This window comes from Halichoeres trimaculatus, unplaced genomic scaffold (assembly GCF_033239565.1).
Source record: "Halichoeres trimaculatus isolate MK-OKI-2021-1 unplaced genomic scaffold, fHalTri1.1 fHalTri1_scaffold_11, whole genome shotgun sequence".
Classification (NCBI taxonomy): Eukaryota; Metazoa; Chordata; class Actinopteri; order Labriformes; family Labridae; genus Halichoeres; species Halichoeres trimaculatus.
The window spans coordinates 28,695,118-28,799,426 of record NW_027437189.1 but is presented as its reverse complement, the minus strand read 5'-3'; the positions used below and the strand labels follow the sequence as shown (position 1 = coordinate 28,799,426).

The 104,309-nt window shown below is 40.5% G+C and overlaps 2 protein-coding genes and 1 non-coding gene across 6 annotated transcripts; 2 read left to right on the top strand and 1 right to left on the bottom strand.

Annotated features, from left to right (window-relative positions):
• The first annotated feature begins 416 nt into the window (after positions 1–416).
• trnag-gcc (transfer RNA glycine (anticodon GCC)) lies at positions 417–487 on the top strand. The gene has a single exon. It is a non-coding gene; the product is annotated as a tRNA-Gly (tRNA).
• Positions 488–7,075: 6,588 nt separating this feature from the next.
• LOC141799670 (twist-related protein 2-like) lies at positions 7,076–8,189 on the top strand. The gene has a single exon (XM_074681980.1). The coding sequence runs from the start codon at positions 7,545–7,547 to the stop codon at positions 8,187–8,189; it is 645 nt and encodes a 214-aa protein (XP_074538081.1). The 5' UTR covers positions 7,076–7,544.
• Positions 8,190–12,576: 4,387 nt separating this feature from the next.
• hdac7a (histone deacetylase 7a) lies at positions 12,577–90,821 on the bottom strand. Of its 4 annotated transcripts, none has more exons than XM_074681590.1 (26): positions 90,639–90,821; positions 66,007–66,075; positions 37,896–38,086; positions 37,719–37,806; positions 36,800–36,920; positions 35,827–35,930; positions 34,941–35,063; positions 34,691–34,800; positions 33,784–33,885; positions 32,673–32,844; positions 30,780–30,985; positions 30,135–30,338; positions 29,320–29,551; positions 28,815–28,948; positions 28,573–28,693; positions 28,044–28,093; positions 27,365–27,472; positions 26,974–27,029; positions 26,591–26,678; positions 26,130–26,249; positions 25,869–25,966; positions 17,633–17,751; positions 17,080–17,213; positions 16,108–16,189; positions 15,861–15,999; positions 12,577–15,759 (listed from the first exon to the last, which is right to left on the bottom strand). In XM_074681590.1, the coding sequence occupies exons 1-26, from the start codon at positions 90,655–90,657 to the stop codon at positions 15,717–15,719; spliced, it is 3,033 nt and encodes a 1,010-aa protein (XP_074537691.1). In that variant the 5' UTR covers positions 90,658–90,821; the 3' UTR covers positions 12,577–15,716. The 4 variants fall into 4 exon arrangements, with proteins under 4 accessions (XP_074537691.1, XP_074537692.1, XP_074537694.1 ...); XM_074681591.1 differs by lacking the exon at positions 90,639–90,821 and adding an exon at positions 67,152–67,468; XM_074681593.1 differs by lacking the exons at positions 66,007–66,075; positions 90,639–90,821 and adding an exon at positions 59,310–59,343.
• Positions 90,822–104,309: the final 13,488 nt, after the last annotated feature.

Sequence of the window (104,309 nt, the reverse complement as noted above, 5' to 3'; positions counted from 1 at the left end):
TCTGTGGTATTCATCCATCCAATCCCTCAAAACAACACATACAAGGTCACTGCAGGATTAAAATACCCCACCCAAAAGAGCTGCTGGACTGAGTGGAGAAAGTCCCGTGTCACTTTCATCTTGCAACAGACCCCAACAATGTCCCCCTCTTTCAGCCATCCATGCTGAAGACGTGGGAAATTCAGAGGGTGCACATTCTCTGTGGGTGCCTCAGTGACCCTGAGCTCTCTGAGGACATAATGTACAGGTACGGTGGAACGCTTCAGCTGAACCACGTACCTGGTGAAGGTGCCAAAGTCCCGATCTGGATCCCTGTCAGAGGTAAATGTAAAGATTCTTTAGACCAGCAGTATAAGTTGGTTTGAATGTTAAAGAAGGCGAAATGGTTTCTGCTGAAAATTGAAATGCACCCCCAAGCATTGGTGGTTCAGTGGTAGAATTCTCGCCTGCCACGCGGGAGGCCCGGGTTCGATTCCCGGCCAATGCAACATGCTTTTCCCTCCTCTCGAGGTTCAGCAGGTCTTGACGTGTATCAACGCAGACTTTGCTGGTGTCCCCGGGGATATACCGGTGGTTCCTGACTTTATGCATGTGCATAAATCTTGTTTGAGAATGTGTGCATGTGTTTGGCTCTCTACAAATTCAGAAGCACATTCCAAACACAGCCTGAAGTTACTGTACACTTCACAAAACTCCACTCTTACTCCTGAAAGTCTTGTTCAGATTATTTACTCACTCAAGCACTAGGTGGCACTAACATCCATTACTGCAAAGTTTCACTACCATGCACACAGCCCTGTGACTGGATCGGTAATTAAGAAAGGATCACCCAGAAGCAGATGTTACAATTTGTAACATGCTTAAAAGGTCTCACACAGTCAGACCAGGTTCAGGCAGTCTGTAGTTTGCAGCCAGATATTGACTCAGGTAATGGACTCATTTCAGACCCAACCTGGATTCTTCTCCAGTGACTCAGACTTAGCTTGGATGAGAGTTGGACTCAGACATACAGTTTTGTGACTTGGCTACAACACTGCTGGACGTGCAGAACACTCAGTTGGTCTGATCCAATCGAACACGTTGGCACTGATTCATGCGACCCGGGAGTAGTTTCAGAAAAGAACCACCAAAACTATTGATATGACGGACAATCAAAGCTGTTATAAGGAAAGTGAGTTTCCCTTTTACAAAATGACAAACAATGTTTTCCTTGGTTTCCTACCTGTCATCCGCTTACTGACTTGTTTGTAAAAGATATCCTCTCTATTCCTGAATCTGTGCAAATGCACGCCACATTGTAAATCCATGAATGTCCCAACATGTGTGTGTGCCATGTGTGTGTATATATAAGCTCCACATGTGATAACATTCTCCCATTTCTTCTAGTGGAAATATTTATGCTAAGTCCTCATTTGAGCATGCAGTTCAAACAGAGCGGGTCTGGGGTTCTTTCCTCTTTTCCCAGACCCAGTCAGCCTCTGGGGGGCCTTCGCACACAACACCAAGCATTGTGAGCTCTGCTCGCCCCTCCCTGCCCCTCTGCCCCAACGTACATGTGTTTATGTCCAAGCCCTGATATCCATTTTCAGTCACCACTCCTGTAGCTCAGAGGTATTTATTTTTAGCACGAAGAAACACTTTCAGTAGAGCTGTGATATGTAAATAATTGTGATCCATCACAGGTGTGCCATCGCCCACAGAGAGGAGGCACTTTCTGATGATGTTTAAAGGGAAAAAGATGAAAAGAAATCAGTGGTCTGAGCTCAGGAGTATTTATGGAAACTAAATCAAACAACAACCAAAGCATTCTGGGAGCAGGATGTTACTTTGACTCAGGCTTTGTGTTGTAAATATTTCTAGTCACTGATTGTGTTGATATTACAGTGATCATTGTGTGAGCGTCTTGATTTGGCCCATAAAGTTTGGGAAGCTGGTTTTCGCATACGCTTTTAAAAAGATGCATTCGACAGTTGAAATTGCAAAATGTAATGTTATTCATTTATAAAGGATTAAATTAAAGATTTCTGAGTGACATAGCTTTCCTTTGAACAAGAGGAAAGAGGCTATATTAGTATTAAATTATAGTTGTGAATGACACATTGCTTACTAAAATGTCATCATGCCACCAACATTTATGAACATTATAGAAAATGCAGGGACCTCAGCTCATTGCAGTTCCTTAATAAAAACAATTTAGCTTACCTATAGTTGAGTTGTCCAAGGCCTCTAAAATATTGTATGGAAGAGTAAAAAATGAGTATTATTAAACATTTTCTCAACTGGATTTGCCCGAGCATCAGCACTACCTAATGCAGTCCTTTTCAACCTTGGGGTTGCCTGGAATTTCCAACAATTGATTAAAAAAAAAAAAAAAAAAGAGTCTAATATATTTTTTAATGATTTAATAGGCCCATATATTTCTTTAAATTAAAACACCACACATTTTCCTTTATAATGATTATTATTTTGTTAATAATAATAATAATAATAATAATAATAATAATAATAATAATAAAAAACAAGTTTAACCCTCTCGACTGGATGTTACGTCGGAGATGAGATGCGCTCTATTCACCACAGCACCTGACTTTGAAAACACAAAAACACAAATAAACGGACTCCCACCGAAAAAAAAATAATATAAATATATATATATATATATATATATATATATATATATATATATATATATATATATACCGAAAACTATTACCTGAACAAAAACAATTATTTAGCAAAAAAAACCCGTTTGTTTTAGGTGTCTGGGGTCGCCAGAAACTTGTGATGTAAAAATGGGGTCACAGCCCAAAAAAGGTTGGGAACCACTGACCTAATGTGACATGTTTTTTTTCCCTTAATTTAAGCTAGAAATATTGAAAATGCGAGAAACATGGCACAAAACATGACATAACTGAATTTTTTGTGTTGACACCACGCCAACAGGCTGGCACTTGAAGGGTTTTTCTTTTGACAGGAGGTCACCTCATCCAGGATTGTTAGCTTGTCCCTATGGCCCACTGCCGTCTGCGTTTCTACCCAGGACCACAAGTCGCTTGGAAAGTATTCAAGTCAAGCCAGTCAGTGCATTAACATGCAGTTGGTAATCCTTTCATCTATGGAATAGCAATAACCTGGTTGTGCAAGGACCAAGTAATACCAATAACCCTTGTAAAAAAAAAACGGAATATGCTCATATTCTGGTTTTTAAAAACCCTAGGGTACTCTTTTTCTAACTTGAATGTTTGGTCATGTATGCGCGTATCCCCATCCAAAGGGACATTAATTTGTGTTTTGCAGATGTTCTGTTTGCAAAGTATCTTGGTCTTTTGAGTGCTGGAAGACCGCTGTTCTTTCTATGGATACAGCAAGACAAAGCAAAGGTGACGTGCATTGCTTCATTTTTGTGCATCGAGTTGTTGCCCATGTGTCGCCATTTTGATTGGGATACCTTGTAAGTAGGAAGAACTGTCTGCTCATGCATGTAAACGGTTATTCTGAACGTTCCAGAAGCCGGGAAATTGACCTTAACCCGAATATTGACTGCATGTAAACGTAGCCATTGATGTATGGAGAAAAAAAACAACAATTGCAGTAAACCACCAGGCCAGTTGATGGCAGTGAAACAAAGACTGATGAAGTGGCTGAAACAGCACTTGGAAAGATAGAAGTGGTAATGGCAAAGCCATCCTTGGTGCAAATCGTTTCAACCAGCCACAACAGCTTGGAGCATCAAAATCAATCTCTGCTGTCTTTGGGACTTTTTCAACTGCTCTACACAGGATTCTTGTCCTCAGAAGCATTTTGTTGCATTTGTGCTACCAGAAAAAAAGTACTTTTAAGTGAACAGAATTTTCCTTAGCATTTCAAAACTTACTTTTAAACAAATTCACAGTTACATTGATATGCACTCTGTATATCATCAAATTTTCACCTTCCTAAAGCCCCATTTCCACCAAGCAGTCCGGTTCACATCAGTACAGTTTGGAACGGCTTGTCTTGGTTAAGCTTGGTCTTGTTTGCGTTTCCACAGCCAACCGTATAAGCTGGATGCTGGTAGGCCGCATGTAGTGTGATGCCATAACAGCTCGTAGTGTACCCCGCTAATAAATCCAGTGAAGAAGAAAAACACAACACCATTAACAAAGAGAACTATGGAAGACATCCAGCAATTTGTCCTCTGTGATTGGAATGTGGCTCTTCGATACAAAGTGCAATCAAGCTTTGTTTCAGAGGAGGCTGTGTGCCAACATGAGAAATGCAGCCGCTGTCGGACAGTAGGTGATGATTCTACTGACCAATCAATGGCTGCAGTGTTGTAGCTCCACCTTTATTGAGTGGATCAGTTCAGTTTGGCACCCATACGAAAGGGTCCCAAAAAGTGGGATGGCTTGTGTCGGTTATTTGGGGATCTGTCCCGGGATAAGTAAGTGGAAACACCACAAAATGTGCGCCGTACCGAGATGCAGTGTTGCCAACTTAGCGACTTTGTCGCTATTTTTAGTGACTTTCTGGATCCCTCAGTGAGAAAATTAGAGAAAAGCGACTAGCGAAAAATCTAGCGACTTTTTTGGTGGTAGGAGGCTCCAAGATCACGGGAGAAAAGTTTTTTAAAAAAGCGCTGTTTTCCCTCTTTTCCCGTTCATGCATGGCCAGCTGTACACTACGGGCACTAGGACAGCTCAGTTGACAGGTAGGCAGCCACAGGTCTACCCCCCCCAGATAGAATAAAAAGATCTGGCGACTTCTAGGGGCTTTTGGGCTGGCCTTTAGCTACTTCCAATGCTGAGGAGTTGGCAACACTGCCGAGCCAAACTGAATGGGACTGCTTGGTGGAAACGCAGCTTAAGTTTCTCACTTGTAGAGGTCAGTTCTTAATAAGTTTTCAGGCTTCCAAATTATGGAACGTCGACTTCTATTTTAAAAAAAACTGAACAACTAGAACCCCAGGAGCTGACAGAGACACAAAGAAGACAATTGTTTAGAAGTTATTAAACCAAGTCGATGGCTGTGTGTGATCTTGTTGTGGATGGAAGGGGAAATAAAAATACCCCAAGTCAGAAACATTCAACTTTCAGGTTCCACCCCCTCCTGGCAGGGTAGTTTCAAAGAGTAGAGTAATTATCCCGGAACTAAAATTAGATACTTGTCCCTGAGGTCAAAAAGCACATAGTTCCTGAAAAATTCCCTATTTTCTGGCAAAAAGCTCCCATACACTCACCCATATCCAGAGACAACACCCTCAGAACTGCAAGTGTACAAAAAGTTCTTGAAGTGAAACAATAACATTGGACTAAAAAAAGACATGTTAGACTACAACATGGTTTTCAAGCTTAAACTTGCTTCCTGATACATCCTGCAGAAGCAATTTCTGCTTAACTTCTTTCCCTGTCAGTTTAACTTTGGTATGTTTTATATGACATGTTGTGTAAACACTGTCCTCTGTTTCTTACATCAGTTTCAAATATAATATATGATATAATATTGTTCCCCAGATTACGCGTTGTTATGTTGAAGGTTTTTTGTGGCATTAACTTCAGTTTCTAATTACAAACAAACATTTGTGCTCTAAACACCCCTGTAACATCAAAAGGTCTAGATTCAGATACTTGAGATCCAACAATGGGTAACAGCAGACTCAGTAACGCCCAAGCAAACTTCACAGACATGGATGTCTAAATATTAAACAGACTACTGCAAGTATTGTTGTGGCAACAAAACATAAACCACTGTGGAGCACAGCGGGTGCATGTGTAAGAGAAATAGTACCAGCTGTGGTCAGACAATAAAGGTTTCCCTTCACTCTTTTCAGGGACTGTGCGTAATCTTTGAGTCAACTCAGCGGAGAGACTTTTTCTCGCTCTGAGTCCAAACTATATTGATATGAACACAGAACACAAAGTGCCAACAAATGTGGCTGTGGGCCAAGCTGGAGGCTCACAGACATTTAGAGAGCTGAGTCCATGCTGGAGGTTTGTTTTAGATGGAGCTCAGTGGATGAAAGTAACAAAATGTCCCACAGCCCCCCTTCCTCTGATCCACAGGACTCATTCTTTCCTTAATGCTGTGATTAGACCTCAGGGCTGCAGCGCTGACTGAGTGCCAGGCCTCTCCTCCCTTCAGGTTTATCCTTACAAACCACAGCCAAGTCCCTGGCGAGGAAACAAAAAGACTGTCTTTGCTGTTTTGCAAACAAGAAGAGCAGTCTTTTGATAATTTCAGTTTAGTATTATTTGCAAAGTGTTTAGAATTGTTTGAGTTTGGAGAATCACAGAAAGAACAACAGTCGACAAATAGTCTAACAACCGGATAAGTCGCTGTGTTACTAAAGGCTTTTTTTTCTTCTTCTTTTGTTGTTGTTTACAGCCGTACTGCCATTCGTCAAGCAAGACTTGAGTCGGAGCCGTATGATGATGGATAAAACCAGACTTTTCTCTGCATTCATATCAATTCACATTATCTCATCTATGTTCCCACTTGCCTACAGGTTCTGCAATTCAACATGGGTCTGCATTTATGACCATGAGCAAATCATGCAACCGTGCAACCCTGAGCGTATCAGTAGTCTGTGAATAAAGGATAGATGAGCTAAGCATCATATTTGTTGCTATTCATCTTCAGACCTTCTGAAGCAGTGAACAAAAAATTACATGAAATAAACCATTAAACAATGACATTGTCTTTGCTTGAAATGCTAAGTGTGAAAACCGGATCACACTTTACTATTCCTAGAACGACTACCATGTGGCAGAAAAAATGGAGATGAACTTTGTCCAACTTTCAAACTAGAAACAAAAACATTTGTGGAGCTTCTTTCACGTTTTTTCCCCTGTCTCTGAACTATAATGAAGGCAGCCGAGGTTGGTTCTGAGAGGGGAGGCAGAGGGGGGAGAACCAGGCAGCAAGAGGGGGGATGGTAGCGTCTCACTTTGAAGGAAATCTGGAACCTATAAACTTGGGCAACTTCTATGACAAGAAGCAAACGTCACAACAGTTTAGTGTGGTGGGCTGCACGGCGCACCTTTGTCTCCGCCTCGTCCCTTTGATCGGACCAATCGCCTCAGATTCGTTCTTCCTGTTGTTTCAAGCTCAGCTGGCCAAAAAAAAGTTCTGCAGACCAATCAGAGAGTCAGATGGGTGGGCAGCTGAAAGTTTCATGGTTCCCTCCCTTTAAGAAGTCAGATTCAGGTTGCTGTTGTCTCACAGACAGCTATGGAAGAAGGACGTGTGAGCAGAACGGATTCCTGATGCATTGTGCACTCACCGAGATCATTTCGGCTTTCCTGATGTGGATGGAGAATCACTGCGGCGGTTGAAACAAGAGTCTTGATACGTTTCCCGCTTTGGCTTGGCATTTTTGGATGTGACTGATTACTGCTGAGGAAGAAGGAGGATACACAGCAAGGCCACACAAGATCCCCAGAAGATCAGAGGAGAGGTAAAGAGGAGAAGAGGGGGAGCGGAAAGAAAGCACTGGCCGTAGTCTAAGGAGTAAAGACTCAGTCAAACAGTGGAAAAGAGAAGACAGTAGAAAAACGTGGCCAAGCATGAGAGAGGAGGAGCCCTCCAATGAAGACCACCCTGAGGGAGGGGTGTTTTCCAATGAGGAGAACACAGGAAAACCACCGTCCAACGCCTGCCCTGTCGTCGTACCAACACCGGGGGTCAATGGGCGGAAACGTCAAACCGGCTCACACACCATCGATCAGATCTCCACAGTATCTCCCAAAACATTAGCAGACAGCAAGGACAAGCCAGGAGACAACACCCACATCCACACTCTAACTGGGCCCAAACGAATCAAGAAGAGTCCACAACATCGGTCCCCTGCCTCAGGTCAGTCTTTATCTCCTGTCCCAGGTCCAAGTCCTGAAAGTCTCTCAGCCTCAGATGATCCTCATGGCCAGCGAGTAATCGCCAACATCAGGGAGCGCCAACGGACACAATCCCTTAACGATGCCTTTGCCTCGTTACGTAAAATAATCCCAACACTCCCCTCTGACAAACTGAGCAAGATCCAGACCCTCAAGTTGGCGTCACGCTATATTGACTTTCTCTATCAGGTTCTGCAGAGTGATGAGATGGACTCAAAGCTGGCGGGGTGTAACTACCTGGCCCATGAGAGACTCAGCTACGCCTTCTCAGTCTGGAGGATGGAGGGCGCTTGGTCAAGCATGTCTGCTGGACATTAGCTCAACATGAAAGCATGGTTTGTCCTCTGATGAAGCGTTCATGACCTGAAATATCTTAGCTTGATTCAGAGGGATGAGGAGATGTCTGAACTGAGTCTGCTCGGTAGGACAACAACATAACTTAATGCCTCATTATAGATCATCTACATGCATCACTGACAATGGAAAGACTTTGTGACGTTTGATGAAAGTGAGATTGTGATTACTGAACCACTACGCCTCAGAGGAAATTGTACTTTTGAGTTTGTCACGCTACATATCAAATGTAGAAATGTAGAAATGTGATTCCTGGCTTCTGCACTCTTTCCATGAACAGTAGATCCCAACGGACAACAGAAGGACATCATCATTCGACAGTCATTCAGTCCAACAACCCTGTGGTTAATTATGCCTTTCCTCTATTTGACAGGACTGCTCCATCTGTTGCCCCCCTTCTTCTTCACTCTCTCAGGTTTTGAGACCAAAGCTATGGTTTTAGATTCATCGTCATTTCCGTCTTTCACCATTAATGCTTTAAGATGCACTTATTCCAGTTTCTGTTTCTGCCTTGATGAGCAGGCATGTACTGTGTTTAAAATGCAAAAAGAGCCACTAGGAGAGAATACAGAGGAGTGACTGGAGAAACTGGAAAGCCATATTTTGTTTTAGAGGTTGGACCTTTGACTTTTCCATCACCCCTCTGCTCCTACTTTTCCAAGCCCCTGACATATTTTGAATCCCTGACCACCTCTGAACTCCAGCAGCAATGGAAAAATCAGCGGTGGGCAGCAGTCGTCCTGACTTATGTTCTCTACTTTATACCCAAACCAAGCCCCTTTGTTTCTTCTGGGGCCAAAATCTCTCCTCCTCTTCAAATTCTTTCCTCTCATTCTGGCCCAAATTTGCTAGGCTTGCACGAAACTGTGATGCAGCTTCAGCGAGCTGACGAGGAGGCGTAATGAAAACAAACGGTCTCCAAGAGCCATGAATCATGTGTGTCACCATCAAAGAGGAGCGAGATGTGGCTCCCTGCTGGGCTCCTACAGACCACTGGAAGTGATGGAGGAGGTGAGAGCTGATTTATATACACACAGACACACACTGATGTACACACATACAAAGGTATAGCCATGTGCATGCAAAGGAAAGAAACACACCTCCCCCACATCTGGTGTTTGAAACAAAACCCATGTTTCAAACACAAGGGGGGCATTTTCATAATTGCGTATATGTACATAAATTAATCTTTGTAACATTTCACTACAGATTTTTATCCCTTAAGGACAACTAGGGCAGGGCAAAGAAACATCAGCAAAACTTTCGCTTCATATAGACAACAAACGACACATAGATGCAGGATGACATGTTGTTTGTGTTTGATACTTAACCATGACAAACCGCCTCTTACTTCATATCCAATAAGCATAAGCTCAGCAGCCTTTCATTAAAATGTCTCAGAGAGATATGTTTCCACCTCCTCTGAAGACAAACTGAATAAAATATTTTACTGAGTCCCAAAGCCACCAAAGAGTGGTTTTAGAAAGCTAAACCTCACTGACATGTTTGATGACACTCACATTTATGAGCTATTCACATTGAGGACAAAGACAGTCTGTTGCATAAAAATTAAAATTTCAGGCCTTTAGTTTTGAGGAGATTAGTGTACATTAATGTTAAAGAAAGTCTGATGTCTACTTATATCTACTGACTCTCCAAATGGTTGGGAGAATGGATTCAAGGTGCAACATTCAAAAAAATGAATTACATCTATGTATTCTTCCACTAATATCAATATCAAATGTTGTTGCTTCTAGCTTTGAAACTTTAGGATGTAGCTGCTCTGCATCAGGTGGTAAAGAAGTCTTTCAGTTTTGTTCTGCTAGTCTGACTCTTTGGGGATCGCGATTTTTCACATCTTTGACACTTCTTAATCAAATAGTACTTCGAGTAAAGGCAAAAAAATACTTACCAAATCTGTCTAAATCCAACGACAAAAAAAACTCTGTTTCCTGGCATATACATGAAACCGGAGTTTTCAAAAATGTTCACTTTGGCTGGAGTTTTTGGGAAACATTGTTTTTGGTGACGAGAAACTGCTGTTTTGTGTGAATGACAGGTATAAGAATATATGTGGTCTCCAAGATACCTGGTTATGTGTTGACATGGCCTTAATCTCCCCTGTTAACCACTTTTTCCTCTTCATGAAAGACTTTCCAGCACTTGTATCTGTTTTAGTTTTCCATTTCTCACCTTCTGTCTATCTTTGCCCTGTCATCTGCCCTGTAGGGATTTTGTGTTGTTACGGACTGATACCAGATTTTTAATTTTTCAGATTTGCTGCCTCACCAAAGATGTTCTCTGTCTTCTCCACTCAATACTGCTGTTTTGTTTTGCTCGGTTAATTTATGTGGTTTCACGAAAAAAAAAAAAAAAAAAAAAAGTGTTTTTGTCTTATTTTTAGTAAAAATGGTCTTGTTATGCTTTATATTAGCCATATTTAACAGGTCACTCCATGCAAACGTCTTATTTCAACTTACGAAAAGACAAAGATGAGGTCTGAATTGCTTGTAACAAGTACAAAAATCTGCCAATGGAACAAGAAAAAAATACTTTAAAAAATTGCTTAAAACTAGAATAATGTCTTCATGCAAGTAACTTCTCTCTTGTTCCATTGGCAGATTTTTTTTTTTTACTTGTTTCAATTAATTCAGACCTCACTTTTGTCTTTACATAACTTGAAACAAGACATTTGTCTGGACTGGTTAGGTGAATGTGGCTCAAATTAAATCTTAAAAGGCATTTTCTACTGGAAATAAGACAAAAACACTTGATAAGATTTCAGTTTTTTCCAGTGGTCTTCAATGAAGACACTCCTTTTATGTGTGCTGCATTTGGGTTCAAACACTACCCATTACATAAATCAATTTGGCATTTTGATCAGCAGAATCTGCAAATGTTTGAAAACTGGACTCCATAGTGGGATCTTCTAAAAAAAAAAGAAAAAAAAAAGGCCACCACTTCATATCAGAAAGTTTTTACTCACTTCTCTGTTGACAAACTGTGTAGTGTTTCACTAAAAGTTACACCACCAACTACTGGCCTTGTGTGCACCCTTTGTAGTCACTTTTGCAGACCTATGTTTACACTGATAGTTTTCTCAAAACTGTCATATGAGCATGGATTTGTTGTCTGAGCATGGATTTGTTGTCAGAACAGAAAGGAAAGACTTTATTTTTGTTTGCATCCAAACTAGGTCTTGGTTGCAGCCTTGGAACAGACATTGTGCACTGATGCTCCTGTGTTAATTCAGCATTTATTCTCCAGTTGTTAACATTAAACTACATTATCAGCAAATCAAATTTCTTAATATGTGACCTCTTTTACCCATACATGACTCCACGTGGATCCCACAGTAACGTGTTTTTCTTTTTGTCTTTCCAGCTGCTGAATAAAGTGACCGTGATCTGCCTCACACAGCTCAGCCCTCACTCATCACATGGACAGAACTGTTTCACGAACCTCACTTGTGGAGATAAATATTCTAAGGTATCATAACCTGATCGGGATGCAGAATGACATGGGGGAAGAAGATCTTTCCCTGAAACAGACAAACTAAGAAGAAGCTGAGTTTCCCAAGAGCAACTTGACAACCAGGTCAAGTCAGAGCTGTATTTCTGTTCCTTTGTGTGTCACAGCTCAGTGTTTTTCCAGCTGATGGTAAAAGAAACTTCACTGTCAGACAGTGATTAGTGTGTTTGTGTTTTACAACATTTTAATGACAGAGAGGAGGGCTTTGGTTTACAGGAGGATTAGCCGAAGTATAAACAGTGTTATGTTGTACAAAAATGTCCTTCAGTGATTGAGCTGAACTAAATGTTCTGACACCAGAAAGATCTTTATGAGTGTGAAAAATAAATGTCCTCAAACCACCCCTGATGTGTTGTTTTGTTTGAGTGAAACTGGACGATAAAGCTGCACAGTTTTATTCTCTGGCCACACCCTCTTTGTCTCCTGTCTCTCTTGTTAAACTGTCTCCGTTGTTTTCCCCTCACTTCCTTCTTCCCCCGGTCTGTTTTTAATGAGGTCTGTGTGCCTCTGTTTGGTCAGTCAGGAGCACTTAATTCCTCCAAAAAGAACACGTTAATGTGCAATTAAGGGCTGTGGGAATATTTATAGTGCTGTTATGGATTGAGCTGTAGTTTGATGGCTTTAGCCTCTCTACAGTGGTCTGCAAGTTTACTGACTATAGCAAGAATGAAAATCATGTCAGACTCCAAACAAGGGGGATGAAAAGTTATAAAACAGAGTATGTAAAGAATTTAAGCCAAAACTTGCCTTGTTCAGGAACTTATTACTTTTTTTAATCAAGAGGAAAAGACAAAAATACAAAGTACAAAATAGAGAATCTTTCTATACATACACATGGTAGAAAATGTGTAGGAAAAATAACACATGAAGGTAAATAATAAAGAAGAGCATGAAACAAAGATTTCAAAGTCATGTTTACAGATACAGGGTTACTGTAAGTCCAGTTAGTTAAGAGTTACCAATACACAAACATACTGAATGCATCAAGGCACGTGTGTGTCGTGTGTATTTTGGTCTTTGAGTTTCTATTTACAGTGTCTTTAAGGAGAGAAAAGTACAAATGACATCAGTAACAAAAGGAATTAAGAGGTGAGGCGACACTGGCCTCTGTAAGACGAACAATAAAACAGCTACTGATAATATAATACAGGAGAGGTCATTTACAGTATCTGACAGACAAACACTAAAGATGCATGCACAGAACACACTGCAGAAACCTGTATGTGTCATGGTGCAAATGCTCTTTCATACACATTACAGATACATCAGATTGTGTTTACTTCATAGACGCCACTCACACCTGCAGGACACACTGTATAACAGAGACACAGCATATTGTTTGACTGCTGCCACCTCCTGTTTAAAACACTATAAACACTAAACTAATGACACACTGAAGTTTGCACCAATCACTGAACAACAACCCTCCTCCGAAAAACTTTTTCTCAACACGCTGACTGGGATGGAGCAGGATTTAAACAGCATTTGGACCTCTGGTTTTGGTTTCTACTGCCTACCTGTAGTTTGATAAAAGCTATAAGGCCTTCTGTTGGGCAGATGATGCCCAGAGTCTGAATAAAAAAAAACACAACACTTCTCATGGTCAGTCAAATCAACTTTCTGTGAAGATTTTAGATGCTAATGTCTCATCTGCAGCTTTAATTTTAAATCATTGGTTTGGTTATAAAAGCTGTTGTGGTTATGACTTAAAGCTCCTGTGAGGAGGTTTCGGCTGGTTAATAAACAGACTGAAGTTAATACTGACTGATCTTTCTGACCTAATAAAGGAAAACATGATGAAGTAGTTGTTTCTCTGTTGTTGTCTTAAAAGCTGAAACATCTAGCAGGGGGTAGGTGTCCCATCATATTTTTTCCATGTTTCATGGCAAAGAATCTTAATGTGCGATAAGTTTGACTGCTACAGAAAGGCAGAATGAGATTATTTGTCAAGATAACACTAATTACACATGAACAGGATACAAGGACCACTTTTTCCACACAAGGCACCAAAATCAACACGGACTGAAAGTTCCTCACAGGAGCTTTAATGTGCACATTTTGACTTGAGCCTCTTTCACAGAGGGAAGATCAAAACAGTGCTCAAGTAAGAAAACCTCTACAAACACACAATGCATGCTCCTGCATTGCAAGTTGTGGAACAAAAATTGAGGCCACCTTGAAACTTTGTGAAGCTTGTTTTCTTTATATTTCTTTAAATAACCTCATCTGGTTTATTTACCAGGTGTATGACATTTTTGAAAAGTGATGTTTAATTTTTCTGCATCACCTGTGCCATCTGCAAACACCAGGTAAAATATAACCACATTACGTACAACAACAGTCCAGTACTCCACATCCCTAACTATCTGTCAGCTTAGAAGACATACTGCCACATTTGTCATTGTCCAGGTTACTGTAACATGACAGGAGGGGCTGCTGTCCAACACAGTTGTAGAGAAGAGTCACTTCCAAACAAAACACTATATGTTAGTTTCCTTAATTAGAGTGTGACAGAGCCTGGAAGTCTTAATTAGATAAAAGAGAAAACATTCAAACCAGGCTGGGTCTTTGTACTCAAACAGTACACAAAGGTCTGCATATAAGACGTTAATCGTCAGAGTCCACAGGTTCTTTAGAGCCACTGTGGGAGCAGTGTTCACACTGGTCCCAGGTGTTGCCTGTGTACAGTCTCAGAGGAGTGCAGGCTGTTTAAGGCATTTGTCTTTGGGTGCTGTCGTTAAGTGCATTAACATTATTGCTACTATAGAACAATTCAATGGTCCTCAGTGGTGCTGCGGCGGAATGAACACTCCTTTAGTCTCAAATATAAACAAGAATATACAGTAATCAATACTAGTGGTACATAAAGAGTTCATCATTGCTTTATACATGTGTGTGTGTGTGTGTGTAGGTATAAATGTGTTTAAGACACAGCAGAGAAACATAAATCCTGCTTTCAGAATGTTGCCTACAGATTTTTCTTCATGTGAAAAACAACTCTACAGTTTCTTTGAGTTGAGTCAGAGACTTCATAAGACATCTCAGATGAAGAGTGGGAAGAAAAAAAAATACAATTTCATCCAAAACTGTTAAATAACCTGCCGAGTTATTTTTCCCAGAGCTTTGGAATCTCTCATGGTTCACATTATGGAATGAACAGTGCAATAAAACATCGAGGACTTTCGCTTTTTCTCCGTTTCTACAAAACCACAGTTTGTCCGTTCTGTGTCCTCATCCCCGGTCCGTCCCACGAGTTCTTTGTGTCATCTTTTAGTGGTTAAACTTTGAGTAATGACATCGTCAAACAGAAAATCTGCTGTTTTTTTTAACATGTGTCCACTTCCTCAACTTTGTAATTTTGCCTCTGGTCCATTCGGTGTATTGTACATGCTTTCAACTGGTGGTATCAATTTGTCTTTGTGTGCCATTTTGCATCCCATCTGATCTGCCTTGATAAATGCACACAAGAAAGGTATAAAAAAACCAAAGTCTCCTCCTTCTGAACCTGATCTTGGTTCTTCTGTTAAGGCAAAGTTAAGACAACAAAAGAGCTGCTGGTTACTAGTGCTTCAAGGAACTCTGTCTGTCTGTCTGTAGCTCCAAGGTTTGGTACTCCATTTGTAACAAATAAAATCCACTGTCAGTCAGGAAGAGTTGAAACATTTTTTTTAAAAGACAAACATCTTGTATTGCTCTTTGGTGAGGTTTCTGAAGGTTTCCTAGTCCCAGGTAGTGCTGCTGGCTCCAGCTGAGTGGTCATCAGCATTGAGGTGCTCGTGCTGCAGGTCTGAAGAGGTTCAGCATTGTGTGTGTCGGGTGTGTGTGAGTAAGGCAGACGGGCGGGGCTCAGTGGTATCACAAAAATGTCCCCTTCGTGGTCGTAAGGACAGCGCAGGAGATCTGAGGCAACAGATGAGACGGATATCCTGAATGAGTGAGGTGATTGGTCACTTTGGTCGTCTACATGGAGTCGCTGTCGTGCTCCATTGGCTCGTCAGGAAGGCTAGAGGAAAGAGGAAGAAATGATGAGAGAGCTGAATGTCTGAGTTTCACTTGTGTGTGTGCGCGTGTTTGTATGTGTGTGTGTGTGTGTATCTTTAGTACCTCTTGTTGGACAGCACTCCCACAGACAGTGAGGCTAAAGCATTGACAGCATCCGTCTCCTCACAGTCTCTCCTCTGAGCAGCTAGATACGACAGACCCACTGATCCACCGAAAGCCTTCACACTCTGCCAGTACTGACCTGAAACAGCCACAAAGATACATGTTACTGCTGTGTTCATGCAAACCCATCAAAATGAAAACAAACCAGAGAAAACGATATCTTGAATTAGGAGTCAGTCCTGCTCACTTTGTATCTGTATGACCGTCTGCAGGGAGCGGACTGCGTTAGGGTTTGGCTTCTGGAGGAGGACTTCTTCTGCCAGTGGGTCCTAAAAGACAGAAAGGAAGCCATGAAGACAATAAATTATCTAAATTATTTTGTCCTCGTCAGACCCTTGTTTGACTCCCCATTTCAGCTAAGCATTGAGATGCTATGCAATATGTTGACAAGGGAACACATCCCTATACCGCATAACAATAAGTGGGTACAGTGCCCATGGTATGTGGACATCCTAAAGGGCATCATTAATGCAGAACAATATATTAAGGTTTAAGAGCAACATTTGTGGTCATGCAGACAAGGATGACCTAATAAGACGATGTCAAACCACATTCTGCAAATATCACAACAGCATGGCTCCCAAGAAGAGGAGTCCTGATGCTACACTGACCTCCCTACAATGCTGATCAGTCTCCCATCAAAACATTTGGTGCAAAACAAAAAACAAACCAAAAGAGACCCTGATCTGAAGTCTGGAATCCTTTATCAGGCATGAGTGGGGTAACTTAACATTTTTTTAAACTCACAGTTAATGTGTTGGTTTCACCTCATAAGGGAATTGTTGCATGCATCAGTTTAAGAATCAGCACTTTTCCCAGATCTGTATATTACACAATCTATTGCATCAGCTGTAATCAAACATTCATCTGTAGCTACAAAGAGAAACTTTAAAGGATCATAAATATGAGAATTTTTTAATTTAGTTTAATTCCCATCTGTTTACAGAAAGGTGGATGAATAAAGGGGTACTTCTTTCTAACAACTGTGCACAAATACATTTTAAGACTTTGACAGATTAGAAAAAATTAAGGCTAGATAGTCCTGATAAATTTTCTGCAAAGTCAAAAAAGAAAATTTGTGTACTTTAATCGGTTTAGTGAATCAAAAGTTTACAAACAGGTAAAAAAAAAAATCCCAGCATGCTCTATTTTGTTATACCTGTATGCCAAGGAGCGCACTGACACAGGCTTCAGAGGCATCACAAATCGCTGTGAGGTCGTGACCTCCTTCAAGGGCCAAAACCAGACGACCCCCAGCCAGAGACATCAGCTGACGGGTGAGGAAGCCAAAACCTGGGGAACACAAAACACACACACACACAGAGGAATATGAGCATGTCGCATAAATCAAGTGAAAGCCAATAAATATAAAGTTTAGGAAGTAAACCTCAATCATGAGACCTCTTCCTGTAAAATTTCCCAAATGAGTTCATCCTTCCAGAAAACAAACGTATATTTTTACCTTGTGGATCCTCCCACAGAAACTACGAGCTACTCATTACTGTAATTATGGTAACATCAGTGATGAAGCGATGAGGGGCAGGAGGGACTACTGCCGCTCTTTGGTTTGTGATGGACAGAAGCTGTAATAATCTATTAATATCTCTGAGGACCCACAGAACCAAAAATTAAAGTTCCTATTGGCATCCTCCAGCTAAATCTGAGCCCTGGAGGGGGAGGCAGCTCAGTCTGTGGTGGAGAATCGTGCTTACATTTGGCGGAGACCTTGTACCCTCCCAGAGGAGCAGGGTTTCCTTCAGCGGCATCGAACCCAGCTGACACCAGAACGACGTCGGGGGAGAACTCTTGAGCGATGGGCATCACCACTGACCTGCAGATACACACAGAACGCTTATTACTTTGAGGGGACTGTGGAAAAAAGGTGTTGCAAAGTGGAAAAAGTCATGTTATTCAATAACTCCAGCACGTGATCTATGATGCCATGTTTGCCGTGATGGTATGCGATGTCGTTAACTTTTAATAATATCACACTGCAAATGTTTGATGACAAATACGGACACATATAAACCAACATGTAGACTTTTCCTACTGATATGTCCATATTTAAGCCTTAATCATACGTTTCCCATAAAAACTGGGCTCTTCTTTCATATCATATAAAAAGAAATGGTAGAATAACAACAAGTATGGTCATTTAGCTTCTGCACAAGTCTAAATGATATCCTATAAATCTAGACTCTGAGATTTGAAAACAACTCTCAGGCAGTGACTCAATGTGGCTTCCCTCCAGAGAAGTTTAACACATATTCCTTGCCAACAGTTGGATGCAATAAAACTGCAGAAATGCAGCATTTTTCAACTTGGAACAACTTCCCAAAAGCAATGTTTACAATTCGAGCACTGAAATCAGTTGTGTTGATGACATCAGCACTGAGACATCACGTTTAATAAGTCACCAGGTGTTCAGGAAGGAGTGTTAAATCACTGATGACATTAAAAAGTGTGTTTGCATTAAATAAGAGAGACAAGTACAAGAGGAAAAAGGTGAGAGTGAAATCAAAACCTTGTTCTGTACAATAAGAGCACACTGTGTGTCTTTATTTGATCACCTCACTTGACTCACTCCAGCAGGGATCAAGTTTAGAGGTCTCTCTACAGTTATCGACTCTAAACCACAGATTTCCATGAATAGGGAAGACTTTGCGATGTATGACCAAGCATAAATTAAAGGAGGCTTTTGGCAACAGCACAGCATATTTAACAAGTTTTGTGCGAGCTACAAACCCCCACACAAAGAAATCAAACTCTGAGCTGCCAAATGTGGGAAGGACAGCTGGCGAAAAGGCATTTTTAAACCACTGCTCCATCATAACATCTCAAGTAGACCATATAACTCAATGTGGAAATCAATGTGTTTCTTAGATATGTCCTTGTGATGTTAAGGAAGTTTTTGAATAAGCTTTATTTGCCATGTATGTGTGCACACTCAAGTAATCTGAGGTTGAGGGTGAAAAAATGAAAATGTTCAGTAACATCACGATCAGACTCTGGATTGAAAGTCTTTCTTGATCTCTCCAGTTCATGAAGAGACGCTGGCCTTTGAAAACAAGAAGCCCCTATGATGCTTAAATGTTTGATTTTTCATTTTTCAAGCATCTGCTATCCAGAACACCTACCAGAAAAAAATTAAAGTCTTTGTCTTTTAAGCACTGCATTGTGCATGGCTTCTCACTAAATATGAAAGCTGTGTGTTACTACTCTGTTTGTTCTCTGCTACACGGTGCAGCATGGCAGCCTCCATGGAAGGGACCTGCTCTTACATAGACATAAGAGACACAGTTTAAGTCAAGAAAAATTGAAACAAATTTTATATCAGAGTAACAACACACTGATTTAACAGAACTAATTCTGACAGAAGCTTTTTGTTACAAGCTTCTAAATAATGCATACCACATCTTTAACTTTGCACTCTTAGTTCCATCTGTAGCAGCTCTGTGTGCTCCGGTTCATACAGGTATCCTTTTGGTTCCAAAGTGAATGGAACTTCATCGTCGCTGTCATAGTCACTCATTTTGAATTTCCTACGATGCCTCACAATCCTTAGAGGACAAACAAAATAATTACGATACTTGATCAAACTTACATGAGGCTACAACCGGCGCCGAAGCATAGCTTGTTTACATTCCCTACAGCTGAAAGGAGGAGGGGGGACGGAGTGCAGTAGCGCTGGGCGGAAGGATACATGACCAGTTAGTTAAGTGCGGATAAATGTTTATATTTCCGAAGACTTAATGCACTTAAAAAATATTTTATGTAGCGTACTCTTAAACTGTGGTATTACTTTTTGATTTTAGTTCTTGTAGGCAGAGAAAATAGCCTTTGAATTTGGTACCGTCTGTCCCTGTTAGCGTCTATTTCCTCGTCACCATTGATTATAGTTTGTTTAACGTTATACTCCCTTTCAGCAGACTGTCTGCTACAATTTGGTGTTAGTTGCAGGTTTGTACAATAGTTTGTTACCTGACAGTGTTGAAAATTATGATGACCCAGTACATTTTTCATACTCCTGATCTTAGTTTCCAGAATATTTCCTGGATCTGGATCATACTTGTACATCTGTCAGAAATTATGGTGACCTTGTCTTGTATTGTTTTGCAAAGCGATCTGACCATTTATGGTGGAGTTATACACACATATGGTGAAAAAGGCCCAATCTCACAATGATAAAGAATCCTTTAAAAAATCTGACCTGGAGTAGCTCCAAAATTTGATAACTTCTTCCTTATCCCATTTTGAAAACACAACCTCACAGATGCCAAACAGACCTAAAAATACAAATAATACCTGTCTCCAACCTCCAAAAACAACAAAAAAGAGATCTTTAATGTTAAGATTATTTTCTTAGAGTAATTTTTTTCGCTCACACAGGTTGGTGTCAGATGAAGAGAGTAACATCTGCCTGTTACCTGCCTTGTTTTAACAGTATCATGTGTTTAGGTGACAGTGAGTGATATGATCAAATTAACACAGGATGAGTTTTCATCCGCAAACACATGCTACACATGCTTAGTTCAAACAGGTACTGAGATAGGAGGTTTCTTTGTATACAATTCTGCTGATCTTAAAATCAGGCATTTGGATTTCAGCGTCAGACCTCAACTTGGATGCATTTTTCTCCTTTCTCACGATGACAGCCTCCAACAGTCAGTGAAAGCAAACACTTCAAATCAGTCCCCATGAGATGTCACAAACCAATCAAACCCAGAAGTGATAAAAATGATGAGTGAAGCCTACTTTAACTCAGAACTGATAAAGAACTGTTGTTTCTTTGTCATGAAAAGCTGCACAGCCTCCAGTGAGACAGAGCGGTATTGTTGTGTCAGCTCTTACGTCTGCTCTGCGTTGTTTGTGGACTTCAAACAGATGAAGACTTTTTTTAATGCTATTGTTGTTCAGAAGAGAAAGATGTGCTGTCCCAAGGCGGAGAGGGAGAAGGAGAGGCTCAGCTCTGTGCCTCGATGATGTCGGCGGAGTTCAAAGCCGGCGTGTGTGAGTCTGTTTCACATTAGAGGCTTGTCACTCTCCTCACGTCATTGACAACACAGAGAAAAGAGGAAAAACAGTCCATCTGGGATCCATTTACCTTCATTATTCTGCCTGGGGACTGTGGAGACCCCCTCCCCTTCACACACACACACACACACACACACACACACACACACACACACACACACACACACACACACACACACATACTCCTGACATGACTGCATGCAGATGGACAACATGAGCTCATAGACAAAGATGAGGACACACAGAGATAACACACACAAACACATTCCTACTGAGCACATACATCCAAACACACACACTCACACACACACTTTAAAGGTGGGTGAAACAATCACCCTGTGTCTTCCTGAGATGCTGAGATTAATTACACAATTTATATCAACTTTATCATCCTCACGTGGACGTACAGCAGACCAGCACCAACCACAAAACCCAGCGCCACCTCCCCTGTAGACCCATTAAAGCCGCCCTGCTCCCCCATGGGAGGAACTACAGACAAACTAATGGAAAGATGGAGGGAAGGTGGAGGAGGGGGAGCCTATTAAAGATCAATCAGGGGAGCAGGGGAAGAGGGAGAGTGTGTGTCCGTGTGTGTCTGTGTGTGATGAGGGTCGGGGTGATGGAAAGAAGAGTGTGTGTGTGTGTGTGTGTGTGTGTGTGTGTGTGTGTGTGTGTGTGTGAAGGATAAGGTGAAAATGCACTAAAGCTCCCTCTCTGAAGTTCAAGCGCTCACAAACTTAAACCCATAAAATTTATTCCATTAAAAACCGAACAGTTTCTTTTTTCCACGAACTGTTTCATGTTTGTAGGTTTATTAATTACAGGGGGACGCAGGAGCTGGTGGTGAGCTTTTCAGATTTTAAAGCCATGAGAAGAAAAAAATGTTATTAACATTTTAAATGTGGCGCTCTGTGAGAGGCCGTGTGAAAGAAAACATGTTTGCTGATACAGGAATTAAGTGGGTAGAGCATGTCTCTGTTAAAACAGCTGACACCATCACTTGATATTCACTGTACTCAGAGTAAATGTGATTTATTTGTTAATTACTGTTTCTGAACTAAAGGATAACCAAGACTACTATTGGGCGGATACAGACCAGTAAGAAATGAATCATAAATTGGTCGGCCCAGTCGAAGCAGCAGCAGCAGATCAGCAGTGTCAGCAGAGTGTCAGCACTGTCTGCAGGACGCTGAGCAGACAATCAGCCGACAGAATTACCTGACGATGTCTAACATTGACTGCTTGATTTTGACTTTGTCAGACAATTTCTCTCTCATCACTGCAGCATTTAAAAACATAGAAGACAAAATACAAAGGATGGACAAACTTCACTGGAGTTGATACACTCTAAAACCAGAAATGCTCACATACACCTTTTACACTCTATACAACTTTATTATTCACCGCTGCTCTAAACCACAGACTTTATAAGACATGGACGTGACCCCCGCAACGTCACCTGTCTGTTCCCAATAGGGATAGACAGATTATCGGCTAGCCCGATTATCGGGGCAAATATTTGGCATTTTGAGGCATATCGGCCTTTTTTAAAAAATCTGACGGCAGATAAGAAACAAATTTTAACTGCGTTGTAGCGGCCCCGCTGTCTGCAATCACTACTCAGTAGGGATGGGTACCGAGTTAGGTACTTTTATAGGTACCGACCGAATTCTGTCAAAAGTACTGAGTACCGAGTCACATAAAATCAAAAGGTACCATATTTAGTACCTGAATGCATCCTTGTGACTGTGAGGGAGTGGAAGAGTAGGAGATTTTCCATGCTGGACATGAACACAGCATTGCAAAGTTATACATTGAAGAATGAATATGTTAAATTGAAAAGAAATATGTATTTTATTCTTCAATAAATTGATATTTTTTTACCACTATAACACAGAAAGTACCGAAAATTGGTACCGTTGAGTACCGGTACCGATTGACAGGTACTGGGTATAGGTACAGTATCGTTTCAAATGTGAAAGGTACCCATCCCTACTACTCAGACCCCAGCACTGTCCCACCCACAGCACCATCTGACTGGTGACAAGCAGAGCCATGGCTTGGGTAACGGCCAATCAGCAGTGCAGTTATTACAGGTATTGCAGTTGCATTGAAACTTTGGAAAACTTTATTCACTGTAGAAAACTTGAGCCATTAATTTTTTTATGTTTCAATTTAACTTTGCTCAAGCTCATGCTTCAGTCTTTGGTGTATTCAGCTCCGAATTATTACAGACTTGTCCTGTCTCTGATGTTTCCTTGTTAAGTGCTTGTGTTAACCATCAGTTGTTTATTTATTGTGCGTGAATTATGTTGATTTTATGTAAGCACTCTGTGAAGGTTCTTGTTGTATGAAAAGTGAATAATGGGTTAATGATTTTTTTGTGAATACTGAAATAAAGCATAGATGGAAACCCCTGTTGACTGAGACCGACCAATCACACAGTCCTTTGATCAACTTGATAAAAGTTCAGATAATCATCCATAAAACTCTGTTTCTCTGTTTTCCTGCACTGGTGGAAAAACATGTCCTTGTAGCATCCTGTCTTTTCACAAACTCACATCATCTTCAAACTGGTTTAATAATCTAAGAACTTTTGATGTGGTGTACTGTCACCATGAGGGGCTGCAGGCAGAATCAAACAAAACAAGCATTTCTCTGAACTCCTATTAGGTCCAGATCTGAACACAGAGCCATACGATCGGCGTTACGTAACACACAGTAAAATGTTTTGATCAGTTGTGTTTTCTCATTGAACTGAAGGAGGCACAGTCCTCTCAACTTTCCCCTCCATCGGAGGACTTTGAAGACCGGTAACTCAATTTAGTCATTAAATAATTTACAGAACATTTTCTGTTTTAAATATGAAAAAGAAAGCGTCTTTATCATGATATCAAGCTGTGGGAGAAACAAACATCAAGTCTTTTAATGCTCTACTTGGAGAACACAGAAACTCCTCGAAGACTAAAGCTTGAGGGAGGTCTCAGGAGGAAAACTAAACCCTGACGCCACCATCAGCTCCTTTACTGTGGCAAAACTTTTTCTGTTCCTTTCACTCAGTCTTGTTTTTCTGGAAGTCAGTAACATGGCAGCCGTTTATTTGACGTTGCCCATCAAGCCAAACGCTTTCACATCCCCCACAGAGACGCAACCCAATGTAACCTTAACTCCTCGGCTTGGACGTACACTTGGTTTTATCTCACACGTCACTTCATCGGACGGGAACTGTTCAACCTCATAAACACTGGGTGCAGACCCCCCCTCTTTGCACAGAAAACCAGTCTCTGCTCAACAGGAAGGTCAGAGGTCAGGGTCATGCCACAAAGAGGCAGACCTGGAGCTGCCAGAGAGCCAGTGCTCTCTCAGGGACACCTCAGAGAGAAGAGAAGCCTCCTTCAGCTGCAAGGTCTCTTCCATTTGAGTTAAAAGAAATCCTCAAATCCATGAACTCCTGTAATTGTGCTTCAGTACTGAATATAAACATACATGCTTGCTGATAAGCCCGCAGCCCACCACCCCCCACTCACTCCTGTACATCTGCCACTGTGCCCCTTTTCCTGTAACAGTGCGGTTGCTACAGTTTCCCCGGGTTTGATGCACCAGACAACCAGGGAGCCCACACAGCTGAAACTTCACTGGTGCCACACACACCCACCGATGACAATTATCCAACCCGCAAGCAGGAAGTGACAGTCCCCAATCTGTCAAACACAAGACCTGGAGACCATTTACTGTAAGTCTCTTAAAGTTATTGGCAACGGAGCGTACCACACACATGCTCTCCAAATGACGAGGATTAATAATTAGGCAGGAAATACGTCAGAGGTGATGTAAAGATGATCAGAGGCTGGATTTAAGAGTCTCTGTTGTGGCTCGGTGTGAGGGAAATGGGATAAATCATCAGCTTCAATGACAACCAACGTTTAAGAATGTTAAGTTGTCTTTTTTCCAAATCCATTTATTCAGATATCAAAGACATTAACACGTGGTGGTTTAACTCTCTCAACTGCTCTCAATGTGCAGCGTAGTTCAAAAACACACCCAAAAAGGAAAACATGACTTTTGTTGCTTTCTCTTTTGGCTTTATGAAAATTTAACTCTAGCATTTTAAGATAGAGCTCCAGTAAAAATGTTAATAAACAGCAAAAAATTGAAATCTTATCAAGTGTTTTGTCTCATCTTCAGTAGAAAATGTCTTTTTGCACGAGAGACATTCACCTGACTAGTCCAGAAAACGTCTTGTTTAAAGTTGTTCAAATACAGAAAATGAGGTCTGAATTGCTCCGATGGAATAAGAAAGATTTGCTAGATAATTTGCATAAAACTACAATCATTTCTTAATACTAGTTACTTTTCTCTTGTACCATTGGCAGATTTTCTTTTACTTGTAACAAGCAATTTAGAACTAAATTTTGACTTTAAATAACTCAGCACAAGACGTTGTCTGGACTAGTCAGGTGAATGGCTTACATATTAAGTCTAAAAAGACATTTTCTACTAAAAATAAGACAAAAACACTTGATAGGATTTCAGTTTTTTTGCAGTGTAAATAGCTGGTTCATTTATGTGCAAGTAACCAAGAAGGGGATTAGGGACCCACTGACGGAGGTGATGTTTTATAAATGAAGCTCAGAATAATTTAAAGCACAGACACATTCTATACTTATCCATTCAGGTCCCCTCCTCACTTTCCTGCCATGATGAACCAACCAGATTTTGTCACAGCCTGAGTCAACCAATCATCCTGCTGCGGTCAGGTTTTAAAAACTGTTCTCTCTCTGCTTCCAGATAATATTTCAAAGCTGCCACGTTTCGATAAAAAAAGCTGATACATTTAATCTCTCCTAATCAAATCACCTCCTCTAAACTCTCCTTTCATCCAGAATCTTGTGTTTGAGTGTTTCTTAGTCGTACCTGAATGCAGCGATGTACTCTGCATCTCCCATGGGTGGGTCCAGTCCTCCTGTCCACGCCACATTCACATTGAAACCCTCGCCTGCTCCTGATCCAACCTGAAGGCAAAATCACTCTATTATTTACAGAAGAAGATTTCTCTCACATCAGGCTGTAACATCATGTTAAAATATTGTCTAAAATGTGAGTTTTCCTGAAGCTTAAATCATATCAGATAAAGAAAAATCCCAAAATCGATACTAAAACCAAGATGTTACACACCTCAGCTGGTGAGCCACTGCCAGGGAAGAAGTTCCCGTCATCGTAGCGATGAAGTGAGATGTAGAGGACACTGGAGTCACTGTAAAACACTTCCTGGGTGCCATTACCGTGATGGACATCCTGGGAAGAGGATGAGCAGAGAACTACATCAGTCATACATACCTATACAGCGTCGGGGGCTTCTACAGCTTTAAATCAGGGCGGTGTTAAAATGAGTCTAATGTGCTTGTTTGGACAATTAAGCTTATTGCAAAGTACAAAATATGGATTAACAGCTGAAAAAATGCACCACCTTGTAAAAATGTTTATTTAGTTAAGGCTGTAAGGAAAAAAATGATTTTTTTTCTGATTGTATGTAATGTTTCAAACTTCATGACTCTCTCCTGGTATAAGAATGGCTCAGTAAGTAAAATCAACAACAGGTTGTTCATTAGCATACAGCCATCTTTAAACCCCCTTACCCAGTCAACAATGAGGATCTTGCTGACGCTGAGCTTGTGCTGGAGCTGCTTGGCTGCGATGGCCACAGAGTTGAAGTAACAGAAACCCCTGTTAGACACAAATACAGAGGAAAAAAAATGTTAGGAGATAATTCTGAGGAAGAAAAAGACTTAAACTGAGAGCAAGGAGACTGAACATCTCTCTGAAGTCCTTGTTTGCTCATGATAAATGACATGATGATGAGTCATCCAAGAGCCAACACAGAGAGAACAAATCAACCTGCACAGGTATTAATCTTCTTTATTTTGTCCTGTTGTCTTCTCTGTATCACCTCATAAAAAATAACTCCAGAGCAGCAACAACAGGAACCAGGCACACACACATAATACACACACACACTTACATTGCATTGGAGGGGTCTGCATGATGCCCTGGTGGTCTGACGACAGCAAAGCCGTTCTGTGAGGAGCAGAGACATCCTTATATTATCTTACCATAGAAATTCACAACATATGTCTCTGACATCACAGGTTTCTTGTCTTTACTTAATCAATGACCTCCTGAAATGAGGATATTCGTTTGTTCTTTTCTGATTGGATGGCGACTTGTTCTCGTCTGAAGACGTGTGTCTTGTCATCCGTGAACCTATAATGTGCAGAATTGCTCAAAGCAACTTTTTGAGGAGATGTAGTCACCAGAATTTCTCACTGTCAGATTACTGATGTTAGTTTAGTGTTTCTGAGCCGTAACCTGCAGATGACAGAGTGGTTTTTGTCCCACACTTTTTGTCTCACCTTTAGCTCTCGTTTGGCCACTCTGAAGGCCAGCTCAACGACGCTGCCCGCTGCCATGCGTGACGCTGTAGAGGTGTGCGACTCATTCCAGGTGGTGTCATTATCGACCTGCCAATGCACAGACAGATAAACAGTTAATGTGAAACTGTACGTTGTAACTGCTGCGTGGAGTTTGACCATGTCTGAAGTGTCTCTGGGACAATAGACTCAAAACAAGAACGCTCCCTTCGGCGCTGCAAACAATGCGTTCTGCTTTGACTCCAGAGTGGAAACAGCAGTTTTCCTCTCTTGTTTTGAGTCCAGATCCATATTTCTGAATTTTTCTCTTTCCATCTTTTTTTTTTCCTTCCTTTTGTTTGTTCACAGAGTGGCATTACTGTCCATCTGGCTTGGACAATGAAATCAGAGGTTTCTTTTATCCTCGGTCATGGACATGTTGTTCTTATTAGTCTCACTTGTCATGGTCCGACACGGACTGTCAGCCAAACGTTTGCCAACTCTCTTTTCCTTTTTAATATCCTGCCTTTTCTCTAATTTTCTCTTTCTTGACTTTCTTTTTTTAATAATATCATATTTCGACCAATGATTGTGTTTTACTGTGTGGCTTTCATGAAGGGTTTGGAGAATAACTGTGCGTTCAAAAATAGCGCTGTGTGTGTGTGTGGTGTGTGTTTCTTACCCCTACGCCCCCACAGGGTAACATCACAAACATCCTTTGGGAGAGGATTCCTGAGAAAATAAACAGAAAAACCGTGTAATTCATGAAGTTTCAGTTTGTCTTTCCTTAATTATAATAATTATACGCCAAGTGAGCTAATGCTGACCTCGCATATTCCACTGAAGACTGCTCATGTCATGAGAAAACTATTTGTAGGGACAATGTAGCAGCAACATGTGTTTTTCATTTATATTTAGTGAAGTTCAAAGATAAAATGAGGAACACTATTGCTGTGTTGTGTTTAGAGTTATTGTGAAAACTGTTTGATATATGTTTGGCTCTGTCACTGAGGATATGTTAGATCTAAAGGACTATCGCAGATGTTTTGCTGCAAAGAAGGGGTCAAATTTACAGTTAGATCACCTGACAAAACACTTCAAAACACTTTTTTACACTAATAACATTTTTTACAAACTAAAAACATTGCTTCATATATTTTTTTCTCTAAGGCTGTCTCCTTAAACTTGAAAACCTCAGAGGCAGAGCATACCTGCCAGTTTGCGGTTGTCCAGTTTGAGTCTGTTGAGCGGGTTGGTGCCGTAGAGTAAGACGTGGCGCTCTGTGTGGACTGACTGCAGCTCCTCCAGAGTGGCTTTACGACCACGAATGCTCTGTATCAAGAGGACATTCTCAATGAGATTCTTAACTCTGAGACATCATTGGAGGCCATAAGGCTGAAGGATGTTCAGCTGAAAGAAACAGGGAAAATTTCGAGGTGAGAAAATGTCTTACCTCACACTGTCCCCTCAGGCCTCTCTCCTGTAGTCGGGACCAGATGCTCTGTATCCTCCCAGCATGCTCGGGGTGACTGCTGTTGTCTCCACACGTACACTGGTGCTTCAGCATCTGAGAGTCGTACACCAGACCTGCAAACATGCAAAACAAAACAAAAAATCAGTGATTTTTTGTTTGCAAAATTTACAATATCACACAAAACATGTTTGGTTTGGATGATAAAATCAAGATGACTCTTTTGCAGGAAGCTTAAAATTGGAGATTCTGCAGAGCGAGAGCAAAACTGTAGCTACTTCAGCACAATGCATCCTGGTATATGTATGCAGTGATGCCTTATCAAAAATCTGTTCTCAATATATGAGTGTGTATTTGTAAATGAATCAGACTACTTGAAGCAAAATTATTCCCTTCATTTTCAGCTCCATCGCTCTGTATGTGAAATCCTATCAGGAAACAAATGAAAACTTTCTGTTATAATGAAGATTCAGTGAGGCTGACTCACCGGTGGTGAAGCGCGGTTTGCTGCTGGGGTCCTGTGCAGCCAGGCTCAGAGGTTTCTCAGGCAGAGTGAGAGAAGTTGAAGCCGGGGAGGACTGTGTGCGTGACAGGGGACGATGGACACCCAATCCACCGCCAACCCCGCCACCACCGCCGACGCGCAACATGGGCACTGCGAGCGTCTCCATTTGGCGATGCAGCTGTTGCAGCTGCTTCTGTTGCTCCCAGAGCAAAGACTGTAGAGAAAGTGCAGGTGAGGGGAATATAAATCAGAACAGAAGAGAAAGACAAGTGCAAATCAGACAGTGAAGAGGGCATAGACTCTCATTCTTCAACACAGGGGATATCTACTCTTCACACTCACTTGTATTCCTCCACACAGCTTCTTCAAGTTACATATCCTGCACTATCTTGCACACTCTCTTAACTTCCAGAAACTTATTATATTCTTTCCTTAAAATACTCTTTATTTCAGTCCTGTTTCTTCCTCCTCAGTATGAGAGGCTGGATCTGGATTCGTATTGTTGTTGGATCTCCTTCTTGTACCTCGAACAAAGCCCCCTGATTATGTGGTTTGTCTGATTAGTGATGAACACATTTTCTGAAAGAGTAACAGCTCATCTTACGGTGCACGCACCCTGTCATCATATGCTGAAATAACCACGGGGATGTAATAAGTAGTTGTTAAACCACAGGACAATTTGACAGCATGGCATCATGCAAGCAGGAGCTGTGCTGCCCCCTACAGGAATATTAGCAGAAGAGCAGCTGTGTAGAGCAGCTGTGTGGACAGTTTTTGAAGGTTTTGTGTTTTCCTACCTGGTTGAGAATGAGTGCATGTTGCAGGTTCATTTTCTCCTCGTGGCTCTTGGATGCTGCTGGCCCCGCCTCCCTCAATGACTCTGCCCTTGCTCTGCTCTGATAGGTCAGCTCTGTGGGCGAGGATGTGTCACCATCTTCTGAGTCCATGTCCTCTGAGGGGATCTGATGCAGTCGGGGCTTCTCACTGGACTTGGACATCAGCTGTACATGTGGATAAACCCAAAAAAGTTAGCAGGACTGCAAATCAACCGACAAAATATTGAAAAAGCGCTTTTATAACAACTCCTCAAATGTATTAAAAGGTTACAACCTTGTTTCATGGGGAAAATGTAATTACTGATTATTGGGGTAAATCAAATTCAACCAGTAATTGGACAATAATATTTAATGGAAGCATCTTGAACTATCTTCTGAGTTTTGTTGTTTCGAGAAAACATCTCATTTCTACAAAATTCATGTGCTGAGAAATTGATAGTCTAAATAAAATTAATTGCAGCCTGTAGGAGATCAGCTTCGACTCAGTGTATGCTTCATTTTTTTGCATATATCCATGTTTTCTGTTATTAAATCTCTCTCTGGGATTATAAAGACTTTTTTAAATACTGTATAAAATACATTAAATGAACATAAAGGTGTTCAAACCTTGCCCAGGTGAGTTTGCTGTTTAAGCCTCTCCAGTAGTTGTGTGTTGTGCTGCTGTTGGAGGAGGTGTGTGTGAAGGGACCCCGGGCTCTGAGGGAGGGGCTCCGAGCGGGTTCTGCTCAGGGGCTTGTGGTGCTGAGGGCCTCCGGGGGTCAGGTGGTCTAACTGAGGGGAAAACTGGAGGGGGACGGAGTCGAGGCCTGGAACTGGATGGAGATGAAAATGAAGAGAATTAGTGTTTCAGAAATATGCAATTGCTAAAGCACAAATACACACAGGAGCTCCTCCACCAGTGGTTGCAACTTGCAGCCCATGGGCCAAATTTAGCCTACTGTTGGTAATACTTGGCCCCTCAGGTGACACTGATAAATAAAATGATTTTAAATATATATTTGTTTATACATTCACTATCACAAAAAGGGCACTTCCACAAAGAACACTTGTTCAAAAGTTGTGATCTGTCAAAATATGATAAAATAAAGTAAAGCTTGAGACAAACATTGGCTTGATGTGTACACTGCATATATCCAGCTGTGAGTGCTCTTAGTTTCTGCCTCTGTCTGGTGTAGGTATGCTTCTTTGAAGTTGCCATGCTCAGTTTCGTGGTCCCCTATGATACTGTTTTCCTTAAAAACTGCAGCAATCTTGTTACAGGTGACACAGACGGGCTTGGCATTTATAAAATCGGGTACACTGACTTTTTTTTCACTCTTCTCTGTATTTCCTTCCTTTGCTGTCAACTTTCCTTTGCATTGCTCTGGACAGTGACATATTGTTTTGCTAGCTCGTGATCTCTTGCTAATGTCTCACACAACGCTACCCCAGCAAAAAAGCAAAGACGCAATTAGGGTAGGGTGAACGTGGCTTGAGGAGCACAGTTTTTGACTGTCATCACCATTTATTTTAGTTTTGTTTCCATTTTTTACCTGATATTATTTTCAGTAAAATGACCTTATAAACGAAAGAGGCGGCACTTTGATCACTGTTTTTTATTTACGCTGGGGAAGCAAAACTCGTTAACTGTATATCTAGCTACAAACAACTCAGTGACTTCAGAATTTCGACAGGTGAGATCAAGTCGCTATATTCAATATCAAGTTTATTATCTAAAATGGTGATCATTTAACCATCAAGTCATAAAGAACTGTGTGTGTGAGTGGGTGATTAAAGACAGCAGCCTTATTATTGCCAACTCAATTACAACTGTCTTCAACTATTTAATTGATTTTATATAAATGACTTTATTAAATTACGTTTTTGTACAAGATAAAATAGAATGGATGGGAAAAAAGTTTATTTCAACAGGAAAGACAGATTTTGCCTGATGAGGATGTAAATTTATCCCGCCATTGAGCTGGTCAGAAAAATATTTGTCCCGAGGCTGAACTTAGCTGACGACCCCTTTCCTACACTCTTACATTTGTCTCTTATTCATTGACTGAGTTGCAACACAAGTAGTTTTTAAATTGTACAACACATTTTTTTTATTTTCAATAGTAGCAAAGCAAGAGAAAAACTGGACAAATATGGTTATAGATTAAACTAATTTAACAATGCAGAAGCAATTTACATGCTATTTTAACCAAAACAATGTTTTACATGTAACCACTAGATGGAGCTCTGACAAAACGACATCTTAAACTTTTAAATCAGTTTCCTTTAAGTTGACGATTAATTCCACATCGTGAATCAATGTTTTTGCAGCCATTTTTTTTTTTTTTTAAATGAGTCTGACATCTTAGTCAGTTGTAAATGTAAAGGTGAAACATGTCATTCTTATAAGGATTTTACTTTCTTTAGTTGCGAAGCTTTTGGCCCTACATGTGTGCACATTGAGTGGGTTAATGCACTTTACTGTCTCCAGTGGACGTGCTGTTGATGTGAACGTCTCACCTGTGAGCAGAGGAGTGTGGACCAGTCCAGAGGGCTCCAGGATGATGACAGGCAGGTGAGGGTTCAGCTGTCCGGTCTGATCCTTCCTGCTCAGAGGGAGGAAGACCGGCGAAGCTCCGGCTGCAACCATCGGCATCCGAGCCACCTTCAGAGAGGAAAGCTCTCCGTCAGCCTGCAAACACACAGTGATACAGCTTGTTGGATACAGATAAAAAACTGGATGTAATCTGTTGAAAAACTTCTGGAGCCTGAAGATAAATCTCTGAGGTTTTCTGTGTTGGTGTAGAAGAGGAATCTTCTTCCCTCTTGACATTTCGTCACTGCACCTGTTATCATCCAGTATTGTTTTATGCCACCTGAGGGGATTTTCCTACACTATATTTTTATGTCAGTTCTTCCTGGTGTCTTAGCTGCTGTCTCCATTTCTTTTCTTAGAAGCCTTATTTATGTAAAATATTTCCCTGTTACAGTTTGCTGCATGTAAACACCTGATCAAAACAGAAAAAAACCCACCCAATTTTCACTTTGAGACACTTAAATTTCAGTCCAGTGTGTCTGAATACACAAGTACCAAGATCATGGTGACATAGCATTTAAACACAACACTTCCTTCATTAATGTGCCTCAGGCTGAAAAACTCTGGGGGTTTTTGGTCAGGGGAAATTTAATTTGTTAACTTCATTTAGATTTAGGTCATGGGATCTTTTTATGAAATGAACAGTTTTTAAACTATCTGAACTTTTACCCTGTGTAGACTGTCCTGCAGATTAAACGTCTTCTTTAGATATTAAAAAAAAAAAAAAGTTTGTTAGTGCACAAGGACCTTTGAAACAAAGATGTGTTTTGAAAATACTCTAGTAAAATCTAGTGTCTTAACATTTTTTTCATCTTACTGAAGAAAAAGGACTTTGACAGCGACAGACATTGGTCTTAAAATGTTTTCTTTCAACATCGACACCGTTTTTTTCCAGTAACGTGAAAAATAAATAATTAAATCAGCAAATAAAGCAAAAGTGCATCAAAAAAAAAGATACTCTTCATTTTTTTTCTAACTAAGATGTGAGAGTAAACAATTATTCCTAATGAACATCTGATTTAGTTGAGTGTTTACCCTGGCGTTGGCTGGCAGTCCCAGTGTGATGGTGGGCAGAGTTGAGGGACTCTGGATGGTGAAGTTTGCGAGAGTGCCGTCTCTGAGCAGCAGTTTCTGGGCCTGGAAATGACAAAAAAATTTAATCAATCAAATCATTAAAATATCTTTTTTAAATAAAAAAATTTGGTTTTCTTTCTTGTTCAAACAGTTTGTTTGGTCTTGTTGTTTTGTTCCTCAGTGATTTAATGTCAGAGTCTGTGAAATGTAAATCCTGAGTAATCCAAACCTCTGTGGTTTAATTAAAGCTAAGCTGGTGTTTGGCTCTGATCTGCGCCGTCAGACAGGGACTCATGAGTCAGACACCTGCAGCAGGTGTGACAGAGGTCGACTTTATGTGATTAAATGAATTATGTATGAACAGCTGACAAACACTGCTCCTGTGTCATTGCTTAAAACATGTCATTACTCAGCGTCTCCCCACAGCTCATGAACATGAAACAGAAACACTTTTTATTTTTCAACACACCACACGCCTTGCACACTTCTTTTAAATGTGACCTGTTTTCTTTTTTACACCTTGAAGACAAAAGGATTGCTCCTAACTGTATAATGAAGCATATTTACCTTTATCTTTAGACCTTTAGTACTTTAAAATATTTACCTGCTGTCCAGCTTCATCCTGATTTCTCTAACAACTACAGTTTCCCAAACTGTCTTGCTATGAAAAGAAGTGTCTTCTTACTTCCTTGTTAAATGCACTGGGTTGTGTAATTTTCTGTTGTTTTGTCTGCTTCGGGGGGAGGTTTGGCAATTAAGGTTTTTATTTGTTTTCTTTTTAAATAACCTGTGAGGAGTTAAAAGGACTGTAAACTTGTGTGTCAGTATTTGAGTGAGTGTATTTGTGAGTGTGTGTGTCTTTTCTTGCCTCATGCGAGAGGCCGCCTGCAGATGGCAGCAGCCCGTTCTCGTTGGGCAGACTGTCGTTAGGAGAGCTGCAGCCAGAGACGGGAGTGCTGCTGCTGCTGGGGGACGAGTCTGAGGAGACATGAGCAGTACGTTAGTTTATATTATAAGTATGAAATTTAATGTATCTTAATGAAAATCATACAATGAAGATTAAAGTAACTGAATTCTTTATCCTGTCCTAGAGAACTACAAACTCAGAGATAGAATACCCAGTGTGTCAGGTACTCTGTGCTTGACAGAAGCCGGGGCGCTCTCCTTCCGGGTCAGAGGACTCTTCCTGGTGTTCAGGTGTTTCTTCAGCTTGTGTTTCACCTTCAGGTTCGGCTCAGAGGCTAAAAATATTAGCGCAACATGAGGAAAGAAAGTAAAGGGCTGATGTTACACAACAAAGAAAAGCACAGGTCGTCTCAGATTAGTTTTATACACCTGTGCTTTAACAAGGCGAAAAAATCTGTGGTTTGTCACAAAAGAAAAAAAATCATATATTCTTGGGTACAAAATAAACAGAGTGGATGCTTATGATTAGTAACTTATCAACACTATTGAACGACACAGCAGTGATGGCAAACTGTTGATGAGACACTGATATCTCTGTGAGGAGCTTTAACTGACTTTAAAACACTGATAATAAACCTGATGCCTCTTTAAGACCTATTAACAAGAGAGATCATTTTTTCATTGTTGTTTTAAATCCCTGAAACTGGAGCAGGAGGTCAGTCAGACCTGGTGACAGAAGGTATGCTAAAGATGCAGCCTTTCTTTACATTTAAACAGCAAATATCCACAATGAGTGATACAATAGACTGTTAAACTAGTCTGGATGAGATTTTTATGACAGAAAATCTTTTTATCATCTTTTTTTCATCTTTTTATCCTGTGCATTGCGCAAAGTTGGGAATTTTTTTTCTTTTTTTGTCTACAGGGGGCACCAACATTTACCAAACCAAAACTTCATCATAGGAGCTTTGAAACCATCACATGATCTTCATCATCAGAAGGGGAGTAAATGGGACACACATAGAAATCAATATGAGTTTATTGATATTTTATATTATCACTAAATCAAATTATTAGTATTTATGATCGTTGTTTTACCTGCTCGCCGTAGCGGCGTCCCCTCTGAGCCTTCAGAAGACGAAGGATGTGGTGGAGACGTGACATGAGGCTGGGAGGATAAACTCGGGTCTGGGCCCAGATTTCTGGATAACACAAAAACAGAGTCAACTTTCACCCTTGAATATTATAATGGAGGGAGCATTGAGTATAAGGCTGTATTCAGACCAGAAAAGTCCTTTGGTCCACTTTTTTGGTCCGGACCAAAAGCAGACTTTATTTTTTTCGTTTGGTGCGGTTTGTATTCAAATTGTACTTTTTGCAAGTGGACTATATTCTGTAAACACATCCACGTGTGTGACGATCGGTGCTCTCAAAGGGCAGCACACAGAATACAGACCCAGAAATGGAGGTAAACATGTGGGTTTGTGCTCTTATTAGAGCTGCAAAATCATTTTCAGTTTCAAGAGCAGCTCCTTCAAAGCAGGCTTAACAACACCGTTTCAAATTTTGCAACAGCGAAGACAAATGCGCGCAGCAAGGAGACGCTATGCTCTACGTGTCCTGACCCACAACATGCTAGCAACAGCGTGGCTAAACAGAAGACGGAGGATCAGGTATGAACCAAAGGCAGTTAGGTTACGGTGGCTTTATCGGCCCAGAAGGTGCATGTATCCTGTAGTTAGTTCAGATGGACCTTGGTTTGTATTCAGACCTGCACGAGAGAACTGCGAACCGCACCAGAGTTTGTTTGGAAGCAGACCGAGACCACCTCAAAAAGTGGGTCTCTGTCCGGTTGTTTGGTCCACACCAGGGTTCATTTGTGTCTATTCACACCTGCATGAAAAGTCCACACCAGCGTGGTCCCTGGTCCGTTTAAAGTGGACCAAACAGCCCAGGTCTGAATACGCCCTAAATGTTATGTAATAAAGCTTCAGGGTTGATGAGGTTCAGAAACACGTCAGAAATGCTGTGTAAATGCTGATACTGTCAGTGTTGATGTTTTTTGTGTCACCTGTATGCAACAGGAGTTGCAGTCAGAGTGTTGGAGTTGGTTCTTTCCAGTGCTGCTTGTTTCTGCTTCTTCAGAATCACCTCCTGGAGTTTCTGCTTCACCAGAGAGCTCGCCACTGCACCTGTAAATCAGGAACACCAGCAACGGCTTACAGACAGACAGACTCACAAACTGTTTCTTTAGTGAACGAGGAGCCACGAAGAGCAAGGAACAGGGAAATAATCAGTGACTCATGTTTTTATGACAGACAAACTATGAAAATTCAATCAGGGGCTCCAGTAGCATGAGTGTAGTGTGTTGTCCATACATTTATGACACACACACTCACACACACAGAGGATGCTCTTTGTTTGGAGCAGGTTAAGGTCACAGGTTTGTCTGGGAGTGTATTCACTGCCACAGCTGTGTGTCTGTGTTTGTCTGCATGTGTGTGTAAATGTGTGCACAGAGAGGTGACAGGAGGTGCCAGGAGTGATCGAGTCAATATTGACCCAGTGACTTTATGTGCACAGACCTGAGGCTATATTTAACCCTGCTGTTGTAGCTCCACTTGTCGGGTTATATTTAGCAAAGGAAACAGCTTTGAAGGTGGAGTCGGACCATTCAACGGTTATCAAAAAGATTTCAAACAGAAACGACTTCAACAGGTCCGCCATTAGCTTTGAAATGTTCCAGATTTCTCCTTTTCAAGCTGACTGTTTCTTTTTTTTTCATGCCCAGATAAGGAGGATCAGACATATGATGGAGCCGGAAGAAGAATTTCCTTGTAATATGTAATAATATTTTTTGCAGTATTTCAGGGGCGATGTGTAAAAAAAAGGTTAAATAAAAAACACAATATTTAACCTGAAGCTTAGAGTCACATGTTGGAGCAGTCAGGTGAAGGTAAATGTTTTTGTGTGTCTGTGCATGCACTCACTCTGTTGACTCTTTTCTTTGTGTTTTAGTTGCTGCAGCTCCTGTTTCTCGTGGTGCTCCTGCTCTCGCCTCCTCTGCTCCATGTTAAACTGACAACAACACACACACATTTAGATTATAGAAACTGGAAATTCTGTGTTGTAAAAATTTCATGACTCTATCCAGAGAAATCTTTTACCCGGATGTGCTGGTGTAACTGTTGCTGGGAGAAGGAGGTGCGGGGCTGAGGGGAAAACGGAGTGAGGAGCAGAGGCGGGTGCAGCGGGGTGAGGAGCGCCGTGTCTGAACAAGGGCGCATCCCCCGCTCTCCCACCCTGAGGTCCATGGGAAACAGGGCCGTGTTCAACAGCGGCAGCGCCACAGAGGAGTCTGGGTAAAGAGAAGGATGAGGAAGAGAACAAGAAGAGGAGTCATTTTATTTCTCTTCATTGAGAAAAGATGATTTACTCAAAGACTCTGTGCCCAGTTTTTGGGTTAAATATCCCAAAAAGTCCACCTGACAGGAAACACCAAAGAGGGATCACCACAAGTTAAGTTCTTTACATGAAACAAAGTGTGAACAAAGTTTACTAAAAAATTACACCTACAGAAAAGTCTGGTGTCAAATAATTGGATTGTATGTCATGGTTTCAGCTGCTTTTGCTACTGAGTAAAGTTTACATAAGACAAGACTGCGCTTTGTTTGAATAATTAATTATTGTTATAATAACCCTGAATGAAACTGAAGAGTCAGTTAAGGTGAACCAACATTTACTTTATCTGTGACATGAGGGAAATCACCATAAAACCATCACACAAAGCTAAGCTAACATGAGTGATACCTGAAGTAAATACTGTCTGCTTTTAAGCTGTTTCCCCACAAGCCTTTAAAGAATGTGCACTTTTTATCGAAAGTTTTATGTCAATATCCAGTTTTTGTACTGAAGAAACAGTTATCAGTGTGCCTGAGTGCTCACCAACTCTGTTTTTATGACAGTAAAGCCATTTGTTATTCCAAACCTGTTTACAGTTTCCTCTGTTTACTGAACATCTTTTAATGCTGCTGTGAAAAAGAGCAACAGATGTCACTCATATCCTCACCTCATATTCGTACATAAACCTCAATATCTAGGCACATCTATTAAATTTTTACAGGAACACAGTTTGGGTTGCATCCATCTCCTCAGACACTGTTTTGATAAAAGCTGCATTTTGTAACAGTGTTTGTTTATCTTCTAAAAGTCATCACATCTCACATTTGTTCATTTCAAGAAAGATGTGAGTACCCAGTTTTGTTCTTGTCCATGTGTCCATGCTTAAGCTCTGCAATAACAATGAACTATGGGTAATCATGAGTCTGTGATCCCACCCAGCAGACGGTTCAACTCTTAAGACAGTAGGCGGGGCTCTGTTATCGTCTGTTGTGACAAAGTTTATTTGACAAAGACCAAATATTTGTTTGGTTGGAATTTGGGGTCAACATTTCAAAGCAGATGAGAGCATGAAGGTCACAAACAGGCTGACTTTGAAGATTTCAGTGTGTTTTCAACTGCTTTTAAATCAAATTACGAGTAAAACAAATTCAAAGGTTCACCACAAAAAAAATGAAATCTTATCAAGTAATTTTGTCTTATTTTCACAAGCAATTCAGACCTCAGTTTTGTCTTTAAGTAACTTGAAACAAGACATTTTTCTGCACTGGTCAGGTGAATATGGCGTATATTAAATTCAAAAAAGACATTTTCTACTGAAAGTAAGAGAAAATCACTTGATAATGGTTCAATTTTTTTTGCAGTGTACAAACTTAAATGTCCCAGGAACCAATCTGGAGCCATTTTGCAGATTAAAACTTCACTGTACTTCACGCCAAGTTTTACCAAATCATTACACTCATAGTTTGTCATGCTTTTTCTGGAAGTGTGCAAAAATCAAAAAAAAACAAAACAAAACAAAACAAAACAAAACAAAACAAAACAAAACAAAACAAAACAAAACAAAACAAAACAAAACAAAACAAAACAATAACAGCTGTTTGTGCTTTAGCAATTATCGTGCAGAGTTGTACTGTTAAAATATCTCCTGTGACAAACCCTGAGTTCAACTGATCGTACATAGAAGCTCGAGACTCGACCACAGCTGCAGCTGGTAATTATGTCATCCATAGTTCAGGTGGAAAACACGTCTCACTGACAGTTTTCAGTGCATTCAGGAAATTTTGGTGTCAAAGAACATTTGAGTTACACTCTCTGGGGCCTGCCTAACCAAAGCAGCCAAACAGGAGTCATGACACCAAGATGCTCCTCTTGTTTAAAAAGACTTTCTACAAAAACAACTCAGAGAACACGGAAATAATTTACATTGTGTTGCATATAATAACCCAGCTTGCTAAGCTTATTTTTAAAGTAGTACATGCAAACAGTAACAACACGGTTCTGTTTTTCCCTCACTGTGTCTGTCTCTGTGTTTGAGTGTATTCGTCTCTAAAAGCAGACACACACACACACACTTACACACATGCACACACACGAATTTCCATGCTTTTTGCATGCTGTTGGGGTTATTTGCATTGCATGGTTGAGTCAATGGGAAAGATTGCCTCATCCGGCGCTAAAAACAGGATCCAGGAAGGGCACAGCTTGGGAAAGGCTGGGGGTGGTTTCTGGCTATGACACACAGGCGCACACACACACAAACACACTCCAACACATCTGCACAAACACACACTCACACACAAAGATGCACTTGTAGACTAGCACACAAACAAAAGCACAGCTGTAAACAAATTCAGGCATTTATAAGGTGTAGTCTAACATCAACACACTCACCTGCAGATACTTTTATTCAAAGGTTAAATAAATCAATGTGCGCTAACTATAAACACACACACACGCACACACACAGTCACCTGCTGCACACTCATACACAGCTGCACGCACAAAACAGGCTGGAGCAAACGCAGATTGCACAAACCTGCCTTTACTCTTTAAACCCCGACTTTGAAACACACATAGAGCAAGCGTTGAAATAATTTGGGGTGACATCATCTCAGAGCTGCTGCTCATGTGTCACACTTCAGCATGTGTGTGTGTGTGTGTGTGTGTGTGTGTGTGTGTGTGTGTGTGTGTGTGTGTGTGTGTGTGTGTGTGTGTGTGTGTGTGTGTGTGTGTGTGTGTGTGTGTGTGCGTGTGTGTGTGTCTGTGTAAAGTAAATGTCACTCATACAGAGGTTTGGCCTCACGCCAACAACAGCACTGGGTTGAGGTAAAAAGGGGATCAAAATTAGTGGGGTAAGACTGATATGATCATGTTCATGTGCGCACACACACACGCACACACACACACACACACTGAGTCTGAATTTTTTATTTTGGTTAATGTGACACAGCGGTGTGTTGGTGCATGTGTTTGTCTATGAAGTGTCAGTCTCCTTATTAGGAGGTACAAATGCAGAGAGACAGACTGAATACCGACAATGACACACACACACACGCACACACAAAACCAGAATCCCTCCACAAACCCACACGCACACACACACAAACACAAAAAGCTTTGCACAGATATTCTTGGTAATGACACCGAGGAGTAACAAAGGCATTATTCTGAGGAAACGTGCTTATACAAGGAAACAAAGACTGCTACAGTTCACACAGTCAGAGTCAGGAACACCACCGTCTCTCCCTCCCTGGGGTTATAAATAGAAAAACACACACTGGTCCAACATTTACCTACACAGGGCTTTTTGTTTCAACAGGGAAAACCACACACACACACACACACACACACACACACACACACACACACACACACACACACACACACACACACACACACACACACACACACACACACACACACACACACACACACACACACACTTGTAGAGCAAGCCCATGATGTCAGCTATAGCTCCTTGTTGTTGGTAATGTTGTGAAAAAGCGAATGAAAGTGAGAAAGAAAAAAACCTGTGCAATGTTAGAGTAAAAAAATAAACAAATAAATGTAAAAAATGTATAAAAAATGTTGTAATTCTATTTCACCGACAGTGAGGATGGCCATTCATCATCTTCTTTATACTTCAACACAAACTTTTTTCACTCTGAAGGATTAAAAATAGGCTCCTGTGTCGTAAAATGTTGCATTGCTTGCTTGCATTAACAGAGAAATGACAGACATTGAATAAATATGTGATGCAAACATCTCATTTGTCTTAAATTTGATGTGATCAGTCCAATCTAACAGGAAAACATCATAAAGTGACACCCATCAAACCCTTCTCTGAGATATCATGTTATAAGAAGCATCCCTTTGGTGAGCTTATAGCTCATTAAGTCTGGTTTGACACCTGTAGTGGTAAATAAACAGAAGTGAGAGTGAGTATCATTGACTGGAGGACAGAAAAGACATGACTGGGGATTTCCTTCTGTTAAAATATCTGCTATATCCTCCATCCATCTTTATCCTTGTGTACTTTACAGGTGGAAGAATAAATCATGCTTTAATCTTCCTCACATATCTTTGTGCCCATTCGATATGTCAGAAAAGATCGTCTGTAGTGCAAAAGTGAAAAAACATGACTTAAAAATGTTCTGTAAGCAGTATGAGCACATTGCTGTAAGACATGCCAATTAAGGAGGAAAAAGTCTGGAGATACGAACAAAGATTACTGAAGTAAATAGAAAGTATAAATGTTTGGAATTAAATAAAAAATTCTGTGACTGCAAACTTCTGTGTCAAAGGGAAGTGTGTGTTTAATCAACCAAACATCATCACCTTTCCAAGAACTGGTCTGTTAAACAAATTAACTCTATTATTACTGTCAGCTGAAACGCCAAACACAATGCTCTACTACCCAGATGTTAACGAGCACAGATGGCATCTTGCAGATATTCTGATCAAGGAAATGAAGACGGACTTGTAATTAGGCTGCGTCTAGATAAACTGATATAGAACAGATCAAGGAGTGTCCAGCAAAGGCAGGAGGACATTAACCAAAGGCTGACGGTGCTTTCTCGCCACATTCTGCAAACCCGTTCTGTAATATTATTCACACGCTGATGCTGTGATCATTTGTGTAAGATTCTAAAAGATAAGTTATGCTCAGCTGCGACCCAAGCTAAAACTCCATTTAATCAGAACAGACACTTTTTGCAATGAAAGGGAGCAGTCTTTATGTTACTTGATTTTGGCTGAGTTTAGTTTGAACGGGGGAAACACAGGGGGATCTCAGCAAAACTGAGCTACTGTTCTTATAACTGTTTGTGATTGAGGAGAAAATATAACTCGGATAACGTTTCATACAGGCTGAGCGGATTAACAATGGAAAAACTGATCATTTAATTAAAAGCACATCATTTGCCATTGCAAAACTAATATTTAGCGTCACATATCTCAGATTTTCTTTAAACCTTGGAGGCCTCATCATGAAGATCCCCATCAACCAGAGTCCCATGAGCAGAAATCTGATGTTTGCTTCACTTTTCAAAGTGGAAACTAACTTGGGGCTCTTTTAGATGAAAACCATTAATTAATTACTATTTTTGTCAGACAGAATAATTCCAAAATAAATCTGTCACCCCATGGCAGTTCATAAAACTAGGCCCTTAAGTTTAGGAAAAATCTGTGAGACCACTGTGCCTCCACGCTGCCCACAGAGCTCACTCGTGATGTCTTTTAGAATAGTTGAATAACTGATAATAACAGCTCCCAGTTAGCAAACACGACTTTAAGTACAGAAACCCTGTTGTGGTTTCGTCTCTGGACTTCTGAAACCACATTTCATCTTTCCACAGCCGTACTCTCGAGGGTCTCTCTGTAAAATGAGACTCTAATGTTTCTAGGTCTCTATTAAAAAGTGTTATGATGACACAGTTTGTGTGTTGTACTCTGAGAAAAACAAATTGTGACCCCGAGGTTGCGGTAAAGTGTTGACTTCTTGATTCTGAGAGTTTTTCTTGAGTCAGGTAGTCCTGTGCTAGAAAAACACATAAAGCATGCACACACATGTAGACACACACACACACACACACATAAACACACGGAGGGAATATGATACGTTTGTCTTGAGAAAGCATGAGACTCTGCGTAGGCCTGACAGATCTTTGAGATTTGCCTGCTCCGGTTAGGAACCAACACTGTACGTCAAACAAGTTAAGATCTGTCTAATCTGAATTGGGACACAGCAAGAATTATGCTAAAATCATTCAAAGCTCTCTTTGTGAGTCAAAGTGAATTTCTGCTGAGGTGTGTTACTCTCTGAAAGAGGATGGAAGCACTTTTAGATGCTGACATTTGGAAAAAGAAAATCTCTTCTTATTCTGACGGCCTCGCTTTATGAAGTTTGCATCAGTTTTGCCAACATATTAGTCACATTAAAGTTGTTAAAACAATTAAAACAGGGATTAGAACAGAGTACATACATGATAATTAATTCTGAAGCCTGACACTTGAGCTGTGAATGTAACAGGTTTTTCCACACAGTGTGAAACACACCTTGACCTTAAGTCCTCAGGATTAAAAAACATCAAACACAAAGAGTTTTTATTTTAGTCATCTTTAATGATGGCACCAATAAATTATGTACAGTGCAATGATCTGTTGAAACAATGCTCAGTGAAACTAAAACTCCCTCTGTGTGTGTGTGTGTGTGTGTGTGTGTGTGTGTGTGGGTGTCTGTGAGTAAATGTCAGAGTGTGTCATTATGAAAATCACCAACGATGCAGCACAGAGCGCCCTGTCTGGTTACAAAGATCGTTGGGATTCAGTTGGTTTATCAGACCAATTAGACACATGCTCTCCATTCAGACTTAATTCACTACTTTTTGGACACACCTGTAAATAGATAACCAGACAAAAACAAAGTTTAAACAAAACTTAAGTGGTTTAAGGACACCAAACACTGCAGCTGTTTAAAGCTGGCATAACTAAATGTTTTTGTGACACACCTTTTTTCACATAACAGTTAATTCTCTGTATTTAACAAATAGATTTCTGACTGTTACATCCCTGTTTCCAACAACCGGTACCATTTATTTCTTCTGAGCTGTTCACGTGATTAGGATTTTTCTTCTCTATATCAAAGTGGTTAGTAAACAGTTTTATAACACCCTTGAGCCAGGTGTACTTACATAGTGCTGCATTATAACCAGGAGCCAGTAAAAATCTATTTTAAGACAAGATATTTGCATAACTAGAATATTCAAAAATCCTGACCCCTCCCTGTTATAAAGCCATCAAAGAGCTGACTGTGCCCTCGTAACATTAAACCTACAAACCTATAAGTTGCACCTGTGCTGATCCCAGTGTGCACACCTGCAAAGCTATTTAAAATGAAGCTAATTGTCTCTCCCACAGCCTGGCATTTAGCTAATCCCTTCCTCCTGATTCCTCCCCTTTCTGTTCTTTCATTCTGAACTGGTGCACCGCTCAGTCAGGACTGGTTTTACAGGTAAGACCAGGATACACAAAGATCCCTCTCTTAAAGCTTTTCCTCTTTCTCTCCCTACAATCACACTCCTCTCTCAGAGTGGACACAGGTTGTAAAGTAGCAGGAAAAAAAGGAGACGTTCAGCCTAAAAACTTTAAATAAGGAAGTTGAGATGAAGTAAAGGAGAGTTTTTCAGCCGGACTGATAAGTCCAGTTGCTGTTTGCACACTGAGGCGAGCTGACAGCAGCATGGTTCCACTTATGATACTCAGGCTGTACAAAGTCAACAACCAACTAAGCAGACGCCGCCACTTTGTCTTGTCACACATCCAAATATAGCTGCGACGCCTCCTCCTGTTTTGACTGTACTGTGTGAGTGTGTCTAAATCACTCAGCAGCTTTTTGAGGCTGCAGCTACTTTCAGGAGATAAAGATGTCATTACCTCAGGGTGTCTGTGAGGCCGCAAGAACAGAAAAAGACTTGGATGCAAATGAAGGTGCTTCAGAGAGGAGGGGGGACTCTGAGAGAAGGGTCAAAGAGGAAAAGGGGATTTAAAAGAAAAAAAGACTGACATTTTTTCCTCCTATTCCCGTTTTATTTTCTACTGTGGGAGCAGAAAGAATGACAGGACAACCTGACACTTCTGAGAAAGTCAACTGTCTCCTCACTCCCTTCATTCCTTTTCCCTCAAGTCTGAAAATTCCTCCTCATGTGTTGTGTAAATATCAACACATGAGCTGAATATTGTTTTGCCTGACGTAAACTGCAACACCAACCTGTCACTTGTCTTCATCTTATCTCTTTTTTTATGGCCTGTAATAAAATCTGGAGACGTAATTCATTTCCTTGTAATACCAAATTAAAAAAAGTTGCACAAACTTGGAACAAAGTGTGTGAGTGTGTGTGTTCGCATGCATGCAATAGTATTCATTCCAAAGAAATAGCTGATCCAAGTTTACAGCATTTCTTTCCAGCTGTTTGCCAGCGAGCAGATCAGTTCCCCGTTTTGAATTTAAAGAAGTAAACTCAGAGTCAGAGCTGCAGGGTCGAGTGTGTTGTTTTCAAAACGACTAAAAGTGGAGCAGGAAAAATGGGCTTGTTTAAATACCAACTGATGCATTTCAAGGAATTATACCATGAAAAAATTCAATATTTTCTCTTCAGTTGTTCAAGGAAGTGAAAATGGAGTGTTTCCTCGACTCATTACGTGTAAACTTACAAATTTTTGCCCTTAACTCAAAAAGTTCACGGCACATCTCAAACTTATGAATCCTTCATGTCAGAGGGGTGCGCTCATGAATTCTCATTTCTTGAGGTGCAGAAGTGTTTTATTCAATTATTTCATGGCATGCATGTTAAATTGCAAAGAAGCTTTATCTTCACCTTTTAAATAAAGGTCCCATATTATGCAAAAATACCTTTTTTAAGTCTTTTAGTGAAATTTTGGGGTCTTCAGCTTTCCTTCCAGCCCACAAAATGTGATATTTAATGACAAAACCTGTACTTAATAGTGCTTGTGAATGTAAAATCCTGACCTAAAATGAGGTGTTTGGATTTTGGTGATTTGCCGACATCAGCGATTCCCTTTTTTGACCAATCAGGAGCAAGTCTGACCTGATTGGTCCACCGGAGCAGCTACCTCCGAACCTCCTCCTCGCCCACTCCCTCAGAGAAATCTCTCCAGCAGTGGGGAGGAGAATGCCAAAATTGAAGAGCCATCACTGCTCTGTTTTTGTCTGTAAACAGCGACATAGTTCCATGTACAAGCTTCTCATCCCGGAAGAAAACGAGTCTAAGTGGCTAGAGTTTATTTATCAAGAGAATGTGCCAGCTACACTCAGTAAAACTGTGCATGTGTGTGCTAGTCACTTCACGGCCGACTGCTTTTCGAACTTTGGACAGTCCAACAGAGGGCTAGCAAATAGACTGGACCAACCATCCGCCAACAAACCCTGGACCCTGGAAATATGAGTATTTTAAATGCTGTGTGCTGTGGAGCAGATGTAAGAGCTTTTCCTCAGTGCCCCCCTGTCTCTGTGTTAGCTTCAGGATGCTAACTGTCGCTGCAGTTAGCCTGTTTTTTTAGCCTGTAATGTTACGGTTAATGAGCTTTGCTGTTCTCTAAACATTGTGCACTCAGAGCTTGGTAGTCATGGATGTGGCGTCGCTCTCAGTGACGCTGAAGAGCGGTGTGGTATCAGCGGTGGCTCATTTACATATGAAGGTCACGCCCACTAAATCAGAGCATTCTGAACAGAGGGGCTATGAGAACCTGGAAACAATGCTGCTGTGCTTGATTTATTGACTTTTTGGACCAAAACATGTAACTACCATTTCATGAAGACATCAATGATCCACATTAAACTGCAGAAAAGGAGAAAAGGAGCATAATATGGGACCTTTAAATACTTTTCTGGCAAACACCAGTGCTGATATTGAGTTTACAGATCAAACCTGTCTTGAAGCAGGGTGCAGTTGGCCTTGTAGTCTAGATTGCACCCCTTGAGGTTCACCCTTGAGCGGGTGGCCCGGGTTCGAATCCAGCCTGTGGCCTGTTTCCAACATGTCACTCCCCACTCTCATCCACTTTCCTACTCTATCCATGTTCCTATCTCATTATTAAAGGCATGAAAAGCCTGAAAAATAAATTCAAAAAAGAAAAAAAAATGTCTTGAGGCGATGGTTTCAAGGACTTTTGATAGTATAACTAAAAAATGTATCCTCACTGCGCTCAGTTTTGAGTGGCTTGCAAGTGGCCTTTAGACATTTAGTTTTGAATGACCCAAAAAGATAAGAGCCATTTAAAACCATTTAACCGTGTAAACAATAAATGAACTGTATGACCTAAAGGCCGCATTCTTTCTGATTCTTGCAGAAGTTTGAGGCTGAATTAAGTTTGAAAGAAGGGATTGAGTGGTACTGAATTTAAAATACAGTTGTACATGATGAAAACCTCACTTTTCAACTTCCTTTTTTACTTAAACTCTGAATTATTTGCTGAATCTGCTGTTTTATCCTTCCTCCAAACTGTTAACTGAAGTGCCGCCTCCTGTTGCACATAGCGGAGGTGCACAAGGACAGCAGAGTGTTTATTATGCAAAAACTTGATTTACAGAAGCGGCCTCTCTCTGACATTTAAATCATCACTTAAATCACAGTTATTATTTGCTGCCGATCCAGTGTGGCTAAAACTTAAACTGCCGCTGGATCTAAAAGCTGGTATTAAAATGACACATCGAGCTTCATCAACACTTTACTATAGAAACAACCCAGTGTGTTAAAAAAAAAAAAGTAAAGATTACAAAAAAAAGAAACATCTGCAGCCACACATGTGAGTGACTGCTTGCTGCATGTTCTTATTCACATTCAAGTAGTGTGTGTATGTGCATGTGTGTGCATGAGAGACACAATGGGCTATGGTTGTATTTTGGTCGTGTGTGTGTATGTGCATGTGGATGTGTGTGTGTATGTGTGTGTGTGTGTGATAGTGACAGAGGAAGGCTGATGTATAATGCAGCATGGGTCCAGTTTCCTAAGTCCTGACTAAGTTTCCATAAACATTAAGGACCGCAGTCTGTAAGGTCAGCAGGCTCACACACACACACACACACACACAGAAGCAGGAACACAGAAATTCACACACACACACACACACACAATCACTGGACATCTCTTGCATGGTGTTGCTGCTGTTAGAACAAGTGTAGTAATGTTAGCAGGAGGAAGAAAGTTACACAGAGCAATGAGACACAGGAGGATTAACAGAAGAAAGAAAACATCTCCTTCTCTTCCTCTCTGGAGTTTTCATCTCTCCCTCTCTGAACTCCACTACATGAGACCTGACCATCAGAGTCTCTCACACAAACACACACACACACACACCACAGCAGGCTTCCAGTGCGATGCAAGTTCCAAGAAGCTGAACAGAACAGGTTTCCACTCCTTTCCTCCTGATTTATATGAGCACAGAAACTCAAAGCAGAAAAAACTTGACCCGCAGACAAAAGCAGCACACGATAAATAAAGTCAAAAACACATACCAGTGTCTGAGTTGTAAATATCCGGCTATGTTGAAAGCCCCAGTAGCACTTCTGCCTCAGCCAGCTCACAGCAGGATCTATAATTAGACAGAGAGCTCCACTCCCCTCCAGTCATCTTTTACAGCTGGCCACATCCTCTTTTCTTTAACTCCTTCTCTTTCTTCTCCTCCTCTCTCTGTCTCTGTTTGTTGACACTGCCCAACATCAAACTGTTGATTTCATCATTTCATTCACATGTAAGAAGTCGCACCTATGGCCTGACAGCAAAGGAGTGTTTTCAGCAGAGAATATGTAAACTGAGGACAAAGAGGGAGTTTTTACAGGCTGGAGAAACTAAATCTGACGATGAATTCAAACTTTGAGTCAAACTGTACCTGAAACTAAAGACATGACATGGAAGGAGTGAATAAATTAAGTCCTTATCACACCGCCCTCAAACATCAAAAGTATTTGTACTTTAAACTGACCAACTGTCAGTGATGAGCACCGGCTTTTTCCTCTGCAGGACCTTTACAACCCATCCCATAAACAACAGGGATTGTAACTATAGTAACGGGGGCAGCAGGGCCGGCAGGAAGTTGAGTCTATAAAAACACAACAATGAGAGAAGCAGGGTGGCTTCCTGTTTAAGAGCTGAGTTTAGACTCCCATTTCCTCCCCCTCTCCTCTCTGTGCTGCAGAGACACCGCTGCCGCAGTGCCCTTGAGCCCAGTGCCCCCCTGAAGTACACACTGGGACAGTAAAACCAAGACAAGCAGAGCTCTCTTTCTTCTCGGAAACACTCCTAAATCAGTGTTCCTCTCCCTCTGGCTTCAGAACACAGCCAAAGGCCTCGACATCCATTAACAACTCAGATTAATGACTAACAGTGGGCCTGAACGCGACACACTAATGTACCAAACACACACCCACCCACAGCAAGAGCATGGAAAACTACTATGTAAGCTATTGACAGGCAGGTTAAATTTCACTTCATCTACAAGACTAAACGGACCAGACTAACTCATGTTTAACTACAGTCAGGTCTGAAATTAATCATAACCTTCAAACTTAAACTTAAATAAACTCATTGTTTATGTTTCTGCTCATCAAATCTAGTGCACGGTTATCTTAGCCGAGACTGGAAACAAGACAAAGAGCTAAAAAGTTAAACTGTTAAACAAGCAATGAGGAAAACCTGCAGGAAGTACCGCGAAATGTCTGCATTAGCTAACATTTAGGAAATACTACAAGAGATTTCCATCGAAACATTTGATTCAGAGTCCAACTATCAGAATAATGTTGTCAGGCACTACACTTCTGCAGCATCCCACAGTTTTTCTTCACATCTATGCATCTGTGCATATGTCCCAAGGGACTGCAGTTCAGACATGGAGGTGGGTTGCAAAGTCCTCTCTGCATGTGCATATCTGCAATATCAGGAACAAAGAAAGTAGATCACTGAGTTTACAGATGCAAAAAATTTGCACAAGTTTGTAAAACCAAGATTAAAACTGTATAAATAATTAAACATTAATGAAGGCAAAACTTAGCTTGCGTTTTTGCCTTGGGACAAAGTAAAACTATGTCACAGCTTTTAGTCTTTCAGAAAGATTTAAGATAAGATTTCTTAATGACTAAAGGCTTGCACTGATCCCAATCCCGGTATCGCGTATTGGTCCGATCCAGCCCCTTCAGGCGTTTTTGGCTACTTGATTTGAAATGTTACCTCTGATGGACTTTCTTTGTTTTTTGTTGCATTACTACAGGGTATAAAAGTTTACAGTTGAATATTTGTTTCTGTACGTTCTCAAGCATTTTTCAATCAAACTGCAGGTAAACATTTAAACATTTTATCATTAAAATTAATTTCTAATAAATAAATATTAACTCCAGTAATTCCATAAACTCATTTTTTGCCTTTTACACAAAACATTACCAGTCTTATCATACAGTAGGGCATGCAGGTTATTAAGTATTGGAATGGTATCAGTATTGTGATTGGAAAAGGTGGACCTGTGCATCGCTATTTTGCTTAGGAGAGAGAAAAAGAAGAGACATGTATTTCCTTAACCTTGTCTTTAATAATCAAAGATGTCCAAACACCCCTGAAAGTAAAGTTTCGTGTCATTGCACTCCTGAACTGCTACGTATCGTTCAACTTCGTTTAACTTCAGGTGTGTCTCTAAAGATCTCTTTCAATCAAAGTGGCTGTGACGTTATGAAACTTGTTTATCCCACAGTCTGTTTTAGGATATTTGATCTCACAATTCATGCCGATGCTGAAGCTTGTGATAGTACTAAATTATTTTCTGTTTGCTTCAAATCATAACTTCTTTGTGGAAGTGTAAAACTTTCTGTCAACTACTACTTCCTGCAGTAAAGAAAATAAGGCAACGTGTTTACTGCAGGTCAGCTTTGCATGATTGATTCACTGTTTGAGCAATCAGTAATCAGCACAGGACAGAATGCACTCATCATTTCAAAAGGAGATTATTACACAAATGGAGGAGTACTCACTGAAAAAAAAATCTGGAGTTGCTAAATCAGCCTTGTGCAACACAGGATCTCTATGAATAGTCTGCTACTGGCGGTTAGGATCACATGATCTTTGGTGCAGGAACTCTGAGAATCAGCTCAACCTGAAGATGTTAAAGTGAACATCAACAAAAACATGAGAAATATGCTTGGTGTGATTTTCCAAATATTTCTAAATCAGATCAGAATTTTTTGAGAAATGTCTAACACAGCTGTCAGTTTGATGCTGGAGATGTGAAATGTGTTATTGGAGCCTGAGTTCAGATTCTACTTTGTAATAATCAGGGTAAGATCAGGGCAGGAATGTACAGACAAGAATCATGATACAGAAAATATGATTCAGGAGATCGCAATTTTTGATATTGAGAACAGGTTATGTGCTGCATCCTGCATTCCTCTGCTTGTCTAGTTGGAAAGTTTTTTTTTTGTATGTTGTCTTTCAAGAACATTTTCTCCGCACTGCCTTTGTTTACTGCACTGGATGTGACAAGACAAATAGTTGAATGTGCAAATAAACTGCAGCACTTTTAACTCAAATTGATGGGAAACAATCAAGCTACTGCTGCAAAACTTTGCATGCAAACTTTTTTTTAAATTCAAAAATCACTAAAGCTGGAAAAAAAAATCAGAACAGAAGTAAAAGTGTAAGTGCTGCAGCACTTTGTTGCGCTCCCAAACAGTATTACTACTCCCCCCATCCTTTCACTTTAAATTCATTTTAATCTGCTTTTATTAAAGAAAAACAAACCATTTAATTTCTCCTTGGCTCCCTTCCTCTCCCTCATTCCTTTTCGTATAACTTATCTCCCCTCTTTCTATCTCTTTTACTCCCCACTTCATCCTGAGGAATCCACAGCTGTCACTCCCATTCAAAACCTCTCGTCTTCCTTGAGCAGCTGGCCAGACCTCGGTTGTGTGTGTGTGTGTGTGTGTGTGTGTGTGTGTGTGTGTGTGTGTGTGTGTGTGTGTGTGTGTGTGTGTGTGTGTGTGTGTGTGTGTGTGTGTGGAGAATTGCCTGCCTACAACTGTCGCCAAACTATTTTCTATATTTATGGTGCTGCTCTGTTGGTGCATACTTGTGTGTTCAAGTGTAAATGGTTGTGTGTGGCTGTCGACAGGTTCAAGAGTGCACTGGTGTGGGTGTGTGTGTGTGTGTGTGTGTGTGTGTGTGTGTGTGTGTGTGTGTGTGTGTGTGTGTGTGTGTGTGTGTGTGGGTGTGTGTGATCAGGGTGTCACAAGGATAGCTGGACAAAGACGACCCTCTTGAGTGTGAACATTCTGAAGGTGTGTACATGTATTAAAGGTTAAGTAAGGACGCGTAAATCATCCACATGTTTGGTTGATCTCTGGCTCCGAGCGCTCTCTGAGGGAGGGATGATTTTTTTTACTTGATCCACACTCGCATACTCTTACATGAGTAAAACATATCTATAGTAGCTTTATTTCCTGCTGAACATCTGATTACAAGGTGTGAATTTGTTGTATTAAGGCAAAAATAGATCAAACATACCAATATCTCAAAGATTAACCTTACCATGGTAAAAAATAAAGATTGTTTTTCCTCTTTGGCACAAGCTCATTAATAAAGTTACCAAAATAGCTGCTGTCTAAAAACAGGTGTAGGAGTGAGTGGATCTAAACTGCCTGAAGCTTAATGCAAATGCAGCTATGCTGGAGAACAGGTTTATGTTTATGAGTGAGTTGTTTTGTTGTTTGTTGTCTGCGATGCACAGAAGGCTGAGGGTTCAGTCAGTACAGAGCTGCCATATATGGATCATAGAAAGTATATTGGTATATAAATATATTTAACCTTGTTTAGGGCTTAAACGTTCACAGAAATGCTAATTTGTGGCTAGCTGCTCCTCACTGTCTGCCTCTGCCTCAAGGTAACAGTTAATACGTTTGTCTCAGAGTCACAGTTATCACTGTGGTTTTTGTTGAGAAGCTGTAGCACTTTCAAAGATGATAATCTATGTTCAAGCTCTTCTGAACGTGACTGTAACCTGGTTCTCCCACCCTCTCCATCTTTTGGTGAAAAGAAAAAAGCTGGAAAAGTTTGAGGTATACATATTCAAAGAGGCGCAGCCCACTTGGCCAGGTTATTAGGTAGGCTCTGCATGGGCTTAAGTCTGTATAAATCAGGATTTTTGACTGAATTTAAAGAGACCATTTAGGATATCTAATGGATAGTCCAAGTTTTTATCTTAAAGAAAGCATTTTGGGCTTTTCATACCTCTGTTGACAGACAGAACGTTGGAGTACAAACCTTGGGTGAAAGAGTGGGGAACGATAAGACTGCCTGCTTTGTACTGTAGCCTCTGTACATAAATAACTTTATAACTCCTTAAAAACAAATTTTTACACAGTGTTTTGACAAACAAAGCACAGCAGAGTTTCAGGTAGACCACAACATGGTTAATTAACAATTAATCACACAAGAAAATCACTGCGATGATTTCTTTATGACATTTTGTGTGAAGTACTTAATGAGTCTGGGTTAGTGATGGGTACCAAATTAGGTACTTTTAAAGGTACCGACCAAATTAGTACCAGGTACCGATTCAGGTAAAATGAAAGCTACCATGTTTAGGTACCTAAACGCATCTTTGGGACTGGGAAGGAGTATAAGAGTAGGCAGTTTTCCATGCTGGACATTAACAAAGCATTGTAAGGTTACTTACTGAACAATAAATGTGTTAAATTAAAAAACTTTTAGATTTAATTATCAAACATGTTGATATTTTTAGCCATCCCTAGTCTGGATGTTAACAATTAACTGTGTACAGAGTGTTAAGAACATGCTGTAACACAGATTTTTGTTCAGTTTACCATCAAGTAGGGATAAACAACAAGTTTTCACGTGTTTTCAGCTGTTATAGGTTTTTGTCACGTCCCAAGTCCTGCAGGAGTTAGAGGAAAGGACCGTTGTGGAAGGTCAGGCACAAGAAATAGTGATCAGGTAAAACAAAGTGGAGGCAGACCAGAAGAGTGTAAAGTACACGGTACGTGAATGCATTATCTTTTAGAGGTGAGCAGACACAGGACTGCTCTAGTGGAGGATCCTTAATGTTTCCAGAAAAGCTTCAGTGGTTGTAAACAAACATCTGTTCAACAGTCACTCACAAGCAGCAGTAACAGCCTCATAGTTTGTCTTTTCCTCCTCCCAAAGATTTATGAAAGATGTGCGAGCTCATGAAAGATAACACACTAATTCAGTGTTTACATAACTCACACACAGAAACATTACATAAACATTCCAGGTGTCTCTGTCATCCTCACTCAGACTCGCTGTTGCAATTCACCCAAAGCTGGAAACTGTAGGACAATTCATTCATTACACACACTCACACCCGCACACACACACAGATAAATGTGCATGCCTGTGTGTCAGAGTGGAGACACCAGGTGTGCTGTCCGGTTTGACTGATGACAGTAAATCCTCTGTCTGCTGCACGGAGAACAAAGGCACGGCTAAGAGACCCACTCAGGCTGCTATTGACATTCTTATCTCTGTTTCCTGTCTCTGACACTGTCGGCTGTTAGCAGCTTAACACACCACACCAGCACACTCACTGTTCAGGAGAAACTCAAACCTAAAGTGTTTTTCTACGGAAGAAAATGTTCTCTTATTATGATTCTGAGAAACAAAAAAAAAAACGTTAGATAGATTTTCGCTTTCACCGGAATGAACCGAAAAAGGAAATATGCACTGATTTGATTTGCAGGAAGTCTATCTAAGCTCGCTCTGCATCCTGTTTGCTCCTGTGCATCACAATTCAGGTGAAGCAGACGCCTTCCTTTACGCGGCGTGTGAGGGTCATGTAGAGGAACTTTCAAAAACCTGACACTTAACTCATCTGAAAACATTCCTGTCTGTCATTCTCCAAATGAGCTGCTGATCTACAAGGTTATTGCCCCCTCAGGGTGAATTCATTTTTTTTCATGGTGTCATCCTCTACAGGGGGGGGTCAGAGATCATGACCAGTCATAAAAGACGTCCTGGGGTGAGAGGGAAGGCACTGATTTGCCCGTGGACACTTCAACAGGCTAAATGCTCATCAAATGCAGCTTCTTACAAATATATACTGAGCGTCATGTGAGGTGAAAATCAAAGCAGCAGGAAAGAGATCGGATTTAGTGACAACGCCCTTAAAACTGACTTTGTATGTCATCTTTTTGTCAAGTTTCAAAACTTATTTTTAGACTTTCAGGCCATGTCCACACCTGGCATTGGGTATCTGGGAGACCGCAGAGATTTGTATACGTTTAAGCCTGTCATCCACACAAAACCACAGCTTTACGTCACTAAAAGCAATGTTTTCTGAAAAATCCAGCCAAAATTTTAGAAAAATGGTTTCATGGTAGGGATGCACCGGTCCAATCCTGGTATTGGGTCTCGGTGCCGATCCAGCTCCTCAAAGCTGGATCGGGTAACTGTGGGGAAGGCTAAACTATAATTAAGTCTACAAGGTAAAAATTACAATTAAATAGTCATTTCTGTAAATTCTGAAGCATTTTTAACAAACTGCTGTTAAAAATTTGAATATTTTATAGTTTAAATAAATATCAACATTTGTAATTCTATATGTACTCGTTTTTGTCTGTTGCCCAAAACATTTCCAGTTTTATCCCACAGCAGAGAATGCAGGTTATTATTCACCACTAGTATCGTCTTAGGATCGGTATAGTTGATACCCAAAGCCAAGGCATCGGTGTCAAGACCAGAAAAGCTGGATCGGTGCAACCCCATTTCAGGGTTTTGCGTAGACACCGTTAAACAGAGTTTTCTGTTCTCAGACGTCACAGCTGAATGATGAGGGCTTATTCTGATTGGCTGGCACACACTGCCAGGTATGGGTTTGGTATGCCTTGAGCTGCACTTATCGGTGGATTTGGACAAAAGTATTTTTAAAAAACGATTAAGTGGGGGTATTTGTTTTTGAAAACATGTGGGCATGGCCTCCGTCAGGCAGGAGGAGGTTAAGTAGAGCTTGTCTCTTCTAACTTTGTTGCATGGATTTGAGGACTTGCAGTTTAGCATCTTATCATTTTTTGAATGTCTAACCCATCAGGAATGTAACGTCTGATAAAACCACTTGGAACATTTTTACAAGAAAAGGAGCTCTTTGGAAACGCTCTCAGGTGAAATCATGTTTCTCTGAGCATTTGCAGCCCAGGCTTCAACATCCACCAGCAGAGCTCGTCATACTGGTCAGCTTCCAGTGCAGCCTCCTTATCCATCTGATCTTTCAACAAAAAAAAAGATCCCAAAGAAGATCCCAGATCCCAAAAATAAATTTGGTAAGCCTTGACTCTCTGCAGCCAGGCCTCTCTGTCTCTCATCACTCTTCCTCTCACATAAACACACTCGCTCCTGCTCTCCTTCACATCAAACACATTCTCCACATTTCCAACGCTGATAAAGCCGCTCAACACGGCAGCGCACTCAAAGGGATCTCCCTCTTTATCTGTAATAACACTTATCACATGCAGTCACACAGACACCTTTATCATCCCAACCCACAATACACTCACACTGTGCACACACACACACTTACTCACATAGAAACACAACGCTGAATCAAAACAGACAAAAGCTGATGTTTCATGGCTGCTGCTCTGAGATCCATCGTCTAATCTGTGCACTCATCACTCCATGTGATACGTACACATTAATGACTCAGCATTGCTGACAGTGAGTCATGAAAACAGCACTGGTTTAGTGACTGAAGCACAGATAAACTCTGGTGGCTTCAAAAAAACCTGCAATCAACTGCAAAAGCTTCTCCGCTGATAAGAACGAGAGCAGATCTCTGCTTATCTAACAGAAGCCGCAGTTTACCCAGAAGGCACGCGACTGTTTGATTGAGTCAGCAGAATCACACTCACATCCTTGTAGCATGTTTTCAGCTAAAAGAGGCCAGGATACGTCTCAGAAGTCAGCCAATTTCAGTTTAATATCTCATTTCCAGTAACTGTTTGATTACAAATCTTCTGAAAACTAATAAAGCTCCTTTTTAAAGTTGTTTGAAAATCATCTCTCAGCCAGAAGAAGTAAAAGATGGCTGATCGCACAAGTCTGCTTATGAAACCTGAGCGTTATTTATTTAATTATGTGAGAGAAAGTCAAAGTATTCCTTTCTCACTCCCACAGCATTGTTAGTTGGTATAGGGTTTGTTGTGCTGCATTACATGCAATTTAAAAAAGTGCCAAACATGAGGTTGGACAGATATTTCAGGATACTAAGCATTTGAAGACACCACCAAGTATTTCCAAGATAGCAAAGTACAAATACAGGAACTGTGTTTGTTAATGATACCACATAATTACGTTTTTGGTTTCTACTCATCTGTATGTTTTTGTTTTAATTTAACCTTTACTTAAACAGGTTGGTCCCATTGAGATCAGAAAATCTCTTTCTCAAGGGAGGCCTGAACAAGAATGCCAGCATCACACAGTTACAGCAGTTTACACCGACTCAGCACAGCACAACTTTAAAACAGTGACATTCAGAAAGTCTGTTTTCCAGAGTCATCAGCACAGATTTAAAAACATTCAGAGACAAGTTTTGCAGCTTAAATTCACCCAAAGGCCTTTTTTTCCCAATTCAGTTTGGACTCTGGGAACAACAAACTGCATAAAGCTCAGAGACCTCAGGTTGTGTAATCCATCTTTTAAGATTAATTATGACTCGGGCTGAACAATTCTGAAAAATTATCGAATTGTGATTTTTTTTTGGACCAATATTGCGATTGAGCATGCGTTTTTGTAGGGGGACTTATCTTCTGCGTTGTTCACTAAACACAAGCAATAAGTCATTCTTTAGTATGACCAACACAACAAAGGATACGGTCAACAAATAAACAATTCTTTCCTGTAGGCCAGGCCTAGAAGTTGTGATGAAATGAGATGAATTGATGCATGAGTTGAAGTATGAATTGATACAAATAACATATCTCTATTTAACTGTTACAATTATGATGGAATATCACTGATAGATTTAACTTGAAGTCTTTTTGACGTGACATATAACTACCATTAATCACCTTAAATAAAATCAGAGAAAGAAACAAAGCACTGCAGAAAAACAGGCCTGGTATGAACAATAACGTGAAAAATACAGATCAATTTCTGCCAGAAAAAACAGCGTATTGACTTTTGCAGGGTTTAAGAAAGACGGAGTAAAGGTTGCTTAACTTCCTACAGGTCTGTGTACATGAAACTTTTTTTTTTTTTAATTTGAAAATTGCATTCTATTACATTGCAATGTTCATTTTAATTCGATTAGTTGTTCAGCCCTAATAAAAAGAACAGATACCCGATATCCCTAACAGAATTTTGCCAAGAATGGCTTTGTAAATGAATGTGTACCAATGTCCAAGATGACATAAACTTAGAAAAGTCCTTCTAACTTTGGAGTATAAAGTATTTTAAGAGCTAAAATCTGAATTTATCTGGATTTTCATGTTCTGTGTTCATTTAGTAGCATTTGGTATTTTCAAAAAAAGCTATGGCCTTATAAATAAATCACGTTCCTTTACCAAAAAGCAAAACTGCACCTCTAAATTGTAAAAAAAAAAAAAGGCCACACAATAAAAATGGACTTATTCATTATTATGGTTGACTCACGTGGCCTTTTGGTTTAGCTGATCCAGAGGTCTGAAAACCTTTGACAATACCCTAAAAATGTACCTCTAAATGAGCAAAAGCACAGAGTGCAGAGTTCAGAAGTTGAACCAGATTTAATAATGAAATGCTGAGCCACATGACAGGTTCACATGGAGATTATTTATAGTCAGCTTAACAGATCTGGAGCTGGCTGACAGCCAGAGGATTTAACAGAATATAAACTTTGTTTAAAGAATCTCCATGAACGAAGTTGAAGTTTTTTTTAAAATAAGATGATTAACATGTTTAGAGTTTGATAAATAAAGTAAAATGGGCATATTGACTTATGTATATTAATATAGTGATTCTTTCTGACTCTGTTTTTTCCCCTCTCTGTTTAATTCCCTATCTTCTTTTATTTTTTTTAGAGAAAATGCTTTTCTTCTGCGGGTAAAAGTCAACGTGTTCCAGGAAAGCGGCTTCATGAATATGCACAGTCACACTCAGCTGTCTGCACGGACAACAAAGGAAGAAGACATTAACATTCCTGCACATGCTCTGCACTCTGGTCAGGAAGGAAGGCGCTAACACACACATACTCACACACATACACACAAAGTCCATATAAACACACGGACAAAAAAATCCAGACATTAACATGATCGTACAAACCCCTCGATACACAAAATGAGTATGTCGTACAAACAGAATCCCACACCATTTATTTAGAAATAAAAACAATAAATCACCAAGTTTACGGACTAAAGAGCGCTGAGACACTTTCCACTAACCTTCATTTTCTCCAGCCACAGGTTGATAGGTTCAGTTAAGAGGAAAAGCTATGGTTATTAGATAAGCAGAACACTTACTCTAGGAAAAAATACCGTCTTTTGTTTTTTATGTCAAGAAACTTTTCCATGTAATCAAATGTGTTTACGTCTCTTACTGCGATGATGGAAAAATCAACACTGTGCTCTGACAGAGCTCATTATCCTCTCAAAAACTTTTAGCCCAGTTTACCAATCAAAGTTAAAATTCACTTTGAGTTTGATCTACCACCTGTGAGCGAAGCATTCAGGTGCAGCTTATCTGACTGATGTCGGCTGGAAAACGTCACAAAAGCCGGCAGTGCAGATCCTGGTGAGGGATTTTTATTAATCGAGAGCAAAGTTGACAGACATGTTTATTTCTTTCTGTCAACCTCCTGTTTTACATCTGTCAACAACACTTGAAGTTTTATTGAGCTGTGGGGTGTGGGTTTTTCTGTCACACCCTTGAAATTTGCTGCACATTTTGCACTCCGGCATTTTGCTTAATTCATCTGATGTATTCTTGTAAAAACAGACACAAAAGTTTAAGTAATGGCTGCAGAGCAAATGATGTTTGTAATGTTTGTTAGAATGATAAATCTTGAAGTAAAGATCCTAAAATTATTTTACATTACTGCTGTTTGTGTCAAACTTTTCTGTTTGCCATTTTAATATTGCCAAAATAGACTTGTTGCTTGCTTGTAACTCTGAGAAATAACTTTACAGTGTAGATACAAAAGAGAACCTGTATGTTTAATCTCTGCACATATTTTCCTTTTGCATCTGTTCAACTGATTCAATCTTATACTTCATGAATCACAGCTGTGCTTGGCTGAAAAGATCGACTAAACAACATCCTCAACTTCTGCACAACTCTTCCCTCCCCACTCCACAGACTTTTACTCTCTGTGTGTACATTTTCAAGGGCGTGTCTCTGCTGTGCATAGATTGCATACAGATTTCTCAGACTCAGACACACACACACGCCCTCAGGCAGACACAGGCCCACATTAAATAAACATGCATTGTGTGTCTCTCTCCTTCCACACTTCCACGAGTTGTTGAAATTAGTTTGAATCTGTAAACGTCGCTTGGAGTATTCATCCTGTACACACTCACACAAATGGTCCAGTGTAAAGCCAAGAGTCCGTCCAGATGGGAGGAGATCCTCTTACATCTGGGCTCACAACAGGCCATCTGATCCGAGGTCAGTGTCGGTCCCCTCTGTGATGTGGAATGAATGCGAGCCGTCCATTACACACCGAGCTTCAGGTCAGACAAGATCGAAATACGGAGGGGAGTCTGCTCCAGAAGACGTGATCAGGGCCAGACTGATTTATTGAGCTGCTATCTGCCTTTTATCAGATATCAGACTGATGTCACATCGTTTAGATCGATGCAGGATGATGAGTGTTCACAGCAGAACTACTCCAGCAAGTGTGAACAAAGAATCTTCAAGTAAATTTCTAATTAAACATTTTTTATCATAACAAGGTAAGGGGGACTTTAACTCTGGCTTAATAAGTCAGGTTTGGTTAGAATGTCTCGGTGAGTAGTTAACAGTTTGATGCTCATTATTAAGGGTCTAAATATGCAATGTCGCTGATATTAAAACTCTAAAGTTAATACTTTGAGCCTACAAAAGACAATTTGTTTCAAATGATAACTGCAAAAGACCAAAAAATAAATAAACTTAGACCTTAGACTTTTGGTACTTTACAAACTAAATATTCACTAACCAAGTCTACCCCAAAGGTGCGAAGAGTCTTTAAGATGCAGAGACCCGTTTTACTGAGAAACTGGTGTTCACAGAAGCAAGAGACTGTTTCTTAGTAAAATGCATGCTGGGATACTTAGCAAAGCAGCTCAGTTAAGCCTAGCCTAGCCACTTATGGACAGTTGTATTCCTGTTCACTAATACCAAATATTGTGAACTTATTAATACTTATTTAGTTGCTGAATTTAACCCTTTAAAAGCCAGTTTGCTTACATAATAAATCAGATGAATTGAGGTGAAAAATATAAAAACTGACTCGTCTCAGAAACGTGGTTTGATCAGCACAGCCTGACGAGGACATGTTGATGACTGGCATCAAATTTTGTTGTGGTGCCTCTTTTTTGTTGTTAGAGCCATTTGTTGTATTTTGGTTTTAGTTTGTGCGAGTCTCCCAAACTTTATCATTTTGTAAGTGTCTGACTGCCACAGCATGTGGCGTGTGTGCTTGTGTGCTGTTTATAAGTGTTCATAAGGCAGAGGAAGATGCAATGTGAGCAGGCCCACAGTTTTTGACCATCTTCGCTGTTCTAATTTAGTTTTTTGCTTCATTCGCCTGGTATTTTTTTAGTAAAATGACAAAATAAAAGATAGAGGCATTTACACCGATCACTGTTTTCTTTTTATTCACACTGGGGAAAGCAAATGTGTCAACTGTATGTTAGCTACAAACACCTCAGTGACCACAGGAATAATTCAACAGGATCAAGACACTGCATTTTAGAGTACACAAGTACACTTCTAACCTTAAAGAAAGGTTAGAAAAAAATTGTCAAAATACTCAAACAAAATTATCCCATGTCTTACCAAATAGAAAAAGAAAAACGAGTCTTCTGTAAACGCAAGTTCTGCGTAATTTTCCCGCTCTTACTAGAAGTTAATTTGCTTTGAGTACAAGTAAAATGTCAAATCACAACATCCCTGCTGCTTTCTCTGGATGAGAGTCGTCCAAACCGCAGCAGTGAGTTGGACTTAGGGGTGAGAACAGCTATTTCTCCCAACAAATGCCACAGGAATAAATCCTAAGACAATAAATCCATCAAAATCCGTAAATTTCAGCAGGATTAAGTGTGTACTTGCACATGCTTGTGTGTATAAAGGAGCGAGAGGGAGGAAGAGGGAGAGTTGTCCCGAGGGGTGTACAGACTGCGGCTGGTGTTACAGACCAACGGGCCAGCTGACCGCAGCGAGGAGCCTTTAGCTCAAAGGTTAATACAACATGAATTGATTCGACGCGCTGATAAAATGTTAAGGACAACGTTACCTCGGGCACCACACTACTTACACCTACATACAGCCTCTCTGGACATATCCAGTATTAATGTGGCAGAGATATGAAAAAACATGACCCCTAACAAAATTAGCAGACATAATAAAGTCAAACAAAAGCACACACTCACACACACACTGTCACGGGGCCCCTTGAGGGATATTATATAACATTACCCCCAACATATCAAGTGATTTCATGCGCCCAGAGGCCGGACAATAAAGCCATTTGTTCAGCAGGTCAAAAATAACCGCCTCATACATCACCTTCTACTATTACCACCATTAATACCACGACTACCGTGTCCGCTCGGCCCCCAGGAGCTCACAGTGACCAGAATATACCTGCAGAGTTTAATAAAGCTGTTGATCAGCACAAATCAGTTAAATCAGGTCTTGGAGCAGCTGCTGGGATTAACGACTTTATAGTGTTTTGGAACAAAAACACCACACACACACACACACGCATGAACACACAGGAAATTCCAGATAGAGCACGATTTAGTGATGGATAAACGGTGTAGTAGCTGCAGCGGGTTGTTGTTTCGTGATATATTACCTCTGTTCCTCAATGAACTCTAAACCTCTTGATTAAAAGTTAACGTGAGGTCACGTTACTCAACAAAAACAGAAGAGAGGAGGATTGGTGGTAGAAAAAAAGAACATTAAACCAAAGCTGAGGCTAAATGCAAACTCATTAGCTCCCTCACATACTGCTAGAGTCCATATCTAGATAAATATGAAGGCTTTGTTTCGGATTTAAAATGACTCTTCAGTGTCAAGTTTACTTTACTCATGCTGCAGCAGCATGTTAAAGTTTATCTACTATTTCAAAAATACTTAAACTTATTGGGATTCAAGTGGAAAACAATCCTGGAGGTCTATTAAAGCAGACCTGAATAGTTTAAAGTGTTGTTACAAGTCTGGAAGCCTTTAAAATGGTGGTAATGCACATCTGGTGCCAACTTAGACAGCTAACAGGTCTCAGACTGCAGAGACCAGGAAACGAGGCGCAGCACATGTCAGTGAAAACCGTTTATTTTTAGATGAAATGTGTGATTTTGTTTTGTGATATGAGTGAAGAAGAGAGTAAGGAGTGAGAGATTACAGAGGAAAACAAAGGAGAGACAGAGCCAGTGTCAGTTGTCCTGCGTGGACAACCCACATGTAACCAGACCCTAAAGAAGTGGCCATGACCTCACTGGGTTTTTCCACACACACACATGTGCAGACTCACACACAAAGAGCACATAGCTGCTCCTTGGTTAGCATACAGTCAGCGGAGCCTGGCACAGAGAGAAGCAGCATCCATTCACAGAGTCATGCATTGTAATCCTACACAGTGTGATCACACAGGCATGCTTCACGGCGCAGAGTGCTAATCTAAACTAAAAAGGCAGGACACAAAGAAGCAGCCGGGTGACTTGTTTCTGATGGGTGGAGCCGTGGATCAAATACGTTTTGATCTCAGGTTAAAGAAGGAAGGTTGGAGTGTTTCCCACGTGAGTCAGCAGTAACCAAAGCCAAGTTCAGTTTCTAAAGTGAAGCTAACAGCGGAGGGAAGCTGTTTGGAGATACAGCTGCTGATGTCAGGATGGAAATTAACTGTCATGATACAGACGTGTAATCTCACCTCATAGCTCACGATGCACACAGTAAGTAAGATGATTCAGAAGCAGAGCTAAATGAGTGTACACATATAGTCTGTATTAAAGGATTTATCAACTATTGGTTACTTGGAGGCGCTGGTTAAACTCAGTGGTTAAGCTGCACCCCATGCACAGAGACTGCAGTCCTTGAAGTGGCAGGTTCAAATCCACATCCCTTTGCCACATATCACAGTTTTCAATCTATTCACAGCCCTATCCTCCGGACATAGGCATCAAAAAGCCAAAAATAATTTAAAAACATGGTAAGCTGATTTAAAAAAAAAGGAGCTGATTTCTGTTTTTCTGTAGCGCTAAATTATTGTGGTTTTCATTTTTGGAAGTAAAAACTGCTTAGACGTACGGATTAGTTACACCTCTGAGTCACTTGTGATGGGAAATAAGGAGTTTGTAGGATTTGGACTGTTGTCAGACAAAAGAACTGATTCATGACTTTCCTTTAAGCTTAACAAAGCACTGAGGAGCTGTTTCTTTTCATTTTATTTAAGAGTCAACGATTTGCAGATTAATTAACAAAAATAATCAGCTGATTTAAAAAAAAATTAGATCAACAGATTTTTTTTCACTGAACTGGTTGGTTTACTTTTTAACAGGAAATGGCCCAGTCATTGAGGTCAGAGTGAGAAAAAGTTAAGTTAATCCTATTACTACTATTGTTCTGGGTAAGACTTAATTCAACTCAGGCTGTAACAGCTTTTATAAGAATAACTACAACCTCAGAATTTCATAGAGTCTGCCAAATCCTGCTAAATATGCATGGATTAAATTCAACTCTCACAAATGTTAGAGGACTTTTTTGAGTTTAAATAAACTTCTGTCAGACCTGCAGCAAATACACACACAAACCAAAAAAACTACCACAGGAGTGTATCTTTCCATCTAGGTCAACACCTGTTTTGCACTTTACTGCACTTGTCTAAGAATCAAACAGCTTAGATCATTTCTGCACTGGAAAAACTGCTGTCACCCAGGCTGTGTGATGCATGTGTACGCTGTAAAAATAAAAGTATGTTGTAAAGAGGACAAGATGTAGTCCTGCGGCAGCCGTCTGAAGACTGGCAACATTTTTCCACTCAGCGCTGACAGCTGTGGCCGAACTTTAACACGTTGGAGTAAAATATTACTAAACCCACAACATGACTACTTATTAAGCTGGAGTTGGTGTTGAGCAGAGTTTGTGTGGAGGTTTAGAGTCCTACCTGTTACTTGAGGAAATATGCTGTCGTGTCTGTTTGTCCTTAGGATGTTAACAGAGGTGCTGCATCCATCTGTGGACACAAACAAGAATAAAATTAACAAAAACCAGCTCAGGGCACAAAATTTAAGAGCATTTTATAAACCATGCAAAACATTTCAAAGTGGAGAAAATTCAAAAAGCCTCTAAAAACTTTATATGCACAGAAAAATTTCACCACAACAAAACTGTTCACAAAATTAAAGATGCAATTTTAAAATTCAAAGATGGCAGCACAGAGATAAAAAGGAATTAAATATTGTTACCACTCTTGTTAAATTTCCTTTTTTATGAGCAACAGTTATAGAACACCATAAACTTCCTAAGATAAGGCGTTACAATTCCTGCTAACAGGAGAAAGATAAAAGTCATGGCTGACTGAAAAGCTCATGAAAGGTTTGTGTTAGCTGTAGACTGGCCACCTGATGGGTGCGGCTGGGCTAAATGTGAGCTCCTCTTGTGATGTAACCTCTCATGTCTAATATTTGACCCAGATCTAAGGAGAAAGACCACCAAACATGTAGCCATGAAGGAGTGCATGTGTTTTTTTATGTATATCCCTGATAGGCTTTTATGTCCTTCACATGTTCTGTGTCTCTGTGCATTGTGGGCCTTTAGCAGATAACTGTGAAGAAGATGAGCATCTGTGTTAAACACGAGTCAATAATATTTAGAAATCTGACAAATGACTGATAAGAAATGACAGGCATGTCAAACTACTCCAACAAAACCATGCACTTATTTTCTGCAAAAGCAACAGAAATCACAACATCTGTAAAATTATATTTATCTTTTTAAGAGATGCTGCTTTAAATACATTTTCTATTAAAAAGGGAGAAAACATTTCATGTTAAGACGTCTGAACCAGAAGACATTACCCCATTGACACCAAAAGAGGAGTTTTATCCGGTTTGAATAAAAGTTTGATTTCCTGACGGACTTAAACGTCCCACTTAAAAGCGCTCCTGAGCAATTAACAAACACCTGCGCAGACAGCAAACCTGTAACACGTCCACTCAGCAGAACAACGCTACGACATTGATGATGAAATAAAAAGCAAAAGCACACTGGACAACTCTCTGTCACCACATTAGACCCTCTGTTTCCTACCTTGTAAAACAGAAACACTCAACACCTCACAGCCTCTTGAAGGAGCCTAAGTCGGAACATTTGAAGATAATCCAGCTAGAATAAAGTCCTTCAGAGAGCGAAAAAACCTGCGGGGAGGTGATGTAGACAGCTCCGCTGGTGTTGTCAGCACAAAGTACAGAGGAGGAGGAAAAGAAGACACTTATCGGAGAGCAAGTTGGAGAAAAGAAAAAGTCCGGCCCCTCCGGTCGTCCTGCCCCCTCCTCTCAGCTCCGCTCTCCTGCTGACAGAAATAGCAAGCAAGGCGGGTCCCACCAAAAATAGCCTTGACTTCACGCAGACCTTCAGAACTATTGTTTTCCTGCACTGACTGACTCCCATTGGGTGCTGACTGCAGCCAATCCGCGCCTCGTATCGGTATAACTTGTACAACAGTCCTAACTCTGTCTCAACCGTGTCAGGCTTGTGTCAATTAAAATAATGGTCCCAACACAGTGGCTCCATCTACTGTCAGAGTGACCGAAACCAGAGCTGCTGCAGCTTTACGCAGAGTGATGTGCTGCACGTCCTGACACCTCTCAGAGACCCTTGCTCTACTGACACATGAAAGTCCTGTTTCCACTTTTGACACACTTGAAGATAAAACTTCCACTTTCCAAACGCATAAACTAGTTTTTGCATGAGTAGGTTATTCAGAAATGTTCACAATTAAATTCCGCAGTGACTGAGAGTCTTCAAAGTGAGTCAAGGCTTTTTTCTGACATGATAATACCTGCATCAACATGTGATACTGCAGATGAGCAGTGCTAGAGCTAGCTTTTACTGATTATTTGTGGATTATTTCGGTCCCTTTACTTTGGTTACCTGGTTTTTATTCCTGTTTTTTTGCTGTGCAGCATTTTAGTCAATGTAAGTTTCTTTTAAATGTGCGTCACACACCAGTTTGACATGAGCTTGCGTTATTCAATAGGAATACCTACAAAATCCCTGACTGGTCTGCAGTATTCTAGTTTGTTATAAAAAGGTGTTAATTTGAAATAAAAATAATTCATGAACACTCAATAGTCTATGATGCAAGTCTGGGTATTATATATTCCCTTGAAACTGCTATCAGACGTTTCCCCCCTCTGTAATGTCTTGAAAAAATAAGACACCAATGGCGTTAAAGGGGAAAAAAGTTTATGTGCCTGCACCTTAAATCTAGCACAATATCACCATAATTTACAGATGCTAAAAGGAGGATCTGTTTTAACTGAACCTTTCCACCTTCTCGCCCGGAGTCTCACACCTGGTTAAAAATGTGATTTTTAACCAGGTGTGTGTTTGTTTTGGAGCAATTTTCTTTCTTCAAGTCAACTTTTTACTGGACACAACGCGACGAGGTAAGGTACTTATCAGTACAGTTTCGTAGCACTGTTTGAAATGTGACAACAACAAAAACGTAAGTTTGGAGCATACGTCCGTGGCCAGCAGTAGCGCTACTAGCGGCCTGATGCTACAACGTAGGCTAACTTGACGACAAGCAAACCGTCAGTCCGCACAGTAGTTTAGTAGTCCTCCATATCTGTAATGTGTAAAGTTAGTAAATCCTGGTTATGTCCTGCCAGTCATCTACCAAGCAGAGCTAACGTAACCTCACTCTTCATTATATTGATAGACTCTCAAGTTTGAACAGACCACTGCAGAATAACTGCTGACTGTGGGTTGAAATGAACATTAGCACAAACAGATTTGCTCCTGTGTTAGCCTTTAGCTCCATTTCTCTGATAGTTAGGCTCCTGTGTCCACTATCACTACAAAATTAATCACAGAAATAGTTTCCAGCGGAGAACAACTCAGATCTTCTCACTACTAACCTTCAGCCAGCGTGGCGTTGTCATAGAGACTTAAACGGGCCGTAAATCAGTCCGGTCCTGCTCCAACCGATCGGGAAGCTATTGCAATGGACATATATCTTGAAGGGACACTTTTTCAAGATCACTCTCGAACTCCTCACAGCTCCTTCCAAATTCGCGTTTTAGAAACTTAATTTAGTGTCTCTTCCTATGATTACTGCCATGTCAGATATAAGAAGGAATCATATGAAATTAGCTGTGCTTATATTAATAACAGATCCTGCTGACTCATAACATGAATGATGATTAAGTTTCATGCACATTCAGCTCATGAAAACACTGTCATTTGGTTGAAGAGACTGGTAAACCAACATTGCAGGTTCATGAGGTCAACTTTTACTATAACAAAACTACATTTCCTCCTTATACTCCTGCTATAGAGGTAAAAACTCCTGAACATTGTTTTCATGTCCTTGGTAACAGCCAGGAGAAGAAAGAAAGCCTGCTGGCAGGGTCGTCCTGAGGAAATGTTTGGAATAGTTTCTTTGGGTCATATAACAATGTCACATATTGTTGAGCTGATTGTATAAATAGCTTTTCTTGGAACTTGTGTTTCATTCAGCAAAAAGCCTCAAGCCCTCTAGAAGTGATTAGCTCATATTATTTGGTTTAAACGATTATATGTTCATAAAATCTGATTTGGGTCTGTTTGGAGGGAAAAAAAATCCCACGGTTGTTCTGTAATGGTGTTTTAGAAAAATACAGGCTGTAAGTAAGAATCAGGTCAGCAGATCAGCTGAATAATAAAGAGAAGGATTGGGTCTACAGGGAGCTGTTGGATTAGGCTCTGAGGCTTTGAGAGGTCCTTACTGTTCTCTTCATACTCACCCTGCACTCCTGTCATGTTATTTACATGCAGTAAACAACCTCTGGTTTTTTAACAGACTGTCCTATGGAAGGAGAAACTACTTAGATCTGGAAAAGATCTAATCAAGTTCATTCCTGGCACGGAGCTGGAATTTTAACATATGGAAAAAAAGGTCTGTTAGCATCTTAGCCACTGATTGCTAAGTCCCTGAAGATGTCAAATTAAATTGGTGAACTTCTCCTTGTTGTCAGGTTTTTGTTGATGAATTATCTGCCTGTACACTGCAAAAAAACTGAAATATTATCAAGTTTTTTTTGTCTTATTTTAAGTAAAAATTGTCTTGATGTGTGCCACATTCACCTAGTCGAAAAACGTTTTGTTTTACATTATTTAAAGACAAAAATGTGGTCTAAATTGGTTTTAACGAGTAAAAACAATCTGCTATTGGAACAAGAAAAATTAGCTTGAAACTAGAAAATGTCTTGATACAAGTAACTTTTCTCTTGTTCCATTGGCAGATTTTTTTAACTTGTAACAAGCAATTCAGACCTCATTTTTGTCTTTGAATAACTTGAAACAAGACATTTTTTTCCCATAATAAAAAGACATTTTTCACTGAAAATAAGACAAAAACACTTGATAATATTTCAGTTTTTGCAGTGTAGGGATGGGAACCTTTCACATTTGAAACGGTACGGTACTGATGCCCGGTACCTCACATTTGGTATAAGTACTCAACTGTACCATTTTTTTGCATGTTTATGTGGTAGTAAATATCAATGTGTTTTTACTTATAAAATCTCAAAGCTTTCAATTATATCTTCTTCAGTACCTTGCAATGCTGTGTTCATGGCCAGCCTGGAAAATCATCTACTCTTCTACTTCCTCACAGTCAAGGTTGTGTTTTGGTACAGAAACATGGTATTGTTTGATTTTATGTTAATTGGTACTCAGAACTACAGATGGAATATGGTTGGTACCTATAAAAGTACCTAATTCGGTACCCATCCTTATCTGTAATTACCTGTAATCTTCCTTTGAAACTCCTCAAGAGGTATTTGGTGTTTTATGCCAAATGTGAGGTTTTGTTGTGAAGTACATGAATGTTTGGGACTTAATTTCACAGTTTTAATGAAGCTGTAGCTTCTGTATCAAATAAAAGTCATGAAGAAGTGGTTCTGTTTCCTCCAACTGCTATATCTGTGAAATATACCTCACAGATATGAGAAAGTGTTAAATATTGCTCTTCATTCATGCCCATAAAAAGAAATAATCTGTTAGTGCTCTGACTCCAGACAACTGAAACACTCTGTATACATTACAGGGAAGCTTTTGAGGTAATATGTCTGAGGCTGTATGCCAAATATTACTGAAATGTGCGGCATGTAGAGCTGCTGAATATAACTCTGTAAGCCTAAATATTCCCTGAGATAGATTTATAGCACATGTCACTTGTGGTGGTGAAGAAGTCAAAGAAAGTGGCTCTTAATCGTTTCCTGACAGGGTAATGATTGCAGAGATTTCAACACTCTTTAGATCACATTTCTTGGGTACTACAAACTTTTTTATAAGAATTAAAATTCTGATTGTGCATTTTTCTGAGACTGCAGGTATAAATCTTTCAGACCCCTGATGGTGGGAACTGAGAGCCCATGCAGGGAGGAAGCAGAGCATCCTGTCTGTGTGTAAAGCGCCGTTGTTCTTCTACAGAACATAATGTGACAGCCGACATGACGCAAGACCAGCAACCCGTCAGTTTTTCTACTCCTGAGTCTTTCCCAGAACTGAATGACTGTTTGCTGTCAGACGCCCCTCACAGCAGTTACACCCTCAAAACGTCACAAAACATCCAGTTCATTGATGCGTGGTCAGTGAACTGGATGAACTCCTCTTTTTCTTACTTTAATGTTCTGTAACATCTAAAATATCTCCGCACACTCCTAATAGGGGATGTATTTATTTTAAAAAAACTGGTCATTCGTTAATTTGGACAGAGGCACTTTCTGGACATCCCTGATCTTTTCTCTCTTACATTCTGAAATCATTCAATCTGCATATTACAGATTTTAAATGTTTTGAGATTGAAACTGTCAGAAACACTCCTCAGAGAATTTCCCCACTTTCAACCGTCCCTTTTCTTTCCACACAGCTCTCTCACTCAGTGTTTTATCCTTTTTTCCGATCTCAGCATCAGCCAGGTCAACAACTGGTGTTTAGACCAATTCTGAAACCAAGAAGCGTGAGTCTGTCTGCTGCTGCTGGAGCTCCATCGTCCGCTCACTCACCCTCGGGTGCCTCTGTGAATGGGGGGAACCCGGCACCGTTCCCAGAAACCCTCAGTGTGTGGGTGTTTGCATCTGTGTGTGTGTGTGTGTGTGTGTGTGTGTGTGTGTGTGTGTGTGTGTGTGTGTGTGTGTGTGTGTGTGTGTGTGTGTGCACCGGCATAGATAGTGTGTACGAGCATTTTTATATATATTTAAGTGTGTGTGTGTGTGTGTGTGTGTGTGTGTGTGTGTGTGTGTGTGTGTGTGTGTGTGTGTGTGTGTGTGTGTGTGTGTGTGGTTAGTCCATTCAATTACACAATCTACCATGCAGTCTGAATCACATCCGGTTTCATGCTGAAAATAACAAAACCACAGGGTGACAGAAAAGCAGCGCAGCAGGCAACCGCCCACAGGAACACACACGCATACACATATACACACTCTAACATACACACACACACACACAAACAAACACAATCTGCCCTGGTCAGTAAGTTGTTTTTTTCCGCAAACAGCATATTTACCTTCATCAGAATTAATAGTTTACCTCAAGAACATTCATGTTTGTTGGTTCTGTTGTCCTAATATTCAGATTTGAAAGAATACCCTGCTTCATAAAACTCGTAAAGCCTCTGTGAGACGTTTGATCATTTAAAAGAATAGAAAAAGTACATTTTTCTAGGGTTTTTTTTTCTGAATGAAAAAGAAGAGGTAAACACTTTCTTGTTGCAAAAGTTAAGATTAGTACAGATTATATTTTTCTTCTAAATTTATTTTTGTTGTATGTTGTCTTGACCTTATAAGGGATGTAGACTTGAGAAAAAACTAAATTAGTTCTTATTGGCTTAAAAAAAAAAATTAAAAATTGCACCAAAAATGAATAAATAAATAAATAAAGAGGTAAATAAATAAATAATTCAATAAAACTTCTTCGTTATTGGAACAAACCAACAAAAAAAAAATTCTGCATTTTTTTTTTTTTTTGATTGTTGTAAGACAAAGAGCAGTTTATGTTAAGACTGAGCTGTTAAAGAACAAAACATTTGACCTAACCAAATTTAGACCTTTGCACTCACTGTTTGTGTCTTTATGAGTGTTTGGAACTTCATTCACTCAGCATGGGAATCAAAGACAATCAATACATCTTTGCTGTAAACTGTAAAATGTCTCAAAGTAAATTCCTGCTCATGAAAATGTGACTAACAAACACTAATACTGGACCTAATATCAGTTAAACATGCGTGATGACGAGTCTAACCTTAGTGTCAATTACCCTGAAATGAAACGTCTATAAACAGTGGCTGTGACGTGTGTAGCTTTTTTGTTTGTTCTTTATGAGGCAGGATGTGGTCAGCTGTGTGCTACATCGCTTCAGAGCTGCCTCCCACCTGCAGAGATCTGCTCCTGCCACAACAGCGCGTGAAGCCATCGCTCACAAAATACAGAAAGTGTCAGAAAAACTAAACAACAATCTTTAGAGAGAGAAAGAGAGCAGGCCCTGGAGGAAAAACACGCTTTATTTTTCTTTCTCATTTGTGGTGTCCACTTATAGATTTTAAATTTTGGATGCTGGCTTTTCTAGATTGAAAAAAAGTCTCAAGAAAAGTGTAAAAGCCGTTGTGTGTTTTGGAATTTTTGAGCCCTTGTCTCTAAAATCTCTCAAACTGTTTTCACCAACCGTCTTACATTTTAAAGATTATTTTCTCATGGGTGTGTTGTGTTCAGCATCAGGTTTTTGATTCTTTTAGTTGATGAAACGTAAAGTGTTGAAATGCTTCCTGCGACCCTTCAAAAAGATGCTGATCCTGTTCCTCTGACTCATGAAGTAAATATAAATGGACTAAAGGTGTGAGATACAAAGAGTGTTTCTTTATTTGTTTGGCTACATTCACATCTGATCCTTTATTGTTACATTTATCATAAGACAACAGTTCACATTTCTGCTCTTCTCTCTACCATGACAGACTCTCTGCGATGTTATCTTGAGAAAGTCGACCCAACACCCTGCTTTAGTGAAGAATACAGCTTACCACCATCACCATCATCATCATCATCTAGCCATGCTCACAGTTTGACATATAAAGCCTCAGCATTGGTGCCAAAACACAAGCTATAAATTCAACACTTTAACAACACACTCACATCTTAAACAATAAAACACCTGAAGTGTGAAACAGTCTTCCCAAAATGTCATCAACACCTCTTTCTCAAGTCAAAACCGCGTCAAATGTCCACCAATCAGGACCGGGTTTCTGTAGATGCTTCAATGAACATCATTATTTCATCATAATCACAATTCAATAGAGCAGCCTTCTAAGGAGCTTCCAATTTAACCCTTTACTTACCCAGGAGAGGTGTGAAAAAATATTGATACAGCAATATATGGCGATACTTTGACCTGTGAGATTTGATGCCATAAACATCATTTTTTTCTGTCAATTCTTGGGTCACTTTGTTTCAAATCATTTTAAGTTTAATTCTTACAGTGAAGTAGACTGATAAAATGATAATCATAGTCATGTTTTCTGTAATATCAGATTTTTTATGAGTAACATTGGTGACACTAAGCGATATTTATCAGTTTCAGTAACTGAACACGTCTTTCATCCAGTATTTTTTATTTTTTTTTGCAACATTAGTTTAATATCACGGTAGTTGAAATGACAAATTTGATGCACTTTATGTTTTCAAGTTAAATGTATGTATGAAACACTGCATCTGACTTTCATTATTTCAAACACAATGAAATAGAAAAGTTGTTTTTAAAGAAATAGTTAACTGTGTAGAATATCCCAATGTATTCAATATTGTTATATCATGATGTGTATCACATTATATCGTGAGGTTCTTGAACCCCTACGAACCCCTACTATCCAGAAAAATTACTAAAAACGTTTTCCTTCCTTAAAAGGCAGCCTGGCAAAAGGTGAAACAAACACAGACAGTACAGCAAGAATAAACAAAGCCAATATGAGAACTATGACAGGCAGGCAAAACAGCAAAAAGCAACATACCTGATGAGCAAAGCATGTAGCAACAGTAAGCAGAAGTCATTGTAAGCAGACTTTGAGATATAATTGTCCAGTTTAGGTGCCTCTTTCTAAATCACTTGACTGAATCTGGGACAGCAGCATCTGACTTAAGAAATGTCAATGAAATGCCTCTGACACCTCACACACTTCACACACACTCACTCCAGAACCACTTCAGCTCCAACCTCCAGGATGCAGTCACTGATCCCCTCTTTAAAGACAAAACATGCCATGTTCAGCTTCCATCTGACTCACTGAGCCAGTCTGGCTGCTCGATCCACCTCCAGTTCTTTTATTTATTCATTTATTCATTTACTCATTCACTTAGTGGAAGTTTCAGTCGAATTAATTTACACCGGTGACATTTTAGACTCTGATTAACAAAGTTCTTTTAGTTTAATTTGAATTAATTAACTTTTTAATGATATCAAGGGCACACACACAGACCACACACACACTCCTTCTTAATATCAACTCGAGACCATCAGAAGTCAGCAGACAAACTTTTTTCATGGCCTTTTGAATGTCTTTATTTAAATACCCTGCAAATCACACCACAGCAGCTGGCTGGGGGCTTTGATTCAGTCAGCGTTGGTCGCTCTGATCCTCCTCAGTGACGCATGCTGCTGTGTGTGACAAAGTGAAAGCATCAAAATCCAATCTAAAGATAATTTTGGTCATTCAGTGGAAATTTATGGTCAAATCAAGCTTGAATCTGAACATTTCAGTTCATAAATGATGCATGCGAGCATTATGAGTGAGTTGCTTTGTCTTGTTGCGAGTGTTTTCTGTGAACATTTGTGTGTGTGATACTTTATCTCCCATGTGCTGACAGTGTGTCGTTGTTAAAAACCAGCACATGCTCTTGTATAAACATAAACGAGTCTGTTTTACGTAACAGAGAAGGGTATGACCCTTATTTCCACTAATTATGAAACACAGTGGTCTCAGTAAGCTGTTGTAACATGGTTTGAGTACAAGCACACAGTCGCTATCTGGAAAATGGAATTATCAGGAGATGGAAGTTTTAGATGAGGGAATGAAAGATTGGAGGAAGGGATCAGGAGGATGAAATGACAGGGGAGGAAAGGAAGAAAGTCAGAAAGGGAAGGAGAGAGCACTGTAATAATGTTTGGCCTTGGTCTGCCAGCAGGGTCCTTCCCCTTAAGAAGCCAACAGGAATGTGAGGAATGCTGCATGAGAAGAAAAAAGGAAGGAGCAGAGGAGAGGGGGAGAAACAGAGGAGGATGATGTGAGGAAAAAAAGTGAAGAACGGGGAGGCGGGAGGGAGAAAGGCAGGGAATCCAGATGAAGATAGAGAGGAAGATGAAGAAATATGAAGGGAGGGGAGGAAAAGACTTATTATCTTTAGCAGGCTGTGTAAACACAAGAACAAAGAAGATAAAAATAAAACAGCGGGGAAATATCTGGCAGGAAAAACTTGAGCTATTTGTGTGTTTTTATTTTTATGCATGCAGATGTTCCCGCAAGTGTGTGTTTACGCACTCATCTTCATATGTGTGTGTGTGGTGAAAAGTTTAAGGGTGTGGTCGGCTGCAAACTCATATTTTACACATACATCTGTGAAAGCTCCTCTTTGATATAATCTAAGCGGCAGACAATTCACACATATTCACATACATGAACGCGTGGTTCAGGAGGAGTCTTGTGGCAGTCAGAAGATTCACATGAGACGCAGACAGACAGAGATCATGCACCCTGAAATCATGTGTGACCCTCCTGCTCCACGGAGGATAAAGTGGAGGTTATTTAAAGCACCAGATGCACATAATGCTGTTATCATGAAGGGACACAGGGCTTTAGTTTACAGAGAGTGAGCCGTGACTGTTGATGTTATTGTAGGAAAGCAGCGTAACACCAAAGCTGATGGTAAATAAGAGATGGGAAGAGATGCTAACTTATCGTCTTTAATTGTTTTTGGGGGATACTTGTTTGAAGCCTACACCTTGTGTTTTGCCTTTGATAGCTTGTAATAAGACTTTAAAATAAGAGGTAGTTCATTTAGCTAATAGAGGCTAATTGTTCCACATATGTTACAAAGGGTGAGTTTTGGTTTGATTTGACAGCAATGGCAACACAAACACAAAATTAGACAGCAAAACAGACTTTGAATAAAATGTTTACTGTCACAGGATCACTTTGAAAGTACAAAGGTGTGAAGATAGAAGAGCTAGCTCTCTGATAAGAAAAGGGCAGCACCTCCTAAATTGAACCGTACATCAGGTGTGTGCACAGAGGGGGACAAAGGGGGCAGTCACCCCCCCCCCCTTGTGGTCTAGTTGCAGTAGTTAAAAACTTGCACAAAAGTGTCCACTTGGGAACCAAAATGTATGCTAAAGTGCCCACTTGTGAGCAAAAATACCACTGAAGTGTCCTCTTTGACAGGTCTCGTCTAATACGTTAAGTTCACCTCTTTCTTACATCACTTTTGTTTTTCAAGTTTATCCTGTCAAGTTTTGTTTTAGTCTTTCCTTTCGTTTCAGGTTACGTCGTGTCCTGCTCTGGTGTTTTCCCACCGTTGTGATTGTCATCCCTGCTCCTCATTGTTTTCACCTGTGTCCCTTAACCTCATGTATTTAAGTCTGTCTTTCCCCTGTTCTGCGCCAGATCTTCATGTCATGTCTCTTCATTGTGGTCCTAAGTCTTTTGCTTTTTAGACATTTTTTGCTTTTTTTTCCCCTTGTTAGCGAAGCTGTGATTTTGTGTTTAATACTTTGTTGATTAAATAAAAAGGTTTTTTTTGCGAAATCCTGCATCTGGATCTTCCCTGCCAGAATCCTTGTCACTCTTGACTGGCAAAACACACTAACCTCCCCCCTGGCTGGTTAAAACATGAGAAAGTGCTCTCTGAGGAGGAAAAAAACCTGATGAAGTGCACTCTACAGTGGCAAAAACACAGTGTATGTGCCTTTTCTTTTCGTCCCTGTGCATGCTACTACCCTGTGTTAACTACTTAAGACAATACCTATTGAGAAATAAGATGGGTAATTACAGTATCAACAACAAAAAGTGGTCAAAAACTGAAGAGAAATGCTGTCAGATAAAAATCATGCTGCCTGAGAGCTTCAAGAAACACAGAAATAAAATCAAATGTTTTTGACTCTTTTTTTTTCTTCCATTAAATCTGTCTCCTTCATACAACAACACTTACATGATCCAGCCACAGGCAGCACAGTTTACAAAGTTCCTGACAGACAAGAGCAGCCCCACATACAAACCCAAAAGAATAAACAGAATAAAGCAACAGGAAACTGTCTAAGTCAGAAAATACATCATGCAAAACACATGCAGCTCGATGTGTCTGCCTCCAAACTGATCAACATCACCTTCAACCCACTTAATGAGACCAGTTCTTTTAGCCGCGGCTCTTTCTGTCATTTGTTCAAAGGAATAGGAGCAAATCTAAATGCCTTTTGACCCATTTCATCCCTGACCTTTGGCAAAGACAGAAAGAAAAGACCCCTGGACTAAAGAGTAGAGAGTGATCTGTCTGATGAAGGTAAGGAGGTGTGAAGGCAGCAGATTAAAGATTAACGTATAAACAAGGATACACCAGTGTTTGTCTAACGTTATTGCTGTAATAGAATAATAAATACAATCAACATTTCAGCTGCTTATTGTTTTACATTTTTAGAGCTCCTGTGAGGTGATCTAAGCTGCAATAAATCACCTCAAATTAAAGCTAATGCAGTTTTATGAGACACAAATGCAAACACAACCATCAGCATACAGACCAACTATCTCCATGAGGTCATTTTCAATGAAGTGCTTAAGAGCACGCTGCAGAAACAGCCTGTTTCAGTGTGTTTAAAGACAAAAGTTCTCAATGACTGATGCATTAAAGGAGTGAGAGAAAGCATGATTGGATTTTCTTTGGTCAGAAAACACATTTTTTTAAATTTGTGATGAGTCAAAAGATTCAAGAAAGTGATTAAAATTACACACTTAATCTTGATAATTAATAAAATATGTGTTTGAGTATGATCTTTTTTTGTACCAGGTTGCTGAATGTTTGTTAGGTTTGATCTTGAAGTTTATCTCTATTACAAAGTTCTCACACTCCATATGCTGACACATTTTTATGACAGCTCTGTGAGTACATCGTGGAAACCTGAACAAGTCACAATCATACCTTCCCTAACGGCCAGCACGCTCACTGAAATCTCACAGCATGTTCAATATGTTTCCATGGTGAGTGTGTGTGAGTGTCTGTGTGTTCATGTGAAAAACACACACATACACACACACACACACTGAGTTTCAGACTAGCCACATAGAAAGGCTTGGTGACATGAGCAGTCCACAGAAACACAATGGATCGCTGACAGACGGTTTCCACAGCAGAGCAAAGGTGTCATGTCTGCAGTCATCAGCAGGCCGCGCTGAGAGGAGAGTAAAGATGTGAGCTCAAGTTTTCCATACGATGCAGATTCAGTAAGCTTACAGATAAAGGCAGGCTGCAAATGTCTTAATCTTCCAAAACAAACCTTCTTACAGAAAACAAGTTACTGATGCTGCACAAAAAAATGAATGACGGAGGATTCACTAGTTAGACGACTGATCTGGGAAATTCCAAAGCCATGCTTTTCACATGTGTTGATCCAAGCTTAATATCCACTCAAAGCCTGAACACTAAACCCTCACAGACTTTGATGATATCAGGAATGCAGAATGTGATATAAAAAGTGCTATTTAAAGATTTAAAAAAAAAGAAAAAGAATTTGATCTTTAGCATTATTTATGTATATTTCAGTGAGGGGAATAGAAATGTTTCCAAACCAAGTCTGTTCAGGAAATTTTGTTTTGAAATGTTAACACTTTGTGAGTATGTAGCTGAAAATAATGCAGAAAAAAAGAAGATGATTTAATGAAATGTGGTAACAAATTAACCCCACATCCCCCTGAAGAAAAGAAAGAAAAGAAAAAGAAATGGAGAGAGGCTAGGTGTGTCCTCGCCACAAAAATCTCAATGCGCTCTACATAAAACAGTGTCAACAGACACAGACTCACAGGAAGTGCATTGACGTCAACATTCACCTGAAACATGTCACAAACATGCTCATGCGGAGTTAGAGGCATTAAATTATTTTATATAGGAGAAGAGAACCAAAAACTATCACATTCAGCCAGCAGAGTGCAGAGTATTTTGACTACTAGGGAAAAAAAGGTGATAATGATGAATAGTTGGCTAAAACTGGCAGCCCTAATTCGTTTTTAGTCACAGGAGTGTACGTTATATTTAGAAAACATTGACTCAGTAAGCCAGTCCGACTGAAACTATCTCTACTAAAGGCTCCCAAATGACAAAGTTTTCATGTTATGACCAAACCAGAGAGAGTTGACCCAAGTGGTCCAATGAGGTGAGACATTATTCACAGCTGCACACACTAACAGGCCAATTCGAAACACCAGGACAACAAAAGATACAAAAAAAGCCAAACAAGCATGATATTACACTGCTTGGCCAAAGAAAAGTCACCACTAAAAAGAACGGTCACACACTTTAACATTTTGTTGGACTGCCTCTAACCTTGATTACATCATGTCTTTGCAGTCTCAAAATGTATTTCCATCCAGTGTTGCATTAATTTTTCACAAAGATCATTGATGATGGTAGAGTCTGACCGCTGCAAAAAGCCTTCTCCAGCACATCCCAAAGATTCTCAATGGGGTTAAGGTCTGGACTCTGTGGTGGCCAATCCATGTGTGAAAATGATGTCTCATGCTTCCTGAACCACTCTTTCACCATCTGAGCTTGATAAATCTTGGCATTGTCATCTTGGAATACGGCCGTGCCATCAGGGAAGAGAAAACCCATTGATGGAGTAACCTGGTTATTCAGTATATTCAGGTAGTCAGCTGACCTCATTCTTTGAGCACAGACTGTTGCTGAACCTAGACCTGACCAACTGCAGCAACCCCAGATCATAGCAGTGCCCCCACAGGCTTGGACAGTAGGCACTAGGCATGATGGGTGATCACTTCATCTGCCTCTCTTCTTACCCTGATGGCCCATTACTCCGGCACAGGGTCAATCTGGACTCATCAGACCACATGACCTTCTTCCATTGCTTCGGAGTCCAATCTTTATGCTCCCTAGCAAATGGTGAATAATGAATGCAACATTGGATGGAAATAAATCTTGTGACATGCAGAAGCTTAAAGAAACAATGCCACAGCAAATGCATGCTGTAATCAAAGCTAAAGGTGGTCGAACAAAATATTAGAGTGTGTGACTTTTTTTTTTTTTTTTGATGGCGACTGTTTTTTGGCCAGGCAGTGTATTTTACACAAACGTATCGAAGGCTGAACGTCCAGTCCAGTGCCAAAATCACCTCAGGGCCATGAGACTGCAGCTGAAAGCAGAAAAGTAACGGCGAACGTTTTCTTTGCATGGTTTTATATCAAGTTCAGCTATGGTTTGTTTATATTTTCACAGTCATGGATAGAATGTGCAATTTCTAAATCATCGAAGACTTTTATGGGAAGCCATCTGATGTTCCTACCCGTCAGTGCCTCGCAACACAAACTTTGGAAACCCTGATCCAGATTATTGACGCTGTAAATCAGAGTTTCGTCTGCATACACTGTAAAAATAACCTGATATACTTTGTGTGTTTTGGCCTGGACTATAGTGGAGTCAGTCTCAGCTGTTATTTTGAGCCGAAGTAGTTTCATACAGGAAGTGAAAAGCAGAAAGATCGCATCAAACAAGGAGACAAATTAAACGTTTAAAGATGGTCATTGGATGTTTGATCTGGTTAAATTGAAAGTGAACTGAGGTCAACCCCAGTGACAGCGCAAGCAGAGTGTGTAATGCAATCGTAATGAACGGCTGAGGATCCTTTACACCCCGAGGATGTTTGGAGTAATGTTAAGTTGTCTCAAAACACAGCACGAAACCATGGCAACCACAGGAAAATCCCAAGGATATCAACATCTCACACACAAAAATGCACACACACACTTGCACATACACACACATACACACACAAAGAAAACCCTCTCACACAAAATGTCAAATCAAATCAAAACTCACCCTTTAAACACCCACCATTCTGAACAACAACAAGCCCGAGAAGCGTGAGTGTGTGTGTGTGTGTAGGAAACACCCAGACAGGACAAAAATAGCTCACACTCTCTCGCTCTACATCTCTCACTTTCAATACCTTCTCTCGTTCTCTTTTTCTCTCACTCTGCATCTAAGTCTCTCGCTTCGGTCATTAAAAACCATTGGAAGGGGAAAAAAATAAGTAAATGTTCCCATACGGAAAATATCACCCACTTCAATGTGAGAAAATCAGACTGAGTATATGATTGAGTGTATGGGGAGAGTAATGACTATTTCTGGCGTAACTGCTGCACAAGGGGAAACATAAAGCAGCTCACAGGAGGGAAAAATAAGTAGGTTGAAATGTGTGTTTGTCTGACACAAAAACAGACGGGGAAATCAGATATCCAGTGATAATAAGCTGGAAAATAAAAAGCAGCAGCAGTGTTTAATGCTTTTCTTGCATGTTTAGGATAGTTTAACAGCTTGATCTTTATTACTCTACATTCCTCTGCATCTTCAGGAGTCCGTCACACCCGGCGTTGTTTTACTTTTGTACAAACCAAGGTGGCAACTCAGTTTATTTTCAGCACGCCAGATTATAAGTGAAACTCGTAAACAGAAGAGAAATGGGCTCCAGAATAGCGTGTTTACACAACACTTTTAGTAACCTGTCATCCTGCAAGGTTGGACAGTTTCAAACACATCTGATTGCAGACTTTTGGATAAATAAGGCAGACCTTTAAGAATGAACTTGTTGCACTGACAGTGTGCACTTAAGCTTTTCTGAGCCAACTGAGGGGATTCTGGTACTTCAGAACATGGGTCCTATTTTTCACTGCAAGCAGATGCAAAACAACAATTTGTGCCTTTGCCTTATGCCTTTTGTGACATTGCCTCATGCATTCTGTTAAAAGCTGTCTCCAACAAAGGAAACTGGTATCAAAGAGAAGATTTGTATTTTTTATTTGATTCAGCAACTAATGAGATAAATCTAAGTCTACCCCCCCCAAAAAAATAAATAAATAAATAAATAAATAAATAAATAAATAAATAAATAAATGAAAAAAAAATAGAAAAAAAAATACAAATACAAATAAATAAATAAATAAAAAAGATAAAATAAAATAAAATAAAATAAAATTTAAACCATTTGCTTCAAATGTGTCACTGAACTCAACACAACATAAGAAAATACTTTAAAGAACCTTTAGGTCTTTTTCCTGCAGACTGAATGAAAGTATTGACTTGGGGACACACCCAAGGCCTGTACATAAATGTAGATAAATTGTGCTATAGCTGGAAAAGTTTGGTGTACAACGAAATAATGTAAACTAAAGAGGATTTTTCATTTTGTTTTTGCAAGGATAATTTTTTTTTCAACTGTAAGCATCAAATGGGCGCAACGCTTAGTGCTGCAGCCTCGTGCGTGGGTTCTCTCCTGGTCCTATGGCTTCCTCCCACAGTCCAAAAACATGCTCTTCAGGTTAATTGGTCACTCTAAATTGCCCATAGGTGTGAGTGTGTGCATGGAAAGTTGTCTGTCTATCTGTGTGTCAGCCCTGTGATTGACTGGCGACCAGTCCAGGGTGTACCCCGCAACTTGCCTGAAGACAGCTGGGATAGGCTCCAGCCAGCCATGACCCTGAACAGGATAAGCAGTTTGAAAAATGAATGAAGTCACTAAATGCAAGTGAGAACAAAACATAACACATATGAATCCTTATGCAATCTTCAAACACAATGACTGTTGTCTGACTAACAGGGGCGTGCCCAGGCTTCTTTGACTGTGGTGGCCAAACTATGCAGGAAACACATTCACATGAACAGATAGTATTAATTTCCTCTTTTCTGCCTCTGCTAACTCACATTGATGTAACAACCTAATGTAATGCAAGGTGATGGTACAGTAACTTTAAAATCCTATCAGTTTGAGTACTTTAGGATTTAAAATGATATTCATGCAAAGAAAATGTTTCCAAAGTGCCACAGCCTCCCTCTTCATTATGGTAAAATAAGATCATCAGCTACAAGATCAGGTCTTTCATCTAAATTTTGGTTCCTGAGATCAGATCAGCTGCACAGTGGTGCAGTGGTCACCAGTTTGAATCCTGGTTGGACTTCCGCCAAAAACATGCTCATCAGGTTAAATGGTGTTTCTAAATCGCCTGTACGTGTGGGTGTGTTCATGGAAAGTTGTCGGTCTGTGTGTCTGTCAACTCTGTGTGACTCTGTGATTGACTGGTGGTCAATCCAGGGTGGACCCCACCTCCCGCCTGAAGACAGCTGGGATAGTCTCCAGCCACTCGCGATCCTGAACAGGATAAGTGGTAGAATATGGATGGATGGAGTTCAGGTCAAACTTTTTCAACATAAAAAGCAAATTCAATCTTCATCACTCGCCTTGAAGTGTGAATTAAATCCTCAAGCATTGATTATTTTGTCCTCATGGCTAACACTAGAGCAGGATCAGTGAAGAGATTTTCTGTTGAAGTTCTGTTTTAGACAGAGAAACTCTCCAATAAGGCTTTGCTAACCAAAGGGGCTAAATGTCTATGAACAGGATTTCATGTTAGTGTTGTCATGTGAATGATTAACTGCTCTCAGAGGGCTAAAGAGTCAAACAGCGTGCATATCCACGTTACTCAGACACAAACTGGGACACAAGAGTCAACATCATGACAGGGCTGTTGTTACATAACATTTCTATAATGCTACAAAGCATCACATTGCCTTCTAAGCTTTCTTTAACAAAGGAAACTGGTATCAAAGAAAATATTTGTATTTTTTTTCATTTATATATAATTATATTCATTATAATTATATTCATTTATATATATTCACCACATCAGGTGATGGTGCTCATGGGAAATGAAATCTTTATTCCAGAAAAAAAAACATTACCATTTGCTTCAAATGTGTCACTGAACTCAACACGACATGAAAACTCCTTTAGGTCTTTTTCCTGCAGACTAAATAAGAGTATTGACTTGGGAACACAGCCATAGCCTGTACATAAAAGGAGCATTGAGCCTCTGTGTTGTCACCTGTTTGTCATAGGATTTGAGTTTAAAGGCCTTAAGCGTGACATTTTGGCTGAAATCTCGAATTTTTTAAGTCAGTTCCAAAAAAAAGAAGATGGAAATGTACCATTCTACTCTTTTTAAATTGACAGGTTGCAAAAAATGTATTTGTTCTTTCCAAGTGGCAGAACCAAAAGATCCCAAAGTCATTCCCTGTTTTAAACTTTACTATTATTAATATTACTATTGTTTTGCACAAGTCAGAAAACAGACATTATGATGTGTTGAAAAAGCCATATACTAGCGGATGAAACCATGAGCTAATAATAAAAATGCCTGTTCTGTAGAAATAAATCCAATCCAAGGTAGATCAAGTGTCCCATAAAATCAGATATTTTTGCCCCCTAGTGGCCATTAGCAGGAACACAGCTCTTTGTTTTTGCTCTTCGAACACCTATGCTGGTTTTAAGTGGCAGTGTGCTGAAACAGAAAGGGGATGTTGAATAAATTTCACTCACAGTCTGTGTGACTCAGATAAGATACTGCCTGATAAACTTTATTGTCCCTGCAGGGAAATTTATCTTGGCTGTTGTCGCCCCCGCTGTGAGAGGATGAAAACAGCAACAAACAGCAGCACAGGATGGAAACAGCACCCAGCTATCATCACACACACTATAAAAAAACACTTCATACACACTCAGTCTGTCAGGTCAGGACACATCGGGTGTTCATCTCTGCTATCTGTCTCTGTCAGCGGTGACTGATGAAAGTGAAGCCTCTCTGTTGGGAACTTGTGTTTTCTCTGCTGTTTTCAGTGAAAGGTTACACCTCTGCTCTCCGCTCTGCCCGCTGTGGGAATTTTAGAGACAGAACGAGAGCGAGGAGAGAGACAGATGGGTTTTCCTCGCAGGATATCCTGTTCTAAGTAGAGCTGCTGGGCCCACTCTGACCTGCTCACCCCTCTTGACCTCTGACCCGCTCATAGTTTAGGCTCACATCTCCATCGTTTCCTAATCGCTCAAATCTCTTCGTTTTCCTTTAATTTGAACCCAGGCCTCTTTGCTTTCCCTCCCTCCTCTGTCCTCCATCATCCTCACAGGTGTCACTTTAATTCTTCCTCCTCTTTGTTCCTTTGTCTGCTCTCTCTTCATCTACTGCCAGCCTCCTTCTAACATACTTTTTTTTATTTCTTTTCCTTCTTAAACCATTTGTCTCCTTAGGCATAGCTGACAAAGTCACAGCAACCATACTTTAAAGAATAAATTAACTCTGTCTACACAACAACATAAGACAAAACAAATAGAACAAATAAAAAATGTGAAGACTAGTTGTTTTTCCACCATACATTTTTTAAATACACACTGAGCTGATTGAGAGCTCTAATTCTGTTAGTCCCATACTTAATTTTCTGTCTTGCAGTAAAAAAATAGGATTTACACAGAAATGCTGAGGGACTGGAAATGTATGCAAGGCCTAAGTAAGCATGCCAGGCCTGTAGTTGGCGCTATAACTGTCTTGTCAAGAAGCGGGCTTCAGTAGAAGCAGAATTGGGCTGATTATCTGGTGTATTGGCAAATGCTAAGTACAGAAGTGGAGCAACAGATGCACATTTTGTTGAAAGACAGTCAGCAGATTCAGCATTCACAACACGGTGTACGCGCATGTGGAGCGTGACGTCAGCATTTCCACTGAAATCTGCTGTTTGCACAGCATCGGGGCTGCAGCAATTCCGAAAAAAAATCCATCATGGAGGCTGTTTTCAAAAGTTTCAGTTGTAGCTCAGCTAAAACACAGTTTCCGTGTAATGCAACAATACTTTTCGTTTCATTCTCTTGCTGTGTAAACAGCCCCTCTAAACAAGTGGCTAGCTCTGGCTGGGAAAAAGTAAAGTTACTGCTGAAGTTGAAAAAAAAAAAAAGGCAGTTCATTGAATGTTCACTTGAGGTTTGCTCCGAAAGCAACAGAATCCTCCATTAGCCCTCAAGTTAAAATGTCCATTTTCAAACAAAACTGCTCTGCATTAAAGATGCTCAAGTCCTGACAGGCAGGTGTCTAAAGTCATGTTTACACTAAGTCTGATTCAGTTCAGTACGGTTTGGCACGGTTTAGTACAGTTAAGCCTGATCTTGTTAGCGTTTCTACAGCAAACTGTGCCCTCTCTTGGTAGGCGGTGTGTAAGCGGGATGCCGAAAGATGCAGCTATTAGGACGCCGTAGCAGCGCAACACAGTTTATCCTGCCAATAAATCCAACAAAGAAGAAAAATGTGACACAGTAAACAAAGAGAATAGATGGAAGACATGCAGCATGTCGTCCTCTCTGGCACGTAGCTCTTTGATACAAAGTGCAATCAAGCTTTTGTTTTAGAGAAGTCTGTGTGCCGACAGGAGAAATGCAGCCGCTGTTGGGGTAAGTGACGATTCTTCCGACCAATCAACAGTCTGAAGTGTTGTAGCTCCACCTTCCAAGAGCAGATCGATAAGTAACAAAACTGCTCTGTATCTATACTTCAAGACAAAGCAGTTGAAACGTAACTTTGATCTCATTTCTCTGTGACATTTTAGCCCCTCAGATTAGCTACCAAGGTATATACATACATACCAGGCACAATAACCACGTTCCCTTGTGGAACACCTGAAAGATCTTAACTTAAACCTCAGATTAAGCTAAATTACATATAACTACACTTACTCTGTGTTTCTAAATTTGTTCTCAAGAAATATCAAGAATGAAACACTGGAAAATAGTGAATTAAAAAATGTAGTATGCCCTCTTTGGAAACAGAAAATTCTTTTTGGATCCCTCAGGTGAAACTTTCTCTGTTCCAAATCTCTATTTTTAACAATAATCCATTCATCCTAATTCCACTCGTTGTGTCGTTTGTGCTGTGTGCTGAAAAAAAAATCCTTCCCTGGCTTGGCACAAGCAGGAAACAGAATCTGTCAATGAGCCTGACGTTTTTATGGCCAACATTTCTCTGAATGAAGTGCGCTTTTCTCTGAGTATTTCTGTGGGCTGCTGTGGCTTGCATTATTTAAGGATCCAAAACACGTCACAGAACATTGGTTTCAAGAAGTGGTGAGGGTTAACTCTGTCAGTTAAATCAACACGTGAGGAAAACATCCCCTTAGTTATAAAATCTTCACCAAACTTTACAAAGGAGTAAATCTAAAGTTTAGTCTTCTCCTGACTCTCTCTGTATGTCCGCCTCCCTCCCCTCCCCTCCTCACCCCAGCCCTCCCACCCTGCAGCAGAACTGGAATCCATTAGCTGATGAATGGTTGTTTGTGTTTTTTTAAGCTCAACAGCGCCCCCTCTGGCCTTCATGGCCATGGAGGCTGAAAACAAAACATTAGCTGTGATTAGAGGAATAATTAACCAATCATCTTCTGACCTGAGCGCCAACCCTGAGGTCAGAGGGGCACAAAGTGGACTTTTTCCCAGGTGGTTTCCCATGAGAGCCACCAGGCACTGAGGACATAGTGGAGGCATTGTGTGGACAGGTGACACACACACACACACACGCACACACATGCTTTGCCACATTGATATGCCAACTTTTGTGCATGTCTGGGAGTGTGCAGCTTGTGTTCGAGGATCCCAGCGGACTCAGCGCAGGGTTTGCCCAGCGAGGCAGCGCTGGAAACCAACGCTTCCTGCTTCCTGTGGCGAGAGGAAGTGCTACCACCGCTGTCCCCTTATCGCTGGATACACAGGCAGCGCAGAGGGAGGAAGGCGAGCAGGGAGGGAAGAGGAAGAGGAGAAGGAGACGGAGGTTGGTGGAGCAAACCAGACAAAGGGAGAGGAGTAAAGAGGAAGATGTGTCTGTGGCCACCAGTTATTTATACTGAACGTGTATCTTTTGTTTGAGAAAGCAATCCGCAAATGATAAAACTGTGATTGCAGGGAGATAATGTGCTACATCTCTCCTCCAGGCTTGTGTTGCTTTGTGCAGCTGCTGATGTTTATGTTTACAGTGGTTTTGTCAGTATTTAGACTCATTTCTTTTGCTGTTTTGTTTAACCAGCTGTCTTCATATCTCCTTAGGGAGTCAACAACAGCATGCTGCTCTCACTTACTCTGACTATTAGCCACTAAACTCAAGAGGATATAACATTTGTACCTTGGAAGGACCTTTGCTTATCAAAACCAGGCACACGCCCATGCAAATCAAGAGATACATCACCAAGAACATCATTTTCTCAATGCATGACTTTGGAAACAATAAGCTGCCGGTCAGAAGGACTGCTGGTGGTCACAGTGTTTATTACAGCATTTCCATGTTGTTGGCTCAGCTGCATGTAGCAGCAACAGTGACAAAGATATTCAAGGGACCATGAGGTAGGAAAAAAATAAAAGTATGCAGCACATTTGCAACAAGTTTGCAGGCTGCATACAGAATGTACCGACTCTCAAGGCTGACGGAGCAAGAAAGAGACAACGAGAAAGACAGAGGGAGAGGTGGGGGAGAGAGATGTTTGGGATCAGGGTGGGGAAGCTTTCAGCACTTGGGATTGTCCCAGATGGACACAAGCCGCTCCCTCCCTTTATAAACAGCCCCTGGCTTTAAACTCCCCTCCTCTCCTCTCTCTGTCCATCTCTTTTTCTCCTCTTCAATGCCTGTTGAGCGAAACTCAGCTCCCACTCTGCAGAGGCTCTTTGCAGGGGTTCTGGGACTCAAAATTGAGACATTTTGTTTGTTCCTCTCTCCCCCTGACAATGTCATCTGTCCCTCTCAGACAACACCACCACAGCCCCCTCAATCTTTGCCATTTCCAAAGTCAACACACCACTAAATGCCAGGGCTGACTCACTTCCACTGTGGGTGGTTCTGTTTCCAATTTTCTCACCACCTCAGCCACCCCACCACCTCTGAGGAAAAGAGACAACTTTTGTCCTGGTAACAATAAAGTGTCTGGAAGTGTGAAAGGATTAAAATAAGGATGCAGGTAGATGCTGAGCAGAGACTGAGCGTGCTTCTTTTGTGCCTCTGAAATGATTAGCGCTGTTTTCCTTCCGTTCTTTTTTCTTTGGAAGAGCGTGGGAGCGCCCTCAGAGTGCTGCACAGAAACCACGGGGCTCATAACAACAGGAGGAAGCCGGTAACTTGAGCAACTCTGACCGGGCGGAGAGGGGGGAAGAAGGGGAAGAAGGAGAAGTGGAGCAGGGAGCGGAGGAAAAGGAGAAAGACAGAAAGGTATCAAGAAAGTTTCACCTCTTTACATGTCTCCAGATCTTTAAAACATGAAGTCTGAGCTCACACTGAGGAAGACTTAGTTCAAAAATGACCTGTTGCTTTGCAGACAGATTTTCCCACATGAACACACACATGAAGTGGCATTCTCACACACGCACACCTCTCTCAGCAAACCATGAACACATTCTGGTGAATTCCATCAAAGAGTGCAGCCTTACCGGTCCGTGGTGTGAACATTCAGCGTGAAGAGTGTGTTAGAAAGTCCCATCAGTCATGTTCGCGTACAGTTCAGTCCAGAAAGCGCTGAGGAGGACACCCAAAGTACACACACATGAACACACACACAAATACACAGGCACAGTATCAGTTCCTTCTGTCCAAGTGTTGAGAAAGTGAGGGGCCGCAACAAAAGGCAACAGAGGGGAGGGAGAGAAGGAGAGAGGAGGGAGAGGAGAGAGGAGAGAGATTAACCCCCTTGAACTGACTGCTGGACTCTCTCCCTCCCTCACACACACACACACACACACACACACACACACACACACACACACACACACACACACACACACACACACACACACACACACACACACATCTGGAGGCAGCGAGGGACAGCAAGTGTGAGCGGGTGGGAAAGACGGAGTAAGTGTGGGACGGTTTGTTTGTCTGTTCAGGACAGAGACTGATGAGTTCCTCGAAGGAGCTTTTACTGCAACAACAAAGTGTTTTTATTTCATCACTCCCAAACTCTGTCTCTTCTCTTCTTCTTCTGTCTCTTCTTTTTCTGTCTCTTCTTCTTCTGTGTCTTCGTAGCGATGATACCAAAGGGAACTCTCTCCTCTCTAACCACAGAGGTAACATTTCAACACAACACAGTTTCAACACAAACTTATTAAAGCCCAAAAAGTCTAAACCTGTGGTTTATTTATTAGCTGGTGAATTTGCAAGTCAACCACAGAGTTTCCCCCAGAATGAGGTTTTATTAGTGGTGGTTGTTCACTGGAGCTGAATATAGTATCTGAAAAGCTGTGAATGGACAAACCAGGTCACCTCAAACCACCAGTTCTTGAAACACTGAAACCTTTTGTCTCCTGTGCAAAGAAGAATCAACAACAAGCCTGACTTCTGAACACAAATATACACAACATTGACAGACAGAGCAGACACTGACTACAGAAGAGGACAAGAGACACCAAGCAAAAAAAAAGGTCAATATTTTTATTGTTACTACTCAGAATTCTGACTTTAATTTCTGAATTCTGCCTTGTTTTTCTCATGAAAAAAAAAAAAAAAAAAAAAAAAAAAAAAAAAAAAAAAAAAATAATAATAATAATAATAATAATAATAATAATAATATATTAAATGAAGAATTGGACTACTTTTTTTTAGTGGCCCTAATCCTCCGACGACACCAACACCTGTTGTATATAGTGAGAAACACTCGACAAAGGAGTGAACAAAGTCTTCAAAAACAACACAAACAAGTCAAGATCAATGACTGAACCAAACCTTTCAGTGTGTGAAGAGAAAGAAGCTGGCTAACATGGCTCACCACACCAAAGATACCAACAAGCCCAGAGCAGACTTGCCAGAAAACTCACCAAACACCACGCTGCCCAACAAAACTCAGAGTAAACAAACATGACAGACGATGAGACAGATTATGAGCTAAAAGTTGCCACCTGGAACTTCTATTGTGGTGCAGTTTTCCTCCCCTTCCTCTCCTTGTCAGTTTGCATTTGTTTTGTGGACAGGTTTTATAAACACTCATGTTGCTGCCACGAATCACCACACTGCTCTGGTTATCAGTCTGCTCTACTGCTAGAAAGATGTTGGCAGTAAGATGGGAGCTATCACACACTTTGGATACATCTGTGGGTGAAAAAATGCCTTCCCAAATCATCAACTACTTACAAGTGCATGTTAAAGCCATCAAAAAAAAAAAAAAAAAAAAAAAAAGGATTTAAATTTTCTATCAAATCATGCAAACAGAAAACCACTCCTTTAATTCCCTGAGACCAGAGAGGTGCATAATCCAGTATGACTACAGTGTCAGTGGCGGCAGAAAAAATTAGGACACAGCAATATGTGCACATAGGTGGCCTAATTATTGACTTTTCAGCTACAGAAAGTATCTTCTGCCCTTTACTATTAATTTTTCGGACCAGCCAAAGAGTGTATTTCAAGGGTTGCTGGCTGAAAATTTGAGAACCCTTGTGTGAACTTGTTCAAAGACGTTTTATTGCCAGAGCTCACTGAAATTTCCTTCATTACCTCCACCAAGGAGGTTATGTTTCTGGGAGAGTTTGTTTGTTTGTGAACAACACAAGTCAAAAAGTCACAAACAGATCTTGATGACATTTTCAGGCCATGTTTAAAATGGGATAAGAAAGAAGTGATTACATTTTGGAGGTGATCTGAATCACCGTCTGGATCCAGGATATTTTTAAAGGGTTCTTTATCATAGTGAGATAGGGCTGTTGTCACCATATGTGTATATAACTCCACGATAAACGGTCGGATTGCTTTGCAAAACAAAACAAGACAAGGTCACCATAATTTCTGACAGATGTAAAAGTATGATCCAGATCTTGCTAATATTCTGGATACTAAGATCCAGAATATGAAATATGTAATGGGTCATCATAATTTTCAACACTGTCAGGAAACAAATTATGGTACAAACCTGCAACTAACACCATATTGTAGCAGACAGTCTTCTGAAAGGGAGTATAACATTAAAGTAGGACTAAAGTGATGGTGACCATCACAATATGCTTGGTAGAGGTCTGTGCGCTCTGAGTGCTTTTCTAGTTGTATGATATTACAGTGTCAAATCTATTTGATTGTGCAATATTCTACTATTTAATTTGTATGACTTAATGCAAAAGTCATATTTGTGACGTGTATCTCAGATAAAGACCCTGGTTCACTGCAAAAAAAGAAGAAATCTTTTCTTTTTTTTTTTTTTTTTTAACTTATTTTCAATAGGAAATTGTTTTTTAGACTTAATATGAGCCACATTCACCTGACCAAGTTAAAGACAGAAATTAAGGTCTGAATTGCTTGTAACAAGCAAAAAAAAAAAAAAAAAAAAAAGCTAATGGAAGAAGAGACAAGTGACTTGTATTTAGACATTTTTCTAGTTTAAGCAAATTTTTTAGCAGATTTCTATTGTTCCATCAGCAGATTGTAACAAATGATTCAGACCTCATTTTTTATCTTTAAATAACTTGTAGTAAGACATTCTTCTAGACTGACCAGTTGAATGTGGCTCATATCAAGTATAATTAGACAACTTTTTCTTAAAATATGACAAAAACAATTGATAATATTTCATTTTTTTTGCAGCACAAGTTAGAGGAGGAGAAAACTGAATGCGATGGTTGGATTTTTTTGTATCTCTTACTCTATGAAATGTCTGTGACAGATATGAAACTTTGCTCAAATATAAATAAAAGGATGTCCTCTGTTTCTGACGTCCATCTTTTCCTGCTTTATGCTGCACATACATTATTGAGGCTTGTTGGACTTTCTTCTTCAGCGAGCTCGCTTCCTGATTGACCATAGTTATGTGTCACATGACTATCCTCAGAGCGCATACTCGGCTGTCCTCAGGTTCTCCCACACATTAAAGAACATCTGATTAAAGATGATGGTCAATCCTTCTAATTATAAACCAGAAAAATCATACTTAGCCTTTCTCAAACCACAGGAAAATACAGCAAAAATGATCTTTCAAAGCACTTATTCCCCCAAGCAGTCATTTATCCTGACATCATCAAAAGAAGTGATACAAAAATAAAACCCTGCGCTGAATTCAATGAGTAGAGAAATGGACTGAAGCCAGCCACAAGTGGTTTCAGTGAACTGTTATGTTCACTTTTTACTGGTCTTCATCTCTCAGAATAATAAATCCAAGGGTTACTCAACTCAGGAACATTCCTGCACTTAAAATATCTAAGCTAATAAACTTGACCGGTCGAGAGCAAACGGTTTCCCCAGATCAGGCTTCACAGCACAGAGCAGTCACCATAAGGAATGTCAATCACTTCACTTTTTTTCAAGTTTATCCAAGTTTTTAGTGCACCACAGAGAAATCACAATCCAGGAGATCAGAGAGAAAAAGACGCTTAATGTAAAATATGTGAATAAAGATATTTTCACGAGTAAAACGCTGCGCTCACTTTGAGGTCGTCACTTTTCAGAAATGACCGTCTTACTCACTTGTTCACAATCAAAAGCATGTAGACACACATTCCCTGTGCAATCCCTCCGACATGACTCCCACACAGATCTCACCACCACCCACACACGTACACACACATGCACACACACACACACACATTCCCCCGGCTGTAATCATATCTGGTGATAAGAGCAGCTTCCCCCAGCGGTCGCTGGCTCTCAGACTCGGACCACAGTAACTCACAATGGCTCTGTATGCTGAGCCTGCTCTGATTACACACACAAGGAGCTGCATTACACCCTGCTAATTCAATTTCCTCCCCCCCGGGTTAACCTTTGTGTGTGTGTTTGTGTGTAACTGCATGAGGAGGAGCTGATAAAGCAGTTGTTGAAGAGAACAAGCTGCTTGCACAAAATCTGGCAGTGAGAATCATCAGGTGGGGGGTCTGCGGTTGTTCATCATTCGCTGTTTGTCCAGGTCTGGAAATCTTTGGCTGTTAAACCTCATACGACCTAATCTTCTGGAGCACATTCACCTGAAAACAGCTGCAGAAGTTCACTGATGCAGATCATATTTTGGCAAAAGTTGCCGAGGCACAAGGCTGCTCATTTGATGAATTCAAGAGATCTCATTGTTCTGTGTCCGAGCCAAAAGCTTCTTCCTCCTTTATCCTCAGATAATCTGCATTAAAGAGCCTTGTGGTGCTCTTGAGCAGTAATTGAAATAAAGCAGAGAGCTACACTTCATTTAATTTGTCTTGGTGGACTGGTTCATACATTTTACTCTGCTCATCTTTAGTCAAGGAGTTAAGGCTTAAAGGGGTTGTGAGGATTTTCTAAGTGATCTTGAAAAAAGGCTCCTTTCTAGATATATGCCTCATCATGATCCACACTTTAAAATGAGATTATTAGCACTAATATTGCTGGTTATAGGCTATTTTGAAATGCTACTTCTTCTCCAAGTTTTTATTCATTGAATGATATTTCAAATCTTAAGCTTGACAGCACAAAAGTTAGGATATTAATTTTGATTACATACTTTGCTAAGAAATGCATCCTCTTACTTTGGAGAGAGGACTCCCCTCCATCTTTCAAGACCCTTACAGATCAGATATCAGCTTTTTTACCACTAGAACGATTAATTTTGGAAAAATACAATCATGGTAATATTTTTCAAGAATTTTGGTCTCCACTAATTTGGGGTCTAGAGAAATATTTTAAAGGAGACCATTATGCGGGTGTCTGTTCCCAAATCTATGTTCCTGAAAGGCCAGGTAGGTCTTGACATCATGGATAACTGTTGTCTGTATGTATATATGGTGTATGGGTATCTGATATGTAAACACATGAGTACATGTGAGACCGCGTGTGCATGTTTGTGCAAATAACTTACTATTAACCCACTGATGTCAGTGAAGTTATGTTACTACTTTTTCACTTATTCGCGTCATGTTTTTTTTTTTTTTTTCCCTTTTATTTCCTTTTTATCCTCTTGGACTTCTTTTTTCCCCCATATTTTATTTGCATTTTGTACTTTTTTCTTGTCTTTTCCTACTCTTTCTTTTTTCTTTTCTTTTCTTTTCCCTTTTTTAATTTTTTTTTTTTTATTGATTATTTTATTTTTATTTTTTCTTGGGGGGGAGGAGGGGGCAAGGATGTGGGTTAAAAAGGAAAACTGTACAAGTCATCTCATCACTGATATTGTATCAGGACAGACATTTCTGTTGTCTTGTATTTTGTTTTACTGGAAATAAAAATGTTTTCCCCACAAAAAAAAAAAATTTCTTCCCTCTTAGCTCCCCGACTGGGTTGGGCAGGACTGGATTGATTTACAGCATGGGCAAGGTCTCTATGACAACACAACGCCGGCTGACGAACTTTGGTAGTGAGAAGAAAGATCTGTGTTTTTCTCTGCTGAAAACTTTTTTCTGTGATTAATTTTGTTGTGATGGTGGACACAGGAGCCCTACTGAAAAAGCCTTACTTTTTCTTACAGAAAAGGGACAGAAGAGCAGAAGAAAGCTTAATGGGAGAGTAGTAAAGCACGAGCTAAAGGCTAACACGGGGGCTAAACTGTTGGTGATAATGTTCATACCAACCCACAGTCAGCAGTTATTCTGCAGTGGTCTGTTCAAACTTGAGAGTCTATCAATAAAATGAAGAGTGAGATTACGTTAGCTCTGCTTGGTAGATGACTGGCAGGACAAAACCAGGATTTACAAACATCACACATTACAGACATGGTAGTTGAGCACCGGGCTGCCAAACAAAACTCGAAAAAAGAAAAAACTTTTTACCAATCGAGGGTAAAGCTTGGCTCGACTTTCACTTTCTGGCACTTGGAGAGCAGCACTGACGAAGAGCAACAAGAGATGGCTTTCTACTGAGCAGGTATGTGTCAAATAGCCCAATGATTAGCTTGTGCCAAGTCAGGTGCACGGCTCTTGGGTCTCCCATGGAGAAGCGTTATGCTACAGGTGGTTTCTGAGCCAGTGAGTCTGTTCACATAGTTATGGCTAGAGGCAGTGGGTGTGTGCTGCTGCTGGCACTGATCCAGGAGCCCAGTTTGAATGTTGCGTTTTCAAACAAGTAACAAAAAATCATGCAGACCCTACCTTTAAAGTAACGAAATGTTGCAGAAAGGGCAAAAATCTGTGAACAAAGATAGGTCAGAGTGCAGGATAAGAAATATTTGGGGCTAAAAATGTTGTTTGTATTTCAAACTAGTCCAAAAAAAAACATCTTGTAAAATATTCACGATAAAATCCAGATCCTGATCCTGATCCTGCCACAAAACAATCCTGACATATTTTCTGCATATCGCCCCCTAATGGAGTCACAGCACATGACACTGCAGAAAACTGACCACTAACCGTCTTGTATCAAAGGACGATTGAGGAACAGGTAAGGTTTGATTTCATCAGTCTGTCATGATAGAATAGAATAGAATAGAATAGAATAGAATAGAATAGAATAGAAAATACTTTATTTATCCCCGAGGGGAAATTCAGAAGTCACCGCAGCATTTAAGAAAACAAAAGTAAGAAAGAGTATAGAAAGTGCAAAAAAAAGAAATTAGATGACGACATCCCGTCCACCACTCGCCCATCACTCTCCAGCCCAGCCAGTCTCCACCTCTACAGGGTCCAGGACTGAGCCTCCCCAGCAGTCTGTTCAGTCTCTGTCTCCTGGATCCTGTCTGCTCACAGCAGGCGAAGCTCCTCCAATGTGTCGCCGGCGTCCGATGTCAGCTCCGTCAGCCACGTCCGTGAACAGCACGATGCCGCTGGGTAAGCACGGCTAGCTCGTCCATCCCCCGGAGCGAGATCCCACGTTCCCAACAACAATGGATGGAAGGACAGGTCCACGTCGTCACCTCCCAGCTCACATCCGAGAACCAGCACGTCGTCCTCACCTCCTCCTCCTCAGCTCGAGGGGAATCATCAAGCCCTACACTAGTTAGCATTGACATGCTACAGGCTGCTAACAGCTAATTTTGCATGTAAACAATGCAGCCATGGTTACATGTAGGATCTCCAGACAAACACTGGAGAAAAGTAGTAAAAAATATCGCCGAAGCCACAAAAAGTTTGGTGTCCATGACCAACAATGAATCATACAAAGTGATGATCCACTCTGAATACAAAGATTACGAAAAAGAGACGAAAAAATTACAATGATGGTACATATATGTTTGCCCACAGTTTGAGACTGATTTTTCAGAAATCACTGTTGTGATGGTTGTCTAGTGCAACTCATGAAATGTTAATACTGTAATGAACTCTATCATAAATAAGTTACATTAAACTTTAGTTTATCTGTTACGATCCAGAGCTGCTCGCTGTTGCTCAAGACATTTTCATACACCAGATCTACACGGCTGAGCTCTACATATTTCTATAACAGCCCTCATGATGCAGCACAGATTTAACCAGAAGGTACAGATATGATTTGTCTTTTTTTTGCTTCAGTAGTTAAGACTGAGCAAGTTCTGGTCCCTGTGTTTAAATCCAGGACAGATGACTTTGTTAAGATGAATGAGCCTTCACTGTTGTATTTATGCAAACTCTCTGGTGACAAGTCAAGTATGGAAAAGCCATATGAGCCTGGAATGAAAACCATCCAACATCATCTATTTTTTTAATTACATCAACAGTCCTGACTTAAAGCTTTACAGTGGAGCAGTAAAAGCACCAAACACTAATTAAAGCTGAACTCGTTTTTTCTCTTTGGGGGTTTGGAGGTCTCTCTGTGGAGGTTTCACTGACGGCCGCCAAAGAAAATGATGTGTGATGAGTCAAAACGAGTTAAATTGGGGTGGAGATGCAGAATGCAGAGCTACATCACTTTCTATGATGAGAATCAGTTGTTGGTCTGACTTTGTTTCCCTCCCCGGTTTCTTAATCCGGAGCTATGGACGCAAAATAGGTTGCAGGCCTTCACAAACTGGCAATATGTAGTCCTTGTTCCCACAGTAAGACAATAAACTCGCATCTGGATCCCCGGGATGAAATATTTTAATAAAATTCCTTGCTTTAATTTAGAAGTAAGAGGTCAGATCTGCAGGCTTTTCCATCGATTCAGTGTAATGCAGCCTGATGAAGCAGCTGGCTCGCTGCAGGTTGTTTATCAGACTCGTTCAACACATCTGAGTCTCATTTTGGCCGGGTAAAACAACGCAGTGCATCACTGTCAAATGTACGGCAAACATAAGGCTCTGTGTATGCATGTGTGTTAAAAAAAAAAAGAGACAAAGAAAATGTGTGTGTGTGTCCAAAGCAGAGAATGTGTTTATCATTAAAATAACTGAGGGCGAGGTCTTGCTTTGTGAGTTTCGTAGACACACATCTAAACTCAGAGAAATGCAGACACATTTAGAGAATGTTACCTCTGTGGTTAGAGAGGAGAGAGTTCCCTTTGGTATCATCGCTACGAAGACACAGAAGAAGAAGAGACAGAAAAAGAAGAGACAGAAGAAGAAGAGAAGAGACAGAGTTTGGGAGTGATGAAATAAAAACACTTTGTTGTTGCAGTAAAAGCTCCTTCGAGGAACTCATCAGTCTCTGTCCTGAACAGACAAACAAACCGTCCCACACTTACTCCGTCTTTCCCACCCGCTCACACTTGCTGTCCCTCGCTGCCTCCAGATGTGTGTGTGTGTGTGTGTGTGTGTGTGTGTGTGTGTGTGTGTGTGTGTGTGTGTGTGTGTGTGTGTGTGTGTGTGTGTGTGTGTGTGTGTGTGTGATGCTTGTACACAGTGAACAGTCTGTGGCTGTATTGTGTTGTGTGTTTCCATCTCTCCTCCTCTGTTTTGGTTACCATCCTCGTCTGCTAAATCTCACTGATCAGCCCGGCTGTCAGGAGGAGAAACACATGGCCGAGGCCTGACACTCTCTGAACAGCTCACAGACAATCCACTGTCCTGTCAATCACATGATTCAAAACACAGAACCCTTTGTTTGGTACTGTTCACTGTCATTTTCTTCTCTGTGTGCTTTCCATTTGGAGAAACTGATGACTCATTTAAAGTTATTGTAACAGAAGCTTGGGGAAGTAACGATAAGGGATCAAAAGAAATGTAAGAAAAATCTCTAAAGCCTTGTGTTGAACACAAGTCAGGCATGTTGCTCCAACCAGCAAGTGCGTAGGAATTCCCAACGGACACCATCATGGCTTTTACCATAGACTGTATAAAATATGGACGTAGTCTGGGTGACCTTACCTGTCTGTTCCTGATGCTGAGTAATGAGACCGATCATCGGTGGGGGACCAAATTGGAAATGTCGACTCAAGAGGCGGACTTTGAGCCTCCTTACTAAAGGGCCGTTACCCCGCTGGAGTGTACGACCAGCAGTCCCACTACTCCAATATGAACCTGACTTTGGGCACAAGCATGGCACCCTACTTTATTGTGAGGTGTCTGTTACTGCGAAGAGCGATCTCATCAGAGTCAGCACAATGACACACAGGAAACACTGCTACAACTTCAGAGACTTTTTGGTTTATGTTAAGTCGTTTTGGTCTGACACAGCCCTCTAACACCCTTGTAATCGATTAAGGACGAGGTCACACTGGCAAACTGTGCCGTGCTTAAGCACGCTTAAGTCTTAAAGCACGTTTTAAATGGCCAGTGTGACCACAACCGTGCTGTAATTGACAATTGGCACAATTCATTTCTCTGCTTTGGTACGCTTCAGAGAGGTGGGCTTTGGCACGGTTTACTTCATGCACGAACACAAGCACACAGACAGTGCGTGTGAGACATGACATTTGATCACTGTGAGCGCACCTCTCGACAATCATTTTAACAAAACAGGGGTGTTAGAGGGTTGTGTCTGACCAAAACGAATAACCATAAGTCTAAGAGTCTCTAAAGCTTTCTGTGTCTCATTGTGCTGACTCTGATGAAATTGCACTTCATGTAAACAGACGCTTCACGATGACGTAGGCAGGCCATGTGTGTGTGTGATACTTGCTAAAGTTTGGCTCATACTGGACTAGTGTGACCACTGGCCAGGGAAAAGCGCTGCGTTTGAGCAAGGCACAGTTCGGATGGCCAGTATGGCCGCACCCAAAAGTGATTGATGAGATAGGTGGCTGCAGGGATAATATGTTATGGATCGTACCTCATGTCCGGGTCCTTGTGCTCGTTTCCAAAGTGTGCTGCGCTGAAGCCTAGAAGTGAATCTTACTCAAGCACGGCACACTTGTGGTCACTCAGGCCAAACGAACTGGCTTGAGCATGGTGCGGATTGCCTGTGTGACCATGCCCCCACAGCTACAAGGCGCCAGACCTGACAGTCACAGAAAATAAGCTGAGCGTCTGATTTGGTAAACTCTAGATCTAAATATCTTCTTATCCTCTGAGTTAGAGATAAGTCCCCCTTTGTACGGTGGTTTGATGTGTATATTGTATATGGCAAAATCTGAACGGCAGCTTTTAGCACTTCGGCACAGGCTTCATTTCTTTAAAACTGGATGTTGCCCCTTGCTTTAAACCTGATCTATAAGGGGAGTATGCGATGGCCTGTATTAACAACATGGAGGTAAACATGTAGCTACTGTATGTTGGTTGAGAACCATGTGACTATAAAGGAAAAACCCTAAGGAGTAGATTAATCTGTAGAATCCCTCTCTAGCCTTTGATTCTTCATTATTCAGTTTTCTGGCCTGCAGATTTTGCCCTTTTCAGCATTTAATGCAGAGATTGAAGAGAAAGTTCATATTTCAATCAAAAGCTATTTAAAGAGATTAGGCTGTAATGCCTTTGTCTTTAGAATATCAAGTCAGGATTTGGACCATTGCCCCACCACCAACCCTTCAAAAGAGAGAGTATCATACTTTTCCAACAACACTGGATTTTTCATTCTGAACGTGTGCAGATGTGTCCCCGAATCTGTCTGTAAAATGATCAAAATACTCTTTCTCTCTAAAAATAGCATGATATCTCCACAAAAATTGCTGAAATGTTTAGGATCTCCTCACTGGTTCATGACAGGTTGGAGGTGCGGGCCTCTAACACCAAGGTCTGCCCCTGACAGGCCTCCAGAGGGCTGGCCAATCAGGAGGGAAAGAGGTTTGTGGAGCAGAAAGTCTTATAGAGAAAGCAGCTAGGGAGGATTTCTAAATGTGAGAAAAATAATCTAATTAATTAATTAATTATTAAAAAAAAAAAAAAAAAAACAAACAAACAAACAAAAACATTTTTTTTTAGCTTAAAATCCCGTTTCACTACTACAGAAGCACCAGAGGGATAGAATAAACCCCAGAAAAAGCACAAAACGCATTCTTTAAGATTAAAATGTGTCCATTTCTCAACAGCTGCAAAGAGAGCAAGGAAATGAATCTGTCCAGCTCAAAGGAAACAGAGGTCCCTACTTGGCTGCTGTGCCACCATTAGTGTCCTCACCTGGTGCTATCTTTACTGGGTCCATCCATTTACTGACAGGATGGGGACTTCCTCTACAAGCCACTGCAATGAAATCCAGATGTAAGACCTGTGGCCTTGTTATGTAAACCTTCAAATCAAGAGTTTCCAAACGGTGATAACTTCAATCAACACCTCCACTTCATTCCAACAACATGCTCTGCTCGGGTGGATAATGAAGGTACACAAATTAGTGTTTGCAGGGAAACTGTGCAGGTAGAGTCAAAGTTTGTCATGTAAACAGCAGTGGTTACGGTTTGGGTTAGGATTGAGCAACTCCAGCTATTTAGTTTGGATTAAGGTAAAACCATGTGGTCAGAAATACTTACAGAGAATGATGTAATAATACCGACAATTTCCAGCAGGGCAAAAGTGGAACCAAGGGAAAGAAAGGAAAGGAAAATTAAAGTGGAGGAGCAGGGGGACAAAGAGGAGGAGGAGGAGGAAGAAGGAGGGGATAAGATGGGGTCCAGACCCCTGATCCCAGCAGCTGCTGCTGTTTTGTAGGTCAGCATTACATCAGGAGGTTTATGGAAAAGGGCTGGGAATCACTTCTCTACTTGACCTACTTAAAGAATGTTAGTTTAGGATGTCATGAAATACTCCCAGACTTCCCAGCACTCGCGCTCTCACTTCCTACACGACACCAGCGTACACACACTGTTTGGTTATCTTGTTTTATTAGAAGTTGCTAAACGGCTGCATAATGAGGCCTGAAATGTGCTGCCTCTTAAACTTTGGCAGGTTGAATTTCCGTTTTTCATTAAGTTGATTATTTTGCTAATTCTGTCTAATGCAGCACTGTGCTTTCTGTGCAACATCTGTGTGGTGCAACGTTCTATTATTAGTAGGAAATGCAATAAAAGAACAAATCCATTCATGAAAATAACAACTCAAAAGCTAATTTTACTTCTTGAAATTCTGCAACAAAAAATGGGGAAAAAAAAGCTAAGGCTTCTTTTCTTCTGATCAAGAATGTAACAGAGATGTTTGAATCCCCCGGTGTCAAAGTGAACGCCTCGATAATATCATGCTCGATTTCACATGCCAGCTGTCCTTTTCAGAAGAAATACTGTTTCAACCTCTTATAAAAAGCCAGCAGAGAACCCAGAGGAGTCCCAACATTTTTGCAGAAAAAAAAGTGAAAGAATTTATTGGTGGGTTTGGATTTATAGCATCCATATGTGTGGGGGGTTTACGCTGAATGGATGTGGTGAAGACTCTGTGTGATGCAGAGGTTAAGTGGAGTGGTTCTGGCCTCTCAGGCAGCAGCTTTTTAACACGGGTCACGTCTTTTTCTTCAACCATGACTACACACACATACATGCACACATAGCCCTGAACCTATAGCACATAATGTATGAGGTCATCAAAAATGTAAAGCTGCCGCACTGACAGGAGAAATGTTTGACTGGACGGGTGAATTATGAAGAAGATGTGTCCAAATCGCCCAAGTCGCTGTGGCTACAAAGCTGCCATTCACTCCTTCTTACAGTCCTAATGAGGCGCATCCAGGATTTACTTCTGCATGATGACACGATGACAGGGCCGGTTTGAGCTGTTTAAGTTAAAAAATCTGGAGGCAAATGAACCGTACAAAAAATAAAATACTTTAAAGGAGAGGAACATCATCACACGATTACACAACTGCAACACAAGAGGAGAACAACCTGATGGAGACAGGTATGATCTGCCCCAACAACATTCAACACCAAACAGACATATCTCAGTGTTTAAGAGCCTGAATGTAAACCCTGAATTCATTGACATATTA

Coding starts and splice junctions, on each gene's coding strand:
- hdac7a (XM_074681590.1), bottom strand. Junction 35,931..36,799: donor GCAACTCCTGTTGCATACAG/GTGACACAAAAA, acceptor TGTGTTATCCAG/AAATCTGGGCCCAGACCCGA. Junction 34,801..34,940: donor CAGAGTACCTGACACACTGG/GTATTCTATCTC, acceptor ATGTCTCCTCAG/ACTCGTCCCCCAGCAGCAGC.
- LOC141799670 (XM_074681980.1), top strand. CDS start 7,545: ATGAGAGAGGAGGAGCCCTCCAATGAAGACCACCCTGAGGGAGGGGTG.